The sequence below is a fragment of the Musca vetustissima genome, unplaced genomic scaffold (assembly GCF_032173495.1).
Source record: "Musca vetustissima isolate MV318-11 ecotype Yass unplaced genomic scaffold, APGP_CSIRO_Mvet_v1 utg4101, whole genome shotgun sequence".
Lineage (NCBI taxonomy): Eukaryota > Metazoa > Arthropoda > Insecta > Diptera > Muscidae > Musca > Musca vetustissima.
In genome coordinates, this window is record NW_026886930.1 from 418,906 (window position 1) to 547,271 (window position 128,366).

Genomic DNA, 128,366 nt, shown 5'->3' on the forward strand with positions numbered 1-128,366 from the left:
TTTTTCTTTTTGTTCCCCCTCACAGAAGTAAATGCACCTTTTTGTGTGTTACTTTGCCTTTGTGTCGGTGGTTGCTTGGTTAGCTGGCTGGGTGGCTCTTAAATCGATATAAAACTTAAATGCGGTTAGAGAACAATGCTCGTTGTCCACAATGCCAAAGCCAAATGGAACTTCAAGACTGAAAACTATGCATATTTTGCAAATGGCTTGTTATGGTGCTGCAGCCCATAAACCACTTGCCAACCCGACAGAGGGACAATAGTTCCGAAGGAAGTTAAGTGATTTTGATAGCTTTGCAATTTTCTAAATGGAAAATGTTGTTGGTGTTGATGTTGTTGTTGTTGTTGGACTTGTTTATATTACTGCTGACTGAGCTCAATATCCATTATCAATTTCCCATTATTGTTGTTGTTGTTGCTGCTGATAGTTTGAAAGGTTAATTGTTAAACAAATTAAAAAGAGCAATGTTGAACTTATTCTCACACTCAGTCACAGGGAATATGTCGGTGAGATCCCATTAAAGTTGGTAACTTTATCTTTGATTGATGTCGAAGCAAATTGCAAATCACCAAGGATTAAATGACAGGGTCGAGAAGAAATATGCAGTAAAAAATGCCACTGAGAGCACAAAATGATATTGGAAAATAAAAATATTATATTAAATTTGAATGTATAAGATGACCTTAAGAAAAATATCTTCTGGCCTTCTATAAGAATATATTGTAGTGATACATCTTTACTGAAGAAGACCATCATCTTGTCTTCAATAAGAAGACCATAAATTTTCCTAGATGAAGATCTTGTGTACTTGAAGTAACTCTTTACCTCTTGGTATACACTAAGACCTGGATTTTTTAAGCCTCGTGGAAGGTATTAGGGTGTGGATTTTTTAAACAATTTTTATAGCCTCTTTATGGACCCTAAGGAGTGGATTAAAAATATATAGCCTCTTGGTTTCCTTGCTAGTACAATGTTAAATTATTCTGGGACTCGAATAGCAGGATTATAAAATGACCTCCAAAAATATCCTTACAATTGTCTTGTAAATATTAATTTTTTATAAATTAAAAATTAAGAATATGGCAACAAGAATAAGTATTTCGCATGAAATGTCTCCCAATCGGATCATAGAAACCCATGAAGTGAGATGTCGGAATGTGTACAAAATTTCACAGATTTTCTCGAGTTTACATATTAGAAAATTTTCATGAACATCATCTAAGTAGGGTACATTTATTTTTGCTAGAAAGAGGACTTTTTTTAAGTCACCCAGTCCTTTTACATTTCACGTCTCTTAAATCTCATCTTCAATGATATGTAGACGAAACGAACACGTGTTTTCACTTTTTGCACGGGGATCGAACAGACAGCATTGTTAACATTTACATGCCCTAGGGCAATATTAAATGTTTAATATTTATGTTCGTACTCAGCTTTTCCTTCCAAAATGTAATAACATTAATGGCTTGGCAAAACTTTTAAATTTTGTGATGATAAGGTATCGTTAAAAATTCAATTGAAATCAAAACGTTTCAAACGTTTATACAACAACAGTAGCAGCCGTAGCAATAACAACAGCAAATTGAAGTAAAACATTTCCAGATGTCATGTTTTTTCCATCAGTAATGTCATAACTTCTTGGATTTTGCTTTAAAACAACTACCGTTTTCCATTGCCAACGTCAAGTGCCCTGACATGCCCTCACGCCTCCCAGCCATACAACACATTTCGTTACTTACGACAAACGGACGGATGTTGAGAAGAAGAACAGAAGAAAAAAAACTTTCCACCAAACCACTTTAGATTCGCAATCACAAGTTAAAGAGCCTTTAGTAAAATACAACAGCAACAACAACAAAATCATAGGAATATATAACAATACAAAAAAATGAAAGAATCAAGAAATACTTCTTCTGGTGGAACAAAAAAAAATCTATATAGCTTAAAGATATACACAACAAAAACAACACCAAAAGGAAGAAAAAATATATAAATACCAAACAGGAAAACCAAAACTTTTTCTTTAACTGTTTTCAGTTTTTTTCCTCTTCGTTTCCTTACTTCGACTGTTCAACAAGAATAACAAATAGTAAAGAAAATATAATAAATGACTGGTGGTGCTGTTGTTGCTGCTGCAGCTACTGCTAAAAAGTTTCGTATTGAACAGAGGGGGATAAATTTCACCACAAATTCCCCTTTATCAATTTATCAGAATAACACAATTTTATTGAAGATTTGATTTCTATAATAAATTGTTTTGAATTGATCCAAGAAAGAAGAGTGAAACTATTTCGAGGGGGTTTCTAAAGGTTACATTTTCTGAGAAAATATTTTGACTGGTTTTTGGAAATAGTATATAGCCAGGGGCTTAATTCTTGTTGTGTAATAAAAATATTATAAAGGGGAACAAATCGAAGAGGATTATAAAATTACATAGTTCGAAGTTTCCAACAAAGGACAAAGGCTAAGTTTTACTGTGAAATAAGTAATAAATACATTCAACGATAATCAGGTAATTTCTATAATATTATCTAAAAATATTTTACTTCATGATTTTCTAAAGGACCTCAACATATACAAGGCTTTGTCCGAAGGATATAATCACATACTAAAGTATTTTATGGATATGAGAACATCTACTGGACAGATCGATCATGTCAGGTATACATCGAGGACATTCTGAGCAAATTAAACTTTCTACCGGCTAATATAAAGAAGTTAATATCGACGTTTTCTATTAAAAGAAGATTTTCGTAAATTTATAGAATATTTCCAACACATTTTCTATACTAAGGTTGAAAATTTATTTACAAAGAAGAAGTCGCACTAATATTCTAGATGAAAGACCTTCACACAAGCTCTATTCTTACAATAACTTCTTCTGTACAAAGAACAACTTATACAGGGTACATACGTGTTTAATTAACATTTACTGAAAAAGAGGACCATTCCTGGAAAAGTGGACCGAAAAGACCCCTTCAGAGAGTCGGCGGGGGTTTAACGTTTTAGCCAAAAATATTCCTTCCCACGTAAATTTTCAAAATACCGATACACATGTCTTCTATTTTTAGCCCTAATTGTTTTGGAATTTCCCAATAATTATAAAAAAGGCATTTCTTGCACAGTGTTATAAGACTTTATTCAAGTCTTGTATATGCTGAAGACCTTCTACCTTCACGTCTATCAGTAGATGAACTTCTACAGGAGTTCTACACATAGAATAATATCAACAAATCTTCAAGGTTTCATACAAGTCTTCTGAATACAGAATACTTTATACCTATAAGCCTAACAAACACAGAACCCCTTCTAAATGCCAAGAGGTTATCATACAGGACTTCTTTCCAAATCAGACCTACTAAAACTCTTCTATTCCTCTTCCAAGTGATCACTCTGTAAAACTCTTAGTTAAGCAATTTTTCAAATTACATAAAAATTCTTACGGATGAATAAGAGTTATTTAATACTTATAAATTTGTGTATATTATAGTTAATAGATATGAACCATAGGGCTTCCGTACCAATCATATGTCTTCTTGCTCTTTAATCACCCATATCTATGGCATATTTTAAAACATTCGTGTTATCTACATCGTTTTTGCCAAAATGTATTAATTTTTATTTTATTTATTTTTTCTATACACACTCTCCACAATTATTTTTTACATTTCTATTTACACATAGATTGTTTTCATTGAAACTCTTAAATCATTTTTGATTCATCCCAATGCAATGTAAACATTGGTCAATTTTTGTAATTATAATAAAAATCTCAATTAAATTCATTCAATATTTGTTTCAAACAATTGTGGTTATCGTGATTGTCAACAAAAATAAAAATCAATAACAATTATTTCAATAGCAATAACAACACTACTATACCCACAATCGATTATTATCAAAATGTTGGCAATTGTTTCGAAATGAAAAAAAAATACTGTGGTCATGAGTTTTCAATTTGAATTCTGTGAATCCATTTAACAGCAACTTCTAATACAATACATTAGCCGTTTGTTTATTTTATGCTAAAATCTTAATTAAATATTCTGAAATGATCCCGTGCTTCTTGTTGTTGTTGGTTTTACTTTCCCGTTGGGGATGTTTTGTTTTTGGGAGGTGGAAACTTGCTAACATTAATTATGATATGAATTTCATCCTGAAATAATATTTATTTCGCAAAAATTCAAATGAAACAACAATATTGTTTTAAGAAAGAAAAAAGTTGTTAACCACACGTTTCGTCGGAAAAAACAGGAATTCAGGGCATCCGAAATTTCGTGGGAATGTTGAAGAGAAATTTTGAAATTGGTAACATAAAGGTAATGACACATGAGAAGCAAATTAATGAAATTAAGAATATTCAAGAATTTTTGTTGCCACCAAAGCACAGTGTATTAGTTTACGCCAGAGTTATTAATATCATTTATAATTATAAGATATATATTCTATTAAAGACATATGTATCATTTTGCTTTTGTTATTTTTTTATAATCAAATATTTCCTATTGATCATATGTCACCCTATTGTCTCTCACTAACATTGGGTATCTCTAAAATTTCATAGTAAATAAAATTCAAATAAAAAATTGTTGTTGTTTTTATTGTAAACAAAGATCATTTATTTAGGGCACATTACATTTCGACATCATCACCATCACCGTCATCATCATCAACCGCCAGTCAGTCATCTCATTTACATTTTATTGCGGTCGATGACGTTTCAATAGACAAATTTCCCCATCACAAAAATATTTTGATTTTCAATTTAACTGCGTCATTGTATTTTTAATTTGTTTTTGTTTCTATTTTCTACTTTTTTTATTTCACTTCGTGTTTACTTCAGCAAATTGCGTTTTTAGTTTTGTCATAGTTTATCTCCTCCGCCCTTGGCGTCATATATGTATGTATGTATTTTACATATGTCGAATATGAGGGTGAAGAATGTAAAAAATTCAATTACAATTCGTGTAGGCCACATCATCGTCATCATCTGCATTGTAAAAGATCAACGTATCCACAATGAAGAATAAGAAAGAAAAAAATGCGTATATAGGCAAAATATATTATATAAATTCCAAGATTGCCACTTTTATACAGAGAGTGCCAAAAATTAGTTTACTATTCCAATAATAACAGATTAATATAAATATATGGGCCACGATTCATCCATCAAAGGGAACAAATATGAATCTTTATATCGAGAAAAAATCATAGAAAAATAAAATCATTCATATCACATTAAGCGGAACATTTCTATAATGGCTGTTAAAAACATGGATCTATATATATATATATTACAAAACTTTCTGAAAAGACGTTTTTTACTAACGAAGAGCACGCAATGCTTCTTCTTTTAGAAAATTCGACTAAAGCCTTTATAATAACGAACAAGGACATGGATATCTATATTGATATTTTATTACAAAGATATTTTCACACCCCAAGAACCGTTTAGAAAGTGTGGCTAAAACCTCCTGTATGCCATCATAGCAAGTCCTATACATATAGAAGATCATTCATAGGCCTTCTAATCAAGAAATTACGCCTATAGGTGTATGACACCACGAAAATCTTGTACAAACATTCGATACGGATTCAGGTCATATATAGATAGAGGTCCTTGCCCACATTCTACAAGTCATCTATACCATGGAAAACCTCCCATGTGTCTCCTAGTCAAAGAAGACCTTCCATAGGTGTCAAATCCGATGAGAGAATCATTCTTTCCATACTCTTTCAGGACAGTAATAGAAAATTATACTTACTTCCGATTATTATAAAGGTGACCATATATGTGGCTTCTCTATAAACAATATTTTCGTATATTTTCCACATACCCAAGACTTCTTACAGGCATTTTATACATAATGTTTGGGGTTTTTTACACGAAATACCTCCTACACGTGTTCTACACACAGAAGACCTTCTACAGACGATTTATACACAGAATAAAAATTAAGACCTTCCATAGAAACTATTCTACAGGCCATCTATTCAAATAAGATACCATTAAGTTCTTTGTAGAAGGTCTCCTTTTAGAAACCCCTTCATAATACCGAAGGTGGGTTGGGATCTATATGTGTGGGCTATGTTAATTATATATATATATATATATTTAAAATAAAAAATTAAAAATAAATAAAAAATCTTAGCAATTGTAACAATGTGAATGTGCTAAATTTGAAAGCTTCACCTCAAATATAGCGATTTCATCGGACAGATATGATAGGAAAAACTATGACTGTCTAACAAGAATGTCTATGTCCATTCCACAAGAATGAAATTTTTTATGTAATAGCATGTAATGGCAGGACATTCTAGTCTGTGTTTATACAACTTCATTCAATTTCCATTACATCCCATGGTTCCCTTTTCTCCATAGTTCACCACAATTTATATTCAATTTGAAAACAAAACTCTTCCTTTTAATAAATTTCAAATTAACCAAGCATTATTCCCGTGAAACTATAACAAAGTAACCGCTACTAGGCATTATCGTATTGTTTTTCAATACAAATGAGATGGGCGATTTTGTTAAAATTTTGATATTCAATATCGCCGCAGTGGTTTTTGGCAAATGACCTTCATTACAGAGAAGTCGCATTTTCCCATAATTACAGGATAATGCATTCATGTCAGTCAGTATTTACATCACATGTACGTATGCATTTGCGACAAAAAGCAAAAAGCAACGGCCCATTTATCAATTGGCAAATTGGTGGTCAAAGGCCATCAATTGTATATCCTTGCCTCCAACGCTCACAACGATTTTTGCAGCCTCCTACTCCGCCTTCACTCGTTGATCCAATACATGCATTCATTCATTTTGTAGTGTTTAAATGACAATTACCATTAGAGAGTGAAAGAACACCACAAACAGTGGCCACAAGAACATTGTTAGTTTTGAGCTCGCCATCCCCATCCCTCCCTCCCTCTCTCTAGCAATCCACATAGTGTCATTAGCAGTATCATTAGAGTGGCTATCATCAATAGATTGCTTTTGCTGTTCGACAAAATGTGTGGCTGGGTGGTCAATCGCTCGGTCGTTCGTTCGTTGCAAGTGCTGCTGAAGCTGTAATGAGCATTATATTGGCTCTGGCCCATTTTCACAATGGCAATTTTTGTTTGGCCACAAAAACGCGTTTCTTTGCCAGAAACAATCCTGGCTATTATTGTATCCTTGTCGTCGTTGTTGCTGTTGTCATTTATATTCCCGCATAATTATAATTGATTTTAGTTGGGTGGGAGAGAGAGGTGGTAGCATGAGTGAGGGTTTTGAAACAGCCATTGGCTGTTGACAATGGTGTCGCTATCGATGCTTTGGCATTGTCTATCGTTCCAGACAGATCCTCCATTTGTTATTATTGTTATGGTTTTTGTTGTTGTTGTTGCCGTTAACCTGGTTTTACCGGCGTAAACAAGAGTGTATTGTATCTTTTAATGAGACTTATATTTATGGTTTCCCATGAAAACCTGTCAGGGCTTAATGTTCAGATTCCTGTTTAAAATTAAACACAAATAATTTCAATGGCGAATTGTTGAAAAAGGTTTTTATATTTAAAATGAATATTTAATGTAAATATGAATCTTAAACACACAGTTTATAAATTTGGATCCTTAAAGAAACAAATCCTAGTGAAGATATAAGTAAAGCTTTAAGGTTTAAAAGGAAAACTCCAAAAAGAAGTAATAAGTAAGTACGGCTTGTCGTCCCAGCCGTACTTTTCCATGATAATATCTTATACGTAAGGCGATATTAGTCATAATCTTCAATATAGCCCAACCATGTAGCGTGAAAACGGTGTAATTACAAACACTCAGTTTGAAAAACTGGGAAAGGAATGGCATCACATAGAAAAATAAGACCAATATTTTTATGGGGGCTATTAAAAAACTGGATCTATATTGAACAATTTATTCGAAGAAATTATTTATTTACCTGTAAAACCCGTTACGTGGGGTCTATATCAACATAGGCATCTGCAAAGATATTTTTCACCCTCCAAGAACCCGACTTGCCAAATTACAAACACTTTTTATGTTGTTCTTTAGGAAATGTTACGAGGTATACCAACGAATTGAACGATAAAAGTTTTACTCCCCCATAAGCGAAGTTTATATTTGGCTTTCCAAAAGAAAATCTGGATTAGATTATACAAATTTAATTCTCTCATGGCCAGGACATTTTCTAAGTTATGCTATCATAAACACTCATTTCCCTTTTTATATTTATTTTCTAAATATCAAACAGAATTTGTTCTTGAAATTTCAAATTTGATACAGCCACTCAAAAGTTGTTGCTTTAATTTACATTTAATTAGAGTTATGATAAATTACTGACGAATAACATTATTTTCTAATTACGTGACCTTTGAACAATGAGCTTTTTTTGAGCTTCAGGCATTAGAGGGCCTTTATTGTTGTTCCTGGAAAAGAATTCAATGACAGAACCCTTTTTTGTGGCATTGACAAGCGAAACACAACAGCTGTTTCATTTGTGTTAGTGTTGGTTTTAATTTCAAAAAAATGAAGTTCTGCCCACAGCCCACTAAAATGAAAGAAACCAAAACTGAAAGTGTCAACAACAGCAAAATTCCAAAAAAAAAGGCAAAACCTCTAATGGAATTTTGAAGAGACCTAAAAATATTTCTTATGAAAAATTGTAGTGTGGGCAGCAGCTGTGTCAGCGATTCGTAAGGAAGAAAAATATTTTGAGAATATTAAACTGTGATCAATAATATCAGTTGAAAAAAATTCAACATGTTTACCACAAACATATTTTCAAACTTTATTTTAAGTTTCACAGTTAGGTTTTGCACAACATACAATATGAATAAAATACATAATTTCTTTCAAAATCCTTTGCCTTTAAGCCTTAATATGTCCTGCCCTTTTTGCTAAAGAGCTTGTCAGACAATCGTTATTTCATTAGCACATCCAGCCAACAACAACATCTCCGGACATCGGTATCTTCCTGATGTTGTTGTCATTATAAATTATTAATTATTTGCTGTTCCTGTGTTTTTTCTCTACCCATCACACCCAACCACCTCTTGAATTTCCTTATCATCATTTGCAAAGCAACACGTGCCACACATTTTAATGAGAGTTGAGAAAATAAAAATCATCAACGATAAATATTCACCATTCTGGCAGTGGAAGAATCCGCTCCTCCATCCACCTAGCCGTATTTTATATCTGACACCGAGAGTCAGCAATGATAAAAGCAATTAAAAACAAAACCCTCCTCCCCTCAGGATATGAAACAGCATTTAATGGAATATGCAAAACAAACCGTCCGAAAAAACAACAGAAACAAGAAACTGGGACCAATGAGAACCCTAACATTTCAATGCTTTATTCGAGCCACATTTGTGTTGTTTTTGTTATATAATTGTTCTTTAACAAAGTCAATTAAAGTTTCAAATGTTTTTAAAATTTCAACGGGAATCGTTTAAAAAATAAATACATTTGGTTTGGGTTGGATGATATGATACCTTGCGGGAGTAGCACCTATGCTGCACAAAGCATAAAACACATAATTCTTCTAAGAAAACTTCTTTTAGATCCTTTCCTTCCACCTTCCCCAGATCTTTTTCACAAGAGAAAATGTTATTAAATAGAAATCGACTTGAAATCGTTATATTCTTTAGAAGCGGTATTTAAAGTTTAAATTCGCCATATTCTGTAATTATAATTTTTAACGTATGGAGTCCATAATTTCCTGGAGTCAACTAAGTCTGTAGACTACAACTAATACGGGGTCAACTTCTTAAAAGATAATACATCAATCGCAGTAACCATCCTTTGTTTGTAGTTCGTCATCTTCAATATTGGAGATCTCAGGTTGCTATAATCTATTGAAGACGATTTTAAGTCCACATCCCATGTAGTAGTTTGTCATTCTCTAAAAAAAAACAGATTCAAGTCGTATTTTTCTATAGAATACAGCATCGAGAGGTCATCTTCTATTAGATATGACTTTAACAATTGATCCTATATGGACGGCTGTTTCAGGTCGTCTTATTGTGTAGAATGCAGCTTAATGGCATAATTTTTATGTTCATGTTTAGAAGATGGTAATTATATAGTAGATATCATCAGGTCGACCATGACCATGACTCAGATATATAGAGAGAGTTTCAGGCTGTCATATTTTAAAGAATACCTCTTGTAGTCCTCATATTTTATTGAACAAGGTACATTTTTGTAGAAGGTACATTCAAGAAGGTAGATTATATTTTACCGAAGACGATTTCAGGCTCCATCAGATCCCCAAATTTTTACTGAAGATAAGTTCTTAATTCTACTAAGAAAGTAACATCAGGTTCTCGTCATATTTAGAATTCAATTTGTCAATTGGAATGCTAAATGTTCTTTTCTAATCTGACATATTCCAAAGTATGTAAGCAGATCGGTATCATATTCATTATTATAGTAGACACATTTTGACCTCCATCTGAAATTGAAGACCATATTTTCTATAGAAACAAATAAAATCAATTATTCATCTTATTATGAATTCAATTCAAGGGTGCTACTTTCCTCAGAAAACAATAACAAAAAATCTCCAAATTATAATTTTCCATTGCCTTGGTTAGGTAACTACAAATCAATAATTATTAATTTATTGTTTAGGAAACAAAGCAATAATTGTTCAATTACAAATCTTAGACAAATAAAATTGAAAAAAAATTGAAATCTATACTCGACACTGCTAAAGAAATTCTAACAATTCAATAACTATCAATGACACCGCCACCACCACAACTCAGCCATTCCGCATCTATCCATTTCTGACCATTTAAGTTAATTGATACACTTCAATTGGCTGTTGCGGAATGTCAGATACAGAAACACTTCAGTCCGGAGGAATGAAATGTCTTTATGAAAGCATTTCACTATGACAGTGTCAATGACACTTCAATTTAAAGTGTCGTTGGCATGAAATCATTTTCATGATGATGATGATGAGGAGAATGATGTGAGTTGGTTTTGGCTCTAGATTTGCCAGCTTGTTTGGGAAAAACATAAGTAATTAGCAAAGATTTTCTTCTTTCTTAATTCGCACACAGCTTTTTAATCGTCTGAGTAATCAAAAATTATAGCGAGCTTAACTGCGCAAAAAATGCAACGTTTGCCAGTTGTTCAGTGAACCATCAAGTGGTTTTGGAGATGTGTTTTGATTTTGAGTAGGGATTAAAGCTATTAATTGGAAACCCTGTACATCGCAAATGGCATGGGTTAATTCACAAGATGCAAATCGATGTCATGTTAACATTAAACAATATTTCATGTAAAATATTTAAATTATACACAGAAAATTAAAATACAGTTTTTTAAATAAAATAACAAAGCAAAAACCCATAGGCCAAAAAACGCAGATGCTTACATACGTCCGCTTCTCAAGAACATCCCTCAAAGCTGAGAGACAAAATATTGACAAACAAAACAAATATCAAATATATTTGTTGTACATTTGGATGTTTTTGCTTTGCTATTTCAATCTTGGAAATGCCTACACGCCAGTCTGTATGTCTGACTATACATCCCGCTGTCTATCATTTGGTCTATCAATTTGGTATCTGTGTGTCGTGATTTTTGTTCTGTTTTTTTTTTCTGTTCGTTTTGATGTCTCAGCAAATGTGTATTACTGTGTCAAATACCACATAAGTAAAAATACATATTTGTATGTATATTTAGATGTATAACTAAAAAAATATATATGAAAATAAATATCCAGCTTGCACTTGTCATCGTTGTCGTCGTTGTTGCTGCTGTAGTTTTGTATTTGCACAACAACAAATAAACTTATTAAATGTACACTTTGGGCTAGTGAAAATATATAATGACGTTTAATGTGCTTTGCCGCTTTAGTGTCAGTCTTGTATCTGCGGCGTACAGTGAACGAGTGAGTGAGTGACCGGTAAACGGCAACCCGGGGTCGCACCAACATTTCAACGAGTGTCGCCGTCGCGAATTTCGAGTGTATCATAAAAATTGCAACAAAGCGTTGCATTCACGAAAAATAAACAAAAAAGAACAGCAACAAGAACCACAAACCTAGCACACAAGTCATATGTCATACGTGTAAATTTATCAGTGTTGGTAGTCTGTAAAGTGTGCGGAATGTAAAAAAAGTTGTAAATGTCAGAAATGTAGATAACAAAAGTTCTCAATCACAGTCTATAGAAAGTTTTATATTTCATTGAGGGATATTTCAAAAAGCTAGCTGCCGAAGATGACATTTTCTAGTGAATATGACTTAAGGTCGTTTGCCGTCCCAAGAGAACCCCAAGTCATCATAGTCTATAAAAAAATATTTCAAGTTATCGTTTCCTACTGTGTACGACATCAAGTCCTCAGAAAGAAGAGGATTTCAGGTTGTCACTTTCTAAAAAGACCGCTTCAAGCCTTCCTCTTTTCTGTAGATGACTGATTAAAGTCTTCATAATCTGCGGAACACGATTTCAGACTCTCATCTTCCATAGAAGTATTGGGAGGCGAATTTTTTGTTAACCTAGTCCAAATAGAGTGTCTTCATTTGATTGACATTTTATATAGAAGATGGCTTCTATTTTCTAAGAAGCTCAAGTCGCCATAATCTATTGAAGACGATGTCAGAATCACTCAAGTCCTCATCTTTTATTGAATATAACTGCTAGTCACAGTTTCTATGGAAGGCAGATTGGTGTCGCCATAATCTACTGAAGACGATTTCAGACTCGCATCTTCCATCAAAGTCATATTATTCTATGGAAGGCGATTTGCGTTAATCTATTCCACATAGAACAGCTTCGGTTTTTTAGAATACAGCTTCAAGTCGTCATCTTCTATCTATGACAACTTCTGTTCAATCTTTGAAGAAGGCGAAATCAGCATGTTGTCGACATTAAATACAGCTTCAATATCGATAGTAAACATCAGGTCTACTTATTGTTTTCTATTGAAGACGTTCTCGACGACGTCTATACACTGCGTATCATAACTATAGACGCACCTTTAATTCAATTGGTATGTTAGTTGACAAATAAAATGGACCCATTAAGTTATTGTTCACAATAAAACGATCAAAAACACATATTATTCAACAAAAATAATTAATTTATTCTTTATGGTTTCGCCGAATTCTGCACTTTCAAAATTGCTGGTGTTGCATAACTATAGACGCACTTTTACAAAATTAGAAAAATTTATTTTTTAAAACTTAAATAAAATAAAATAACTTTTATAAATAATGGGTAGGGCCTCCCTTATTTCGAATAAGTTCAAAAATTTTATCCATCACACTGTTGATCAAAATTATTCGCAAGTCTTCATCGATTGACAGCCATTCATCGAAAATCACTTCTTGGAGGTAAAATACAGTTTGGTATTGGAGGTTTTCTGCATAGACACGATGAGTCAAGATTCCACACATGTTCTCGATCGGATTCTGGTCGGAAATTTTAATATTTTTCGATTTTAACCATACTTGAGTACGGCGACTTTTTTGAACTGGTGCGTTGTCCTGCTAAAAAACGAGTCCTTGATTGTAGCTGCTTTCCCAAAATGGCAATAATTTGTCTTCCGAGACTTGAACGTACTCCATCCGACAACATGGAAATGTCAAATAAAGCATTCCGTGGCTATAAAATGTTCCCAAGGCCATTAAGCAACCGCCACCGAAATATCGTATTAAGAAATAACGATATTTCGGTAACCACCACCTTGGGAGCATTTTATAGCCTCGGAATGCTTTATTTGACATTTCCATGTTGTCGGATGAATTCAATGGAGTACGTTCAAGTCTTGGAAGACAAATTATTGCCATTTTGGGAAAGCAGCAACAATCAAGGACTCGTTTTTTAGCAGGACAACGCACCAGTTCATAAAAGTCGCCATACTCAAGTATGGTTAAAATCGAAAAATATTAAAATTTCCGACCAGAATCCGATCCAGAACATGTGTGGAATCTTGACTCATCGTGTCTATGCAGAAAACCTCCAATACCAAACTGTATTTTACCTCCAAGAAGTGATTTTCGATGAATAGCGGTCAATCGATGAAGACTTGGGAATCATTTTGATCAACAGTGTGATGGATAAAATTTTTGAACTTATTCGAAATAAGAGAGGCCCTATCCATTATTTATAAAAGTTATTTTATTTTATTTAAGTTTTAAAAAATAAATTTTGCTAATTTTGTTAAAGTGCGTCTATAGTTATGCAACACCAGCAATTTTGAAAGTGCAGAATTCGGCGAAACCATAAAGAATAAATTAATTATTTTTGTTGAATAATATGTGTTTTTAATCGTTTTATTGTGAACAATAACTTAATGGGTCCATTTTATTTGTCAACTAACATACCAATTGAATTAAAGGTGCGTCTATAGTTATGACACGCAGTGTAGAAGACGACGTTGTCCTTTTAACGAATACAACTTCAGTTAATGTTCTTCTTTGGTCTTCAAGATTTTAATCCTGTAATGTAGATAGCAAAACTTAATCTTCTATTGAAGTCTTCTTTAAACTACCTCCATGTATTACTACATATCATCCCCAATATGTATCTCCAGTTTCGTATCGTATCTGCTACCGTTGTTGTTGTTGCCATTCACCTGCAAGTAGCCTGAATAGCTTGCACATTTTCGGTGAACACAAGTGTTGGCGTATTTACAAGAGATTGGCTTTATAAAGTTAGCAAAAAATATAAAAAAATAAAATATGAGGCCGCGTGGCATATAGTATTGGATTTTTTAGTTGAAGTGTAGTGGTGGGGTTTGGTGCAACGATTTTCTGTATAGTATTTCAGATTTTTTTAATAACAATATACACAAATGCCATTTAAAGTCGTTGTAAGTGTCAGATCTGTGTCGTTATGAGCAGTTCCGAGCGAGAGAATGGAAGTAAAAAAATCGCATTTGCAAAACCCCTCCGCCACCCAACCTCCGTTGACAGACAACAATTTAATGGCAGTTAAAAGTGTTTAAAATGACAAGATTATTTAATTAACGGGACATTAATATGACACCAATTACTAATTATGGCAATTGAATAACGATTTCAATTTCGATGTATGTGTTCACAGAGAGAGAAGTGGTTAACCCCAAACAGGCACGCACTCACGCACGATAGCAGACAGACACAAAGACACACACTCGGCGTGTCATACAATAAACATGTCAGCCATGTCTTTGTGGTTTAATTTTGATGGCATTTCGTGGTGGAATTCTTAGTTATGTTGTCGTCATCATTGTCATCGGAGTGACAGCAGTAGCAGTGACAGCATCCGCAACAGCAACCACAACAATGTGCTCATAAACAAAGTGCTTAAGCATTTAGCAATTGCTGCATTAATCATTTTAACTAAACTGGCATATGAAATTAAAACGTGCTTACATACCTTCTCCCCCCGCCCTCGCAGAAATACCCTGTTAATAATGTCAGCATGCGTTCCTTCTTCAGATGGCAAACCCGAAATTCTCATTACAAATTCAAAAAACAATCGATGAAATATTTTTGTGACGACAAAAGCAAAAACAAAAATTGGACCCTCCCAAAAAACAACAACATGAAACCGGTGTTGCTTGACGCACAAAACCCCAAAAACAATGGCAGAGTAACAGGCAGCTAGCTGGCCAGCATACATTCATATTTTGCTGTTTTGTTTTTGCGTTTGTTAAGGCCAAATTCGAAAAAAAGACCACACGAGATATAGAATTGCCATTGCGTTCAATAGTAAACGAACCAGTCAGCTCGATTGGTCAGATGGCCGGAATCACTGGTCAATGAATAACAGGAATATTAAAATCAAAACAACTTATGTTATGCCAACGTCGCAACGACAGACAATAAACCAAGAGATAACAATAATATTTTTTGGCAAGTGAAATAAAAATATTTACATTCAGCAAAAACCGTGAAGAGTTGCCCAATCGATTGGATTTTTTTCTATAACCTAAAGGATTGAACGAAAAAATTGTGAAAAATGAAATACTTGAAAATTATTAATTGACTCGTATTAAATACGGAAGGGGTGATTCTGGTGATATATATATTACCGAAATCCGGGTAAATTTTGCCAAGAGTCACCATAGTACTTAAAATGTGGCACAGTTTTATAAAAGGTGGACTTCATGTGATTCCTCGTCAGTCGGATTCAAAATACCTATAATCGATCGGGACCCTTTTATTGGGTTTTTTTTGGGTTGGCTTTTATTATTGGGTTATTATCTTCTAGGAAGGCGAATTTTCGAATGATTCGCCGTTACACCTAATATGTAAAACATTTCAGACGAATGAGGCTGTAATCAGGAGTGGTTTTTATGAGTGGTAGACTCAAAATGAAGACTATTTTTTATACCCCCAAACATAGGTCAACGACCCCATTCTTTTGGCCATGTCAAAATATGGAACAGGGTTTTTATCCTCTGAAAAAACAGAAAACGTGACGGAATTTTATATGGGGATAGTATCAAAATATGGACTTATATTATCAATATTTGTGTTTAGCAACCATGAACCCGGAATACTTAAAGGCCAAATTTAAGCCATTTCGATTGGAAAATGTCCTAGGTGCGTGAACATGACGTGAATCAATATTTAAAATTAAAATACTGGAACAAAGAGGTGGTGCAGTAATCTGGGTGTCGCTCCAAAAATTTAGCAACTACTATATCCCATTTCTAATATTAAAAACATTTTAAGGCATCGTTTCCTACTGAGTACGACATCAAGTCCCTATAAAGAAGATGATTTCAGGTTGTAATTTTCTAAGGAAGACCGCTTCAAACCTTCCTCTTTTATTTATAACAACTTTCAGTCCATTTTTCTGTTGAAGGCAGATTCAAGATGCCAAAATCTACTGCTGACGATGTCATATTCTCTTAAATCTTCATATTTTATTGAGGTTTCATCTAGTCATTTTCTGTAGTAGACAGTTAAAGTCGTCATAATCTACGGAAAACGATTTAAGACTCTCATCATCCATTGAAGTATTGGGAGGCGATTTTTAGCCTAGTTCACATAGAATGGCTTCATCTGATTGATTTTTTCTATAGAAGATGGCTTTAATTTTCAATGGAACTTAAGTCGTCATAATATTTTCAAATCTATTTCAGACTCACTGAAGTCCTCATCTTTTATTGAATATAACTTCTAGTCAGTTTCTGTGGAAGACAGATTCATATCACTATAATCTACTGAAGACGATTTCCTACTCTCATCTTCCATCAAAGGCATCTTATTCCATGGTATGTGATTTTTGTTAACCTATTCCACGTAGGACAGCTTCGTTTAAATTGGATCTCGTCATCAGGTTAAATATTTCTGCAGAAGAAGGCTTCAATTTTCTATACAATACAGCTTCAAGTCGTCATTTTCAAAATTTAGTAGATGAAAGAGTTCGAATTCATTAGGAATAAATTCGAAATCCATTGAAAAATATATACAAAATGTTTATACTTCGCAGCAAAATTGTTTATATATTTCCTACAATACAAGACTTCATAAATTGCGATCGCAATCCCCTTTCTTTTGATTTTAAATAAATTCCCCTAAAAAACATCTGGCCACACCAGACAGACAATGTGAAGGCTTGTTTTTTTTCAAAAGAATTTTAAAATTCAAATACTTACTTGGCTCTCAATCATTCATTATGCGCTCTTCGATTATAAATATCGACGATTGAAGACAATGAGTCTACGAACCCTCGAAAGAATACCACTTTGCCGGAATTAATTCAGTTCAATATTATGCCGCTAAATGAAAACAAGCGCCGGTATTTGAATTGCTCTTTGAACCCCCTTCTACAAACTAAATTGTATCTATCATTTTAAGTATCGTCAGTCAGTCCGTTGTTACAACAACACACAAGATAGCAGCGAAAAGCAAAAACAACAAAAAGTGATGATTATTAATTGATCGATGACGATCGTGTAGACGCGGTGTTATTATTTAATGTAAACGAAAATTCAGACAGTAGTTAGTCGGCGGGGTGTATAAATTAAAATCGAACACTGTGGATATTTGAAAATGTAAACAAATCGGTAGACATACAAACGAACACGACAGTCATAACCACAAATCTTAAAAATAATACTTTTTTTGGGTAAAAATAAATTATTGAAAAGTGTTGAAAATAATACCAAAACAAATATAAATTTATTATTTATGACAAACAAACAAATTTCAAATAAAACCTGTAAAATACTGAGTGTAAAGAAACGGAAAATAAATCAAAACATAAAAAATTGAAGAAACAGAAAAAAATTGATGTGCCTTGTGGCGGTGTCAAGTGTCTATCAACACCAATTGCAGAGAGTGTGTGGTGGCTGTTGGCTATAAATTGATGTTTAGAGTGTGATTTATTTGTGCACCATTAATTGATATTAATTAATGTGTAAATGTTGTATGGAATCAACGAGGCCCATATGTACGTCAAACCAGTACCCAACCCCAAAGCAACAATCCACTTCAATTCAAATTCAATGGAAAAAAACACCGAACGGCAACAAATCATCTGCGTACGAAGTACTCAGCAGTGTTTGCTTATTGAATAGTTTTCAATGTGTTATTGTGCAACGACGAAGACGACGACAGTAGCAACAACAACAACGACACCAAATCATAAGACATCAAACCGCAAAACGTGTCATTTGCTTAAATGAAACGAAAGTAAAAAAATAAATAAATAGAAAAAATTAACCGCACATATTCTAGTCTCGAAATGTAGTGCATTCTTCGGAATGCACAAACAGCCGCCGCCAGACAACAACTATTTAACAATGATTACAGGAAAAAACACAACGGAGAATCGAAAATAATTAACAAATAACAACGAGAACAACAACAACGCTTACCCAATTCAGTCACACAATATCGATTTGTGTTTGTTGTGTGACAGAATTCACGTGCAAAAGTATCTAAAAGAATGAAACAGGCAAATAAAAATGAAAACGTAAAATATCCTCTAAATGTTGTTTAACTTTAACGAGTGAAATGTTACACAAAATAAAAAACAAAATATATTTGTAATAAACTGTGAAATATTGCACATTCAAATTGGATGTTAACGAGAAAAGATATACACTCAGAAAAAATCAAGTACTGGAAAAAATATACACAACTTAATCTGAAATATTATTTGATGTTGATTGGAGGCTATCCGAGGGATTGGCCGGCCGAAGATTTTATTTCGCCCACCAGAGGTAGCCATTTAAAATACGAGGATAAGAAATCGGTCGGTACATTTATTTAGGGTTATGTCATTTTGATTTTTTGGTAGAAAGCACCAATAATACCTAAACTGGAGCCAATTCTTTTAAAACCGCTCCCAAAATAACGAATAATGGAGGTACCTTTATATAGAGACTATTGTTAAAAATGTACCAATATTTATAATTTGGTCTTCGGAATTACACGTATATTTTATTATTCGGTTTATATAACGTATATATTTTTTCAAAGAGGTTTCGGATTTAATGTGATCAAATCGGTTATTCAATAAGCTTCAAATTAAATTTTCTATTTTACCAAATATTGACCCTACAGCCTTCTGACGTCATCTAGGCTTGATAAAGAATTATTTTTACCAAAATAGTAATACAAAATTTTGTTTAAGGGAACCCCACCCAATGGGCTGGTAAATCAATACCAATGCTTGTTAACGTTTGTAACTTTGCACATATATATTTGAAGATTTAAAATAGAAGAAAAATAATTTACAAAAAATTTTTGTTATTGTTTTGTTCTTGTTTTTTTAATTAAAGAAAAGTCATTATTTTTGATGGCGGGCATGATAACTCCTCACTGGAACATCGGAATCCGAAAATTCTAACGGTGTTAGAAAGAGTACATGTCTGGCTCTCGTATGAACTAGGATTATTGACTTCGCTCTAAAATTAACAAAATGGTGGACCTTTGAAAAAATATTTTTGGAAAATCGCCGATTTTTTACCAAAAACCAAGTTAAAAAATGAAGAAGATCTTCACCGATTGGCTTTATCCTAGTTCATACGAGAGCTATACACTCCCAGAGAAACGTTGCAAAATTTGGAACCGAATGTTTAGAGAAAAACGCTTTTTAAGTTTGAGAAGCCCTTCAGCCGTCACTTGATGCTGACACAATAAATCAGATATATCTTCAAGAGTTCTTGAAATTTCCTCTTGAAATTTTGTAGAGACATTCCTTAATCAGTGTAGATTCGAATTATATCAACAAAAATTTTGACCCCGAGAATGGGGGGGGCCCTTAAATCGAACATTCCATACTTGTGATATTGAATTTATGAATATTCACCATTTGGGGGGGAGGTGCAAGAAGGAGTGGGCCAATAGATCACATCTTGTGACTTGATCTAGACTTGGTAATGCAAATTTTGGTTCAAATCGGACATTCCATTCGTCTATTATTGGGTTTGTTAATGTTCAAAATGTTGACTATTTGAGGGGGAGGAATCAGATGCAGTGGACCAATGAGTCCCATATTCGGACTTGATATAGGCTTGTAAAACATAATAGATTGTACAAAGTTTTCTTCAAATCGTATAACCCGTTCGCATTATACTATAAAATTAAAAAGTTTTACCATTTGAAGATCCTGATGTTCTTTTTTTTTTTTTTTTTTTTTGAACCTGAGTGTCTATAATTTGCTATTTCATTTTCCTTGAGAATAAAAAACTTCCTGGCAGACAACAAACAATAACCGCACCGACAGATGTTTCGATTCTGGACTTCGTGTTGGGGTAATAATAAGTTCGGTCCGCTTCAATTTTCTGCTTGAATGATCCGTTCATTTGCACAAATTTGAATTATGCTATCCGTAGCACCACGGAAGTAATCGATTTTTGGTATATCCATTATATGTTACTACGAAATTCTAACGTAAGTTGACATTTCAAATTTTCGGAGGGTTAAATATGGCCGCACAATAAATTAAATATTATTTGATATTTTTGCATCAATAATGGTCTACTTTTCAATCCAAACAAGCCCGAAACATATCACACTTTCAAAATTTCGTTTAATTCTCTATCGGATGCCCATCCTACTATTTTGTTTTCTCACCATCCTGACATCAATCTGAGACCCATATCTCACCCATATTTCAACTAAAGATCTGCTAGAAAATGGTGATTTTTTCAAGAGGAAATTCGAGTATAGATTGAATAGATTCCGACAGATCAAAATCCAATTTACACTTCAACTCCATTATGCTAGAGCGTAGATCTAGACAAACAAATTTGCCCTAGTCTGATAATTGGAGGATCTTCCAAGACAGAAATATAAATTTGAATTCCAGGTACAGTTCTCTTAAATTTCGTTAAATTTCTCTTAAATTTCGTTAAGTGTATTGAAATATACGCCGGAATATTTATCTATTATACAATGTGGTTTGTGAAGACACCACACGAATGCAGTAAAAAATTAACACCTTTACAAAATTAGCTTTTAAAACATAGAAAGGGAATATAAAAATGTAAGAACGTTACACGACCAACCTTTAGATGATAAATATTCAACAACAAAAATATTTACTCTAACATTGCAATAAGATTTTTATAACATTTTAAAATGCTATACAAATATAGAATTTTTTTCCATTTCCAGTAAAATATAAAATCATTCAATTTACAAAAAAAAAAAATCTAAATTTTAAAGTTATGCAAAATATTTCCTCCAATTCCAATTATAAATATTTTAAATCCATGTGTCCATATTGCCCGTAATAAAAAAACGAGTACAAAGTGTGTGAAAGCTATGAAAATAAATTAAATAGCTTGCAAACATGCTATTAAAAAAAATAAGAAATAGAAAATCTATATCAAACAAATCCATTTAGCAACAGAGGCAGAACGAAGGGGTCAAAACGAAATAAAAAAAATTGAATGGAATGAAAATATTTTTTAAATACTTCTTGGAATTCAGTTAAATTAACTAGACCAAATGCCATGGAGAAAAACGGGCATATTTTAAGCATAAATGCCAAAAGCAAAAAAGAAGGATATTTAAGCAATTAGTGGCTTTTATATAAAAACAAAAGAATAAGATTTAGGTGATATGTCAGGCATGACCGACTAATAGATGTGAAATTGACATTTAGGAAAAATATTGTAATATTTATCACAGGATATATTACAAGAAAATTGTTTAAAATGATATATATTATTTAATTTCTGTTGAGTATAATTACAAAGTGTACTTCAGACCCCACTTTTCTCCTTTTCTAATGCCAATAGAATTGTCAACACATTTTTTCAATTGGCTACTTTAGAAATAAATACACATGTAATACAATAAATAAATACTTTCAAACTCACTTATTTGGTTGTTGTTGTTGTTTTTTATAGATATTTTGTTTAACTAAGCTCTCAAAAGCAAAAAAAAAAAAAAAAAAACAAATAGAATTTACACAACCACAACTGTTTTACAAACTCAACATTGATAAATCCACAGATACTAATATAGGCGGTTAGATACGCATAATTTCCAAACAAAACATAATCGGACTGAACTGAAACCCATTAACCTTCAACCGAAACCAACCACAAGTTAATATATATTACTAAGCTAGGCTATAACAGTCAACGATAACTATACTACATTGCACTATTTCATTTATGACTGTAACAAAAATAAATACATTGAGACAAAACAAAAATAATAACAAATAGTTACAAAAAATCGTACAAATTTAAACAAAAAGTGACATTTAATACGACATAATTGGGAATTTTTTTGAAAAACTGGTTTAACACAATAACTAAAGGTTCCCCTTCCATCATTTACTATTGCTGTCATCATTAATTTCCCACATACACCGATTTTAATTACAAACAATGTTTCCACAAAAAAATTAAATAAAATTGAAAAAAAAATGTAGATTCCATATCTATCTGCCCCATGTGGAATAGATGCTCTGTTTAGGCTCCTGCTCTGCTCTGTGTGTGTGTGTCTTTCGTGTTCACGTCAGCTATTAAATGTTAATTTTTATTAGCGCCATTTTATTTGTATTCTAGCATGGCAATGCAAAATTTACTTTGATAGTTTTATTGCAAAAACAATAAACTAAAACATTAGACGTGGCAGACACAAAAAATAAATAGACAATAATGAGCGTAGACAGAGCGAAAAATAGTATTTATATATGTATATCAATAAATTTGGGTTAGTAGGTAAATTAAATTTTGTTTGGATAAATAAATAGCCTGTATGGGAGAATTTATTGAATTCGATTAAAAAACAAAACATGCAAAGCCAAAATCGCATAACGAAGGATTTAGAGAAAATATTGGCTATAAGAAATTAGCAGAAAAAAATTGAAAAATAAAATACCCTACACCAAAACGCACAGACACTTAACGGTGGAAACATTTACGTGTGGGGGTATGTCATTGTAAATTGTTTGTCAGAAAATTTGGCCCTTTAAATGTTTTTCTTTTATAAGCCGCTTGTATTGGTCCTTCTGATTCAAATAATTATAAAGGTATATATTTGAACGTTGCACCAGTTCAAATTCCTACAAATATGAACCCAGAAATTATTTTCCTATGAGTTTAGATATCTAAATTCCTAACGTCTATTCCTTGTATTGATCACATTTATGCGAGCCTCTTTCAGCTTAAAATCCCACTTTATTTAAAATACCACTTACAGGATAGCTCGTATAAGGATAATGCAACTGTTTTCATTGTGTACACATGTTCACATCTTTCAACTAAATTCCCCCACTACTTTGAGAGCCTTATTAAAATAAATATTTACTCTTCATCTTACAAAGTACAACATTTCTCTCTCTCTCCCACTCCCAACACGAAACATTTCTCATTACTACACGCAAAAAACAAACAGCGACAAACAATCACAATTTCTTTTTTTCGGCATAAATGATTAACGTGTTGCTTATATTTACAAAGAACAGCAAGCAGTAGCGCCAACAACAACGACGAAAAATAAACAAAATAAGGAAACAGCAAGAAAAACAACAACAACAATATTACATGATAACAAGAAGCACAACAATACTAAGAACACATCAACAGAAGGTGCAAGAAAGCAGCAATAACAACAATGGCAAAAGAGTCCACCAAGCTTAATGTGTTGTGTTCACAGAGAGTCCCTCTGTTTTGCCAATAACAACAACAGAAAGTGTAAAATAAAAACAACAACAACGACAGCCACATTATGTTAAATTAAAGAAACCCACAATTAACCAAGAGGCAACCAACGAAGCAACCCCTTTTTGCCAATTTCTCACATATTTACATTTTGGGGGAGATATTGAGTGAGAGAGCGAGTGAAATTCTCACACCGTTATTCTCCCTCCAAATCACACAGTATATCTGAAATGCATACACAAAGTGAGCAAGAGAGAACAAATCCAAACAAAACCTGTGGCATTGTATTGACAAAAGTAATGTAAAGGAATGAAAGCTTTTTACTACCCTTAAAGCTCAGCACGCTCACGAAAAACTAGGAGAAAAATCACAAAAAGATTTTCACCACTCACACGACAAAGACCACAATGATGATGATGTTGATGGGCCATACACTATAGGAGACAGCAACATTAAACGCCACTTTGACTGCCACACACTGAGAACGAACGTTGTCGTAGTGCTACTGCTGCTGCTGCTGCTTAGACTGCCGCTCTACGCGTAGTACATTGAAGGTATCCAACGAAAAAACTTTTCACAACGTTGCGAATTGTGGAGCCAAACGGACGTGTATGTAAACGTTAACGCTGTCGTTAAAAATTGTGTTGTGTTTTCTTTTTTAAGAAAATCTCAAAAACAAAAAAATGAAATGAAAAGAAAAGAAAATTGTGAATGATTGAAAAAATAATACACAAAGAGCCCCATTCACTTAAACAAAACAAGACTCTGGCAAGCAAAAGAGAACGTTGGTTGGCTGGTTGGAGGAGGATGGTGTCTTCCCATTGAGGAATTAAAAAATATGCATTCTTAGCAAAAACAAAAATGCCCACGAAATCCCCAAACGTTACGTTGAGTGATACGCGGCGAGTGTTTTGTGAAAACAGAAAAAAATAATAAATAAATATCCATAACAAACAAAAAAGACGAACGATAGTATCAACAGTATCAGCAACAACAAAATAGAAAGAATAACAAATCAACAATGCCAGACAGTATAATTAAATAATTGATGTTTAGAAAATAGGGCCCAAAATGAAAACGAAAAGAATGAAATCAAATGGCAGAGCAATGACTACGAAACTGATGAACGACAATGGACATTTGTTAAAAAACCGAAATACAACAATAAGAAAACAAAAAAATAATTAATTAAATAACTTAGCATTTTGTCAAGCGTCTAATCGATAAGTCTTTAACAACAAATTAACCCCCCAAAGGAGAAATGTCGTCTGAACGTGTGAAACGACAAATGGTCACATAATTTAAATTGGATTGTGTGGTGGCTGGCTGGCTGGTGGTTCTTCTTTTCGATTTTTGTTTTGTTGTTATGTGAGAGGGCGACCGGTTTAGTGTGGATGCCATGGAAAATTGTCAATTATATGAGCGATTTAGACCCTTGCGTGCAATTGTAAAACTGTTGCATTTTATGCTTAACTTTGAAATTCTAAAAAAGGACAAAGTGAATGCGCTCATTGTGATATAATAACAGATACAATAACAGCAACAACGACAAGAGACGACGACGTCATTGTGCAGATTTTCCTATTGTTTATTGTCTTGTCTTGTCATAGTATTGGATTTCTTTGGTTTGTGTTTGTAAAGAAGACAAACCAAAGAGTGCCAATAACCTACCATTCCCACAACAATTCATTCATCCAGCCATCCATCCATTCACCCATCCATCATGTATTAACTTTTGTTGTTTTTGTTGTTATTTCTGTGCGGGCGGGTGTGTGAGTCTTTGTAGTCATCGTCCTTATTGACATGGCCAACACAACATTTTGCCATTGTCTATGTTTAGCTATTTGCTGTTATCAATGTCTTTGTGTGGCGCCGTTGTATTAATTACAATACAAAAAAATATAAATTCTGCGTTGATTTCGTTTCTTATTTGTTTTGGTTTTTTGAACTATCACCTTTGACACTAGAACTTTTTGGATATAGTAAAGATTTTTTCATTAGAAGGATAGTCTTTTATATAACAAACTAATTTATTTTAGTGAAAATATTTTTTTCTTTCAGCATGTTCGAATGCATGTTCGATTCGAAAATCGGTCGGAACTTCAAGGAGTAAACGAAATATCAAACTACAAACACTTAGGTTGGGATCGGACCTGGAACATACCGAAAATAGCGAATAGTGAAGTCCGATATTGACAACTTTTATACCCTCAGCCTTATGGCTAATCAGGGTATATACACTTTGATACGGTGAAAATGTTCCGCATCGAAATATTGGTTTTAGACCCCATGTTTCTTTGGACCAAATCCGTTTCAGAAAATTTGGAGTCGATTTACACATGTCCTTCCGTCCGTCCGTTGTCCGTCAATCTGTATGGCTGGCTGGGGCGTACGATAACTCTCGAAGGGAACAATCGATTTCATCCAAAATGGTAAAAATTGTGACAAAAATTAATTTTATAATAACATGCAAACGAACTATCCGATTTTGACGAAACTTTTTACAACCTATTATCTTTACCATCCCTTCTTCATGTTGGAAGATGGGACCTATAGGTCCACTCCTTCTGGTACCTCCCACACAAATGGTCGAAATTTTCAATAGTTATAAATTCAATATCAGGCATTTGGAATGTCCGATTTGAACCAAACTTTGATCAACCTATTGTCTTTACTAAGCCTAGATCAAGTTGGAAGATGGGACCCATGGTCCACTCCGTCTGGTACCTCCCCCACAGAGGGTCAAATATTTATAAAACCAATATCAGGCTAACGAAATGTCCGATATGAAAAAAAAACTTATTAGAACCTATTATCTTTACGAAGCCTAGATCAAGTCCGAAGATGGGATCCGTTTGATCAACTCCTTCTGGTACCTCCCTCACAAATGGTCAACATTTTCAATATTCATAAATCCATAGGGTGAGGGTATATATATATATATATATATATGTCGGCTACACCTACTGACAATTTTTTTACTTGTTGGTAGTCAGATTTGATACCAAATGAGAATCCAAAATATAAAATGTCACACTAACTAAAATACCGAAATCTGGGAGATACCGTTATACAGGGACTACTTCAAAGTTTCCCGATATTTATAGATTTTAGTGAGCTTGTAAACTACCCAATTAGAACCAAAAAATACAAAAATGCAGCCAATAGGTGGCTAGATTTATCACAATCGTTTATAATTATCCCAATTTGTTTATATTATGATTGTGTATATAGAGTACCACGTTGGGCGCCATATCTCGAATATCATAAACAGAACATATATTTTTAAAAGCCGGACTCTTGTAAGAAAATTATGTAAATGATGTTATAATGAAAATGTTCTGTAAAGTGAACTTTTATTCTCTGAAGCAACATTGCTTGGAAAATGAGGCTAGAACCAGAAAAACACCTAAAATGAGAAGGGACCTTTTTATGGGACTAGGCCATGATAAAAACACTTCTGCGTAGAAGTGTTTTTTACCTTCCCCTTCGAATGGAAGATTTGATAAAAACTTGAAAATATGATTAATTAATTATATTCTTAAGTAGGGTCAATTTATTTGGAGAAGTGTCAAGGCATATCTTCAATATTACGATCTCCATACTGATTCCAACAGACATTCATGCCTAAATCGACATAAAATTTTCCTCTGACCTTTATGAGGTCTCCGACGAATATTTCAATGCGAAATGGTAAAATATTAAAAATATTAATACCCAGGGCTTTGGAAATCCATAACAATGATTGTTGTTCTCCCAAATAGTCGTGTTTAACTATATAATATCTTTCGTTAATAAAATGAGAATTCTATTCCTTTTAATCTTTAAAAATGTTAGCACTTTTTAAGCGTCAATTTTCACGCCACAAAAAATTGCTAACAAAAGACATCAAATCAAACCAAGGCCACAAATCTAAGCTATAAAAAAGTGATACCAAAGTGTTGTCATTTTTCAATTTTACACTTTTGGAACTCAATTACATATTTTAGATACAATTTCAATTCTATAGTCACACACACACATGCACTCTACCAACAAACACGCATAAAAATGGTTGTTGTTATGTGATAGCAGTGCAGGTCTTTTGTAAATCAATAAAAAAAGAACGCTAATAGAAAAAAGCATTTCAGTGGAAAATATAACAAAAACAACAAAAAGGTGGCAGAATATACAAAGGCCTCATTAATAGCGATGATGATGATGAGCGAACACTAAATGAACAATGAACCTCCATTGGAGGTGCCACGAAGAGGAAGAGTAAAAATAATAATAAACGCAAAAAAACAAAACTAAAACGCATAATTACAAAACTAAAAGAATGGAAACAAGAAAATTAAAAGTGTCTGAAAAGGATAATTACAAATAGAGAACAAAACAAACAACACCATAAATGGGCAAATTAAAAAAATATATATCAAGAAAACCATATTAAATGTTTTTAATTGCAATAATAATAATTGTTTTAAATTTTGTTAAATAACATTAACTAAAATTGTTTTTATTTGTTTATATTTCATTTTTAGTTAGGAGGATAGCATACAAAAAATTATTAAGAAAATAAAAAAAACAAAACCCCCATGAGAATGAAATAACACAATACCATAATGGAGATATAGACAATTAAAAAACCAATATAATTAAAAAACAAACATACACACAAAAAAATCAGCAACAACAACATAGTGCAAAACAACTACAAATTAAAAAAAAATCCAGCACCGATCATTCAACATCTGAAAAAATAAGCAGCAACAATAAAAAATCAACAAAAATTGCATTTACTAAAAGCAAAAAAAAAATAATTCATAAAAAACAACAACTCGAATCCACAATATCTCAAATAAACAAAAACAAACAACAACATGTCCGAACACAACAGCGAAAACAATGGCGAGCAACAGGCAGCCCAGGGCCAGCCGGACGAAGCCGTTGGCGAGAATAAAATGAAATCCCGTCTGCGCAAGGGAGCCCTCAAAAAGAAAAACGTTTTCAATGTCAAGGATCACTGTTTCATACCGCGCTTCTTCAAGCAGCCCACATTCTGTTCACATTGCAAAGATTTCATATGGTAAGTAAACAAAAGAATTATACTCTTCTTCTTCTTCTCTTCCTCCTCCAATTAAGTATTGCCTTGTGAATTAGCTTGGCCCGTGCAAATCAATTATCTAATCAATTTAACACTTTTAAGAGGCGACAACCCCAATTAATTACCCGAGAGCCAAAAGCTTTACAATTTTTTAATTGTTTCAGTTGTCGCAGTTTTTTATTTCTAGCTTAGCATTTTTTCATTTCTTCTTACTATGCATTTATTCATAAGCATTAGTTAGTTAGCTGTTTGCTTGGTCGGTTGGTTGGTCGGTTGGTTGGTCGGTTGGTGTGCGTTTAAAGCTGGGGAAATGTTCTAGCCAACACCGTGACTAACGAAAAAACAAAACGTAACTTATTATGCAAATGGTGAATGAATATGACAAAGAATAAGACACAGGAGGAGAGGGTGTTGTGGTTTTCGCATGACAAAAATGTAATATTATTAGGGACGAAGGTACAATTTTGTAGTTTTATATCAAAATGAGAAGAAATTTATATACCCATAATCTTATGGCTAATGAGGGTATAGACACTTTGATACGGCAAAAATGTGCCTCATCGAAATATTGGTTTCAGACCCCATGTTTCTTTGAACCAAATCCGTTTCAGACAATGGGCGTAACCGATTTCATCCAAACTTTGCACAACGTAATATTTATACCAAACTTAGTCAAAGTTCCATTCCTTTTGGTATCTTCCCCACAAAATGGTCGAACTTGTGCTAAAAATTAATTATGCGAATGGACCAAACCAAACTATTATCTTTACCAAGCCAAGATGATCAGGTCCGGACAAAGCCTTGATGTTCCACTCCTTCTGGTACCGCCCCTAAAAATGGTCAAAATTTTCAATATTTATAAATCCAATATCAGGAGGATGGAATGTACGATTTGAATTAAACTTTGCTCAAAATATTGTCTTTACGAAGCCTAGATCATGCATGAAGGTGGGACCCGTTTGCATCTGAATCTTTTTAAAATAATTTCTTCTTTAAAAAATCAAAGGCCTGACAGAAGCTTGAATTTGTAAAAAAGGATCTATGAAAATCTTAAATTAGTAAAACAAATATCAAGGCCCTAACAGAAGCTTGATTTGTTTTTAATATATTTAGGAATCAAATTAGAGCTTGCTAGGAGTTGAAATGAAAAAGCAAATATTTTTTAGGTTCATGAAATGAAAAAAATATTTTTTAAAGGGCCCAACCGAAGTTTGAATTTTAAAACAAATGTTTTCCAAGTAATTCTGTTTTTGAAATAATTGAAATATTCTGTAAACGAAGCTTGAGTTACAAAAATATCAATGTCCTAACTGAAGCAACCTTTTGAACATCGAGATTATTGCAGGAAATATTATTCGAGGACTACTATATATATTTCTGCCCTAATAATGAAAATGCAAATATTAATCATCAAACCTGTTATTCTCCAGCAATCCAATTGTCGAAGAAGTTTTCCGCGGGTTTCGCGGTTCCGTGTCTTAACCGTGGTTTTTGAAGGTTCCAACATCATCTTCCGATGACGAAAAGAGCTGAACACACATTTCTTTCATTATTTGTGGGAATAAAAAGAAGTCATGGAGTTGGCCAAGTCTAGTCTATACGACGCAAGACTATATTTTTTTCCTGACCGTACTCTCAAACCAATTGTCGAAGTACTTTTTCACTCTCAATAACAGTTTTTGAACATTCCAATTGAATCTTCTCTTGGGTCCATGAAATAAAAAAATTAAAACTCTAGGCTGAAGCTTGAATTTTTAGAAAATATTTTTCAATTACTTCTTTTTTTTATTTCTCTTACGTATACGTCTACATACTATTAAAATCAATTATACGCCACCTAATTTCCGAGAATTTAATTTGACCATTTGTATTTGTTTAATAGAACTTTTCTTCTAATTCTAATTAAAATTACCCCCTAAAATTAAACACCCTTTAGTAATACAACTGTCTTAGGCTCCTCAAAAAAAGAAACAATTGCAAAATGTGCACTTTTATGTATTTTTCTATCCTCTAGCCTTTTTCTCTGGTCCCTGTAGACCGACTTCTTCTTTTATCTGCATACCCTTCCAGCAATAGATTTTTTTGTTAGTTATTTCTTCTTCTTTTCTATTTTTTGCAATCCTGCATAATGTGATAATAAAGGAAATCTCTGGTATTTATGTAATTACATTTCTTTGGATTTACAACAACAACACCAACAAAACAGCATTGTATTTAAAAGGAGAATCATCATGAAGAGAGTGGGGGTGGGAGGCATGTTCATATTTACAAGAAGCCATTAAAACTTTAATGCCATTAGAACAACTTCAGGAAGTTTACAGTAATGGACTACAACTGCATTAAATACTTTTTTTCATACATTTCTATGGAACGGGTGGGGTTTATTTAGATTCCCACGAGTTTTAGCGGAGCATTTGGTGTTTGTTTGATTACTTCAGTTTTTTTTTGCTTTGCTTTGCTTTATAAGGAGACCCTATAAATGAAATTCATTGTTAATTTTTGTTTCCATTGATCATTAAATACTTCTAATGAGGGTGAAGGTTGGAGAGTGGATGGAGGCAGAAATGTTGTTATATTTTAACTTATAAGCTTTGTATAAATAATAAAGAACTTCTAATGAGTTTGGAGGAGGGAAACAAGTAATTGGCAAAAATTAAATTAGTTTTTTTTTCTGGGAAAAAAAACTTTAATACAAATCTAAGAATGAGAGTGAGGTTATGAATAAGTTAATAAAATATAAAAAATGATAGGAAAATGGAATTAAATTGGGGTGGAAATGTATTAAACTTGACATCCTTGCATAGGAATTAGAGATAAATTTGTTTCCCTTCATACGATAAAAAACTGGGCCAAAATATTATTGATGCCTGGTCTATATATGGATGTAGCAATATAGTATAGAATACATTCGCTCAAAATACGATTTTAAAAAATGTGAAAGAAATCAATAGATTTAAAAGTTTAAAGTATTAATAAAATATAGGGTATGTATAAGACCATATATAAATATACTTCCTTTTTTGAAGAATTCCGGAAATCTAGCCCAAAATAAAAATTTGTTTCGACTCTATTTATGGAATTCATGAAGATATAGTTCACAACCATTTGTCAATAAATATAACAAGACATTTCTTCATTTATTTCTCTTTCGAGATGACATACATGATTGAAGTTGCAACGAAACAACAGATGGTTTCTTATATAAGTTTCAGTTTATTTGTGTATAAAATATTAAAAAAAAACTAAATTCTTAAATTTTAGTTCCTCTGTTCAATACAACTCTTTAAAAAGACATCCTTGCCATTTTTTCGAATTACCTCCCATGTTAGTCTTTTTTCCATGAGTTTGTGTGGCCTACTTGAATTCATGCATAATTTATAAATTCCTCCCATTAATTTAACATATGTTTCTCTTTTCTTTTGCAAAAAAGTACAACAACAACAACAAAAATAGAACTTAATTTAGTATTCCCTAACCATGTCCCATTAGGGTAATTTTTCAACATTTGGGGTCCTTTTTTATTTATTTACCTTTTTTGTTGCTGTTGTTGTTTAATGTTTAGTATACGAGTTAGCCCCCCCAAGGGCTGGAGGACTGGTGCGGGCTAGCTGACAAAAGTCAAATGAAATGAATGGCCCTGAACCGTAAACTGAATGTTCATTCAATGAAAAAAAATCAACAAACTAACACACAACTAGTAAACATTTGTAAATTTACACTTGTAAGGTGTGAAGAAAAAATAATAATAATTTACATTTCATTGTTGTTGGGTTTTTTTCGCAACAGATGAACGAATTTAGGCTTGGAAAAAAAATTGCAACTAAAATGTATTTTTTTTTAATTTCATCAAAAAAACTACCCAACCTGAAAGTGTCATTGGGTCTATTCGACCACAAATCATTAGTATTTGGCACGCAAAATCGCCCCCAACAAAAATAAAGAAATAAAGCCTGCCAACATTTTGGCCATTACACCAAATGTGACAATTTTTTTGGTTTTTTTCTGGGTTCAACTATATTTCCAAAAAAAAAAAAAAAAAACACATGGAAGGCTATTTGTTGTCATAAAACACAGTCCTTTTGTTTTTTCGGTTATTTTTTGTCTGGGTGGAAGTTGAGTTGATTTACGAACAAACACACAAAATATCCATCTGAGGGTGTTATTTAATGGCAGCATTGTTTGCCAAGAAGTATTCACTTCAAGTTTTGATATATGTTGACGACACTTGAGCAGATATTACAGAGAGATACTATGAAACAGATGTTTGCAAAAATATAACTGGTTTTATTTTCCACACTCTCTCTTCTCCTTGACCCCCCTGAAATAGCAAGCAAGGATTTAATGAAAGAAAAGAGTTTGTGTTCAGAATTGAACAAAACCAAAAAAATATGATTGTTCGCAATTATGAAAATAATTTAAAAGATTAAATAATAGAAAAAAGATGGTATTTTTTCCAGGAATAATTCTTTTCGAGGGTTTTTTGATAGTACTTGTAGAAAGGTCTTCCGCTTATTATAGAAAGGTCCAAAACTGACCAGATTCACATTCTTATGGAATTCCTGAATGAAATATCCAATACAGACTAGAAAAAAAAACCATTAAAAAAGTTTTCGATCCATTTCATCCCCCAAATATCATCTCAACATCACCGAAAATAATATGCGTCGTCTTTGACCATAACTGCGGAGCGAACAGAAAACCCAACAAAAATTTTATATTTGGTCCATTCAATAGGGGTCTTCATTGGCCAGAACCCATCCTACATGCAAAATTTTGTGAAGATTGGTCCATAACTGTGGCCTGTATCGTGTTTACAAATTATAATGGACAGACGGACGGACGGACACACATGTCTAGATCGACTCAGCTAGTCGGGATATGATGATTGCTACACTTAAAGGTGGGTATAGGAAATATTTCGCGGCATTACAAACTCTTGAGGCTACACAAAGCTATAATACCCTGCCAACATAGAAGATACCTCAGTCACGACTTTTCCAGATTTAATTCCACGGAAGTACTGGGCTATGAGTGAGAAGATTTTCTTGATTTGAGACGACTACACCATCCTGAGTATTTTTGGAAGTCAACAGTCTCTTCGTTGTACTGAATCGACGTAAACACAGTTTTTTATCGGATGTTATGGAAAACCGTACTTCGCCTACTAAGAGCAATATAGTTCTTATTTAAAATGATAGTTATAATATGTTCATCCTCTTGAACAAAATATCCTCATTTTGTCCTAGTTATATTTTTTACATCCTCCCCCTCTTATTTTTCATTGGAGATAAAATTCTATCTGACCCTGAGAACAATCAAGCAAGTTCCCACCCCAGTATCAAATTTTATGCCAAATCAGCAACAGCGGCAGCAGCAGGCAACAATAATTTCCTCTCATTAGCAATTCTCTTTTGATTTCATTATCTTAATGTCAAAGAAAACGAAATTGTAGATAAAAATCTACTTGACAATCAAAATTATAACAATTTTTTTTCTTTTTCAAATATTAAATGGCACCCTCAGATTGTATTTCCCTGTAGGGATCAGTCACATGTTATTCTTCTGCTAATGTGTGTGTGTGCATCTATTTTTTGTGGACATTTATAAATACTAATATTCATAACTTGGCTGTAAGGATAGATGGTAGCATGTGTGGCAGCCTGCAGCCAACATCATGTTACAGGATACATTGTTAATATTTTCATTAAATATGTAGCAGGCAAGAACGATATACATATGTACATACAAATGGAAGGAGACATACATTTCAGGGACAAAAATGTATATATACATAATATACCTATGAAAATCCTTTTCCATTCCGCTCTCAATGACTTTCATAAATTTATAAAAACTTTAACTTACACTAACAAAAAAATATATATATATACATATATATATATATATACACATTTAATCTAAAGCATTACATATTCACAGATAGAAGAAGGGATTTACACACAGGGCACCTTACGAATTCTGGCAGCATAGCACACTGATGTGACTAAAGGAACGTTGGATGTGTGAAAAAAAAGCATAGTTAAAAAAAACATTTTGAATATAAAAAATATTATAAATGAAGGGAAAAGACCTGTCACTCCAAAGACATATTGACAATGATTGTCTTTATTTCCTTCCGCTTCATCATTTTTATTACAATTTTTTTTCTTTTTTCCGCCTTTTTGTTACATTTCTTCTATTTATATGCTGTCTACCTACCCTAGACCCTATTTAGGAAGTCTTCAATGGCACATGGCACACAGCGATTATTATGGCAGTGTGTAAATGTGTGTCCGTGTGTGTGTGAGTGAAAACCCTTAGAATTGCTTTTGAAATGTCTCTTATTTATATTTTATGTCTTTTTCCATTTTTTGTTCTCCTTAACCTCTGTCTACTGTTTTTATTCAACAATGAATCATAAAATATTTAACGCTTATTTCTTGCAAAAATAAAATCGAAAATTAGAGATGGCAAGGGACTTATAAAACATATATGTAGGTCAAAAATAGAATTATTCCATAATAGATATATAAACCAAAAGCATGTACTGGGAATAAAAAAAAATTTCAGATATGGTTGACCATATCTCCAAAAAATCACAATTGTAAAATATATTTTCTCTTACCATAATTTGTGACCGACCTATCCAGAGTTCATAAACTTGAACAAATACCCCCTTCCTCGTTAAGAAAATCTCCTCCTTTTTTAAATGTCCGCAAGAACAAAAGGGAATCGATTGACAGAACTGAAAGAAAAAAATCAATAGGGCGTTAATAGAACAAATACAAAAAAATGTCGTAATAAAATTTGTTATTATCTGATGCCTGCTTTTCCCGACATTCCGTTTCCCTTTCGCCTCTTTTTTTTATTTTGAATTGTTGCCGAGAATTGGTAAACCAATCAATAATTTCCCCACACACAAAAAAGCGAAAAACACCAACCGATACAAGTTTCATTGCTCCCAGCATGGCAATGGCATTAACGATTCGATTCGATGAATGAAAGAATGAACATTTGGTGGGGAATTACAGATTATAGCTTTGGTTTTTCCCCCTTTGTTATGAGAACAAAAAATACAAAAGGGTGCTCGTGCATGCTTAAGGCATGTATTTAAGGGATATTTTATGGAGAAATTCCTGTACGAAAAATATTTTATTATATTATGGAAAATTAAAATTAAAACAGAAAAATATTCGTACATATTTTGAAGAATATTAACAAATATTTATAAAAAAGGTCAAAATGTTGCCTTCTATAAAAAAGTATTGGACAGGGAACATATCGCTTTTTGACCTTAGCGATGGGAAATTCTAATCGATCTTCCTCAACCTCCAAGTCAAATCCTCCGTCGATGCCGTTTTAGTTGCTTCATTTTGTCGTAGAGACGGTCTTTTATTAAACCCTTATTTTTTAAGAAGATGTCAGGTCTGTCGCGAACCTGTTTTGTATTGATTTGGCAAAGTTCTATCATAATTAAGCACCAACTTCTGTTCTTCAATAAATCAGTGTCTTCTTTACTGGAAGTCTCAAATCGAAAAAGACTTGAGAAACTTTTCCACATTCAATCAGACTACCATTTGGGTGTCTTATTCGATACATATTTGATTTTTATGGAAATTGAACAATTTTAATTGAAATGCTCCACCCTTACCATATGATACCCTACAAAACTCCCACGAAAATCTAACTTTCTGCGGATCTATATTCTGTGCCTGGGCAATATTTGACGATATTTGAACCCTCTTGGCCGATTATACGTTAAGAGCTCCACTTTCTAACCCCGACATATTTTCCAAATCTTCATCATAATCATCAGATCCCCTTCACAGTGTAAAATATTCGATGTTTTGCATAAATACTGACCGTTCTTCATCAAAAAAAAGTCATGCTTATTCTTTGTCCAGATTATCTTCCTGGTGTAAAATTTCGTGGTGTTCGGGTCATAATTGTGGCCTCTAGAGGGACTAGAGATGAGAAATGTATCACATACGATAATCCTGTGTGAAAACGATCGTGGTCAAAGGCACCATCGTGGCCTCAAACTGTGGCCAAACCAGGACTAACGGCCAGGAAGGTTTTGCTATGCCAACAACTGCAACGTTTGAAGATAGCAATTGTTCCACCAGAACAACGCTAGGCCAGACACATCTACAGTGACTCAACAGAAACTTCGTGAGCTTGGTTGGGAATTTTAATGATAAAAAATTGGTATGTAGAAGGATTATGCAAATCGACTGCTAGAGTTTTTTTTGCAAATAGAGAGCTCGACTTCTATGAGAGAGGGATTATGAAATTACCTTTAAAATGACAACAAACGGTACATATTTGGTACAAATCCGACCATCCGAAGCATGTTAAATAAAGTCCGATAGTTCACATGAAAAATGGATTTATTTTTCTATCAAATAATTCAAGTAGAATATCGGAGATTATAGATCTTCTTTAAAAATATCTTAAACACTAAATTCGATGTACTTTTCTAAGAAAGCAAGTCCTTTGTAATATAAGATCCTTTATTTACATTTAAATTTTAAATAAAACAGTCATTTTGTGGACTTTCCTTTGGAAATTTGCATATATTTGCTTTTTTTGCGACAAACAAAGCCTTTAAAAAGTCCAAAGGAAAAACTCATTGCATGTTCAAATATACATACATACATATATTTCATACAATGAAAGGCCAATTGTTTTAATATTTCTTTTTTCCAGAAATGGTTTTCTTATTTTATTATCGTTGTTGTTGTTGTTTCTGTTGTGTCATAAATGAAATATGGTTAAGGTTGAAATATTTAAATTCCAGCCATACGATATCATTTAATAGCCTACAAACGGAAACGAACCAAACGAACCACCTAACAGATGGAAAATGATGAAAAACAACAACAACGAAAATGTTCACTTGAGCTCACATCACTCAGAAAGACATCAATTATATACAGCATTCTTTTTTTGGAAGTATGCTTCAGAAACAAATGTTGCTGTTGTTGGTTTTTTTGTGTTGTTCGCTCAGCCAATGGTACAGCTGATTGAATTGGTTGAGCATTGCCATTCCTCCTGCTGCTACTGCTGCAAAACAATAAAAAATTGAAGAAATAACGATGGACAATCATTCGGTAGAATTTTGTATACAAAGGCATTTGTTTGTTTTTTCTTCTTCCATTTGTTGTTGTTCTTATTGTTTCTTTTGTTAAAAGTGGAATTGTCTTTTAAATGCTAACAAGAAAAGGTGGAATGAAATGAAACAAACAAGCTAATTTGCCATAGGAGAGCAAGGACATGGATGAAATACAATTAAATTTTTTATTTTTAAGATTTTAAATGGGCTGGTAAAGAATAGAAAATTAACTTGGCACATATATATTTGAAGATTTAAAGAAGGAAAAATAATTTACCAAAATATTGTGAGGAAAAATATAGGTTTTTCGAAAATTCCAACTGTGTTAGAAAGAGGAAAGCAATGGCCGACACATCATAATTTCCCTTTCGTTAGAAATTTTTCAATTTCCTTTTGCATAAAATTCCTGATGTGTGATTTAAAAATGCCCAAACATAAATCTAAAATCCAAAAATTATGGCTTCACGCTTCAATTATTTGCCTCAATTTGTTTTCAAATAAGTCAATTATTCTGTGATTTCTTGTTGTTGTTGCTCGTGATGTTGATGATGGAAAAAGCCTCTTATTCTGTCTGATATTTATTGCCAATCAGTGGCACTTTATTTAACAATTCTAGGGATTTATTTTACTCATTATTGAACAGATTTATGTTTTTCCTGCTATGCTGCTTCCTCTTCCTCTACATTTAATCATTAACTAAAGTGGCTAATGAAGCTTCCCATTACTTAGCCCGAAAAGTCAAACAGCTTTTGGTTTACATGAAAATTGTTTGATATTTTCTTCGTTTCCTTTGGCTTTCTTTGCCCTACCACCCACCAGGCAATAACGAAACCTCCAGGTGATTTATGGCCCCGAAAAAACATTTATCAAAGCACCTGTAAATAATTGATCATTATGCCTATTGTTAGTGGTTTTTTTGGTTATTGTATTTTGAGTTTTTTTTTTGCCAGTAGGGGAAACAACAACTACACAACGTAAACATAAGTGGTAACAATATCAATTTGTATAATAAATTAGATGTTAGCAGCGAAGTGCCACTCAAAACAAAAAAGACCGAGAGAAACATTATTAATGGACATTCTGCTAAAAAAACGTGATAAACGTCGTGGAAATGTAACCACATTTTTATCATTACCGCCAGAATTTGAACGACTGTAGAGGAGAGTGAAACAAAGTCCCGATAACATTGTTAATGAATGGTTACAGCTATTATTTATAGCTACTTTTTGGGCAGAATAATTTGTAAAACACAATAAGGATCCTAAAGAAACAGAAAAAAATAATTATGTGAAACAAAATTAAAGGAAAATCCCTAGACAACAATAACAAACATTATATCAAGACAGTACTATGAAGAGTTATTGCCTATAGTGAAACTCCTTTGGGATCTGTTATAAAATAGACAGCATATGGTCATTCATACGAAAATTTATCTGTTGTAGAATGACTTCCTTCCTCTATCTATTGTAGGATGACTTCCTTCCTCAATCTCCTGTAGGATGACTTCCTTCCTCGCCTTCAATAATTTGCATCATATCTCTTGGTCCTCCATAATTTATACAGATCAGATATAAGGAGTAATTATCGATCTCCTACAAGAATATAAATCAGTATTATTTTTCTGAAATTCTGGTTGAACATCCTAGGTCTTATATAGGTACACCAGTATCAAAGCCTATCAAAGCCTGGCTATTCTCCAAAAAATTACAGAATGTCTTTCTCTTCTTGCTTCAAAAGTCTTGAAATTCTATTCAAACAATTGGGAAAACATATATAGAAAGAACTTCTAGTCCATGTACTGATATTTTCAGATCTCAATAATATGCATTGTTCAACTTTAAAATATCCGGTATATTGAATACTTTTTGGTTTGCTTCCTTCCTGTGTTGAATATGAGATCCACAGATGAACTACTGGGCTTTTATACGGAGTCATCATACAGACCACTCTATAAGACCTTTTATTTCCCAAAAAAAAATCTCCACAGAAAAATACGTTTGATTTTCTATAACTTCCAATGGGAAGAAGACCTAAATTTTTCTATAACAAAACCATATTATTTTTTAAAGAAATTTGTGTGCTCTTTTTTTCCGTAATACCTTCTAGTCATGATTTAAAAACCCGCTTCTAGTCTATAAGAAGACTTTCAGGTCTTATGTATTGTATTACTATCATCTTTTTCTTAAAACATATTCTTAGAAAGGCATATAGCTATCGGTCCTCTGCATAGTATTCTGTCTGTCTGGAGATAGCAATATATTCTACGTTAAGATCTATTGATCTTGTATAAAAGAACTTATAATGCCTTAAAGAAAACATTAATTTTATTTTATTAAAAGGCAAGAAATCCTCCTTTTTCTCACTTATATAAATGTCCTGTCAATGTATATACACAATTTAGGTATTTTATACTAAGGTCCTTTTTGTTTACATAGGAAGATCCATAATTTTTATATAGTCGGCTATTTTATTTATCGTTAGAAAATTCTAGTTCTAGTTTCCTACATGAACTATACCCTTGGGTATTATATTCAAAGGCATTTTGATCTCATATTCAAAAGCCTACATCAGTTTTTGGTAGAAAATCATAGTTTTGGATTTCGTTAGGAAAGCAGCTATTTGTCTTTTGTAGGAGAATTGCTGATTTTTATATTCTACGTAAAGTGCTTCCTTTATTCTGTTATATGGAGAGTGTATACATTTTTTAGGAATTCCATTTAGATGAAGTTTCTTTATATTATCATTTATATAAGAAAATTCGGTGGTGCTAAATTTAAGTCTGTAAGGTCTGCTTCTTGCTTTCTACAAAAAGTTATTCTGGCTTTCTACAGATATTCTTCTTCTGAAGGCATACCTATCCTTCTTTTTATTGGATTACATGGACTCATATATAAAACAATTTTTGGATTCTATAAAAATACTTCTTTGTAGTCTCCAGTAGTTTTTATCACCATACACGTTCTGTCTTCTAGTTTCTTTAAAGCATATATGAAAAAAGATTATTATTCATTCAATGTCTAATAAATCGCAAAACAACATAGTTCACAAGAAACCCTAATTTGTATTCCTCTTTAACTTAAAGTCCTTAATAACAAATGATTCTTAATAAAGCTGAAAATTTTTTGTTTAAAATTCTTAAATTAGGCTAAAGAAAACACCTTTTGGCAAAAGTATGTTTAGAATTTTTTACTTCGTTTTAATCACAAACAATGCAAAACGAAGGCCCAAGAAAAAAGTGAATATCCCAAATGGTCACGCTAAGCCATAACAATTATTTAGTTTAATGAGAGTCTAAAAATTCTTTCTTGTTGGCCCTTAACATGGCACTTATTTCTACTGGCCTAGTAGAGGAAAAAGCGGAGTTCTTTCACCTTTAACGTTCGTCTTTATATACATATATAGAAGTGTCTGTGTGTTAATGTGTCTGTATGTTTGTGTATTTTCTCGTATATTATCACATTTAATTTAGGTTGATGACACGAAAAATAATAAAAAAAACCCAAACAATTGGCACGATGTTTGACATGGCCAGACAATGAAAGCCTGAAGTTATTTTCACCCCGCCATATGAAAATACAATCTACGTATGTGTACGTGTGGCATGTTCGTGCTACCATTTGTTGCATGTTCTCTTTCTATTATTCAGAGGCATTAAATTCTATCATTTACACTCTCTTATTGTCCAAACATACAAATAAACCCGAACAGCACACACACACACTGATATACATATACAGCGAGGGATCTGTGCATACACCCAGTCAGCCATTAAATATTTAATAGATAATAGTTTCATTCCACCTACACCGGACGGACACACAAATAAACACACATACACACACTCACACTATACATTATATGCATACACGTTGTTTGTTGTAAACCTTGATAGCTGAATGGGCTGCTTGGCTGTTATTGTTAGTGTGTGTGTGTGTGAGTGTGGGGGGGGGGTGAGAGTTATTGATTAAAGTAAACAAATTGTTGCATACTTTTAAGAGCTGGCCTTTCGTTTCGTTGGGTTTTTTAATGGATGGAGTGGTTTCCGTTTGTTTTTATTTTTAACTTGTTTACATATCAGTTAACCGTTTTCAACGAAAACATTGTCGATTATCGGTTTACAAGGTAGTTAGTAAAGCCTCTTATCTAGGAGTGGAAATGTGTGTGTGTGTGTTTTCGGCATTTTCGGGGATGGCAATGAACTGTCGTTTGGGACAGTAAATCTGCCTTAATCAATCATGAAACAAAGAAAATTTTAGAATATTTCAATCACAAAGTAAGGAGTAACTACAAACTGTGTGTACATATGTGTGTGTATCAAATAGCTTAAAATGTTACTGACAAATCATCATCTCAATAGTAATTCAAAACAATTGATGACATCAACAGCTATTTGTCCAACAACCTATAAAAATAGGAAAACAGCAAAAGCAATAGCTTCTCGTAAAATAATAAAACAAAAAAATGTTGTACAAATATTTACCAGTTACGAGGAGATATAGAGGGGACTGCAATGAACGTTACTACTACGGCAGCTGGAAAAAGCTCCATCGTCATAACAATGAGGCAAATGAGCAGCTAAATTGAAAATACAATCACATGCTAGCAGTAAATAGACAGACAGACATACAACTAACTGACTGATGGATGGATGGACTGTCTGGATGCCTGTCTCTATTTTTTAGTACATTGCGTTTCCAACTGACATCTTCAGATGTCACAGTCGCCCAGATGAGATGAGACCGACCGACCAAAAACCGAATGCCATTGAAATTATCCGCAGAGTGAGTGACAATCCAAAACAATTTGTTATTACAAATTGCGGAATAGGCGAGGGGAATGGGTATTGGTTTTTTGTTTTTGTATTTTCAAAATAAGATCAGTAACAGTAGAAACATGTCATCACAATCTGAAAACTCACACACACACACACAAACGTTCATATATCTATGTGGTGTTTGTGTGTCTGCTACGTAAAAGAATGCAAATAAATTAAGCCAGCCGGGAATTATTTCTCATTAAAGGGAGATATTTAATGTATATATACATTTATATTTATATATAAATATTAAACGTTTAGTAATTTTTAGCTAAAAAAAATAAGGCGAATTTTTTGTTGGTTTAAAAATATTTATATTAAAAAAGGTTTTTTAAAAATGATGAGAATGGCCTGGAATCTTGTACATGACGAAAAATTCCGATGGGTAAAGCCTCATTGGAATTTTCTACCCCTATTCATTAAAGACAAATAAACTTTAGGAATCCTAGGGCCATCTTACAGCTTTGATATTTTATGCCATAACCTGGTGTATTATTCAAGATGTCATTGTGGTATTCTATGATCCCTTAAAAGATTACTCTGTTGGTTTTTATATAGAGGCACCTTTCAACACTTTTTTATTTTATAATTTTTGGGTTTTTATATATGGGGCCAGCCAAAAAAAGATAAAAAAATGGTTGCGGGTCAGAAAATTTTTAAACCGAGATTTTATGAGCGCTGTGAGAAGTTGCCCAAGGTTCAAAGGTGCCACCTCTCCCACACCATGACACCCTCAGGTCGTCTATAAGTAGATTTGTTAATATTCTGCAATAGGATCATCTGGTCTTCTTCAGGATGCATATACCTTAGTACCGAAACATCTTCAGCTATTAGTATATAAAGACTTCCTGGTCCTCTACATTTTTTTTAAAGGACCAGCACATTTTAATTTTTAAATTTTTTAGGGAAAAACATGCATAGAAATTTCAGAATTTTTCCTATCCCTACTAATAGACCCTCATTTAACGTTATAGTAATTTTATACCCTATGACAAATCCAAGTCCATTTCTAAGAGTTCCTTTCCTTCATAAACTGTCACAACAGCACTTTTCATGTTCAAATTACCATCCTCACAATTAAGGATAATTTTCTGGTCCAGTGTCATTAGCACAAACAGCACCTCCGCTAGAGACTCATGATAGCATCCGTTGTCACACAAAAAAAATTTGTTAGAAATTGTCCAAAAACAAAAAAACGACAACATTTTCACTGACACATAGAACGTTTCCGCTTCCTAAACTCGGAAAAATTTCACATTCATTATTGTTATATTTAAAAAAACACCTAAACAAAAAAACAACCAAAACCTGAACGGAAAAAAATAGAATGACAAAAAGGTAGGAAAATACCAGAGAAGGGGGGAACGACATGGTAACAAATGTGTTCGAGTAAGGCTAACATGTTGTGCATGTTATAAATTTAGTCATCTCGTCATGCCTGAAGGACTAAAAAATGAGCAGAGCAACACATGAACAACAACAACAATAACGACAGTAGGAACAACAGACCCGGAATGCCTTCTGGCATTAATTTCGAATGTAAAACCAGCCATAGTTGTAAAAGTGAATAATGACAATTGGGCGGAGAAGGCGAAGTGTTGTAGTTGGGCTGGTCCCCGAGCCTTAGTATTTTAAAATAAAATATATTGTTGTGTTCATTAGTTTGAAATGTTGTTGTTTTTCTTTTTAGTTTCAGCAATCAAGGTAATTAAGTAAAAACATAGCACCACTGCCAAGGAAGTGAATGAGGAATATTAAGAATATTTGTTTTTTCCAAAGAAACCTTTAACAATTTCTATGAAATTGCGTGTCGAAATGTCAACAATGATTTCTACCTCCACACACACAATAGGTTTTTTGTTTTAACATACTATGCGACTTATTAGAATTTCAAATTTTATATATTTTGAGACAAAATGCCACTGCCGCACCGACACACCACTACGTCGAATCTTTAGTCTTAAGAGTAATTAAAATGTAATTTTACACCTCGACTGACAAAACAATTTTTTAATTAACTTTAAATTACCTTCAAGACCTTTCTGAGTTTTGTTTTTCGTAAACATGCTGCCACATCACTACTAAGCCTTAGGCTGAAATGTACTCACATTTCAATTATCCTCATGCTCAATTCTGTTGACATCTCCTTGTTTTGGGTAACTTGCTTCCTAAAAATTGTAAATGTCATCTCTAGAGAGAAAATTGAATTTTTCTCCTTGGCACTCACCTTGTTCTTGGAAATGTCAAAACTAGGCTAATGTTTATTTAACATTTTTTATTCGAAAATTGATTTACAAACAGAAAAATATATCAGTGACAAATTTCAATGTCCTTAAGGAAAGAAAAAGCTTAAAACATAAATAAATGCGAAATAACAAGAAAAAGAAAGAAATGTCAAAAGGGGAGTTTGTTATTCCATTCATTTTTTTTGTGGAATCATAAATTTATGTTCGGGAAAGAAAAAGAAATTTTTTGGAAATTCTTGGAATGACTTAAAATACGTATTGGAAAGGTGGGGTTTGGAAAATAATATAAAAACACATTAAATATAGCGTGGAAATTTATAAAAGGAAAGGAAAAAGGTTATGCCAATATTGTTGCACAATAAAATCGATAGGTGCGGAATGTAACTTTAGAGATTCCATTAAAATAGTCGAAAAAAATAATAATAAAAAGTTATTGAATAAATAAAATAAATTTAAAAAAAATGTTTTTTTATAAAAAACAATTACTCAACATAGGCGTTGATTTTTTAAATTATTTTTTAAAAACAGAAATTTTCTGAAGATTTTTCGTAGCAATTTTTAAGGACTTAACACAGACGTGGATTTTTTTTACAGGACGACTAAAATGTGTAGATGTTTAAAAAAATTTTCAAGGACTAAAATTTTCTGAAGATTCTTAATAAAACCTTTTTAAAGACTTAACACAGGACTTGAACTATGTTTTCAAGGACTATCAACGTGCCTGTATTTCTAAAATCTTTTTTCAATTCAAAACATCCACAGGTTTGGATATTTTAAAACAAGGACTATTTTATTTTAAAACTGTGTTTTTCAAGGACTATCAACGTGCCTATATTTATGTCCTTGAAGATAAATTGTATATTGTCTTAGCGAAAACACAAACCTCATGAATGAGGGGACCTGATGGTCCCCAAAAGGTTAATTGAGCAAATTAATTTTGAAATAAAATTAATATTAAACAAAACTGAAAAATTATAATATATTTGAACAAATAGAAACTACTTAACGTAAATGAAGTACGAATAGGTAATCCGAAAACGGTGTCTTTTGTATACACGGTCGATACATGCACATGTCTGACTCTCGTATGAACTAGGGACTTCACTGTGTAAAAAACATCTCACAGAGAAACGTGAGAAGTACTTTCAGAACATATACACTTTATGCCGAACAAGAGACTTTCGTTGAACGGATTTTCCCGATTTCCCTTGCAAGTCTCAGTGACAGTGGGGACTCTGTGTAGAAAACGCCATATTGTGCAAAAACTAAAATGGATGCAGTATGGTGACCAACATCAGTTGAAAATTCTCGAGAAGTACTTTATGCCGAAAAGTAGACAATATGTAAGAAATCTTTTTTGGGAGGATATTTTTAAGTTGAGGTTATTTTTAGTATATTTTCAATATCCTAATAAAATAAATATATATGTGTCTTTATTTATCTTGTTATTTGTACTTACTAATGATTATTTTCTTTATTTCTTTCTTTCATTCCAGGTAAGATTATCCTTGTCGAATTACATAAAAAAATAACAACTCCTTGTATGTCCAAGCACAAGTAAATATGTATGTACGTAGGTGTCCATGTACAAATTACATACAATTTGCTAAAGGTAGCTTTGGAAAAAACTGAAAATAAATAAAAAATATAACGGTAATTTGTCATAAGCTAATTCTGGTATGCTATTACATGAAAACAAATATTGATAAAGTGAGAACAATTTGATTACCATAAATTAGAGTATATATTTAGGCGATTGATTTGAGGTAAAAATGATGGTATATATTTAAGGAGTAAACATTTTATGGCATGTTTTTGGAAGTAATTCTTTTGTATAACAGTTGACAGTATGAAATAATATTATTTAATTGGACATTTTATAGTTATTAGGCTTATTTTCCATTAAATAACAATGTTATGACTTTTTTACATAACTAATATTGATTTAATATTTCAATTTCCATTCCATCAAACAAACAAAACAAAAACTACAAAACCTACAAATTAATCCCTCATCACCCTCCGTCCCTTAATCAAATTTACTCTAACAAGCTGTCAATAATTAAAATATTACAAAACTTATTACTTTTGTAAGCTAAACTTAATTACCCTAATAATCAAATTATGCACATTAATATTAATGAATACGAGTACTTCCGCTAACCCCTCCCAATCAATTATCTAGCTATCGAACAGTTTGACAGTAATCCAACAGAAGCAAGAATAAATCAGCAACAAAAATTATTATGCCGTTTAGACGTTTCATATTTCAATCTGATTTGTTTTCAATCCATATTCGTTGTAATTATCCAGCCTTTAGCCCTTAACTGTTGTTCAAATTATCGGAAAAATATGATTTATTTACACTGATCGATTTTGTCGTTTGTTGTTGTATTTTTTTCTTACTTTCCTTCTTGTTTCCTACTGTCCTTCGATTAGATTTGGTCTTTGCGAATTCAATACTTTTTTCATGATACAGGGGGAAGAAATGTGATTTCTTGGGAAATTAGATTTCAAAAGAAATTCGAAGAAATAAAAAAAGACAACATTTGTGGGTGATTGTGGGTCAAATGATACTCTACATGAATATATTTTTCAAAATTTAATATGGATTTAATAAAAAGAAAATATCATTGTATAAAATAAATTATTCGCTGGTATTATATATTAAGGAAAAGTCGGTAAATATCTAGAAGTCGTAATCGCTTATTACGACTGTCAAGACACCGGCGAATTTTGTCGCAATAAGTCCTATCAAATAAAGGGCAGAACTTTTTTTCGAGACCTCAAGATACTGTCGTTTTAACTGATAGGTCGTTAAAAATAGAATCGTTATAAACGGTCTTGACTGCGTTCCTGATCCCAAATAATAATTTTTTATGTGTGTAGAGTGTACAAATAAAAATGTATGCCCTACAGAAAATATAACACTAAGGCTGAGTTTTCCCAATGACTACAAATTGTGTGTGAGTCCACAGTTTTTCCGCCCTGTTGACCAGAGTCTTCTCACACCATTCACAAACAAAAAGTTTTCTTTTTCTTAGCAAAACAAGTTAAACAAAAGTTTTATTTTCTGTTCCAGATCAAATATCAACTTGCTTAATACAACATAAAAAAGCCTCAATGGTCTATCCCAAAAGTATTAAGATTTTCCCATGTGTACCGACCTCGGGGAGTGAGTTTCATTTCGTATTTACGAGAATGTGCATATTAATCCGAATCTATTTCCATTTCTCTCATTCTCCTAAATATCCTCCGCCCCTTCATGACAGAATCTTTAAATCAATGTTGATTACAGCAAACATAAATAAGTATTTCTTTGATAATATTTTTGCCCCTTCTCCTCTATACTTTGGATGTTAGATTAAGAGAGGGTGTGAGAGAGTGAGAAAGAGTGTGTATATGATTGAAAGCAAGGAGAAAAAAAACTTTTTTTTTTGTTGAAAAAGATTAGTTAAACGACAAGGACATCTAAATTACTATTTACATCACACTTCTGACATAAATCCCTCCAGGGGATTAGTTGGACAACAGTTGCCATGGAACATTGTGAGATAAGAGTAGAGTTTTCTTTCCGTATTTTTTTCTTTATGCTGCAGCAACAACAAAAAAAAAGTAATTAAGCAGCACCAAATGAAAATCACTTAATACATGTGGGAAATTAATTGTGTTTTTTCATACTCACTCTTTACTCAATTTTTTCTGTGTACTTGTTTTAGTTCTAGTTATTGTCCCGCCACCAACATAAATAATTAAAATTAAAACAAAAGAGAAAGTTATTGTTTTGCCAATGATTCTTTAGAAGAGGTAAAAGACTTAATAACTAGAATATTAAAAGACATCGTATTTTTCCTATTTTTATACACTCTTTATGACATTTACCACATGTATGTATTCTACTTGGAATATGACATACCATAACTGCTTGGGAAATATGAAAATATTGTTGTTGCTGCGGCTGTTCTATTAAGTATTTTTGTTTGCCATGTAATAGAATATTTAATTAAATAATATTAATTGTGTTATTACTTCTTGTTACATACACATACATCTGTAATTATACAAATCTCCAAGGCTTGTGAGTAGAAAATAAACTAATAATGTTCAATGGCTAATAAATAGTAATAAATATTAATATTTATTGAAATAAAGTGCTATATTTGGAAATTGGGAGAGAGATTGAGATTTTTTATTCAAAACCTTGTAAATATTTATTTTGCTAAAGTAAAAAGAAAAATTGATTTATATATGTAAAGTAACACTAAAGGCGTACTGCTGTCATGGTTCACAAAAAAAAACAATGAGAATAAAAAGACCTAATCATTACTTTAGAAAATAAAGATGTAAATTATAATGCCTTTAAACACTGAAGTGTAATGTTTAGGAAATAGGCTGGGCACTCCGCCACGTGGTGTGCATTTAATATTCCTTAAATCGGTCGGGACCTTCATACGGGGACTGCATTATGTAGCAGTAGTTTGTCCATGTACTGAAAAAATTATATTCCAATTTACACTCAGTTTAGAAAACTGGGATAGGAACTGTATGGGGGCTATTTTAAAACATGCAGTTATTTTGAATAACTTTTGGAAAGAAGTTCTTTATTCGCCTGGAATACGATATGCTAAATTATAGCGGCTTCGATGAGAAAAGAAAATGCGGTTATAAACTTAAAAATACCGAAAATGGGGCAGGACCTTTATGTAGGGCTACCTCAAAACTTAGACCTATATAAGCACATTTCCGCAAAAATGTGTCGGAATGACAAATTGCAGCCACTAGCAGTGATCGTAGCAGTATAATCTGGGGGACCATATGATAACCTACACAACTACCACTGAACTTTAACTTTTTGCGGATTTATATTCCGAGTCTGGGCAATATTTCAACCTGTTAACAGATTAGAGGTGAACAGCTACTCTGTTTTACCTGGGCATTTTTCCGTATTAATTTAGCTTGGATTGAATCTTTACTCCATAAGATTCCAATGTTGTTATTTTCACACAAAAGTCTGGATTTATTTCACCCGCTAAATATATACCGATAATTATCAAAACAGCAATTCTAAATAGTTGGCCATGATTTTCGGTTTATAATTGTGGTCTCTAGAGCAACAAGTCGAGATATGATTATCGGTATACTAAAATATGGGTCTAGGACCAATATTTCGCGGCGTTATAAACTTTTGGGGCCACACAAAGCTGTAACACCCTGGCAACATAGTTGTGTAGGGTATAAATACGCCTTAAACCTTTTTCAAATTATATAGACTATGTGATAATCGATTTATCCCTAAATAAATACGAAGATTGGCATATGAAGGAATCGAGGTATAATCTTTATGTTCTGAATATATTGACAAGTGAACACCAAGATCACTTCCAACAAAAAATTACTTCAAGAACCAACTATAGACAACTTCTTAGAAAAATTTGTGACAATACATTTTGTAATTGACTTTTTATCTACTGTATTGTCTTAAAAATGTATTTCATCCCAAATTTGAATAAATCACGTTAAGCAAAAATAACACTCACACATGCGATATATGTAAAGAGGGCATATTCAACAGCAAAACACAAAGTGAATATATGCTGCAGGATTTTACGAATGTCAATGGATTTTTATGATAATTCAATTGCATAAAAGGATGTATTCGCACAGGGATGTCGATTCAAGAAACAGATGTACTTGAGGTTTGTGGGCAAAGGATTGCCTTTTTGAGTAAATTTGACTTCTATGAAATATCCAATTGCCATAATGTGGAGAGGGTATTAAATTTGTCATTCCGTTTCAAATATTCACCGGAGATATATTATTGATCAAAATAATATTCTATGTCGATACCCTCAATTTCCGGTAACTTAGCCAAATTTTTCCCAGCTGAGGGTATGTTTCATTTTTTCCTGGTAGCAGTATATCATAACATAGCCCATACTATACATGTCTACTCTTATATGTTATATCTACTCTTATGGCAATTTTTAAATATTCTCTTCAAGGCCCCCATTTTTTCAAAATAATCAAAGTTCTTACATTTAAAATTTCGTGAACATTCCTCTATTTCAAAATTGTCATACCCAATACCTCATCCTCCCCCTCTATCTGTTATCTATCGATTGAGTTTTTCACTTGTTTTTAGAAAACATAAAATCCATGTCATGCATTCATTTTTATTTCTCGATTCATTCAACTATACAAATGGACTGCAATGCTGAACAAAGACAAACAGTTTGATAACAAAAAACATACACACGCACATACATACACACAGAGGAATAAACGCATTCAATTGGAAATGACTAACAAGCAAACAAACAGTGTCTGTCGACAACAGATTCACCCAAAGACAGACAGAGAAGATTTTTAAGTTCAAACTAAAAGACAAATCCTTGTTGTTGTCGTCAACATCCATCCTCCAAAGCGTGCAACGAAAAACGACAATGCCCGTATAAAATTTTATTTTTAAGATTTAATTTGATATCCTTTTGATGATATTAGAAATCCATTACACAGATATGTATGTAGTTGCTGTTATTAGTGCATTGTCTTCAACTAAACATTCTACTTCTTCTGCTTATCCTTTTTCTTGTTCAGTGATTTGATTTTGGCTCCAATTCAAATATCATCATTAAGATACTTAACAACACAGCTAGTGCTGGATAAATATCTAATGACTGGCATTATTAGCATTGATGCATCAAATGCGCCAGCAACACCACCACCCGTTGTGTTTGATTAGATATTAAACGAGTCATTCATTCATTCCTTCGTTTATTTATTCTCCAAAGGAGGTGGCACACTGTCACCAACATATACAAATACACCAATACAATTACAAATAAGTATTAGATTGGGAGTACATTGCAAGTCCTTGAGGTTTAGCCATGTGTGTGTGCATATAGAAATCATAATACAAATCGTTATCGTCACTCATGCACACACTGAAACACACACACACACCATTCTCACAAAATTTGCATTTTGGTAAAAGGGGATATGAGTGTGTGTGTGGTTAAAGTTATAAGTATCGTTTATTCATGACTTTCCTACTTATTCAACTTCGGTGGTCAGAAATATTTTGGTTTCATCCCTCCGCCTTATAGTTGGCTCATAACGTGTCATTTATTTATCCTCTCGTTCATTGTTAAGCCACCCATTAACCCATGAGTTGTGACTTTTCATTATGGAAATTGTTGCAATTTTCCATTCCGAATAGCATTCAGTCATTTGCATAACCAATCGTTATATGCAAATCCAAAAACATAATCGAAATTAAGTTCAATAATATCTTTGCAGATAATTTGTATAAAATTTTTGTCATTTGCCAATGACATTGCACGAATGTCAAGGACACAAGCAATAGAAATGAGAAATTTTAATTAATAGAAATTTTGATACAAATTTTGGATACGACATTTTTATGAGATATCGTGGAATTGTTATTCATTAAAAAAAAATCCAATATATTGTGGTGGAACAACTGCCAGTATCCACTGTCTTCTAGGGAATACTACCAGAAACCAAAACCGCAATCTATGAGACAAAAATGTAATGGTATAAAAGTATTGTTTTTGGTAAAGATCGGTTAATATTTAAGGGATGAAATAGACGAAAAAATTTATTTTTTTCTGATTTTCTAGTCGCTCCAAAGGACGCAATTATGGCCCAAACATCGCGAATTTTTACAGGTAGAAGGGATAGGGCCAACGAATAAGCATACCTTTTGATAAAGATCGGTAAGAGGGTACAAATATCGAGAAATATTAACCAAGCTCAGAATATAGAACCACACAAAGTTAGATTTTCGTGGAAGTTGTGTGGTCGGCCTCATCCGATTATACTGCTCCGCTCACTGGTCTTTCAATATAGATAAGGGTCCCAATTCATTTATGGATTTTTTTTGGTATGTTGTGAAATTTTCAACCGAATTTTTTCGGGTTTTTAGTGCGTACAAATTCAATTCAAAAATTCCCCCCTAAGGGTCTATAATTTGGTATACCTCCTCCTCAAAATTTAAACAGCCAGGCTAATTAAAGGGTATCTTAAAGAAAATTCCATCTTTAATCATTTTAAGGCACGCGAAAGAAATTCAATAAATAATATTAATTTTCTTATATATAAAAACCATCCCATTCAATAACAATCTTCCCAGAATACACCACGTGCGCTTATTCCACAGGATAATCACAATATTGTTAAATGGAAATCTTATTTGAACAAATGCTTCGAACCATCGAAACCAGTTGTATATCATCGTTTGTCTGAATAAATCCACAAATTCCCAGGAAGCGTAATAGCAGAGCACGGCTGGAGGCACAATCGCACATACAGAGACACACAATAACAACACTGGGCAACCACAATAACTGCATCTGCAGCATTTCAATGGAATTTTCACAGCTATACCGCAAAAATGCTTTTAAGTATCAACCACAAATCTTGGCCAAAAGAAATGGTGTGGAAGGCAAAAATGTTGGCAATATTTGCCACTACAGAAGGGGAGAACTCTTCTGTGGCCCGGCTGTATAATTTAACATAATTGTCTGTAGTGAAGTGTTTTTTTTTCTTCTTGTACTTTTTAATTTCTTATCTTGTTTTTCTCCTAGAATTTTTTATTGTTATACGCTTTACTGTGATTTGAGATTATTTATAGCTGCCGAAAACAATGTAAAAAACGAAACAAAATTGGCCCTGGCCCTGCTATATATATATAACCCACTGCGTTTGGTCTAGAAAGTAAACCACTGTTTTTCTGGTCTTTTTTATTGGTTTTGGGCTTAGTCATGCGTCATTGTGGTAGGCTTTGGTGTCAAAACCAATTCATAGTTGCGGTTCTGCCAGCTATGGCATGTAAATTGGATTATAAGAAAGCTAGCAAAAAATAAAAAAAAACGAACGAACAAACAAGTAAATCAAAACCAATAAAAACCACTATTATTGACTATTTTTCCAGCTATAGCCCTAAAGTATGCTTTAATACCATTAAACAATAGTTTATGATCCCGTTTTTGTTGGAGATATTTACAAAAATCCATAATATAAATTATAAGCCTCAAAGTATGCTATTGAAATTACATTTGTAAAATTTATTGCCTATATTTATGGGGGGCTTTACATTTATTTATTTATGCTAATAAATAGTTTATGATCCACCTTTTTTAAATATATAAAAAGTCCCCCTATATAATTTATAATCCTTAAAGTATGCTAAATTTATTGCCTATATTTAGGGGGGACTATACTTTTATTTATTAATAATCCATACAATAAACCCAAACTGCGGTTGTGGTTAAGCATCTCATTATTCTGATCATTAATAATATATTTCACCACCACACTTTTATTTTCTACTTACAAAACAAATAAAATTCAAACACCATTTACCAAACCACCACCACTTTATCAGCATTTTAGGCGAAATTATTTCTCTGAGATATTCCTTAATTAATATTTATCAAAGATAATGAAATAAGCCATAACTGTCATCATAACAATTATTGCTGTTATTTGCTGTAAATGTATTGTCTGGATGATGACCCGTAGTAAAAGTAAAGATTGTGCACCTACCCTTAGTAGTTTTTTTGCGGACGCCACACAGATGCCCCCAGCCAAAGATGCTACTGAATAATTCATCATTTGTCCCTGAAGTCCTAAAACTCCTCCCGTGCCCAAAAAACCCCGAAAGCCTTGTGGCTTTTCTGTGTAGTCTTTCATCTTTTGTTATATGTTTTTGTATTTTCTATGATGTTGTTTTTTTTTCTCTTTCTATGTCTTTCTCTTTTTTTTGTCTGTTTACATACACAGTGGATACCAATATGGATACCAGTGGATGTAGGTATTCGCAGGGGTTGTTCTCTTCTTTTATTCTTATTAATTATTCACATGGCTAAAAATATTAGTGATTGTAATGAACATTTCAATGGAGATCATCATCATCTGTTGTAAGAATCATTAAATGCATATTCAAACAAGAAACGTATTTTTTTATGTTATCTTATATTCAATTCTAAATATTATTGCATATTTTAGGGGGCCAACGTAAATATTAAATTGGAAACTAAAGCATACTTATGGCTCATTTACAAAATTATAAGAGCAAATTCAATTTTATAATAAAATAAAAATATTGTTAAAGCAAATTGTATTACTTCATAAAAGCACAACTATTAAATGTTGCATACTTTGAGGATATATGGTAATATTTCTTAAAATGCATTCTACTATACATATGGAAGAAAAGTATACCCCATTTTACAATTCATAATTACAAAATGTAGCATACTTTAAGGCAATTTAGTAATATTTCTTAAAAACATTCTTTCAGGAACTAGCCAATCTATTTATAATTTAAATATTTTCCTTCATAAAAAATGCTTACTATTGATGGAATATATTTCACTATATTTATAGCATATTTTAGGGAGGAAATAGATATTAAATTCGATTGCATACTTTTGGCTCAAACGCAAAATTCAAGGAAATATTTCAATATTTCAGAATAATGTTGAATACTACAAAATATTACTAACTGAAGAAAAATGTTGGCATACTTTTGTGATCTATCATATTACATTTTCGGAGAAAAACTGTAGCATAATTTTGGGAATCTATGATATTTTCTCCTTAAAAACATTATTTTCGTAACTATATCAAAACATTATGACATCACAATCATTCCAATTACATTTTCAAAATGTAAAATATTGAAGGAAATAATACTTCACCACAATAGTATTGCATAGCATAGGATGAAGCAAATATTGAATTAGAAAATAAAACATACTTTTGGGTAATTAACAAAATCGAAGGGGAGAATTTAACTTCTCAAAAAATAATGGAAATTTTCAAAAAATATTATTAATGAAATTTGTAATCCTTCTGCAAATCATAATCACAAAATGTAGCATACTTTTTTAACTATATGAGGAAAAAATCCTTCCTATTAATAAAGATCAATGTCTTCAATATATTTACCAAATATTCTAAGCTTTTTTTCCTTTGAAAATGTCTCTAACACGACGATGGCTTAGTACACAAATTTGCAATGGCATACCAATCGGCGTACTTTGTCAATCAATCACTGTAAAAAATGTCCTTCAGCAGAAGATAACATCATCCTTTGAACAGTAGCAGCACGACTTTTCCGCGAGAGATGAAAACGAAGATGTTTGGCGATAATAAGATTTGATGACTGAATGAAGATAGGAAAACGGTGAAGAATAAAAACCACCACGGCCACAAAAGTTATTAAGTCACAAAAAAAGAGATTTCTTTTCAACATTTTCAGAGTTAAATATACCAATTCAAAAGGAGAATCAAAAAATGATAACAATTACAAAGCATAGTATGCTAAACAAAATAACAAAAAAAAAGGGAATACGTTCAGGTTTCCCAGAAAAGTAGAGCATAGAGTAGATCTGAACGAAAACACATCATTAGTATAGAAAAATTCTATAGAAAAAGAAACGACCGTTGATGAAATTTTCTATAGAAATATATTTTATGAAATGTTTTCTAGAAAAAAAAAATATTGCTGAAATCTTCAAAAAGTATTTTTATTGGAAAAGGAATAAAAGTTTCATAATTTTGTTTCGATAGAAAATGTTATACCCTTTTAATCTCTTCAGGCCCAAACATGTATTTGTAAAAACTTTGAAACAGGAGCCACATATTAAGTTCAATCTTATTTTATTTATATAATATATGTCCTAAAGAGACAGCAATACAATACCAAACCAATAAAAATTAATTAACAGATACATACACCTGTGTATACCAGCTTCTATAAAATTTTTAGATCTCACACTTGAATATGGTGGGTCTGAAAGGATTAAACCCATTTTTCTTTTCCATCCTTGCACCTATCTTAGATTTCACGAATACATCTCTAGAAAAAAGAACTCGAAAAATACAGGAACTAAAACTGATTTTATATTTTCCGTTTCGCACAAAAATCGTTGAGTTGTCATGCAATGCAAATTTACACAAAACATTAAGCCGACGTTGATTGGAAAAACTCGTCTTCTGGTTTGCAAGGCAAATCGTGGAATACCAGGAAAAAATCGCTGTTTACGAAACATGAAGAGGTGGAAACGACAAGAAACCAACCAACCAACCAAACAAGCACTACACACGCACACTACACAATAATTGCTTGCAGATAGGAAACAGCCCTTACAGCCATTTTTTCCCTCATTCCACTTGGGCGCCACTCAACGTTTATCACACTTTCGTTGGAAGTAAAATCCAGAAAATTGATCTCAACACAAGAGTGTCAACATGTTAACGAGTTTCAAATGTATTTCGTTTCGCACAAAAAAACCATGGCAAAACTCTTCAACGAAGATAAACTCAATTTCACACACACACACATATATCACCAAGGCTGTCAATGAGTGTTAAGGATTAAGGAATACTTTTGCTAAAAGTTAAAATTGTATTCTGTTTACTTACTTTTATTTATATCGCGGAGAAATGAAAAAACTGAAGTCTACTTTAAGGGAAAAAAATTAAATAATTCGTCTCTAACGTTCGTTTATTATACAACGCGAGAACAACAACAACAAAAAGTGAAGTATATTTCAAGGCTAAATTAAATATTGGTTCTTGCGGGCTTGCAAAACTGAAGTATACTTTAAGACACAAATTGTATACGTTATCATAAACTTTCGTTTTTATCCCATACGAAAATCAAAAACTAAAAATGAAGTATATTTTAGGGCAAAATTAAATACATTTTCCTGCAAGCTCTCCAAGAGTTCGTATCATATCTATGAGAAGAAAAGAAACAACAAAAAACTTAAGCATGTTTTATGGCGAAAAAATATTTTTCCTCTGGTTTTCCATGATTTAAATTCACTTAACAAAAACGCTTTCATTTTTCAATCCCCCGCGGCTATTTCATGCTAACCAGCAAAAAATATTTTTCCTCATAAAAAGTTTCTTTTTTAGATTCAATCTTAAAAGGTCAAGTTGTTTTTATTTCTTCCGGTCTTATTTTTCATGCCGTATCCATGAAATAATAAACCACACAAATTCTAAGAAAATAACTGTAAGGAGAGATTATTAGAATATGTATTTAAAAAAACACACAGATTTAATCTATACGTAGTTCCGATTAAAGCTTTATCTTAATTACCATAGCTCTTGGGGCATGGGTAAACAAAACAATCTAAAGGAAAACAATCTGGCTTCAACAGCTTAGTCTACACAAAACAAAAATGAACCACAAATTCGGTAAACGTAAAATAATAAATATTTATTCTGTTCATTGTTAAATGACAAAATTATTGCATATTTCTGGGCGACATTGTATTGCATTTGTAAACCTCAGCATACTTTCAGGAGTTATTTAAATATTTTCATTAGCATTAATTGAATTGAATTTTTATTTGCATGCAAACAGCAAACAGAATAAAACGATTTGCATATTTTTAGGGTTTGCTAAATGTAACCTGGGAAAAATAAGGGAGATGGGTAAAAACAAAAACGAAAATGGATATTATGGGAAATTTTAGCCCTATAGAACGGTGCAAATATTTTTTGTCGACTGGAAATTTAGTCAGTGATTACATTTCCCTAGAAAATTCCATTAGTTACGATTTTTTTTGGAAAAATAAATCTGCAAAGATTTTTTCTATTGAAGAATTTCATAGAGAAACATTCTTCTCTTACACAAAATGAATTCAATAAAAAAATATTAGTACATTCAAACTAGCATCCTCCCCCTTTATATTTGACCCTTTGTAAAGTACGACACTCCCACTCAATTGTTTTTAATTCAATTTTGTTGCATACATTTAGGAGGTGTTACAAATTCCTTTAGGGGCTACAATGTGCAACACTGAATTGCATGGAAAACTATTTCCACTCGGATAAACAGCAAAGCAAACAAATTGTAGACAATAGCCCAAAGGCCTAACAAAAAATACAGCAAAACAGAAACATTAAAAGCAAAGCTTAATTTTCAAAATTGCAGAACAATTCACAGTTTTTTCATTCATTCATTTGTAATTAAAAATCTAAACACCTCATTTGGAAAATAGTCTTTCACACACACATACTCATTCGTTTACATTAGAATGTTCGAGCAAACAACAAAATGAGCAGCTTGTAGGCTGAATTGCGGAATAAAAGCATCATCGCTTCCGCAGCTGTGTTACCCTTCAACGACCACAAGGCATATGCGCTATATGCATATGCATGCAATGTCATTAAGGTGAGGGTGAAGGATATCCTTTCAACGTCGTCTTGATATTGAGGTCACTTTTTGTATGAATGTAAAATTACCTTCAACTTGCATGAACATGAATTGAGGAAAATGAGGTGGGTGGTAGATTCAGAGGCGTGGAGTAATAAAAACATTATATTTTAATGTTAGATGCCAAAGTTACGGGTTAGATACGATTATAGTTCCACTTAATTCCCATTTGAGGGAATTCTTTATAATCTTAAAGTGGGAAAAGGTCATGAAGTTCCCCTTCAAGGGAATTCTTCAAAACATTAAAGGGGGAAAAGAACATGGAGATCTTTGAGCCCAAGCTCAACCTATCCTCCATGACTATTCCTAATTTATCATAATTGCGTCCTTTTATTCCGTATTGATCAATGTTGCAAAAAGACAAAGACAAACATTTCAAAATTGTTAAAAATATTTTTTAATAAAATAGCGAAAAAATCTGAGCCACCTTAATATCACTGAGGCTGAGCCAAAAAAAATGTGGAAACCCTATCTGCTAACAAAAAGAAAACAACCTTAAAAACACTTGTCTGTACTTCCTCCACTCAGTCACACACTTGCCGCTTCTAAATGAATGAATGAGCCCTGTCAAGAAATGAACAAGGCAGGCTCTAGATGAGGCTGACAGTGAAGGCTATAGGAAGTACGGGGCACATTTGATGAAGAACGTGGGTATGGGTGTGTGTCTGTGTGTGGCGTGCATTCAAGTGAGAGTGTAGTAACCTTGTTAAAGATTACAAAAACTACAGAAAATCATTCAGCTTTCATTGTGTGTTTATACGAGCGTAAATTGTGAATGGGACTGTAGGTTTCGTAGAATCTATGTGTGTGTGTGTGTGTGTGTGTGTTCTTTTGTCATATTAAATATGTATAAAGGAAACAATTAAGAGTTAGAACTAGCATAAATCAATAGAAAATCTCAGCTAGCCGTAGCCAGTTAGTCAAGTTATTAAATATTAATCAAGCATAAAAAAGGAAGTAGTTTGTCGGCAGGAGATTTAAAATAGAGGAGGATCAGCGGAAGAATTGAATACAAGAAATAAATTTTTTATATAAAAAAAAATCAATTTTCTATAAGATTTCGTCTGCTTTCGTATTTCAAACACAGAAGGCTATGTGGAAGAAGTGAATACAAGAATCCTATTTTTTTCTATAGAAAAATCAATTTTCTATAGAAGAACTCACCTGCTTTCGTATTTTTTCCTCAAGTAATGCCTTTTTACTAAAAAGTTTAAATTTTTTTAGCGGAAGCTATGAAGTTATGGAACTATGAAAAACCAATCTGTGACAATTTCAATAATTTTTTTCTACAGAAAACCCCCACTTAGTGAAAGAAATGAAAATAGTTGAATTTGTTGTCTAAAATTGACGTCTACATATTCTGTATATCTATATACATATATAAAATAGAAAAAAGTGATTGTTTGTGTGTATGTTACCGATAAACGCCAAAACCGCTGAACAGATATTATTGAGATTTACACAGTATGTCGTGGCATGCCCTGAATGTAACATAGTTATAGCATCAATTAACAATTTTTTTCCATATAAATTACTTATAGTGAACGTTTTGTATACGGAAACGTTAATCTAAGCTTTATTTTTCTTGAAAAAGTTCCAAGTCAGTGATATTTTTTTCTACAGAAAAAGTATCAGATATGTATTTTTTCAATAGAAAACTATATCAGTGATAAGTTATTCTATAGCCACCATTTTCTCTCGTATATTTAAAAGATAAAAATAAATGGCTTTTAACATAACTAAGAAAGCATTATAAATATTTAATATGACAATAATTCAACATAAATGAGTCAGAGACACACATACACACACCCTCCCACGTGGACCCATGTCTACTTCGTTTATGTAACAACAATATCTCCCTCAAACTATAAGCCATAAGCTATTTAAGCTAATAACAAAACGAACAAAGAGAGAGAGGGAGAGAGAGACACAAAGCATATTACCAAACTACTATAACAATGCTGGTCAAAGCCAATGCCAAGAACCTTTATGAGTTCCCGACTACCACTATTACTGTTGTTGCTTTAGCTGCTGCTGTTAAACACCCACAACTATGACAAACAATTAAATCCATAAAATATCTTAACATATGTACATGTATATGTCTTCCCGTTTACATCTGCCTCTGTGACTCTGGTGGAAACCTCATAACAACGCAAAGCACACAAACGCCCCTCATCTGCCCCCACAACCACATTGGCAAAAAGTGAACAAACCAAAGATGAGGTATTTGCCTAAGACAACACACATGCACTCAAACACACACACACACTACAAAAACTAACACTATTATCGAATGGCAACATTAACGAGTATGGGTGCCATTACTACTACCATTGCTACTGCTGCTCATATGTCACTATTATGATGTCACAGCTCATGTAATGACATTGTCACTGGCAGTAATGCTTAAGCCAGTTAAAGCCTCTAAAATGCCATCTCTTTATGGTGAGTAATAGCGCCAAAGATGGCATTACTCTGCTCATTCACACTCTTCGGCAGACAGATATAAAGAGACACACTTGCTCACACCTACACCAACACACACAAATGAAGAGGCCACTGTAAAAGCACTACTTCTCATCCATATCCTACTCGTATTTATAACGATTGTATTAGACTGACACGACAAGTGGTCTCACTAATAACACTTAGTGCTCATAACAGACAGGCAAGCAGGCATGATAACCAGACCAAGACTATATTTGACTGGGAGAGAGTTTGTGGTGGTGTTAATGGCGGTTAGTACTGGATGGGGGTTGTCATTGTTTGTGGTATTTCTGCATAAAGTTTTTGGACATTTGGAGACAATTGGACATTTTGTTGGTAGACAGGTGTGTTGGTAGAGAGGTGTTTGACTTAATTAGTAGACTGACCACAAAATTTGGAGGGGGATATTTCAAACATTTGTCACAAGTAGAAATTAATGGTGATATTCGAATAATTTTTCAGTTATGGATTTTTCTATAGAAAAATTTAAACAATTTGTACTTAAAAAAATATCTGTAGAAAAATGTTTTTCATAAAAAAATTATGGATGATGTCTTCTACGATTAAAAAAATCAGGAGTGACGGCTCTTTTATATAAACCAATTATTACTAAATGTCTTTGCCTGCGAAAGTTATTATTTGTTGTATAGAAAATTTTATAATTGGTGAATTTTTCTATAGCAAGTAAGTAATTCGTTATGTTTGAATTAATTCAACTTTTTATACCATCTGCCATGAGAGGAGGTCGGGACCGCCATAATGGGGCTATATCAAAACACAAATCATTGTAAATTGTCTGCTTGGAGGATATGTATTTGTGATCACAGTGTAATAAAAATACCTTATATGCAGCGGTACCTTCATGGACCTACATTGCTTATTTTCAGTAAAAATTTCATTCATCCTTTAAGAACGAGGAATGTCAAATAAAATGGCAAAATCGGCATAGAAATTTATACTCATATATACACCATATTTTATTGAACCTTCAACAAATATTTCGACGTGTTTCAAACAGAATGACAAATCATTGCCATTAAGGATTTCGGTAGAAAAAAATTCAAATTATTAAAAAATCAAAAAATGTTTTAATCCGCACCATCTTTTGTTTCCACGAAAATCTTTAAATGTGTATGTTTGTGTGTATGTGTCTGTTGTCTACTACGTGAGGGATAAATGACATTGACTCTTGATATAGAACACAATCCAAGTTTGTTTTGTGGCCAAAGACAATGGTTTGGTAGTTTGAGATACAAACAAAGACAATCACACAATATCTTTAAGGGAATAAAAAACATTTTACAGCAATCGTGGTGGATATTAGGGTAGTTTCCATGAATTGTTAAAGTGTCCAAAAGAAAAATATAAAAAATTTCAATTGATGTCGGATAGGTTTTAAACAAAAAATTGAAAAAAAAAATATGAACTTATTTTAAATGTTGTGAAGTGTATATGACGGTGAAATTCCGTGCTAGAAAAACACCAATATGTGGATCATTAAAAGTGACAAAGTTATGGGTATATCTAAAAGAAACGTCCCCTATTTGATAAGTAATTTAAATTTTTTTGTTAAGTTGTCTGCAGTTCTCTTTATAATAGACCTAAAGAAATTCAGCTGTATGTTCGATAGAATCCAAGAGATTCGGATCCAATTTATATTTTGTATTTTTCGGTTTTTTCTTATTACATTTCGTTACACCTCAACATAACGATTTAAATAACTTCCCACCCCATCCATTAGAGTCTATGAAATATCTATGTAATAAATATAGCTTCGCTGATATCTAATCTAGTTACTGATTTTGGATGACTTCAACAATTTTATATTCTAAATCACTGTCTCAATTGACAATAAACTTCCTCCCCTTCAATTCGAGAGATGACTTTAATTCCTCCCCCAAACAAATGGTTTTGTTTTCATGTTGTTGTTACTGCTGTCAGACAAACTGTCTCATAAAAATAATGCCAGTAATGTTCGAAAATTGCCAGCCGAGTTTAAAGGTTATTGGGAAATATTCGTTAGGCTTTTCTATTTCCTAAATAATTGAGTGAAATCTATCAGCATTCTGCAGAGGTTTGAAATTTCAAACCAAAAAAGCAAAACGAAACAATAACGTGACAAAAATAAAAGTAGGTAGGTATCGGAACTGCCTTTCGAATAGGAAATTTGTGTGTCATTCAGGTTCATATGAAGGGTGAAAGGGAAAATAAAATAGCTACTTCAGCTTCTAGAAAAAACACCCAAGGACGCGAATCTTCTTACTTAAAATTGTATTAAAAAGGATTAACAAAATGCAACCTTCGTTAGATGTTAAACAAATTTATAAGTCGCTTTAAACCATCGTAACACTTTTAAATTATTTTTTGGAACATCTATGCGTATGATTATTTATAATTCAGAAATAAAGGTTATCTGTGCGTATACATACCATAAAAAAATATTACGTATACGCCGTGTAAGGTTCAGCATAAATGAAAATTGCCTATACTATTAAAAATTTTAAAATACTCTTATGTACCTCGAAAGGCCTTCTGTATTTCGCAACCTTCGGAGTTCCAAAAACTATCATTACAGGTACTGGTTAGAATAAATGTGTAAGTAATACAATTGAAATGGAAAGAATACAATTGAAATGGAATGAAGGTTTAGGGCCTTATATTTCAGGAAAATCAATATTTTTAAAGACAACCTGTGCTAAAAAAAACTATTTTTTAAGAAATTTTCAGTGTTTTTCTTTATGAATTTTTCTTTGTGATTTTTTTAAATAATATTTTTAATATCAAATACCACTAAACCTACAAAGTTTATTTGTAATATTTTGTTTAAATCCGTTATTGATAAATGAGAAGATTTTTAAAAAAACTATTTTAAGGTTTCAGTAACTTTTTTCAAATTCGAAGAGAATATTTTAAAGTAAAATTCCTCTATAAATGTATTTTTATTTGTTCCATTAACTAAAATTCTTTCCACTTTTAAAAGGATTAAATTCGAATTTCATTTACCTGTCCTCTCGCCCCCATTGCCCTAAACAACTTATTTCCAAATTGTGTTAGTTTTATTTCGGAGACAAACCACAAAATGAAAACAATAAAATTTTTCTACAAAACCAAAATCACTGGACATCCTTGAAGTGTTTTGCAACCACAGACACAAATACACAAACACTCTCTCACTCACACAGAGAAAATCTAAAATGAACCTCTAAGACTGGGAATATTAAGAAAATTAAGGAAAATTTTTAAGTGTCTTAAGCTCTTGACAAAAACCTGGCCAACAACAGCAGCAACAACAACAACACACAATATAAGCTATTGTTGTAATAAAAACCTTAAAACTCTTCAGAAAACACTTTTTAAAGGTAAATAATATGGCAGACATTCGTGTTGTTGTTGCTGGTGCTGTTCTGTCCTTATCGTCCTCCGCCGCCTTAGTTTCCTAACCTTCACAAAAAAACTTTTCCTTTTATAAAATTTGTAATTTTATTTTTCTTCTCTCTTTTTCTTTTTCTGTATCTTTACAGGGGTTTTGGCAAGCAAGGTTTTCAATGCCAAGGTAAAGTAGTGTTGCAATACAAAAGAAATTTAAGGCAAGGCAACCACTTGGAGGCAGACACTCACACACACAGGTAGACGGAGGAAGAGAGAAACAAATGGGAAGCAACAGCAGCAAATGAGAAGGCAGTAAAACCAGAAACAGAAAAGTGCATTACAATCCAGATGTCACATAAAGATTTTCTTTTTTCTGTCGTTTTTGGAAAAGTTTTGGCCTCAAAACTTTTTCATCTTTACGACATGTGACACGTGTGGTGTTGCTTGTCTTCTGCTGGCTGCTGCCACCACCTCCACCACTAAAAACTACCTACAACTACTGGTACTTGTTAAGTGCAGCTTGTTGTCTGTTTCTCCATTTCTATCTCTGCGTGTGACGGTGTGTGTGTGTTCCCAATCTATGTTATTGCCATTGTTTCTTGTATATAATTTTCATGTTATGTTTCTTCTTCTTTTTTCCAGTTTGTTCGTATGTCGTTCACAAGCGTTGTCATGAATATGTTACATTTATATGCCCGGGCAAGGATAAAGGAATTGATTCCGTAAGTTGTCAATTATTTATTTTCAACTTTTTTTAATTGTTGTAAAAAGTTTTAGAATTTAGTTTTTTTATTTTTTATCCTCTTGATTTAGTTTAGTTTCCTAAGTCTAGCTTTTAACTTCAAATTTTATTTCTAGCCACTAATAATGGGTTACAGGCAAAAAACAAATTATATGGTTTAGACAAGCATAATTTTAGGCTTAGCTGTGTAAGTGTTTTTTGAAAGAAGCATTAAAAAATATTACGCTATTCAATTAAATAATAAATATATAAAATATATAAAAAGTGTTACAAAAAAAAATTATAAAAAAGAGTTACACAATGTGGAAAAAGTCCATAATGAGGCCTCATTGCAAAAATGACTGTTTGAAATTTTGAAAAATTTTAAAGAAGTAAGGTTAGAATGCGGCAAAAGAGGCATATACAGATCTCGAATAGAAAAAGGGCTCAAGGTATCCACTACAATAGTCAATGAAAAGTGTATATGGATTTGAAATTTTAAACTAAAATCATTAGGCTATGAAGTCATTAAAGGATACGAAACAGCTGTAAAAACTAATTATTTGGGAACATATGTGCGTATGAGTGCTATTAATATAGAAATAGGACGTATCAGAGCATATGAGCTATACGATGTTATGGTATTAAGCATACGTTGTAAAAAATAATCAGGAAAACTTTAAAAACTAATGAAGCATGGATCCCATTTAGGATTTCTTCTAAACTTGTTCATCTGTGCGTATGTATTACCATATAAGTATATTACTTATAAGGTGCTGTATATGCGAAAATTGCTTCAGCTTTAGACACCATTAAGAAAATCTTATTTAGATTTTAGGGTCTAAAATTAAGACACCTACCTTTATGGATCTCTAAAAAGACTTCTCTATTGCACAACCCTAGAATTTTCAAAAGCTATTATTTAAGGTAAGGGATAGAATAAAGACCGGTCTACATATGTACAGAAATATTAATGCCTAAATTTGAAAAAATAGAATTTTTGGGACAATATATTTCTAAAAAAAGAAAATTAGGAAAATGAAAAACGTTTTGAAATTTTGTCTAGCTTAACTAGGCATAACACAAGTTGTGAATTTAATGTAATGGGAAATGGCGAAAACTTAAACATGGGCAATTGTCATGCACGGGGAATTCTTTTTACTTTAATGTTTGCTGAGGGAATTAAAGTCATTTGGGCTAAAAAGTCATTGAGAGATTCGAAACAGGTGAGACAGACTAATATATAAACTGAATATTTGATTATAGGGGTGCGTATGATTGTTATTAATAGAAAAATCAGTGCGTATGAGTTACACCATGTTGGGGCATTAAGTATACGTTGTCGAAAAAAAATGAAAAAAAACGAACTTCTTAACAACGATATTTATGCCCTACTATAAAGGCTGCATTATGGACTATTCCCGTATATTTTTACTGTAACACATAATTTAAGAAAAATACCCAAAAGTATAAAGCTTTTGCATTGTGATTTATTTATTTTCTCGTTACTCTCTTAAAAATAAAAATTCAAATATTTTTTGGTCCAACTTTTGCTGGTCATGGCTTTGTTTTGTTAAATCTAGTTAGCATACTTTTGAAGGCAATGTCTTGACTTTCGGCAATTCGGCAAAGTTCAAGTCATTGTGTTTAATCGAAAACAATAGAACTTTGGCAATTGACCTTTTTTGGCTGATGCGGTTGGTGGGCAATGGCCTTGCTTGTAATGAACACTGCCCTAGCGCCTCTTAAATGTGGCCATAAAAATTGTCAAGTGTTAAGCAAGTCCTCCCATAAACGCAAAAAAAAACCTCTGCTGCTGCAGATGATGATGATGAAAACCATATAAATTCTTTTTTGCTTTAACCCTCCCCCAGCGAACAAACAAAAGTAGGCAGCATCAGCTCATAAGTTTTTATTTTCTTTATATTTTTTTGGTGCTTTGCTTTGTTTGTAGACAAAGTTTAGCCTTCTTCGCTTCGTTTTTTTTTTTAATTTTGAGTTCAACTAGACAATTGTTTACCAGCATGAAAGAGTCTATAACAATTTCAAGAGATTTATTTTATGTTTCCACTTTCGCCACCCCCACCCACCTGGCTATTAGTTTTAAGTTTCACTTTGTAATGTTTTCTTAAGTTTTTGCTTTATTTTCTATTTTTATTTCTTTTTCTTATTATCAATAATTCATAATTTCTTCTTTTTGTTTTGTGGGTGTTAAAAATGTTTGATTTAAACACTTGTTTATACAAAAACTTTTAATACTAATAATAACAATATGCAAACAACAAATAATAATCTTAAAATCAATCAATTCAAATCAACCATACCAATCAAAAAAAATGATCAAATAAAAATAAATCAAATCTAATTTAAACACCATTTCAAATTGGCCCGGAATATAAAATACGATACGATACGTTACGTATGTTCTGTCATGTCTGAATCTCGAAAACCAAACAAAAAACCAAAACTCCCAATATAAACAAAACCAAAATCAAAGGATTCACCCAAAACTGTACACCATTTTGAACCATTTACATACGCAGGACCCACATTCTGCGATCATTGCGGTTCCTTATTATACGGCATCTATCATCAAGGTCTAAAATGTTCAGGTAACGTTAAAAAACAGAATTTCAATTCACAACTTCTTAACAAATCTCTATCCTCCTCAAATAAAAGTAAATAACCCCAAATCCAAACTAAAAATAATGCTATCTCTTTCACTGTGTCTTTCTCTAACTATTGCTTATTGCCCGCCCAAGTCCAATAACAAAAATACTTTCACTTTCTCTTCTACGTTTAATTCTCTAATTTTTTCTTGGTCTGCCTTTTGTTACAATCTTATTCTTACCGCAAAAAAGAGAGTGTGTGTGAAAATGTGTAAATGATAATGAGAATATGTGGTTGTGTGGAGTGTGTGTGTGTGAATGTGTGTTTTTAACTTTAAATGTCTTACAAATAAAATAAAACATTTTCCCCCTTAAATGTATGCAGAACATTTGTTTACTTTTATGGCTAATTAACATAATGTATTTTTTCTTCTTCTTCTACTTATTCTTAACAATATATGTATGTATTTGTGTTTCAAATTATACATATTGTAACATGTGTAAATATTCAGTTTTTTTAACTCTGCCGTTCTCTCCACAAAGAAAGCATAACATATGTTTTTTGTGTGTAATAACCGTATTTTTTTCTTTTGATCATATCTAAAAGTATGCAATACAAACCCACTTGGTTTGGGTTTTTTCCTTTTACATTTAAATAACCTTATTTGTTGGATTTTAAATAAAACACACATTTAGCTGCCAACTGAATACTAATTATTTGGAAGTACTTTTTTCTCATAAAAAAAAATGTAATTTAAATACCAAAGATTATCACAATTAAGCAGGGTTAACTAGGCATAAAATTCGCTGAAGAAGATACCCAAATTACGGGGTTAATGTAAAGTGAAAACTTAAACATGGATAATTGTCATGCAAAGTCGAATCCTTATTGTCGTAATGTCTGACAAGGGAATTAAAGTCATTAGGCTAAGAAGTAATTAAAAGATTCGAAACAGGTGCGACAAAAACAATAAAAACTAATTAATTGGGAACAGGTGTGCGTATGATTGTTATTAATAGAAAAATAGAGGATACCCGAGCGTATAAGTGATACGATGTTAGGGTATTAAGTATACGTTGTATAAATTAAGTATTAAGTATACGTTGTATAAAATTATCAGGAAAATTTGAGAAACCAATAAAGGTTGAATGGCATTATCTGTCAATCTTCTCCAGGGATAATCTTCAATCTTCTCCAGCTCAGGTTTTTAAGATAGTATGATTTAAATATTTATGAATATAAGTAGTTTTTCAGCATTATCGAAATGTCTACACTATGTTTCTAATGCTTCCAGTAAATCTTAGAATTTGTATTATTGAATGTTTCTTAAATATCTCTCTTATTTTAATAGAATATATGTTTCCTCCTTCCACCATATGTTATATTGTGGAAGGCGATTCTAGATTTTGGAACTTCAATTTCTTTTCCAAGTGGTGTTGTAATGTCTTATGAATTAAAGTCATTAGGCTAAGATTCAAAACAGGTGTGGCAGTGCGTATGAGTGTTATTAATAGAAAAGTGTAGTGTATCGGAGCGTATGATATTAGGGCGTTAAGTATACGTCGTCTCAAATAATCAGAAAAACATGAGAAACCAATAACGTTTTTAAAATATCTACATAACTTATACCTTCTACATATATTCCAAATATTCCATGTAAATCTCAAAATATTTATTCTTGTAAAGTTTCTTTAATGTCGAAAAAATCGGCCCAGTTCTACAAATATCTCTTTTATTTTAATATTATATATGACGTTTTAGGTATTGACGACGTAATGAAATATGGTATCTGCTTTTAAAACTTTAATTTCCTTCATGTCAATCCATCGGATGCTTCCATAGGAGTTTTTAAAAAAAGTCAGATGTAAAGCCCCCTATCTAAATTCTTTATCTCTTCAGCACAACTCTAGTATATTGAATCGTTATTTAAGCTTAAATCTTCATCTATTGTACGATAGATCGTATAATTGATTTTAATTACATTTGATTTGTATGTGTTACAAAGGTGCACATGATTTATATTTATTATACAATTTATCGGCAACAAAAACTCCGACGTTTGAGGACTGCAGAAATGTTTAAATTAAAATTAATTTCAGGTAAAAGCTGTGTGTTAATTTTTACATCTAATTCTATGTGGTGTACAATAGGTCGTATGATTATTTTTAATAACGTATGATTTATATTTTAATTAACAGATCTATAAAATGAAGTATACGTCTTTTGGGGCAAATAAAACATAATAGAATTTGTTTCCACACATTTTTTCTATTCTCCTCTTAATTACCAACAATCACACCATTTAGATTTGTTCCCCCTCAATTTTCTCTTCTTCATAAAGTTGGTCATAGAAAAGTTCTGTGGCCCCACCCAGCTCCCATGAGCGTTTTTATACAGTTCAATTGTTTTTTATTTAATGTTAAACAAACTTTATGGTTAAAACAATAAATGAATATTTTTTGTTGTCCACTTTTTGTTGTTTTTCTTGCTTACAACAACTACACAAAAATAAATAAATCTGTAATAATATGGAAGTATTGCAATATATTAGGGTTGGATGTATAAAGTTTTTCACACACACACACACATCAATATATTAGGGTTGGATGTATGAGTTTTATCGCCTGTATTCCCTAAGCTCTGATTAATCTCCATATCCATGAATTGTATCTAATAAAATTGGAAATATACAATTTAAAAGATAAATTTTTATAAATCGGTTTTCGCCTGATAGTATATTTTTTTATTCTAAGATTTCTTGGCATTCGACCCACCCTAGTATATACATTTATTCAAATGTGTTTCATTCCCATATAGAATTTTGGTTGGCATGTAAATGGACCATATGCTGTTCTACGACTACAACACATAACCATATGTATATGAATATCAATACCAATGTTGGTGTTATTCTTCTGCTTCTTCTACATTACCATAACTGTAAAATGTGTTATCCATGCATCTGTCTGTTTGTCATTTTGTAGTTGGTAATAATGCTACACAGGACCTGTTGACTGTATGACAGTTGACAATTGATAGAGAGATTAAATGGTAGGCAGTAATTGCAGTGATATATAGATTTGTTAAAATTTTAAATAGCTATTATATAGAATGCCAAGGAATTTCAAGAAAAACTACTAATTATTATTTCTTTGTACAGTGGTGCGCATAATTATTTTCAAAAGAAAATATAGAAGTGTTTAAATATGATTTAAAATTAGTCCACATATTGAGAAAATGTATTTGAGTGCAGTGTTGCGTTTGATTGTTATTAATAGAAACAAAAGGTGCGTATACTTATTTTTAATACAAATTATGTGCGTATGATTGTATTAATACAAAACCTGTCTGCGTATGATTGTTTTGAATAACAAAATCCCAATGCCCTATTAGAGAGATAAAAAAATATTTCACATATTGGAAAAAAATTACTGAATAGGGCGTTTTAGGCAAACTACCTTCAAACATTACATAATATAAATTAAAAAATACAAACTATATTTAATGACCTTTTTTAAGCAAATAAAAAAATAATCTAAATCACTCCACTTATATCTAAAAAAAAACATTATTTTATAGGTTTGTAAATCTTTGTATTCTCTCCTTGTTTACACACAAATTTCCTTTAAGTTATTATTTATCATTCATCTCAGATCCTTACAGTGAATAATGTACATGTGTGACCTTCCTTAAGACATGTTTGCTTCGTGTTATTGTTTTGTTATTTGGCAAATCAACAAAAACAAAAAACTGGAGACAAAATGTTATTAAAATTTTACTAATAAATAAATATTTACACAAGTTTATGCAGTCGCATGTAGAATGCCCTTGTCGTTGCTGTCGTTACAATATATCTACGCTCCGAGAGAAAAATGAGATTGCTGGAGGCGATAGGCGTAAATGTTGTTATCATAAATATTAATAAGTTCGACAAAGGCAAACAAAGTAAAGATGTTGTTTACTGTCATTTAAAGTCATCATCATTTTGTTGTTGCTTTCCTTTGCGATTCGGAGGTTCTCTTTCTTTTCTTTTTTGCCAAAATTAAATTCAGCCATTTACCTTTGTTGGCAGAGATAATGGCCTAGGGTTATATTTTGTTGTTCTTCATGATGATGATCGATGGTATATAAAATTTAGATTTTTATTTGACATTTGCTGTTTTTGTAAATTCTAGTAAAAACGTGTAAGGGTAATTCTTTGGAAAATATTTTTTCACATTAAAGTCGTATGGGGCAAATATATCGCCATTTGTTTGTATAATCCATCATTCGAATTCATTAAAACCAAAAAAAATCCCAAATATATGCGAAGAAAAAATAAAAGGACAATTTTCCCAAGATATTTTATTATGAGTGCAGTGGAACGTATGATTATTTTTAATTCTGACCTATGGCGAATACATATTATTAATTTATTGAATACATTTTACTGGGAATTATTTAATGGAAAAGGAATTAAGAAATTATCTGAGGAATTATTTGTTGATATTTAGAACTATACGCGATGTTGTGTATAAAAATATATTTCATAAAGAAAATAAATTTCTGTATCAAATGTCCCCATTTCGTCGATTTCCTAGAGTGGCGTATACATTACGACAGTACTTATACGCATTGATGTACCATCGGAAATCGTATTGTAAGTCATAAATTAATTATCATATAAATCTTTTACATCAATTATTCTGCCAACTACGTATTTTGAGATATAGCTGCCAACATGTTAATCTTAATTTGTTAATTAACTATGCAATTGGTGTAATTTATTTCAATATTGACAATTTACTTAAATTTAATTTCACGTGCCATTTAATTTGACAAGCTCATTAAAAAATTATTTATTCGTTGTTGAAATCACACACACACACACAAAACGATATGTTTAAACATGAGGTAATTTATGGGTAATTAAATTAACGCAAACCCTCTTCTGCTCGTTTAAAATTTGTGTGCAGACATTCTTTTGATTGATTTGACAACAACAACAATGAATAACTACTTATTCTTAGACGAATTGTTAGGTTTTCATTCGGGGTTTGGATGCAAGTCCTTCTAATTCGTCTGTTTTTTATACTACAGAAATAGACTGTAACTTATATTTAAATAAATACACCTCTGCGTATAATTGACATCAACAATCATACGCCTTATATCAAGTTATACAATCAATAACATTCATACGCCCCCAAAAAGGAATTGTGAAGGTTTCGTTAAACAATTGCCAAAGTCAACTTCAGTTCTTGAAGTTTTTTTCTGTCCATTGATAACAGATACTTGTAATTAACTACCCAATTAATTTCAACCCTTGAAACAAGGAAAGTTTTGCTATTTTAACATTAAATTACTTTAGGTTAACGGAGGTTGGATGGGGATGGGGTCTTTAACCAATAATTAAATTTCAAACAATTCAAAGAATTTCCATACCTTTGTTCCCTTAACTTAATTAATATGGAGACCACTTTTCTTACTCGTCTTCTTCCTCCTCCCCACGATGCCTAGAATTTTGTTTCAAAATTAATGATTTTTTCCAATTTGGCATGTAATATAAGTTTGATATTCACTTATATTTTCCCAAAGTTAGCTAAGCATAAAAAAATGTTATGGACAGGAGAAAAGTGAAAAAAAGCGTTTTATACAAATATTAAAAGTGTCAAAAGTTTTCAACGTCGTGTTGGTTTTATTTTTATTAAAAAAAACTGTTTCCGCATAAATATTCATGGTGGGGCGTGGAAAAAAGAGATAGAAAGTGTTCGGGAGAGCTGGAGAAAATAACAAATGCTAAGCAGTCTGATGGTCACTTTAAAAAGTATTTATTACTACTGGAAACTTGAATATAAGAAAAACAAAAAAATGATGTCTTGACAAGTGACAGTTTGTGAAGAGTTTAGAGGCAATTTAATTTTATGGAAACTTTGCAAATGGTGCGAATGGTATAAATAATATACAATTCGTATTGAAATAGTAATCAGTTACTGTCAAAAAAACGGAAACAGTAATTTTTAAAAATAGATACTAAGATATATAGAACAATGGTTTTCACTAGTTTTTTTCTTGATAAATATTTTAAAACTACAAACTCAATACTACTAATTCGTTCACAATAAGCCATTTTCTAATCATTGATTTGAGGCGTATACGCTATAACAACAATTATACGCACCATAGTACGATTAAATATTTCAAGTTATCTATAAAAATATATAGCCTAGGGAAAATAAATTTCTTTATCAAATGTTCCCATCTCATTGATTTCATGAAAAATTGCAATGAAACTACCATTTCCCCCAAAAGCTACTAAACATTTTGAAGATGTTTATCATGGCTATTTTATATCGCACACACCAATATACCCCAAACAATTTGTGTTACCCTGAAATGAAAACAGCCAACAGCTGTTATGACGAGACAACGAGTGCGCTTACAGGATAAAGAAGGACAAGTATCAAATATTACAACGGCCTACTTGAAAGACGGCAAAAAAATAACAGAAACTTATGTCAGTGAATATTATGGAGGCTATTTTTTTCTTATTCTTCTTCTCTTCCATTGTTGGTCATTTATGTCTGTCTAGTTGGCTGGAAGGCCAAGGTTAGATATAACAATTTGCTGAAATATTCTTGTTAAAGATATTTTATGTTATTTTTTCGTCATCGTCTTCTTCTGCTTTGTTGTTGTGTCAATGACAAAACAAGGAAACTAGAAACGGGTTCCTTTTTCTTTGATAATTCTGTTAAAAGAAGAACATTTTCTTTGTAATTATATATGTGGGCATACCTGGCTTGTGGAAACTAAAATATTTTTTTTCGATGCTGGTTCTTTTTAGTTTAGGATTTATATTTATTTTATCTTTAGATTAGGTTGCATATTCACATAAAAATTATGGATTTTAAAACAATTTAACCCCTTTGGTGTCTTGATTTGAATTAATTGCTTACAAATGTTTAAGAAAATAATAATAATTAAAAAATAAAATAATTTAATTTATAAATCAGAAAATTGTTATTCCAGGTCAAACCGCAAAAAAAATATTTTACTCAACACCAACCAGGAATAATAATAAAGCGAGTTACTGGTTACGTATGAGATATAACAACACGTATACGCAACCCAGTCCAAAAAATATTTATTAGAAATTTCGTAGGAATACTAGAGAATAATTGAATATCATAAACAAGAATTTTACTAGATCTAACAGACCTCCAAAAAACAGAAAGAATTTTACAGATCTAACAGACATTTATAGAGAGAAAAGTTGTAACAAGTCAGGGAAAAAAATAACAAGTCCGTAAAAACTACCCTCCTAACATCTAGAGTACACACAATATATATTTGAATCTCCATAAAAATTAATTAAATTAATATAAAAAATATTCCGAATTCTATAAAATTTATTGCCATAGAAAAAAAAATCATATAATTGATGTGTCCATGTAGACGTATAAGATACGACAATATGTATACGCACCAGGGATATTAAATTTAATTTGAAATTTGATTAGGCATAAAGAGTTTCACATTATGAAATTCGATAAATATAATTTATTCCTATATGTTACCTGAATAGGGACACATTTGTCTGAGTTATGGGAAATTAAAAGGTGAATTTATCAGTTTTCTAAAATGCAGAATGAATGCCGCACCCATAAAAACCCTCTTAATAATGCCAAGGCAATTAAAACATATAATAAAAAAAGATTGTTATTTGACGGCTTGACTTGGAATAACTTATAACAAATTATATTTCGACGTTGTAAATATTATATGGCCAAAATAGAGTAATCCTTAAGGAGACTAAGAAATATATATTTTCTAAAATAACATAATTTACATTCTAATAAAATGGATGCAAATTTTTTTTTATTATTTGCCCTTAAAAAATTATCAAAAAATTAAATTTCAATATGATCACATTTTAACCGAAACCACAAATTGTTATGGAACTCAATGATATGTTACTGTTCTGCGAAATGTTCTGTTGTTCAATGTTCCAAAAGTCAATCTCATTCAATTACTTTTGCAGAGCAATTTTGCAAAAACTAAAGGTCATACAGAGATTGTGTTCACATCAATGAACAGTGACATTTCCTCACCAAAAACCAAAACCTAAAAAGTCATTCAAAAAAACTTAGTTATGCAGAAGGATTTCGATGTTTTGTGTAGTTACCCCAAATAATAAAACCTAGTGTTGCTAACAATGCCTAGAAAAAGTCTGTTAATTTTCCATTAGTTTTCTCACCTATCCTCAGGCCCATCAGATGCCACACAAATGGGAAAACATTACGTTCCTGTCACCGATGTTTTGTGATCATTGCGGTTCGTTATTGCATGGTATAACCCATAAGGGTCTCAAATGTCGAGGTAAATTCAATTCTTTGCCCTATCTTATCTCTCTATATCCATTTTTTGTTGCATACTCATTGGAGTAACAGCAACAATTCCTCATCCACACATCATTCCATTTCAATATTCTCTGGTACATTCCAATTCAATCACTCACCACATCAACATCCCATTCACACATACACACATATATACATAGTCGAATATACATTGTAGTGGTGTTTTTTTGTGTGTGTGGTTAAATTTGTTTGTGCATTCGAAATCATCAATCATATTGAAGTGGAGTTAAATCTCCTGCTCAGAGAGAAGGGAAAGTAGGAGAGAGTGGGAGTGGGAGTATGTGTGCTGAAATTTGCATGCACAAGTCTTTGGCCAACTGCAGCAACAAAAAAGTGGTAATGTTATTAGCCTACACGTACTCCCACTTACTCTCTCTTGTTTCTGCCACCCCCATTCCCTCTCACACCACTTTTGTACACATTTGTTTCGATAGTTTTTCTTTCGTGTTTTTGTTTTGGTGTTGGTTGGTATTAGCATTGTTCTCGTTGTTGTTGTTGTCGATGCCATTCATAGAAAGGTGTTTATTGTGTTATGTGGTTGGTTGGCTGCAACATTCAAATGCATTGCTGAGTTTTAAATTCGCCCGAGCGGAAATGCCAGAGCAGTGCACACTCGCACTCACTCACTCCCTCACCCACACATATCAGTCATCGTTCATTATTATGTTTGTGTTAAAGTGGTTTTGCAGTGGATTGCATAAAAACTATGAATGTGACCAACTGTTTTATGGTCATTATTATTGGCAGCACCACTTGGCCGATTGGATGACAAACATTATAATTATCATTTAACATTCGTTCCATCACCTCACTATCATCATCCACCGCATCCTCGTCATTATAATTCATATTTAGTTGATAATTTGTGTTACACGTTTATCTTTAAATGAGGGCATGAGTATGAAAGAGAAGCTGGATGTGAATGGCATCAAACGTGTATTCAAGTGAGTATTGTTACTAAAATGTTATGGTTATGGAGGAATCTACCAAACCTATCAATGGGCTACGATTCGTAAAACAAACATATATCTACATATGTATGCGTGAGTATGATATACACCAAACAACAATTCCTAGTAGATATTTGGTCAGTCACGCAAACATTTTTTGGTGAAAAATGAAAATTACACAAATTAACATGTATTAGAGAGAGTTCGTGATAATGACGATGACGGCGACGAGACTCTGACATAACAATGTGGCTCTAATGTACACCAATGTGTCTGAGGCGGTGTGTTTGTATGTGTGTAGATAAGTGTTACATTGTAATGTGTTAATGTGCTGTAAATATAATATTTTCTACATACCTGTTTGGCCAAAAACATTTTGACATACTGGAGGCGGCACACATTTTTTTGAAAGTCCCTTTTGCCCAATTTCATTCATTTTAATGAAATTTCATGGCATCTGCAATAGAACGGTAATAATGGGTAATATTATAGCATTTTGGGGAATTTTTTCTAATGCAAATTAAAGATAAATAATTAAGGGAGTGTGATATAATAAAATTTATTTATAAACTCATCATATTAGAGATGTAAAAATATATATAAAAAGGTCATTCGAGTTTTGATCTCATTACTAAATCTAAATATTTCAGACAACTCCGAAAGTTCTTCATAATGTACAATTTATTGGAAATTTATTAGATATAAGGTTTTCTGAACAGGAATCAGGTAAACGTTAAAAATTCTTTGGAAGCCTCATCTGCCTTATGTGGGGACTATGTGAAAACATGGACCTACATGTGGAAGTCAAATATATTTTTAAATATAATTGTGTATAATTTACCACCCTTTATATATTTAGAAACCTCATTCTTCCGAGACACTAGGTTTCATGCAATACGTCACTTGGATCATATGCATGATGACATTAGTTATACGTCCCCTATTTATACTTCAATTTACCTTATGTCAACGATCATAATGTGTGAGCTCTCATTTTGTTATTCCCAGAATTGATTTAAATGCCGATAAAGTTTAACTTGAAGACCTAAAGATATTGTATCTTAAAATTACAATTTATCGGCATTTAAATCAATTCTTGGAATAACGAAATGAGAGCGTATACATTGTGTCAGTTGTCATACGCACTAATGCACTAATTGAAATAAGTCTATGAAATAATTAACCTCGAGGACATTTTCTCAATGACTTATCATGCAGATGTTGTAATATACTAATATATTACTTTATTTAAACAAGAAGGAAACCCGTTAAGTACAAATAAGCCTCAATCACTTGTTGAACTACTTTACATTGTATTTGGGATTGCAAACTTAATCCTTTTTTTAAGTTTTTTCTTTGAATAATTCAAGGAATTGGCAGGATTTAATGGATAAACCTTATTTTACACAAAATGGGTAAGAGTAAATGTAAACATTTTCTTAAATTAAATAGTAAAAAATAAGCCTCCAAACAGTCTTACCACCGAAAACCAAACAATAGTATTTTAATGTCAAGCATATTATATTATATTATGTTTAACAGTAATCACATTGAGCATCATCCTCTTAAAGTATTGTTTTTTTTTTTTTTTTGCCTGCACATGTATTTGTATAGCGATTATCCCTGTAAAAAGTGAGGAACATTTCTCGGGTTGCATGGTCTAACCAACAAATATGACAATGGCAGACAAGTAGCCCAGTAAAAACAAAAAAAACACAGGATTTATAACGAAAACAAAACAAATATCCCCTTGTAACATACATATATATGTATACGTATATGTTTGTTTATAAGGATGTCTGTAGTTTTTTTTTTTTTTTTTTTGTGCCAGGATATAGCAAATATGTGTGACAACCTTACACCAAAACAATAGAAAGTGCCCGGGGATATGTATATGTAAATATATTCCATACAAATGAGGCTAACAAAACCACAGCAGCAGTGGCAGTGGCACTGCCAACAAAAAATCCTGAAGGACAACTTAGACAATGTTACAGACAATAACTCTTGCAGACACAATGGCGCATAAGCGTTAAAGGCTTTTGATTTGTTTGTGTTACAACTGGCACTGAGGCTGATGTTGCTGTGCAACGGCTGTGTGCTGGATGATCGGCTCTGAGGTTTTTCCTTTTGAAAAAAGCATATTCATGTGAACAGAACAGCAAGTCCCTGCTGTAAGGACCAAACAAAAACAACTACAACAGCAACAAATAATGGCATGCATACATAAATCCCATCAAAATGTAAATTTACCCCACTCAGATGGTATACAACTAACTAATATGCACAAACTTGTATAAACGCACGCACACACACACACTTATATATTTGTGTCACTTGTATATCACAAAAGCAAAAACATGTTATCCTTTGGCAGCCAGCACGAGAGAGAGAGAAGCAGACAGGCCGAGGCAAAGAATATAAAATTATGGAGGTTATGACAATGGCATATTACCATTAATGCCCCAGGCCCATTTGTTACTATTCGAAATTAAGATATAAAATAAATACCACAGCCAATTTTCTGCCATTTACTTTATTTGCATAACATATGTAAATATAATTTTCATGTAATTTTTGTTGCTATTGTTGTCATTGATTTAATGTGACTGCAACGAAATAAAATATTTGATATGCGGATGGAGTGAAATCCATAGATATGTCATAAAGACACAAATCCATATGTGTAGTTTTTATTGATGATCCATGGAAAAATGTTTTATTATCCATGTAAAAAAATTCGTAGGCATATTGCGTGTGTGTTGAAAAACTTAGGACATTTTTATGTAATATTGTATGCAATAATATACATATATTGTTATTTGGGGGAAAATTCTGTAGATTATCGGTTGTAATATGGTAGAGTATACATTGTGTCAATGCGTATACGCACCAATTTGTCGGTTTGGCTGTCCATCATAATAGAAATGACAAATTTTTTAATATTTACAAAAAAATGTTCAACTTTTCAACTTTTTGATATAATCGGAAAATTCAGAATACTTATATTTTTCTATTGTAATTTATTTTATTTAGGTTAGTTGTAGCGTATACATTGTATCCATTGTGTTCATGTTATATAATATAAATATTATTTGCCACAATAGTTCTCCTGTCTATGTGGAACAAGGAAATAGAAGGCTTATATATGAAATTATTATAAATTATATATTCTGCCGAATATTAATACAAGAACAGTATACAACACACATTTCTATAAAAATCGCAAAAAAATTGTTTTACTTAATTTAAAACTGTATCAGCTGTTTTGTATTAGGTGGGTTGGAACGTATATTTAATGTCGCTAGTTATACGCCCCAGTGTCCCATTGGTGCTTATAAATGTACGACTATTTATTGCAGAATTTTTTAAGAGCAAAACTGAAGATTCTGAAGATATTTGGCCAATAATAATTTAAACTTGGGGTAAATAGGAAAAATATGAAGCACTTAGCCCTGCAGTTGTGTAAATGGTTCCCTCTAAATAATAATAAATTCCTTAAAAATTTAAAAAAAAATGGCCTAGAAAAAATGTGCCTGTCTTGAAGATTACTATACTCGTCTTTGAAGTATATGTCATATAAAAAATTACCATACTCCGAGGATACAATTGTTTACTACTCTAAATAGAGCACAGTGAGAGAGAAATGTAAAGACCATGGGAAGTACTTCCTTATTTTAATAACTAGTCCTCAGTAGTAGGAAATAGGTATAAAGTTATATTAAAGGAAATTGTCCCCCATCAAAAATACTGGGATATGGATAAAAGCTTTCATAGCATTTGCTTTTATAAATAATAATACATTTATTGTTAAGAAAAATCGATTCTAAGTAGTAATTTTTTATATTTAGAAAAAAAATGGAAGACAAAAATTCTCAGGCTATTTTGGAATATTTTTCGTGTGTGTGAAAAAGTCTGAGTATTAATTATTATTTTTTTAATAAAAACATAAGCTCTAGGCAAGGAAATCGGAGGGCCTTTCTTATTAATTTTAACTGCAACGTAGGCCAAGGTTCGGAGGTTTTATTTGACAAAAATCTCAGTCTGGTATGATCTAAGAACAACTTTTTTTAATTTTGAGAAGTTTTGAAAAATATACACACCTACTTTTTTTGTTGGTCTTCAACAAGTTGAAAAAAAGTGAAAAGCTATTTTTCATGCTTTGTAGATAAAGCAGCATGTGTCTCAAAAGACTAATAGATTTCTAGCGATTCGTTTCTTTTTTTTTCTTCTAAAGAAGTCACTTGAAAGTGCAATTCATTTGAAAAATCAACAGCTGCACGAAAAAGGAAGACAAACAACAACTTTAAAAAAAGTTAAAGGTAAAATTGAAGTTGAAAGCAGTGGCGAGGTTATACACACAAACCATACTTTTTTCCTTCCATTTTTTGCCTTCTAAGAAAATTAATGAATGGGAATGGAAAAAAGAAACTATTTGTTAAATTGATAAAAAATATTTGCAGCAAGTATTTCGAAATGTTGTCGTTGTTGACATAAAGTAAACCCCGTGAATTCCAACAACAAACAAACAAACAAACAACACAACACTACTGTTAAAGATTGATGAATTGCAACTAAAAGCGGAGTATAAAAAAAAACAATAACAACAGAACAAGTAATAACAACAACAACAATTGTTAAGCTACACGCTTAATGCACATGAATTGTAGTGCTGTATTTTTATCACTGCCATTTTTTCTATATAAAAATAAATTGTATAAATGAAAAACGAAAAAACGCACACACACAGTGACAGTTTTACATTCTATATAAATTTAATGAATGAAATGTTGCAAAAAAACAGAAAAATCAATTTGAATTGAAAATAAAAAGAAAATCGTGTAAATGGGCCAATAGTTGCAGGGAGAAAACCAACCGCCATTCGCAAAAATAAAATTGCAAATGTTCGGTGCATTTGCAATTGTAAAGCAAATAAATGAGTGTGGTGTGTGTAAGGCTACAATAACAACAACACCGATAACTTTCGATGTGTAACACATATGCACAGTCAACCAGCCAACCATATGTTCCAAACATATAGCAAGCAATGCCAATATCAACAGCAATTTGTTGCTGTTGTTCTGCCAGCCACTTGTGCACACTTTGAAGAGGAACAAGAAGTGTTGCTGTCGCTCGTTTTTTATATTCTTCTCTATCTTTTGCTCTTTGGTGTTTTTTTTCGTTGTTGGCATTCTCTCTTGGCCAAAAACACATTAATTTCAACAAATTGACATTTTATTTACCACTGCATTTGTTGTTTGCTGCACTTCTTGTTTGTTGTTGTTGTTGTAGCAATTGTGGCTACAGTTGTTGCCATTAGGATTCGTTACGACGTTCTTTCCAATTTCCATTTAAATGGCGGAAATTGAAGTACATTTGCACGGTAGCAAGGTGAAATAACGATTAGACTCAACACCACTCTGTTGCATTTTTGGTTGTTTTTCTTTGCCACCTTGACAGGACACAGAGAGCAGACAAAAATGTCATTAGTTATGGTTAAAAAAAATAAGAGAATTGTAGCTATGTGTTGGTATGTTATCATCACATAGTAAGTTAAAGTTCAAAACTGTTGCATACTTTTGACGTGCTTAATACAATTTTAAGACCAAAAATACTATACATGACATTATAAAAAGTTGATAGATTTGAAGGGCCGCACTTGCTTTCTTTAATATTTTTATGTATTTAACGTTAATGGTCTCAATTATATTACAAAAGTATCTTAACCACTTTATGTCACCTTGTAGGAAAATAAGACCCATTCACCCTCCCACTCACTTTTATTACAGCCAATAATTCTTATTTATTACTTTTCAATCACACAACTGCCTACTTCCTCCTCCTCCTGCTTCTTCTCAAGGATAAACTACTTCTCCTTGTTCCGATTATATGGGCTGAGCGCAATAATGTCATCGTAATAAATTAAAAATTTAATGGAATTTAATTTTAATCAATTTTAATTATGATGGCATGAGGGAAATATTCATCCGGATGCTTGAGTTCAAGTGAACTGCATCGCCAACCAACCAAGGCTGGAAGGCACAATTTACATGCACAGCAGAGGCTCAACGATTTTATGCCAGGATTTTGAACAACAGCGTCATGTTGTGGAAATTTTCAATCTCAACATGAAAAACCACCTGTCTTCGAAAGCTGGCTCTCACTTTATGTGTGTGTTTCCCCCTCCCTACCTCACTTGACTTTGGTCTCAACTCCATTATAGCCTACCATAATATTATTGCTTAATCATGTGTGAGTGTGTCAGTGCCACAGTTGTTGTTGTTGTTTTAATTTTATGGATAAAACGCAGTTATAATTAAAAATGCTTACTCACAAACACACTCACACACACGTACACCGCACACCCATGCAAATTGCCATAAATGCAATCCATGTACTTGATTATAGTTAGCGGTATACCAACAAACACGGTACAATTAATATTTTACATGCACAAATACATTCACACACACACACGTACATTAACAAGCATATTAGTAATCGTGGTTAAAATACCAATATATCCCCTCACTGCAGTGCGTTGTGTAAATTTGCCAATATCAGAGAAAGAGAGGGTCACAACAGAAAATTAAATTTTTATTTAATAGCAAAAAAAAAGCTAATTGTGGTAAAATTGAAAGAGAATAATAATTTTTCATACAACAACAAAATGGAGAATAAATAGGCTCATATGAAAAAGGGGAGCAACGAAGAATGTTTTTGGGTTTCTATAAAACATTCGATATCCGATATCTATTCAGAAATACAAAATAAAACTATCAAATAGTCCTGGAGAAAATTAAAACATAGTTTTTCGAGGGGAAATATAAACCCTTTTACTATTTTTTATACAAGATTTAAAAAAATAAACATTAAAAAAAATGGACGGTTGTAAAAAAAAGTAGAAGTTTTAATGGAGGTTTATAAGTAGATTTAATTTAAATTTGTCCAACGGAATGACAACATCTTCATCAAAATTAAACGGAAATCTAAAATGCAAGGGCCATATTAATGAAGGACTACCATACAGGGACATTGACAACTATTCATTTAAAGACACCTAAAGAAAAATGTCTATGTATTCAAAGCACATTCAACACAAATCCCGAATTATTAAAAAAGTCCGACCTGGACACTATTAGAAAATTAAAAAAAAAACTTAAAATTATTTTCAGTCCATCAAATATTTAACTCTTCAGACGTAAAACGTGTTAAAGCTTTTATGGGCTTTCCTACACAAATTCTATTAAACGATTAAAAAACTAAACTTTGACTTTTGCAAGTAATAAACTTTATTTTTATTCTATTGATATACAAACACACACATAAAAAAAATTATTTGTACATAAGTGTTAAAAATATATTCGTTCATTTGAAAGTAAGTGTGAAAACCCCAAAGTGGTGAAGCCATGTTATGGCCCCTTTAAAGAAAACACATTACAACTGTGAGTGTGGGTGTGAGTTAGGTGTTTGCCAGAGAATCCATAAAAATAACTACAAAATGACAACATAACAACAGACTCTCAAACAAACTCACACATACACAAAGCAAGAGAAAAACATAGAAAATTACAACTAGCTAAAGATATTTTTATTAAAAAAACTGGAACATGTTTACACTTTTACGGTCAATAATTTTTGTAGGTTTATTCGTGTAGAAAATTTATTTTGCCACATTCAATTCTAAATACAATGTAACTAAGAATCTCACACACACATATGCACACATACTCGTATGGGTGTACATTTAAAGTCCTAATAAACTTAAAATACACAAACATGCCCATGACATATCCTTCAGACAGTTGACCGTACTTAAAGTAACTTTTGTTTTGTTAAATATTGTCCAACAAAGATTGACTATTGAAAAAATACCAGCCATTGACCATTGACATTGAACCAAAAAAAAAACCAAAATAGAAAGGACTAAGTCAATATTTATTTAATACACTTCACATGTCCTTTAGGGTTATGGTCCCATACACATAAACATGATTTCAATCAATTTGAAATTTCCCCTTTCATTGAAAATCCTGAAATGAAACTACTTTTGTTTGAGGCTCAAAGGAAGGTCATTTTGTGACTGACTTCCTGACAATGGCAAGGTAAGTATGTATGTATTTTTATTTCCGTTTTCAATTGCTTCTAGTTTGTTGTGATTTCTGTTTTTCCCCAAGAAATGTGTGTCTGTCTTTATAACCAAGAATAACAAGAAAAATGTGTGTATGTGTTTGTGGTGCGAGTGTGTATGTGTGCGTCTGAATTTTGGTCTAATGTCATTTTGTTTTGAAAAAAAAGAACCTAGCTACTAACTAAATACTCTTTCACTATCTCTTTACTAATCATCCCCCACCAATTAACCCACCCACATTACTACCACTGCCAACCAGTTGCAACAAATTATCTTCCCACTAAAGAAAAAAAATTAATAACTACAACAACACAATACACTCTATTGTGTTGTTATTGTTGTGAATTTATAAAATAATTTGTTTTTGTTTTTATTTTCAAAATTTTTTTTGTATCTTCTATTGCGGTTTGTTTTGGTTAAACAAATGCATTGTTTACCTTGAACAGCATGTGACATGAACGTGCATGCACGTTGCAAGGAGAACGTGCCCAGCTTATGCGGATGTGATCACACTGAACGACGTGGACGCATTTTCCTGGAATTGGGTGTTAAAGATAACACCTTAACCGTACTGAGTAAGTAGACAAGCACACATCCTTCTGTGTGTATGCTTGTGTAATTATGGAAGACATGATGACGTTAATGGACCGTTTGGACATGTTGCTGGAGTCCAGGGGGAGATTATTTTGAGTCAAGGCAAAGAAAATGAATTCCAAAATTAAGGATACAAATTTAAAACTAAATTTAATTCTAGAAACAAAAATATTCCTCTAGGCTACCGTGACGTATAAGTAATATGCACAAATAGTTAATAATAAGTATACGCCCCACTACTTAAAATCTTACAAAAAGAAACTATGTATTAAGAACCAAGAAATTTTCAAAGATATATTTATCATTAACACAAAAAAAATTAAGTTCTTAACCAAGTTCCTCTTTTTAATACATTAACAACTTTCAACACTTTATACCACATCCCTCCCATCCCCTATCACCTCCTCTATCTCTCTCTCTCTTGGCTCTGCCACCATGCCATTGATTTACAAAACTTTTTGAAGTACAAAAATATAAATTTTTTACGCTTGAAATCAACTTTATAACAAATTTAACACGATAATATTCTTTGTAACTATGAACAGAAAAAATACAAAATAGATATGCCCCCTCCCCTTTCCCGCATACCCTCAGCCACACGAATATTCCCCAAGCCATTCATTTGTCATGATGGTAACATAAAGCCAACTTCATCGTTGATATGCCACGCGACAATGCTTGCGGCAATACTCAATGCTATTAATAAATAAGTGAACAGCATAGTGTGCGGAAAATGAAATGTTCCACTTCGAGGCCCCCTTTCTTTCCAGAGGAAACTAATTTTAAACATAAAATGAAATATTAAAAAAATATATGTTTAACAAATATTTAGGAGAATTGTTTCAAATGGCTTAATTTTTTATTATTTTTTATTTCCAGTTAAAGAAGGTCGAAATCTCATTCCCATGGATCCAAATGGTCTCAGTGATCCTTATGTTAAGGTCAAACTCATTCCCGATGAACATGAAAAATGCAAAAAGAAAACGCGTACGATTAAGGCATGCCTGAATCCAGTATGGAATGAAACAATTACATAGTAAGTAGATTACGGGGGAAAAGTATTAATATTTTGGAAAATACCAAATATTATTGAATATAAGTTCATAAAAAATCTATAGAAAATATTGAAATTGCCAAGATATTCTATAGATATTTTTTTCTAAAAAAATGTTGTAATGAATATTAAAAACATCATCGAATTTTATTTTATAAAATATTTTTATTTATTTTTCCCAGTGAACTAAAAGCCGAAGACAAAGATCGACGAGTTCTCATAGAAGTCTGGGATTGGGATCGTACTTCGCGCAATGATTTCATGGGAGCCTTATCATTTGGAATCTCAGAAATAATTAAGGTAAATATTCTCAAGACCTATTTAAAAAATGAATTTCAATATTCTCAATTTGTATACAGAATCCTGCCAATGGCTGGTTCAAATTGCTTACCCAAGAGGAGGGTGAATATTACAATGTGCCATGTGCTGATGCCACACAAGATTTGCTTAAACTTAAATCTCAGATGAGAGTAAGTCAAAAAGAAAAAACAAATTCAAGGAAATATTTCCAACCAAAGTTGTTCTTTCTTACAGAAATCATCACAGAAAAAACCTTTGGTTATGCGTTCCGAAACCAATAGCCAGAGTCAAACCAAAGATATGATAAGAGCCAGTGACTTTAATTTTATTAAGGTACTAGGCAAGGGGTCATTTGGCAAGGCAAGTATTACTCACTCAATATCCCTCCCTCTCTCTCTCCTTCTCTCTTTGCATTTATATCAAAATCTTTTTTATATTCCTCCACAGGTTCTATTAGCCGAACGCAAAGGCACCGAAGAATTGTATGCCATTAAAATACTCAAAAAGGATGTCATTATCCAGGACGATGATGTCGAATGTACCATGATTGAGAAACGTGTTTTGGCCCTGGCAGAGAAACCACCATTTTTGGTACAATTACATTCCTGCTTCCAGACAATGGATCGCCTGTTTTTCGTTATGGAATATGTCAATGGCGGCGATTTAATGTTTCAAATACAACAATTTGGCAAATTTAAGGAGCCTGTTGCTGTGTAAGTTTGCCAATACCCTCCTCCCTAAGCAAAGTATTAATATGTGTGTGTGGATGTGTTTTAGTTTTTATGCTGCCGAAATTGCCGCTGGCCTATTCTTCTTGCATAGCAAAGGCATTTTGTACAGAGATCTTAAATTGGATAATGTCTTATTGGATTCTGATGGTCATGTGAAAATTGCCGATTTCGGTATGTGCAAAGAAAATATTATTGGTGATAAGACAACAAAAACATTCTGCGGTACACCGGATTATATAGCGCCTGAGGTGAGTAGGAGGAATATTACAGTTGGTCTGTTCCAGAACCTGCAAGATTGTAAAATTTTTTACTCCGTTAATTTTTTTCCTTTTAGGAAAAAAATAGATTTGTACTGCAGGAACCTAAAAATTTTTAATATTTTTTCCGAAAAGGAACAAAATTTTAACATAGACATTCTTGCAGGTTCTGGAACAGACCAAATATTTTCCAAAGATTTCTTTTTTTTATTTTTCTATAGATATTTATAGCAATATTCAAAAATATTGTAGGTTTTTAAAATTCTCTACAATTATTTCCTTGCAATTGCAAATTTGAAGATCTTTTTTTCAATTATTTGTTGTTCAATATTTCAATTTTTTCCAGATAATATTATATCAGCCCTATGGAAAATCTGTTGATTGGTGGGCCTATGGTGTTCTCTTGTATGAGATGTTGGTTGGCCAACCGCCCTTCGATGGTGAAGATGAAGAGGAATTATTTGCAGCCATTACTGACCACAATGTATCATATCCTAAGAGTTTAAGCAAAGAGGCCAAGGAAGCCTGTAAAGGTGTAAGTATATGGATATTTCAAAACTATTTGAGACAGATTTGAAATATTTTTACTTTTCTTCAGTTTCTAACCAAACAACCCAGCAAACGTTTGGGCTGTGGACCAACCGGTGAGGAAGATGTACGTTTACATCCCTTCTTTAGGCGTATCGATTGGGAAAAAATTGAAAATCGTGAAGTTCAGCCGCCATTTAAACCGAAAATTGTAAGTACAAATGGTAAATTTCAGAACTTCTCTCTCACGTATGTGTTTTTTTTCGCTCACAGAAACACCGCAAAGATGTCTCCAATTTCGATAAACAATTCACATCGGAAAAGACCGATTTAACACCCACAGATAAAGTTTTCATGATGAATTTGGATCAAACGGAATTTGTGGGCTTCTCCTATATGAATCCCGATTACATTGTGCCCACATAAATAACGACGACGACAATGACCACCACATGTTTAGGCGAATAAGGTGAGCGCAAAAGCTAAAATAAACTCTTTTGACTGGATGGACGTCAACAACATCAAGAAAAAACGGTTAACTGGATTCTCATCAGTCAAAACAGAGATCCCCACTCTCTCTCTCTCCAAAAATGAACTGTTCACGTTCAGCATGACGTGATGAACGATTGATTGAATTGATGAATGAATGAATGATTACTCCTAATAAAAAAAATGATATTGTTTATTTATACTTATTAAAAATATTATATTTATATTTTTAACAGTTTTAGTTTTAAACCGTTGTCTATCTCTTTCACTCTCTCTCGATTCTTCCTTCCTACATTGTGTAGTAGTGTAAATTTGTGTAAAGTTATCATGGAAACAAAAAGACAGAGCAATAATTATTGAATTCTTAATTATAAGTTATTATTGAATAGAAAATATTTAAATAAATTTTTTTCTGAAAAACAAATATCTTACATTTTTCTTCTTCTCTATGTTTTTTATTTATTTTCTTCGTTGTTTTCACTTTCCTCCTTTCCGTTTGTGTTCGTTTATTTTTGTTGTAAGAAGTTTGTATTGAAAAATACAAAAAATAGATTTTAGTTACATATCAACTACCAACAACAAACAATCTTAAGCAATATTAGTTTATGATAAAAATAAATTAATTTAAAAAAACGCTAACGAATTTAAAAATACAATTTTTCGTTTGACAATATTTGGAATTGAAATTTTAATTTGCTTGGGTATGTTGCAAGAAAAATAATAATCTTGGCGTAAAGCGAGAAAGGTGAAACAATTACTTTAGATCAAATCAAATGGAAATATAATAAAAAGCGAAGCCAGGTATCTTCACCTGGCCATGTCATAACATATGAAAAACCACGACTATAATAACATAAAATACGAAAAATATCAAAATTGTTCTATAAAAATTTTCATTTTCTAAAATAGCTTAAAAAATGTCTATTACAATCATTCCAAAAAATGTAAATTTTTTCTTAAATTTAATTGAACTTTTTCTATAAATTCCTCTAAATTCAAACTTCTAAATTTCAAATTCAAAAAATGTTTACATTTAACTTTATTTAAAAAACTCTTCAGATTAAATATTTTGAAGAGTATTTTTTATTTTATTTTTTTGTAGGTTTTTTATAAAAAAATTGTATGGAAAAAATTCACTTCACTTATTTTCAAAATTTCTGTTGAATTTAAAATTAGTTTTATAAAGTATTTCCTTAAATTTGAAATTGCTATAAAGAATATATTTAGTCCTACTACTAATATAGAAATACAAAGAGTATAGATTTCTAAGGAACCATTGAAAATGCACCTTCTCCATTTCCATCAGCATAACTTTCCATAGAGCATTCTGTTTAATTTTAAACATCTGCATGGCATATTATATGATGTCACAAATATTGGATGTATATCATCTGTAACACAAACAGGACTCGTACTTTCGACATCCTTTTTATAGACCTTATGATACCTGTTTTTTTTTTCTAATTGGAAAAAATACTAGTCAATAGGCTACTATTTGAAAACAATATTTCCTAATAATGTCATAATATAATAAACATATTACTTAGATATAAGGATATACATAAAACGAAAATACATATTCTCGATTCACGCTTTCGTAATTCAACAAAAATATATAAATTTCACTGAAAGATCTATTTACGAAATAATATTGAAAATGCAAATATGCAAACTTACATAAATATGATTATTATGGAAGAGTTGCAAGAAAAAAAGCATTTATAAGCCTTAAAAATAAAAACAGTAGAATAAAATTGTATTTACTAAAATTAGAAGATTTTTGGAAGCTCATCTTCGTTTCACCATACAAAATACAATTTTTTGTTTAAAATAATTTTTATTATCACATATACTCGTATTTTCTTGTATACTTCTAATTCAAATCTTTTGCTCCTTTTATTTTTTTGGTTTAATATTCTAAAATTCATATTTTATAAAAACAAAGTACACATCTTAAAAAAAAAATAACACAACTATAAATAAGATTGTCAAAAATCAAAGCTCGTTAATAATGTTTGCCCCTGCATTATTCGAGCCAAAAGCAAAATACGGCGGAGTTCACTCCACAAAACATTACGAAAAAAATAATAGTATAAATGTAATGAATTAGTTTTTTTCTCTCTCTTATTTTTTAAATGTCATAATAATAGCAACATTGAAATGCTAGGAGTCTTCAAGTACCAAACAAAATCAGCAAAAATATATTTAAATAAGAAAAAAAAATAAATTAATATACAATAAAATAAATATATACAAAAACAGACCTTCTCTACAATTCTATGGTTTCCAAAAGATTTGCAAAGAAATTACTGGAATAGGCAATACACACACCGTTTTCTCATGGCGAATTGTACTTTGAATTTAAATTTTCATTAAAAATAATCAATAAGTATAAATATTGACATTATACTTCAAGACAATCTTAATGATATCCCTTAACAAAAGCCTGGTGTTACAAAAAAAAAAACTTTCAAAACTATATAATTTATTATGTCTACACAAAATCTATTGTGAATTGATATCGCAAAGCATTACAAAATTTAAGAAGACAACATTAACATTTCTTTTTGATGGAGGTATTTAATTAATAATTACCTTGCAATTCTCAAGCATTTTTAACTTGTTTCTATTGTAGACCAGGTAATATTCCTTCAACTCCAAACCCTAACAGGTCAGGTCTAATATGAACTTTTTTTCTAGGAAATAATTATTTCTAGACAAGGACATAAAAAATGTCTAATAATTGTAAGTAAAACTACTAAATACAAATCAGTTTAAAAATTAATTTACATATATGACCATATGATAAGAATCCTGTGAGATGTAAAGACAGTTTTGTTTAAATAAGAAAATACATGAATCGGAATGGAATTGAAAAATTAATATGCATATATAACAAAAAATTTACATGAAACTATTGAAATCAGAATGATCTTATGGCACTGCTTACAACCCACAGGATTGTCGTCACATGGTCATAAATAGACAGTAATATTTTTTCAATATTGAAACAAATGATATACCCCCTGTCGACATACCAATTTCTGAGAATAGAATATAATATCACATGTTTCAATATTGAAATCGGCTGTATTTACATAAGTTTCTAGCTACTAAACCAAAATTAATATTATCTATCATTAGTGCTACTTAAAAGACAAACCAAAAATATATTTTATGATTACTTTATAAAAATAAAAAATAAAACTACATATAAAATCGCTATACAAATAAATAAAAAAAATATTCCTTCATACTATGTAGCAAAGCTATACATACATGCATAATATAAACTATTAAAAAAAAATATGATTAAAACAAACATATTAAACTCGGAGCATTAGTACCTAAACTATATATAATTTAAGAGCATTTAAATATTTAGTCAACTAAATATTTCCCTAAACAAAAGGTATGTTTAAAAAATTAATAATTAAAAAGAAAAAAAATAATCTTTAAAACCTAACATATTGATAGACTTTATAAAACTCTTTAACATTATATAGAATTAAAATATATACACATCATATATTAATAATAAAAAAATAAATTATATTTAAATTTTAGAGAAAAGGGTACCAAAACATTTTTTTATTAACATTTTTTGCTCTAAATTTATTATTATAATTAAAATTATTAGCAGGAAAAAATAAGAAATAAAAAACCCAAGAACAAAATTGTTAACACTTTTTAAATAGATTAACTAACTGGTTAGTAATTTAAAATTATTATATTTAGTAAACAAAAATATTTTTCATTACAATTTTAATTAAATAAAATTAATATTTTATTAGCATTGAAAAAACATTTAAATAATTACTGGTTTAAAAGAAATAATATTCGTTACAAAAAAACACACAACAACAAGAGAAAATAATAAAAATAATTCAACATTTTAATCATTAAATATGTATAGAATTAAGTTGTGAAAAAAAAATAATAGACCTATACTCCAAAATTTCTAAAAATCTAATGTCATCCTTACTTAACTAACAAAAATCTAAATCAGCAAAAACAAAACATTAATGCTCATTTCAATCTTATAAAACAAATGCCTAAACTACTTTAAAACTAATAAATATATATACAAGAATATACTTGTATTAAAAAATAAATTAAAACAAAATAATCAAACTATGAAAACACAACTACTTTAAAACGTGAATAAACTAAAAAAATCTTTCAAATATAATAAATTGTGTTTTATTTTTCAGTAAAAAGAAATAGGGTACTGTACGAAACTGTTAGTAAATGACACTGAATACAAGATCTCCCAAGCTTTTTGGCTGGAGTTCTCAAGTCTTTTGATTAAAACATTATAAGAATCACACAGCAATCTGAGGTGGTAGAGCATTTACTTTGCAAAAGGAAATACCTTAAATGGCCCGTTTTCACGAATCGAGTGTCACTTAGCCAACGATTGTTACCTCAGCTCTCTGATACTCTCACACAGTTATCCAAGGTGTACGCAATGGATTTAGCGTCATATTATTTATTGAGAACAAAAGTTGACATTCTTCACAACTGGTGTTATTTGTTCGTGTTTCATATCGTAATCATTATAAAAAGCATTTATTTCTTTAAAAATATATATACACGAATGTAAAAAATTAAGTATAATAAGAGAACTTTAAGTATATATATGTTAGAGACCCGATTTTCTTTCAGTTGCAGGAATGTAGAACGTGATTTAAAACAAAAATAATTAATTCGAGTATAACAATTTAAATGAATATGTTTATTCTGTATATCTTTGGTTTAATTTTTTAGGACTAGTAATAGTAGTAAACAATAAAATCTATTCTAAAAATTCTTGTTATGTATAACATTTGGTTTTTGTCAGGGTCTTTCTATTCTTGGGCATATTTCGTTTCAATTCAAATTCATACAATGCCAAACCGAATTGATGGACAAACGATGATAGCTGCTTACTGGCATAAGTAAAGCTTAGCTCAGGTTCCACTTCAACTGAACATGTACCTTTCAAATTATCCTCTGACCAGTGGGGTGGATCAACTATACCCGGATGTCTTCCCAGAAATTGTGGTAAAGCCTCCGTGGAGACGTGTGGATAGAAAACATGCTTCAATTCATAATTCAAATATGTGGCATTGTTTTGCACCAATGCCAAATTGAGATCATCACTTAGAGACGATGGTATGGCCAAGAATAGGCGATACCTCAACTTTTTAGTTTCTTTCTTCAATTCACAGTGTGATATTATAAGCCGAATACGTGATATTAGTTGTGGCATATCCAAACCTCCATACTCGTACAAATAGAAATCTTTGCGCTTTTTGTATCTTTGTCCAGTTTTTGTATTCAAATGGACCATTTGGGTACTGGGAATATTTACAAGGGACAATGGAAACATATATGTGTGGGACGTTATCAAATGTATATGTTGATCGGGGGCTTTGAGTTTCATTTGTTGTTCGAAATGCTGAGCCATAGGGAAGACACCCGCCTGATGCATGAACCCAAAGAAAACCGTTAAAGCAATATTGGCAAAATACCATATTTTCATAACATAGACGGCCGAGGCTTTTGTACACAGAAATTTATCATAGCATAATCGTAACCAAGGATTTTCAACACGAAAAGGATAGTGGGCACAGAAACCCGTAACCAACTTGGGACCATGCAACAATATTATGGGAAATGTTAAGGGAATGAGGAACCGAGGTTCCTGATGATTGATCAGCGACAGAAAGAATAATGGTACAAAAATAGATGCCGACATTAAACCCACAATACTCTGTGCCCTTGGCAAACCTTGATATTCTGCTTTGAAAAATCTTATCATTAATTGGGCAAAGGACACCATTGCAATTATGCCCAAAATGCCATAAAGCAGCGGTACATTTACCAGCAAGTGTATGTATTTGGGATGTAAACCATGTTCAGATGTTTTCTTGGGATCCAAATTATACTTGACAAAATTCCAGGGGGTAAACACAAAATTATCTATGCTAATCGTTTTGGTCATAATTTCTCCCGAAGTCAAATATTTATAATACAACGAATCGCAAAGAACAAAGAAAAGCATTGATGGAATGGCACTTACACAAAACAGCAGCATACGCAGGTGAAAATCGGTGAATGTTACACTCTTCGTACCCATTCCTCTTAGCAGCCAATAGAAGACCATGGGTGCACCAAATAAAAGGAATGTCGGGCGATTGAATACTCCCATGACACACAAAGTTGACATAGCAAATATCTTATTGAAGTTGTGGGTGGGTAGGGCATTTTTCAGTTTCCATATTTTTACACGTTCTCCAATCGAGGCTGCCTTGTCGTATTTCTCATCGAGTATCTCCTTTTTATATACAATGGTATTGGTGGTGATCATGCACTCGGCCACAAAATATAAGAGTACAGAGCATAGGGCCATTTCAATGGTGTTGGAGAAGGTGTGTGTGCCAAACACCAACATTACCCAGCTACTACCCAATGCCAGCAGACGTATTTCAAATCGTAAGCTATATAGCATGCACACACGATATAGGGCCCAATCATTGACGAATGATATGGCGCAGTAGACTAGGCGTGGAAATACCAAATAGGTGTAGCTGCACAATATTTCTATGCTGAAGTACTCCCTCAAATAGAGGGCAGCAAATTCAAGAAAACTCCACGGAACTCGTAGCAGCAGAAAGGGTATGGTTATGCTACGCACCGGCATTGTATTATTAAACTCCCATGTTCGAACATGTTCCAAACGAAAGTGGTCACCTGCAAGGGATACCTTTTTTAATTCTAATAGTTAATTTGATGTATTGCTCAATTTACCGTTCATGACCTCAATCGATTGGAAAAATTCATCCGGGTGGACATAGCCTGTCTGAATGAAAACCAAAACAATTCGTAGGACAGCGAAGAACAGATAGGTGTACCAGTTTTCATCTATGTTCGTTCGTCTTTTGTTCCATAATTGATTGATATTTGTACTTAATTTCATTTTTTATGTAGGCAGGAAGAAATCAAAACATTTTACTAAGGATGACAAGGATGACGTGCCACCGTTGTTCTGTGTGAGTGTGTTGTCAGGATTCGTAATTAGGGTTTCGATTCGATTATCGATTATCTGTCAAATTTTTCCTTGTAATATTTTAAAAATTTGGCAGCATTGCATTTTACCACATTGACAGTTAATCAAGACATCAGCTGCTCTAAATGGACCTATTCATTGTGCCATGAATGAAATACAGCTGTTTAATGTAGTGTCCATTCACAATAGCGCAATTGTGAACTGCTATTGTTTATCAGCAGCCTTTTAATATAGTGTTCATTCACAATAGCGCAATTGTAAGTAGGTAATTTATTTTTTTATAAAAATGATAAGAATATATTACATATATAAATAATTTATATATTTTGAATGTTAAAAGGACTCGGATATGTTTCCCAGAATAATTTAAAATTGAAAAGCCAAAAGCGCTGTTTGGAAAATTTAGATCTATTGCTCCACCCAATTTGCAGAGAAACACTGGAAACAGTAAAAATATAAAGGTATTCATTGATTTAAGGCATATTTAATAAATTAATAAAGCATTTCCGAGTGCAAAACTCATTTTCTTTTCTACAGGTCAAAATGGAGCAGTTGTCGGGTGTTATGATAATTATTATCATTGGCGGAGGTGTCCTGACGTTTGTAATGTTGTTCATCTTTGCCAAAAGGCAAATAATGAGATTTACCCTGAGAAGTCGCCGTGGTCCTCATGTGCCAGTTGGCAATGATGCCAAAAAGGTACGCATTTGTGCATTATTTTCCAGAATGAATTGTTATCCATAGATCCATTTTTTCTACTAGGCCCTTAGGAAGGAAATAGAACGACGATTAGATTGTATACCAAAAATACAAATTGAACGGAAACTACTGTGGAATGATGATAAGTATATTCTGCAGAAGGATAAACCATTGCCACCATATTACTATCGCATGCAGGCGGTGGATGATATAAAGATATTGGGTATGTTTCTCAATTTACGGTTGTCCTTTTCCTCCAGTCGTAAAGATAAATTTATTGTTGTCCCACAAAGAACGTGAAATAGCCAAAAGTGATGGAGCCGTACGTCATGCCCATGAAAACTTACGGGCATTTTTATTAACCACTCTGTCTTCATGTCTTAATGGCACCGGACAACGTATGATTCATCAATTTTGTGATATGTACGAACACGCCCGTCATGATCCCAATGAATTTGGCAGTGAAGAATATGAAGCATATCATAGACTTTTGCTCAAACTCATAGAAGCGTAAGTGGAAACACATTCTCATCTTATTTATTTACAGAAAACCTCCTTAATTTTTTTAGGGCAAAACAATTGAAATCGTTTAACAATTCTCGAAAAAGCTCACCTGCCCGTACACCCAAAAAATCCTCAAAAATTCCTTCTCTACTTGACCCATCGCGTTTGAAGCCACCACCAGCTACGGTGACACGCACTGTAGGCGGAGGACAATTATCATCTGGACCCGGTGAAGTTCCAGCTGGTCATCATTCTAAAGTCAATTTAACACTTGGCCTCCAGGGACGAGATATGGATGGTTGTGAAATTGTCACCAATCCATTGCATTTGCAAACACCAGCCGAACGTGATATAATTATACGAAATCGCATCAAGACACCCAATTTAGATGACATTGTTAATGATGATGCTGAGGAAGATGATGATGAAATCAATGAGGTGGGAGATGATGAAATAATGAGCATTTCATCGGTCAAATTGAATGCCAATTCCAATAAAAATGTATAATAAATACGATACTCATTTATATTGTATAAGTACCAAAGTTTTAGACCATAAGAAACAATAAACCACATTAAAAACATAAATGGAATGTATCATAACCTCATGTAGCTCGTTTGGACCTTCACAATTGACAAACTCTACTTTTATTCAATATCAGAGAGAAGCATATATCTTCAATTTTTCGACAAAAATAAATTCCATAATAACTCCTCAAAAATATGATTTCATGGGACAAAACATAATTCTGTTGTGGTTTATTAAAATTAAAATCATTTTAACAAATAATTATTTACAGCTGTAAAAAGAAAACTTAAATACAATGAAATAAAACGAGTAACAGTAAACCTATTTGCCTTGTAGTTTCGCAAGGAAATCCACCAGAAACTGATGTCTGGCTGTTATTTCGAATAAAGTTCGTTTTGGTAATTTCTTAGATATGCGCTGGTATAGTTCTTCTCGATTCGCTGAACCCATCTTCATTTCAATCAGAATTACTTTATCCTCATCCCTGGTCCAAGCTGCATTCAATGGTAAGGGTACGGACCGAGGAGTTTCATTCGATTTTTCGACAGGTTCCGTAACCAAGTTTGCAACAATATCTATTTTACAGTCCTCATCACTGCCAATTCTCGATGGCACATTTTTTACGGAGGCTGTATCTTCTTCATTAGAGTCCGTGTCCATTTTCAGTGCTGGGAAAGGACTTCGTGTAATTGAGGCATGTTCTGGCAGGAATTCCAAATCATCAGAATGTTCTTGTTTGACACTAGGATTGTGGGTAATAGCTGAGCTCATCGATGTGGTAGTGGTTGATGTTACAGCACTGCTGTTTGCCACTGAAGTTGACGACGACTTCACACTAGTTTTCGTTCGGGCTACAATATGTATATGTTCCTTGGTCTCCAAAGCTGTATCTTCGGCGACATTTGTTGGTTCTTCCGATGGCGTTTCAATCAACGACTTTAAGCGCTTTGCACATTGTATGGCAGAATTATTTTCATGAATGACAACCATGGGTTGATTGTTGTACGGACGAACTGATCTACCAGTGTTGTGAATGAGTGGTGATTTGGTTTTCTTAATGGGAGATTTTCGTTTATCACGGGCATTTACATGAGACTGACACGACGACGTGGTTGCCGTGGAAGGTGAACATATGGAGTGGTGGCCTTGATTTTTACGAGGCGATGTTTTTCCTGCCGCTGAAGTACTGCTGGCTGTTTCTTCATTGAAATTCAGTGACACTTTTTTGGCGTTAGGATGATGACTTTGGAAATTACTGTTCAAATTGGGGGTACTGGTTGCACTGGCCGAATAGCAAGTGGAACCATAATAAGAGGGATTCAGTCGTAAAGCGTGTGCTTTCAGAGTATTTTCATCACAGGGTTCAAACGATGAACAGCTATCTTCTTCTTCGGCTGTCGTGTCGATTACAAGAACCTTCGACACATCTTCCTCTTCAGATTTGTCCTGCTCATCTGTAGACTCAGTGCTGGCAGCAACGTTTGCCAGCTCCGAAGTAGATCTTAAACGTTTTTCACCATGGTCCTTAATAGCATGGACGCAGCCAGTAATTTGTGTTGTAGGTGGGGTGGGTTCAATATTTGCTCGATTGTCTTTATAGGACGAAGCCATGAAAGACAATTTTGCTGGCAGCAATATTTTAGATCCATAGAAAATACGTCCATTGATGTACTGAGATTATTAAAGAAATTGAATTATTATTTGAAAAATAAAAGATTTAATTATGTTTCAACACTTACCCTCAATTGACAAGTAGTTGTTTGATTTGGAACATCATTTGCGGTAGAATCCATGTCTGTAATTGTTTCGATATGTTCACCAGAACGATTTGTTTGCTGCTCCTTGACATTTAATATATGTTCTGGGGTGGAAAACAGCCTAGAAAAACAATTGATTTGATTGAAATTGCTGTGTCGAAAATATAAAATATATAAATCTAACCTCTCAGGTGGTGTGCTTTTCGGGAACTGTTGCATAAACCAATCTATCAAAAATTGATTACCCTTTAATAGTGGTATAATTTTCGACTCAATCTTTTTCATGGTCACGTCTGGATCATCGGCCAATTCATTGAGACAATTGTAGATTTTGCGTATTTGCGCAGGCTGCTTGTTGAAGTAGATGTTCAATTTGTTGATGAATGTTGTCATATTTGTGATCATAAAGTGTTCAAAAAATTTGCCAATTTCAGCTGCCTCTGGTGGCAGCAAAAATGTTAAGAATACTTGAGCCAATTCTGGGTGGTCTGGTAAAAATAGTTTTTCTAATTTCTACAAAATAGGAGATGTTTAGAACTATCTCAATACCAACCAAAGATATACTTACATAATATAAGTCAGATACTTTGTCCTTTTTGGGATCGAATGTCTTTAGAATAGTGTTAAACTTTTTACAGTCATCTGGCCTGTTGGAAGCCCTTAATGCCTCCTCAACCTTTTCATAAAAATTAAATGCATAAACTGAAATAGCAGGATGACAATTACTTATAAAATAATAAGGGAAGAAATTAATGTTCACTTACTGGCATCTTTCCGATTTACCTCCTCGGGGGTATCAGGCAGCAACATGTGTCTGAAATTCTCCTCTTGCCGATTGATTTTCCTTGCCATCCGTTGAGACGAAGGACTACTCTCGTCTTCATTATTTGCATTGCGGGAACGTTTTAAGCCACTGGGGCTGGAGCTATTGGTGTTGGTGGCACTTTTACTACAAAGCATTTTTAAGCTCTTCAGTAGGTTTGTATACAGTTCTAAAGCTTTGAACCTTCTATAGAATTGTTGTACCAACGGTGTGTGTTTATAGCGAACTTGTAGCGTCTCCAAATGTAATCCATAGGCGGTTATTAAATCTTCACAACGTTGTTTAATTGAACGTTTTTCACGATAGGCTATGGATTTTCTAGTTATATTCTTGTTAAGTTTTGTTATGTGGGAAAGAATTACAGTTCTTCGTCTATGTTTACCACTTTGGTGTTTTACTTCATGGTTAATTTTCAAATTTTCCTTATTGCCTTCAACCGATTTTGAAGTATTTTGTTGGCAATTGGTTGAGGTACTTCTTAAAGTTTCTTGTTGAGATTTTTCAGGGGTTGCCTGCACAATTGCAGTTTTATTAGCGGTAATTGCAGTTGCAATGCTGAGAACAGATTGTGATGAAGCAGGCGAGGTACTCTCTTGTGTTGTATCCCTCGTAAGTAGTTGATGACTTTTGGGGGTAGTCTGCACCGCTGATACAGGCGTTGTATTTGAAACAGATTGCGTTACGACAATGGATGCTGTAGCTCCAGATATACTTTCTTTCAAGTTTGGACAACTTTGCCCAGAAGTGGGTTCATTTGTCGACGACGTTGAATTTATTTCCGATGGTTTTTGAACTACTGGTGTTTCCTGCGTATTAGTGGCAACGGTGGTCTCAGGCCTTACTAAAGTATTATGAGGTGCTGGATTCTCGGTTGCTTGATTAGAGGTGGTTGTGTCCACTGTGGCATCTATACCTTGTATGGAATCATCTGAGGATATTGTGACGGTATCAACTGCTGCGCTATGTAACACAGAATTAGCTGGCACAGATGACTGTTGGACATATGTTGTGGTTATTTGATTATATTGAGGTTGGAGAGTTTTTGTAGTCAAATCGAAGTTATATGTTACTACTGGTGCTTCCACGGATGAAGTATTCGCATTAGATGTGTTGTTTAAATAGTCCTGACATTGACTTGTACTTATATTACCATTTGTTGAATCCAATATACTACCCGTGCTGGTGTTGTTCACGGATGATATTAGTGATGTATTACTTAGGGCAGCAACTGTAGAATTGCTGGGCAGTATCGAAGGTAAATTCGTTGCCGGTGGACTCCCAAATACATAATTCACATTTATTGTTAAGGAACGTGGTAGTCTTCTTCTTTTTGCCTTAGGTGCGTCTTTATCAGTGGAAGTTCTTTTCCGTGCTAATGGCGTATTGCCGGACAAAACAGGCTGTGATTCGCATAGATTTGTTTGGCTTGGTACCTCTTCAACAATGTCTTCCTCAAGGGTAATATCTTCCCCGACGGCTTCGCGAACAAATTCAAAAAATGAGTCTCGGAATTTATCGGATACTTTTACATTTGGATTTTTGACTCTTTTTGGTTTTGGTGGCACTGGAGGAGCGTTTTTCTGGAGGCATTAACAAACAAATAAAAAAACAAAACAAATTGATATCAATTGGCTATTGTGAATGGTATAAAAAGAAATAATGACATTTATTGCCTATGCAACACAGCTACGGTAATCATCCTCAATAATTTGACAACTGTCATCTACACCATATGATTCATTCACAATAACGTCACAACGACAACATTGCACTGTAAGAGAAACACATCGATGACATCGGTGCTCGTTGTTTCTTATAAAAAAATAATTGCATTTATAGGACTAAAAATTGTCTTGGTAAGAAATAAATCTCGACTAAGCCCAGTTTTAAAGTGGTTGTCTATTGAAAACTGCATACCAAGTAAGTAGCTATTGAGTACAATTTGTTTACTGTGAAATTGTAAACTGACCACGTCACTAACATTTTTGTAGGTACTGTCATTGAATAGTTAATCGGCCAAGTAGACGCCAACAGTCAACATGTCTAAGGTTACTTTCAAAATCACTTTAACTTCGGATCCCAAATTGCCGTTCAAGGTGCTAAGTGTACCCGAGGCAACTCCCTTTACAGCTGTTCTCAAGTTTGCCGCAGAGGAATTCAAAGTCCCCGCAGCCACCAGTGCAATTATTACTGACGATGGTATCGGCATTAGCCCTCAACAAACCGCTGGAAATGTCTTCTTGAAACATGGCTCAGAGTTGCGTCTCATTCCAAGAGATCGTGTCGGCCATTATTAGGATTAAGTAATAGTATAAAGTAATAGATAACTTCATATTTCATTCAATTCACAGACAACTGCATGTGTGTTAATACTACCTTTTTTTGTAATAATTTAAAAAAACAACAACATTAAAGCTGCTTACCTTTTGCAAATATTGTTGAAATACTAATGGTAATTCGGGAAAACGATCCTTGGGCAATGGCACGGTATTGTTTTCAAAACCAATAATGGGCGTGTACTCGACTGGCGGTGCCCTTTTGTTGTCAAAATAATACTAAAAAGAAAATTTGTTTACTCTGGTATTTGTAATCAATGGCCAAGTTGTTATTACCTTTATAGGATTATAATATTCAGCATTTCTCATATGTTCAATATAGTCCCAAACTCGTCGATGATTCTTCCCTTGCAATATTTCTTTGGTGAAGCGTTTGCATGCCTTCCTTTCTGCTGAAGATTTCTTGTGAATGCGTTCCTTTCTCTTCTCTATCAGTTTTACGTGTTTCTCCAGACCCATGGCAATTAAATAGCACTCAACGGGCGAGAATGTTTCAATGGTTATGACTTTGGGTGAAAAGGGCATACGTGGCAGATATTCAGGGTACATGAACACATCAGATTCCAAGAAACAGTCCAAAAGGCGTGGATGGAAACGAGGTATTTGTCGAGTATTGTGATTTCTGAAATGGACAATTAAAACTTATGGACTAAAAACTATGAAAAAAGGTATCAATACTTACGTCAATTCAACTTCACGATGCAGAAACTTCATCAGAGCCCTATTTTCTTCATTATCTTGATCCAATTCATTAGCCCACTTATTTATGAGATTTATAGCCTTCTCTAAATTCCAAATTTTGAAATTGGCATTAACTTTTGACTTCTGCTGTAACTCCAAAAGCATCTCCTTGGGCTTTGAGGCCAATTTCCACAGTTCAGGGTGACAATAGGTTTGTATATAGGTTTGCGTTAACATTTGTACGTGTATTCGCATCTGTTGCTGCATTAAGTCATATTGATATTTTGTAAATTCGTTATCAGATCCCACAGGTTCAGTTGTGGTACTTGAAATTTGATTGACTTGTGCATGTTTTAGACTTTCAAATTTGTCTATATACTCGGCAATGGCATGTCGTTTTATGGATATATACTCTCCAGAATAATTGGTTTCGTATGGCACATCATAACGCGCTGCAGTTCCTTTATATTTGTCCTTTAGAAATTTCGAACCTGTAATAACCTTCGTTCCACTATCCACCAATTCCTCAGTCGAATTGACAACTCTTGCCAATTGAAAACAATTCGGTTGACCAGGAATTGGGACTGCAATAACATCAACTTGAGTATTTATATTGTTACTGGGAATAGTGACCGTGCTTGTGGGTGAGTTGTCGGCATTCTTTTTTGGTGTAGCCACTGGAATCATTGTTACCGTTTCATCATTCGCCTCGGTTTGTTCAATGTTACTCTGAACATTGTGCGTTGTGGAAGGAGTTGACATAACATCAGGGTGAAAGGATATATTCTGCTGTGTAACATTATTTGATGATATCATGGAACATGATGTTGATTCTGGTATGGATTCTTGTGGGTTTTGCGCCTGTTGTTGTTGACTTGTTGGCTGCTCTTCAAATTGTAATTGCCGACTTACAGCATCAACAGGTTCGTCCACTTTTTCTGGGGAGTTGTGTGGAGTATTTAATGGCTCATCTTGATAGGCTGATAGAAATTTGCGCGGTGTTTCTAGTTCAATACTTTCAAATGATATGCCCTCGTTGAGGTTACTTAAAAGTTCAGTCATTAACTCTGCAATTTCCTTTTTCGAAATATTTACATCTCTCAATTCTTCAGCGTCAACTGGAAATATGTAAAATAAAATCATCAGACTTTTCAGGAATTTTTATTTTAATAATTGCAAAACCTTTTTGCATTCTCAAATTCTTAAACAATTTTGAATGAAAATCATAAGTACATGGATATCAAATAAAAAACAATTGACATACCTAATTCTTTTTCAGCTGCAACATATTCAGGATCATTGATGGGATCATCATCATCTCCTACTAAGCTAGAATCTGAATAAGAGTAAATGAAATTTAAGTTTATTTACATTTAGATTACATTGAAAAACATACTTAGTGGTTTTAAAAAATCATTTAAGAATTGATTCCAATCTTCATCCACGGCTTGAGAGTCTGGTTCTGTTGGCTCCGTATAGTCAACATCGGGCGGTACAAATTCCGATTCAATATCCTCTATTGTGGTCTGTTGCAGACATAATTTCGAACGTGTTCTTGTTGCAATCCTAAGTTCTTCCTGTGGACCCTTTTTGTTCAATGGTACCTTAAAACAACCATCCTCAGTTAACTTTACAGGCGAATCATCTGCTTCGGCTTGAATGGCTGGGGTTTGAGGTGTTCGTGGATTGGAATCCAAATCAGATGCAGTTGTGTTGGGATCATCATCAGACTGTAAAAGACAACTCCTTATGGAATCAAATTAAGTTTGCATTAAATATCCCACTTACCACAAAATCTTCCTCTTTGAATGTGTACTCTTCATCTTCTTCGTCAGAGTTCAGTTCTTCATTGATCAATGATGCTATTTCTGTTTGCTCAGCACTTAGGATTTTGGGTAATGAAATAATAGGTTGCTTTTTCAATTCTTTTGCTTTGGAGCGTGTTAATTTTGGAATCGATGGTGTATCTGTTATTATAATAGCCCTTTGTTCCGCCTCAAGCTTTTCCCGAGCCAGCTCATCTTCAGCTTTCAATGTTATAAGGGCTAGAATGTGTTCATTCTTTACGAATTTCTGGAAGTGAAATGGACCATATTAGATAGAGACATTTATTTAGTTACAAATATTTGAACTTACATGCAAAAGTTTCATCATTTCATCATGAGACAATGCATTTTTTCGCGCCACTTTACGTAGCCTTGTTTCCAATGCAACAGCATCTTCCAAATCGCAGTCCTCAAATTCGGATTCAAAATCACTGATGGTCAGTATTTCACAACGTTTTCTGTAAAGTTTATATTAGAAGACGAGTGTTTATTTATTTTATTTTTGTTATTTAAAAAATAAAAATAAAAGCAAATGCTATGTATTTCAATCACAATAGTTGTTTAGGATTCCTTTGAAGGGGGCAAAGACATTCCACCGCACATAGGAGCAAAATCACAGAGTAGCTGTGAAATATTTAAAACAAAGTGTGTCCTTATTCTCTACAAACCTTTTCCTGCCTTTATTTGAACCGGTACTGGAACCACTTAAATTGTGTCGACTATTGTTGTCATCAGGTTCCGGTGACATCTGACTCCGGCCACTTATGTTCTTCTTCGTTGCTGACTGCCGCATTTCATGTGCAATTGTGTATCAACAGTCGCTGAAGTTAATTGTCAATATTTTTGCGTATTTTTCATATATAAATTTAATACACTTTCAAGTGAAAAATTCCATAAATAATTTTTTAAAATTCGCCATAGAATACGACGCTTTGATGTTTTATTGTTACTGACCAGCTGTATGAAAAACGATGGTAATATCGATAGTATCGATTCTTTTTTTTTATCCAATATCGATTGATAGCATGGCCATGATTGATAGCATGGCCCATGGCCTATACATAAGGTCACCCAGGGAGACCAGCTGATAATCGATACCTCTCAAGTTTGCTGTCAAAATGCATTATTGTTTTTTCTGAAGTCTAATGTCAAAAATTTCGACTTTGTTTACGTTTTCATAATGAAAGTCAATTCACAATAATGCCTTTTTGACAGCAAACTTGAGAGGTATCGATTATCAGCTGGTCTTTATAGGCCATATCAAGATCTATTAATAAGGTCACCAAGATAGCAATCGAAATCGGAAAACAGCCGTTTTTTCTCAAGTCTAATGTCAAAAATTTCGACTTTATTTACGTTTTCATAATGGAAGTCAATTCACAATAATACATTTTGACAGCAAACTTGAGAGGTATCGATAATCAGCTGGTCTCCGTTGGTGACCTTATTTATAGGCCATGGGCCATATCATTGTTATATTATATATAATAGTTGTGTTCCTGTCAGTCCAAAAATCCACTTTATACTAACAAATTTGTATAATATTTATATATATTTTCTTAGACGAAATTATTTTTATGTGAAATTTAATTTTTAAGTGAATTATTCATATTCTTTCGAGTCGAGCTTAATGATCTAAGCTTTGCAATGAAACTTAGATCTTTAAGCTCGACTCGAAAGAGTATAAATAACTCACTTAAAAATTTAATTAAAATGATCTCTGCCCTTATAAGACAAAATTCAAATAACAAAATTATTTTATTTATTTATTTAATCATCAAAAAATACTTTGACAATCAGACAAGATTCTTCTTGACGGTCTTATATATTTTTGGAAATTCATCTGATTTATATGCAATGGAATCAACTTATACATACAACAAAGCCTACGAACTGATAACAAAATTTGATGTGTGCCCTTGTGGCCAATCATTCAACAACATACAACGGCGTTACCGGCATGTTGCTGCCGGCTTCAAATTACTTTGCCGATTGATAGCGTTGTTGTTGGTTGTTTATTGTTCATTTGCGAGCAGAATATAAAATTAATTTATACGTGTATTTTCGAAAGTTGTAAGTATTGAATTGAATAAAATTAAAAAATTAACAGTTTTCCTTCTTTTTTCGCATCCACTGCGACCACGAGTTGTCTAATAAATCCTATATGAGTCACACTACTCCATTGCCCTCTATCAATTGCATGCATATGTTCGTTCCACTTATCATGACATATGATATTTACTAAGCCAGCCAGCAAGCAATTAACCATTAACTGATGGGTCAGCGTCCCATATTCTATTTGTTATATCGAAACTATGTCAACACCTACGATGTTGTTAATGCCTTGGCGCCGATTTTCTGCAGCAATTTTCTGACCGGTAACTCTATGGAATACACATTCCGGATTTGGTGTAGATATTGTTGGACCATTTATCTTCAGCATTCCATCAGCATGGGTAGAGTATGGAAACAAGGATCTCGTATAAATAATCGATAACCAAAGTAATTGCTATCTCATATGGTTTTGGTATTAGGAAAGTATGTTATTGTCCTTAATAGTCCATTTCCAATGGAGCCCTTAGATTATTTAGGGGCAGTGGTTAATTCGAAAGGAAGCTTTTACCGAAGTAAATTTAAGAAGTGCTCCTCTTTTCTAGAAAAGTATATATTGAAACTTGTGTTTTCCAATGATACACCTATGATATGCACATGGATCATCCTGTGGACTGTGGCTACCATATATGCGTGGACCGAGGTGAATGGGAGTGGCTCCTTGGTTGAAACGCAACATTAACATTTTATTGTAGCACTAGTTTTACGATACATCTAAATACTTCCTTTATAACATAAGTAACTGATGAATTTTTTCTATATTTTCAGATTATTTCGAAGAAATCAGCCACGATGGGGTTATCGGAAGCTGAACTAGTATTGTATGCAATTATATTCCTATGTATATTTGAGAATCTTTTCGAAATTTATATATCCTTGAGACAGGTGAGTGTTATTTCAAATATGGATGCCAACTTTAATAAAGATCTTTCACAATCATAAAACCTTACATTATTCATTTGTGTTTGTATCATCATTTTGTGTTTTCACTAATTTATTCCAAATTTAAAACTATTAAATTATTTATGTTTTATTAGAAATCGTACTAAAACGACGCCATCGAAAACATGTTCTTTTTATCATTCTCTAATATCACTGTATGTAAATTTTGTGTGTGGTATATGCATACTGCATCTATAAATAATAAATATGATATTAGTTGGATATCGAAATTCCTTAAATCATTTAATGCAACCTTCCAAAAAAAAATTTTGTGTGTCTTTTAGGTCAAGGTCTACAAAACAGCCAAGAATGTACCCGCCGAACTTAAAGATCACATGAACGACGAAACATTTAACAAAGCTCGTGTTTATGGCTTGGATAGAGAACAATTTGGCATTTTCAAAAGCTTTCTGCTCGATGTAATTGTCATCCCCTTGGAACTGTATTTCGGTATTATTTCCCTATTCTGGCAGACATCATTGGATCTGGTGGCCAAATTCAATTTTGATGTTAACAATGAAATACTTGTCAGCTGTGTATTTGTTGTTGTCATTGGCTTGTACGGTTATGTTAAGGAGCTGGCCTTCAAAGTGTATGGTACCTTTGTGCTGGAAGAAAAACATGGTTTCAACAAACAAACTCCCGGCTTCTTTGTATGGGATCAAATAAAAGGACTGCTAGTGAGCAACATCCTCACTGTTCTACTGTCATCGGCTGTTGTCTTCATTGTCCAATGGGGTGGAGAGTATTTCTTCATTTATTTGTGGGCATTTGCTGGTATCATATCGTTGGTATTGCTAACCATTTATCCCATCTTTATTGCACCATTGTTCGATAAATACACACCATTGGAAGAAGGAGAGTTGAGAACTGCCATTGAGAAATTGGCTGCATCATTGAAATTCCCCCTTACCAAATTGTATGTTGTTGAAGGATCCAAACGTTCATCGCACAGTAATGCCTACTTTTATGGTTTATGGAATTCCAAACGCATTGTACTCTTCGACACTCTTCTGCTGAACAAGGGAAAGAAGGATAACACTGAGGTTAAAGAAGAAGACAAAGGCAAGGGATGTACAGATGAAGAAGTTGTTGCTGTTTTGGGTCATGAGTTGGGTCACTGGAAATTGGGTCATGTCACCAAGAACATTGTCATTATGCAAGTTAACCTCTTGCTATTGTTCTTTGTCTTCAATTATTGCTTCAAATATGCTCCCTTCTACGAGGCATTGGGCTTTGCACCCGGAGTACGTCCCATTCTGGTTGGCCTCTTCATTGTCTTGACCTATGTTATGGCACCCTACAATGCTATTTTAGGATTTGCCCTTACAATGCTATCCAGACGTTTTGAATATCAAGCCGATGAGTTTGCCCAGAAGTTAGGCTACGCTAAACTATTGCAAAAAGCATTGATCAAATTGAATTTGGATAATTTGGGCTTCCCCGTACACGATTGGCTATATTCTTCCTGGAATCATTCCCATCCCACTTTGTTGCAACGTATGAATCGACTAAAAGAATTGGAAGCCAAAGACAAGAAAAGCCAGTAAAGGAGTTGAGTGGAAGAAGGGTGCTTTGTATTTGCACAAAAAAACTCTAAAACTGCTTTCCAAATATTTTAACTGAAAACCATTGATTACAATTTCCTTGGAAAATAAAAACTACATTTTTATATTGTCTATATATATTGTAATATTCCTTTGTATAGAGCTTATGAATGATCATAAGTATTTAGAATTATAACAAAGTTTTTTTTTAATTTAATTTTCAATAAAATTTCAGTACAAAAAGAAAATAAATTTTCATATATTTTTTGTTTTCAGAAAATTTAAAAATAGAGAGGACAAATTTCATGAATATAAATCTTAGGAATATTATTTCGATTGGAGGTTAGGTTATCATCTTACATTATTAGCTACAAAATTACATTTCCTATTGTAATAGTACTCCATGTAAATACACACAACTGTTTACATTGTTCTTATAACAATTTTCTTTGCATATTTTGCCTTACACATTCCAAACTCTGTTTAGTCTATCCCGGCCCAAGGTTATTGCATTGTTTTATAGCAACCTCTAGTTAAACAGTGTCAGTAAATGTATACAACAAATGAAGGCAAATAAATGCACATTGTCAAAGACAAAGTTACATTTGTACCGAAAGTAAACATGCCGATGATGATATACAAGAGAAGGAGAGAGAGAAAGAAAAAGAGGATTACCTCAAGGTCTAAACATGATTTAGTAAACGAATCAGTGAATTGTGTTGCAGATGAGGCTGAGACATGAAGTGGGGGAGTATCCATGGAATGAGAATAGTAGAAATCATAGACACAAAGTTGCGTCTTTCATAGAATTCTTGCAACGCTCTAACTTAAACACATTTTCAAATACCAACCTGTACAAATGTTGAGGTTATGCACTGGCCTGGAAATTCTTGTATTGTCAAATGTTTACCCAAAGAATAAACGAACAAAAGATTATGGGAATGTAGTTTTAAATTTAAATATAAATACTAAGAGAAGAGTAAAGGTACATCTCAATGTTTCGTTCTGGCCTCCACTTAGATGTGTGGTTTGAAATCTAAAAGCTTTCTGTAAAACCTGTGGTATTCTGTCTAACATATACTAAATACAATAATTGCTAAGAATCTTGGAGAATACTAATCGTTTAGATAAATCATGAAACATAAAATAATTGTCTTTATCAGTTTTAATTAACGCATTTGGCACTGTTGACATTTTAAGAACTTTTACTTGTTAAATGCTGGCTCTAACACATTTGTGTTGTATTTTAACACGGGTCAACGGCTGTTGGAAAAACTTTTGTTTATTATTCATAATAAAAACTCGTTGAATACTAAATGAACAAAGATTTCGAAAGAGGTGTATACCTACGGGGTCGTAGACTTAGATTGTTACTATGTCATATATTTTATTTGTCTGAGAAAAAACAGTGTCGTCTTTTTGGTCTAGACATAAATTAATTTCTAATGCATCAATCACAAATTTCTAAATAATTTATTAAATATATTTAAATTGTTATAATATGTATAACTAATAGCATAGATAAATGTCCCATGAGGAGTTTATTAGGATAATTATATATAAATTTAAATTATATTAATAAAATTTTTTATATTCCAGATTTGTTCTATTTCGGAAATAACACGGCCCAAATTACAGTTAGGAATGCTTTGTTCTGGAAACGGAAACAGTTAAAAACATCTCTTCAGAAACTTACAACTGTTCCGAAATTCAAAAAAATCGACACCACAAAAAACATTTTCCCCTGTAGAAACTGGAGATGTAGCAGATAACAGAAGATATAATCCGTAGCGGTATTTGTCATACCAGTCCTATTAAACCAAAAGTTTTTGAAATGAGACTTGATTTCAACAATATGGCAAGTGAATTTAAAAATACTAAAATAGAATAGAATGTAATAAAAATGTCTGCATTGTAGATAGCGGCTCTGAGAATTAGTGTCCAACGGTTATGTAGAAATAAGTTTAACAGTACAACCATGAATTCAGGACTACTGCCTTTGAAGAAGAGGGTCTTTAAGGACAGGGTACATCCTTATGTCCTCGATCATGAGCGAACGTGGTATTACTCTCTTACTGCAACACCGGCTGGAATATTATCGTCGAATCTATCCACGTAGATTTTAGAGAGACACTCTCCGCCGAGGTATGTAAGTACACATTTTTATGATATATGTAGAACAAAATGTTGATCACCCTATGACAGTACATGATTTATTTTGTCAAAGTATTTTATACTAAGAAACAATATACTCAGGGTCCATGTAGTATCCCTTGTAGCACAAAGAGAGTGTATGGCATCCGCTAGAATTCTTATTAAACCAACACCTATCTTGCGTTTGATAATTTTGCGAAATTATCAATTTTATGGAGTTGCATCTTTTTCGCCATGTTTACCCTGTTGTAGACTTATGAATGAGTGATTCCTGTTCTAGCTCCAATGTATTATTTTCATTCTCTAGTGAAGCTGTTCCACAGTGTAATTATTACCTAAATTTTCCATTAGTAGATACATGTTTTTTGTTTTGCAAAATTAAATTGCAATTATTTTGCAGTTCATTTAACCAACTTAAGCTCATTTATCATTCTCCAATTACCAAACAGATAGTTTATATTAAATAGTTGCAGCTTACCCACACACACATGCTGCAAGTTATTCAAGTAGAAGAGTGGAAGAAAGAAAAAAATACGCCAGTACTTAAAACAGAAGTTTTGATGTACCTAAGACGAAAAACTGAAAGTATAACCAACAATATTTAAAAAATTTCTTAAAAGAAGAAACAACAGAACAGCTGTTGCAAAACGGAAATGCTGGTTGTTGTTTCTTTTGAGTGAAGTTTCCGCCATAACACGAAATAAGAAGAAAACTTAACATGGTCACGGAGTATTAAAACAGCAACAGAAACACTATCTGTTGGATTTCATTTCAAGCCAACTGACTCGCTGGCTGGCTGGCTGACTGACAGACAGGTCAAAGTTAGCCAAGAATAATTTCAACAAATTCGAAAAAAACAACTACAACATTTCCACTGTTTAAAATTGAAATAAGAAAAAGCAATTTTGAATTTTTCAAATGAACTCTCCATTTCATGCTTTTTCACGTTTTATTGAATGTCAATGTCTTTGGGTAATGACAACCGTTTTGTTGTTTGGTCTTTTATTTGAAATTGGCCCAATTGTGTTACTCTTTTGTTTTCCCTTTTTGTTTTATATTTCCTAACAGCAACAAATTTTATAATATTCACCAACAATTACCAAAGACTAGCAAAAAGCACAGTGTATTTGTTTTAACGACCTAGTCAGTCAGTTAGTTCGTCCCTTTTCAATTCATTTTTTTGTTTTTGCTGTTGCTCAGTCCTCACCCAAGAAACTTTTTCCAATTAAAGTTTAATGATAACAGCTGAAAAAACAAATACTAAAATTATGGAGGAACTCTCAGAACTCAACTAAAAAACTTTTTTTTGTTGTTGCTTCACATTGCCGTTGCTACTGCTGTTGATGAAGCTGATGATGAGGGTGTGTGTTCATTTGTTTTTGACTTGAGTTTTTTCTTTCTTTTCATTTTGTGTATCAGCGACAAGTGTTTGGCATATAAATTCCGACATTTATGGCCCAACTACGTTTGACGTTGCCTATTTAAAATAACGATAATTACAATGTTCAACGAAGGAGAAAAGAACTTTTACAACAAACTTATTACATATCGACAACAATTATTTTTTGGGGGGAAAACTTCAGAGAGATGAGAATGTTACTCATACGACGTGGCCTGCAAATTGCAAAAAAGAATGCAATGTCATTTATAAAAACATGATTTTGTGGAGGAATTTAAAGAAAAGTGAAATTTTATATTTCCCATTTCGATTTCCACATGTTTGTTTGGTTTATTTCCAAACACGTTTTCTGTGTTATTGCCTTAGGAGAATTGCCTTATTTGCAATAAGAAAACCCAGTGGAATGAAGATATTGAAAAGAAAACATTTGACTTTTACTATTGCATGTCGTTTTAATGCAATTGTAAAACGAATTTTTCTTATAAACATCCAGATAATAGAAAAAAACATTGATTCTGCTTCGTTTAGTGTATATCTCATGAATGTGCTCACTGTAGCTTCTTTGCATTACGTAAATTTGTTAGCAATTCTAAACATGTTCATTACAATTTTTTATTTTCGTGTGGGGGAGTAGAAGAAAATCGAGTAGTAAAAAATATTGTTATATAAAATTGTATTTATTCTAAAGATTATTTGAAATCTGTGTAGTGTTATGGTATATTTGACAAACATTTATTGTTATGACTTGGAAATTTGGCACAAATTATTTTCCTTTTTTTTATGTTCCTCCCAATGAATTGAAGTTACCAAGTTTAGAAAAAAATCGAATTTCATGTCACTTTTCTGCTTTATTAAGTGTGCAGGAATATGGTCACAAATGCTATTTACAAAACAAATATACTCAGAATAATTTGATTTATTTGAGAAAATCACGAAATGCTTGCATTGCCAATTACGAGGGGTGGTCTGATAATTATTAAGACAATTATTTTAAATTGCTAACGAAAAGAAATTCATTTAATTTATATTTGAAATACAAGATTTAAAACCGCTATATTTGAACAAACTTTTTATCTGATAATTATTAAGACAATTATTTTAAATTGCTAACGATTTTGGATATCGAACAAACTTTTTATTTACAGATCGATTATTTGCGCTCCATAAAAAATCGGTACGGGAAATATCCTTTTTAGGGAAGTGATTGTCAAATAAATTCGACTAAGGAGATATTTGTTCAAAGTAATATTTCCAATGAATCTTTTTCTCTTCTCAAGAGACATTCAGCGACAATCACCGTGATTTGAGCAGATCAAAAGGTATCTGTTGTCAAGAATTCAGATGTGTTTGAGCATCATTGGTTCAGTGCTGTATAGAATATTTTTTGTATTAAATTGTCTAACTTTTGTATAATACCCTCGTTTATTTTTCTTTTATTCATCTTCATTCTAGTTCATAACTCACAAAGAGGATTATGTTGTGCAAACAAAATAAACTGCAACAAATATTTCCGAAATGAAAAACAAAATCTTTCAACAATGACATGGGTGTTGACAATGGCAAATAATAGTATGACAAAGTGCCAGACATGCATCAACACTTCATTGTGTGTATGTGTGTGGCATACACGAGCAAAATACATGGGGAAAATATGATATTCATTTTATTATTAAAGAAATTTAAAATATATTTATGACAAAATATATTTAAATATTTTAAATTAGAATAAATATTTGTAGGTTAAGGGTGAGACTACATCCGACTGGAATCCCCTAACATATACGAATTCATGATAATATACCTAAGAACTGACACGTTGAAAAGCATATAATATTGAATTTGGGAATTTGAATTTGAAATCTACTTTTTAAATATGTACATACAATTCAAATAATATAATTTTTTTTCTCAGTGCAAAATAACATTTATTGATTTCTATGTAAAACCACATTGAAACTACAAATAAATTTCCTATTGAAATTCCAAAAACTAAAGATGGATTATCTGTCTATTCCAGTGATTGAAATGCAAGTCTTAAAATGTTTCTGTATTTTGAAATTATTTTTTTAATTTTTTTAACAACAAAATATTGAAAGTAAATATGTAAAGTAACATGTCAGTAGACAAATTTGTAACTTCAGAAATGCATATCAATATAAAGATGGTCAGATTTATTTGTTTAATCTGTCGAATATGTATATAAAAATTTTTGAAAGTTCAAACAGATTAAAATGTTTTAGAACAAGGCATTTCTTGTTTCTAGAATTTTTTTTAATGAAATAAAAAAATCATTAAAACAGTTAAAAAACATTATTCAGATAAAATGTTGTAGGAAAATTATTCTGGTAATATAAGAGATCATATTATATGTTCATAAGAACAAATACGATTAATATTTAATTTAATTTTAATTGGATAATAATTTTTATAAAAACTAGGCACCCATTGCAATATAAACGCATTCAATTTTTAGGGTTTAAGGTTATCTTCGTGTCATCCCCATTAGATTCGCCTATAAAAAATTGTATCTCTTTTTATATCCATTGTCTCAAAACGATTTTCGTCTAAGAAATAGCCAACAACCAAAAAAATCCTTTTATTTTTATTACCACAATTTCTTACGTGAGGTAAATGGAATTCGTTTTGGTTTCAGATTTTGTCATAGAATAAATTACGAATGACATTTAAACACAAACACTCGCACTCACATACACATTGTATATCCGTGGATATAAAATAAAATATAACAAATTCAATAGCAAAGAAATAAAAGAAGACGAAGAAGAAAACAATAAAAACTCATAAATCCTTTTGTTAAATGCATTTAAAGATGCTAAAAAGCCATTTCATATTTTACGATATTCGGAAGATAAGGGCAATACAAAATGTATATTATTGAAGCGCATATTCATGGCGGAAGCCATAAACAAAATCATCCACCTTATAACCACTTGCCATAGCCATACACACATACAATTACACAAGTATGTATTACAAATACAATTATTATGGACCACAAATTTACATGGTCATATTTTTCGAATTGCTCGAAATGGTCAATTTAATCTAAATAGGCGTTCAAATTGCACAAATCAACCACAATCACACAATTTAATCCTTAAACATTTATATAATCGTTTACAGAGAATAATCATCATAATCAAAGGGTATTTAATTTTAATATGATATGGGCTATGAAAACTTGCAGTTAAATGGAATTACGTTAGACAAATAACTTTTTTTGTTTTGATTGAGGAATTTGGTAACTTGTCTTTTCAAGGTGAGACATTTTTCTCCATTTTCTCGTAGGCCATGGAAAAATATTTGTTTGCACCTTAGGAAAAAAATGTTAGAACATTTTTCAAAAGATATGACCATATTTTTGGTTTGTTGGCTAGAAAATGACATTAGACATGGCGGCTACATACAGACATACAGAAGGATATCACAACTCCAGCAGACGTTGTTGCGGGGGTGGTTGGACATTGAACTATTTTTTTATTCTTTTCTATTTCACAAAACTTTTAAAGTTAATTTTTTTATTTTTTACTCCATTTTTCTTCTGTTCAACATTATGTGCGAATTCTTTGCTATGAAAACTTTGTCCTTTCTTTAAGAACGCAACTTGAATGCTGGTAACTGTGTGTGAATGGCGGCTCTAATGATGGTTGCAATTTAAGTGCTGCAAATAAAAGTTTTCTTCTTGCTTTAATGCTTGGTCGAACATCAAGAAGATGTTGGGCTTACTTGTTTTTTTTTTCCTTTTCTGGTCTGACTACTGTAATTAAATTTGATGTTAACACAGTTATACTGTCATACATATTGAAGAGATCCAGGCAGCAGTGCTAAGAAGTTTAAACAAATGTAAATAATATAAAGAAACTAATACAGAATGTATGAATGAATGAAGACGAAATATTCAATACATAAGAATGAAATAAAAAGTAATATTAGGTTTTTTATATAGAAAATAGTACCAGGATAATTTTTAATGCTTGCCGGAACATGTTTTTTCTTGTAGAAAATATTATTTAGATAATTTTATATAAAAATACTATTCTCATAATTTTTTCATTTTTTTCTGAGGAAAATATGCGTATAATTTTTTCTATATATAGAAAATGTTTTCCGAATATTTTTTCCTTTAAAACATATTATCCGCATAATTTTTTTCCTAAAGAAAATATTATTAAAATAATATTTGCTGGTTTCCTAAAGAAAATATTCGAATATTTTTTTCCAATATAAAATATTTTTTCTAAAAATTTGAATTTTTTATATATATGGAAAATATCCGAATATTTTTAATAAATAAAATATTATCCGTATAATTTATTCCTATAGAAAGTAATTTCCGTATATATTTTCCTTTCGAAAATATCATCCGGACTTGGCTGTATTGGAGCTTTAAAAACAACAAAACGGGATATTTTTTTTTAATTTTTTTCTATAGAAAATATTATCGAGATTATATTTTTCTTAAAAAATATTATCGTATATTTTTATAAGTAATATTTTCTATAAAAAAAAAATTAAAAAATATTTCGTTTTGCTATTTTTTAAAGCTCCACATAATATCTATCCACTTCTACTACATGGCTATGCTTTTCATTTTTATAATCCGACAGCCAAAATCTATTTCCATTTTATCTATTATTCAAAATTATAAAAATATTTAAATTCCCACAAAAAAGAAAAATAAAAATAAATAAAAATGTTTGACAAGATGGTTTTGCCTAACAATGGAAATATTTGAATATCAATCATAAATCTGCATAAATTGGCAACAAAGAAAACGATGCTTTGAAGATTATGCTCAAAAATGTTTGGTTTGACAAAGATGTTTGAAAGCTTCTCGTTTCTCCCCTCCTGCCTCGCTCATGTAATGGATAACAAACACCCCGTATATTTACCAACGGAAAGCATAAAAAGTTGCTGACACTCAATTAAAGTTTTGCCTTGATTTCGTTATAAAATACTCTTCAAATGGAGGCTGCCGCCATAGCCTGGGTTCCAAATAAGCGGATTTTTCAATTCAATTCGTTGATTTGATTTTCTTTGCTTGCAATTTGTTGTTAGCATAAAATTGAACTGAGAATGGAGTTGAATTTATTTTTAGAAAAAAAAAACAAAAAACTTTTTCTCTTAACGATTTGAATAAATACGCTCTACACGCTGTTAAGCCGTTGAGTTTGTTGTTTTTAGTTTTTAAGAGCGCGAATTACTTTCCAACTAAATCAAAGAAGAACAATAAAAACGCAATTTGGCATAAATGAAAATCGTATTTTTTTGTGTTGAAACATCATTGCGGGCAATAAAACAAGTTTGTGATTGTTTGTTCTTGTGGGCGATTTATTTGGCCGGATGTCAGTCAGTCAGCTTGTTTTGTTTTCGGTTTTTTATTTTTTGAAAATTCAAAAAATTTTTAAGGGAATTTATTTATTACCAATGATTTTCAATTAAGAAAAAATAAATCGTTTATTGTTATTATTTTTTATAGTCTTTTCATGGTTAGGAGAATAATTTATTGTTGTGATTGGGATTGTGGTGGGTGTTGTGATGGTGTTGATAATTCGTCATTGCTTTGATTGAATTGAATGTTTTTTTTTTTCTCGCGATTTAATTGTTCAAATGTCATTTCCATTTTCAATTTAATTTGAATGAATGAGCATCCGCCGCGACTGCTTGAATGATTGACACTAAGAATGGTGTAGAAAATTGAATAGAATAATTTTCCAATATTTTAACACACAAATTTTTTGATGCTTTCAAATATTTGGTATGCTCTCAAGTTGTTGTTTTTTATTTCCTTTTTTTTTTTGAAGAGTTCAAGTGTCCTGAACTTGAAATAATTTGTTGCATGGCAAATTAAAGTGTAAATTAAATTTTAAGCTATTGACTGACTATTTTGACATGAAGGAAATAAATATTGAATGATGATATCAGTATAGGATGAAACAAGGTTGGGAAAGAAATTATAAAAAAAATAATATTGAAAATTTATAATAACAAATATTATCCGTAAAATGAACGGAATATATTATTCTAATATATTTTCCTTATTAAAAATATTATTTGGCGATTTTTTTCTTCAGCAAATATAAACATTTTCTCACAGAAAATATTTTTGTGGATAATTTGTTTATAGAAAACATTATTCGTATCTATTATTCGTACTTTTCACTGTAGATACATATAAACATAGAATACATACTTTCGTATGTTTTCCTATGGAAAATATACGAACACTTTTTTCATAAAGAAAATGCCCGGATATTTTTTTCTTAATGCAAATATTTATCGGATATTTTTTCCCAAAAATAAATTATCCCGATATTTTTTTCTTATATCTGTGATTTTCTCATAGAAAATATTTAACTAAATATTTTTTTAAACCGAAAAATAACCATGTTTTTAAATTGTAATTTATATGAAATAACGAACGAATTTCTATGCAACAAATTTGTATTCTTTACATTGTTCGGAATCATAGCGTATTTCCTTTATGTGACCCATTCAGTGAACAATGGGGCCATACAAATACCCACCGAAATAATTATCAAGAAAACAAAAAAAAAAAAAAAAAACCAACGGAAAAATAACTTCATTATCATTCTCAACATTGGCAAAAGATGTATTTCGGTTGTCTTTTTTGTTTTTCCGTTTTTGTTTTTTTTTTCGCTACCACCAAATTGTGTCTTGCGGGCGAACGTGATCAAATTAACTGCTGCAGCTGGTGATGGTAGCGATGCTGCTGTTATGTTGTCACTTTGCCACTAACGAAATGTGCCAGCAGTGCATTTGAAACCTACGCCCCAAAAGGGGCAAAACAACAATGAACTCAACAAAATATCTTCTGAATTGCATTTCAAGTACAAGTTCTTTACGACCTACTTTTCGGTGGAAGAATTTGTTTTTGTTTTCGTCTCAAAATTTAATTGTTTGTTTTACACACTCACACATAGCCCACATACAGGATCTGTCGAACAATTTGAAATCCTAGCAAACAATCATTGTCCTGTGACAAATTTTCGTTGCTTTACAAAGTTCAGAGGAATTAATGAGATTTCTTGTTCTTCTTCTTGGAGCGGGGAAAACAAAACTAAGCCACCCAAAAAACAGAGACTTTGATCTATGGCCAAATATATGTACGACGATATGTTTGTGTGCAAATAGTTCACATTTTGCTGCATACAATGTGACACTTATTTCGTTCGAAAAAAAAAGGATTGCAAATGAAGGATGCTATGCTATTGTTAGGCTATGCTACTGGAAATTGGCAATAAGCCAATCAAGTGTTTTCGTTGTTGTTGTTGCTGGCTTTTGATGGCAATCCATATAGCTGCCACATCATTATCAGCAGCGGTAAGTTGGTTAGGATTTTTTCCAATTTTTCTTATTTGCATGGGGCTTTAAGTTGTATAGGAGAGTGTGTGTTATGGAGTCTCCATTTCGAATGTCACCACAGGCAATTTTTTTCTTGTAGAAGGAAAGAAGGGTATATTGTCAATAGCATAGCTCACATAATTAAAATCGAAGAGGAAAAAACTTAAAATATTCAGACAAGTTCATTTTTCAAATGTTCAGCCAAATGTTGATATTCTAATGAAATCTGAAACATAGAAGTGGAAAATAATTTGATTTTTAGTGGCATACTTTAACTATAAAATCAGTAATGAAGGAGAAGCGAATATTCGTATAACCAATAGTTTCTAAGGAGAATGAAAGGTAGGATTTATTTAATTTGTTGGTTTAATTTTTTTCCCGGTTGGTGGCCGACATTCATGTAATTATTTGCCCTGATCTTCGCAAGGCTGTCACCCTCAAGAAAAACAGGTGACAAATTCTGGTTCCAAAAACCATAATTCCACTCCTAAAATGTTCAGAGTCTTTGTCTCATCATTTAAATTTTAACCAATGGGATTCCATGTCTTTATCTTGACAGATAATGTCCACGATGAACCCCGTTTCCTATCATCCACATTGTAAGAAGTGATGTTTTTTCTTGAGCTTAACCTTTTTACCTCACAGGTGAGGGTTATTTCTGTGGTAGATTCCTTTCACAAACCCTCATAGATTGCTTAATATCCTTTTGCCGAATGCGAACCAACTTTGTTCGACCTTGAGCTTAATCTTTTTACCACACAGTTGCAGGAGTATTGCTATGGTAGATTGCTTTCCTAGGTCTTCGGGGACGTGGCCTCCAATTCCGTATTTTAAAAGATTTATTTCGCATATTAGATAAACGTATTCTCCCTCAACATCGTTATACCTTGAGCTAAATCTCTATTTTTAAGTGTAACTCTCTTAATTTTTAACAACGTTTTTATCCTTGGAAGAACGTGAATAGGCATCTTTGTAGATTTCTTGATGTCTTTGCGGAGTCGAAGATCCCGAACCTATATTTTGTATTTTTGTAGTTTCAACCGAATACCAAATGACTTTGATCGATCTTGAACTACTTTCTTGATGCATTGAAATTGGTTGGCTTCAAGCGACCCCATCAAGTGTTTGTAAGGATAATTATCTTCATTTTCGTAGATCCCGAACCCATATAGTCATGTCTTTTTTGTATGGTATCAAGTCAACCGGTGGGATATATTACTCTCCCAATCTCTACAGCATATATTTGCAAGATATGACTGATTTATCATGATCCGCCCCTAAAAAATCAATTTGGGAAGGATATATTTAAAAATATCAATTACAAAAATATTAAAAAATCATGGACTTTAAAAAAAATCCCTTCTTGTATGATTGGAAAAAATATTTGCTCGAATAATTCAAAACTCTGGTTTTTTTTTTAAAATTGCTACTTCTAACACACCAGAATTTAATCTTTAGAACAAAGCAAACACAACCTTCCCCGAAACAAAATAAGGATTACATGTTTGTGGTTAATTTAAATTCCCACTAGAAATGTGGTTCCTTATCCTTTTGAAAATTCTCCACATAACATTTTTTCTAAAATCCCACAGAAACCAACATCTTTATAGAATATCTTTAAAAGGCCCCCGGCTACAGGGTCATTTGCCGTGTTTTTTTGTTAATGTTTGGTCGTTTGTTATTTAAACCGCAATTAATTGCCATTGTGGATGTTGTCGGTTTGGGTATTTTTTTTTTGGATAAACATTATTTTCGGGTGCCAGCAATGACTTTCTGCTTTGTTGGCCTCAACTCAGCTCCTCAATAGCTCAGGGAATAAAAACGAATGGCTCGACTTGTGCTTATCTTTAAGTTTACATTTTGGTAACAAAGCAACAGCAACAAACAAACTTCATCAAACTTTGTTGTTCTGATCCTTGTTGTTGCCTTTGGTCTGCTAGTTTGCCTGTCCGAAGATTTATTTAACTAATCTTTGTTCTTAATTGTTTGAAGGTTGCATAGAAAGTGACAAAATGTCTCTATTTATTTTAGATTAGACAATGGGTAACCAAAAAAAAATCCTTGGACAGGAGACATGTAGGTGTTTTTTCTTTCTTATAATATAATTAAAAAATTAAAACAAGTGCTAAACTAAGGGTTTTAATTAAGTATGCGGTCAGCAGTTAAGTGTTAATTAAGTTGTAGGAAGCCAGCATATAGAAAATAATTTGATGTTATTTAAAATCTTCTTAATAAAAATAAAAATTGTCAATGATAAATTTTGTAAGACATTTACAAATTTCTATATCCTTATAATGTCTGTTTCATGGTCCATTAATTCAAGGACTTTGGACTTTATTATCATTTCAAATGTTTCCCTCACTTCTCAGCCAACCAAATGATGATGATGTGTTGCTTTGTTATCATTTACATTGTATTGAGAATAAAACATTAAATGATGTTCTTTCTATCAATTATGCCCGAAGCAACACAGTCGAAATAATAAAAAAAAAATCATTTATTACATGTTGAGGAAAAAATCCTCTGCTGACGGAAAGTTGTCGTTAATGATTTTATCCGGCCCTTTTTAGACACGACTACTAAATCGTTTGCGATTACGATTACGACCCTCCCCCATTTATGATTAATTGCTTGCTTTTATTGTGTGCCCAACAACAGCAACAAGAATAATTGTACATGTCGCACATCCTTTATGGCTGCGTACACTCAAACCACCATGTTATCTATTCTTCTCATCTCCCATCACATATTGTTGTTTAGATCATAATTTGAAAATGAAATGGTCCATAAAAAGTTTAATACAAATATTTTTGTAGTAATTGTTGTTTTTGTTTTTTCTGTTCAAGGAAGTCTTTGATATGCAAGTAGTCAGTTGACGAATGTAATAAACATAGATTTTATTGTTGTTGAATGTCTTCTTCAAAACACACACACTCGCACACATACAACTGTAATTAATGTTTTAATTCGCACATAAGAAGAGTTTGTCTTACAGCTGTTTAGCTCTTAACCTCTCTCCCTCTATTTCACTCTCCTTGTTTATTTCTCTAATTTAATGAGATGAGCTGTTTATGTTGTGCGTGTGTGTGTTAAGTCAACAGCATAATCCATAAACAAAATTTCGTTTGCCCTAATGTGTCATAAACAGATGAACACGTACACCCACACTCACTAGTATACATGTGTGAATTAAAATGTAAAACAAATAAAGCAACATAAAACAAAGCAAAACATGTTACCAATACTAATGCTGCTAATAGTAAACAAACAACCAAAACACACACGACACAACTACTGCAGAGAGGAGAGTAAGTTGTGTTTATGTTTTGGGTAAGAGATAACAGCAAAGCCCCTCTGTTGGCCCTTATTTAATACGCAATTTATTTCCTCTTTTTGTGTCATCATTTATGTGCAAAAAAAAAGTTTTATTTTAAAACATGAATTATTATTGTTTGTTAAAAACCAGTAATGTCTAGAAGTTCGGCCTAGCCTTGGGGACTGTTCATTTGGTTTTATTTTTCTTCTACTCGTATAAGCAACAAGTGGCCTTATTTCTGTTGAAAGATTTTTTGCCCCCATTTAGTTTTCTTTTCGTTACTTTTTAACAATGTAGGCTGGCACTGAGCCGTAACACCCCAAAGGGCCACAGCTGTATGCTGAAAGTAACAATGTCCTCAACTTTGTTACAGGCAGATTTTAAACTCTAATGACGGGATGGGGTCAGATTTTCATTCAAGCAAGGAAATAAAGATGAGTAGATTGTAAGAAATTATTTAACATATGCCCTTTTTTGGATGGGAATTGTTGGTCAATGGTCTTTTTTAAATTGTTTAAGAGATTTCCAAATAAAGTTTTTTTTATCATTCAAAGGAAATCCAAAGATCTTAAATTGGAATGGTGATTTTGAAGAGATTTTTATACCCTGAGGTGATGTTACTTCTGGGATAAATGATAAATTATATCTGCTTAACAAACAAACTTTTTTCATTTTAATATTTTTTATCTGCTTAAGAAGTAAAATTTTTTATTTCAAGAATTTTTTATTTCCAGTTTTAGGTGATGAGGTACAAAATTTCAGATTATTATTATAATGGATTTTAAAATCGGCTATTAAAATCTCTTTTGTATACCCTCCACCATAAGGATTACATACATAGCTACTACTCCTTGGATATCCCCCATATTAAAGTACAACCTAATGTTTTGACTTAGCCTACATGTAAACGTCCGGCTCCATTTGGCAGTATTTATAGCCTCCACCATAGGGTACACATACAGTGCTACTCCTCTTAGGATGGTTAGTATTGAAAATATGATACATCGGTTTATGTTTTTGTAAAGCCCCTCATATAACGAAAATTCTCATCCCTTTCCTAAAAGGGTACGGAAAATTCTATAAGATAATTTTCAATTTAATTGTGTATTACCAAAATACTGACGGGCCCCTAACTTTCGCTGTTTCGTTTCCACAAGACCATTATGTGAAAAAAATTAAAGTCTCCCATTTTAAATTAAAGTTTTCCAGATAACTTTTTTGACCGATTCCAAAAAAATCGTTTAGACATTGGGTCTAATTCAATTAATCCGGCACTACGTTTATATGTAGCCTATACCCAATTTCCAAAAGCATTTGTTGCAATTTATACCTTATGATTGCAACATGTTGAGAATAACAACATGTTGCGTCCAATACAAACCTTTTCGGTATTTCAGATGGGAATAAAAAAACAACCAATAAGTTGAGACACCCACAAACTAAACCATCTTATATTGAGCAACATGTTTTTCAACAGTTTGTTTTGGGATTTTTTTTAGGATATTGTACATTTTTTCTCACGCTCTCTCTATGTTTTAAATTCTCCCTCAAAATAATGTTTCATTATGCCGCATAAAATACAATTTCATTGATACTTTTGAAATAAAGCCGAGAGAGAGAGAGCGACAAAGAAACAGAGAGTCCGTGGTGTTTTGATTATATTTTGCGCATTTGTTGTTACTTCGTTGTTGTTCGCTGTATATCGTGTGGGGATTTGCAAATACTCGCACACACAGACACACCATCACACCGTCACACACACAGACAACGATTTTTCCACTGTTATAGGGCATTTTTTCCTTCAATTCACTTCACGTAAAAGCCACGTTTTCAAGCAATTTCAAATCAGTCTGCACAGGATATTCGTGATAAACGTTCACAAAGAAAAAGTTACTCTGCTACTAAAAAACCAAAAAATATAATAATAAAATTATAAAAAAATTTGAAACAAAATATAAAATTTTGTAAAAAGAAATGCAATATATTTGATAAAACTTCAAAAATAAAATAAAAAAATAAGCAAGTGAAGTAATAATAAAAAAAATTAAAAAATTAAATTTAAATACAAAAAATAAATCAAAGTGTTTTGATAAAAAATCAACAAACAAGCCGTTTTGAGAAAGCCAAATGTAAATATATTGTTTATAATTTTTTTCAAATATATTTTTAACATAATAAAAAAATACACAAAATAGTAAGTTGTCATGAGAAATGTTTAGCCAACGGAAATTAAATTTTATATCTCCCACAACATTTGTTAACTACGCAATAAATGTTTGCTTCAAACCAACTGTGTTGTTAAAATACGTCAAATAAAACGAGAAATAACTAAATTTAGAATTGTATGAAAAACAAACAATATTTTCTATTCTCAATTTATTTAAGAAAAAAAATATTATTTTCCATTTTTTATATTAAAGAAATTTAATTTTATTTAAAACAAAATCATATTCCCACTCTACGCAAAAATTTATAATTTTATAACCATTATTTTTAAAATAGTAACTGACTGTCATTTAAAAATCACCCGTACTTTCATATGTGTCAGAGGCATTACCGCCGCTTTATTGTAATTAACTCAGCCCTCAGTTTTAATGACTTTTAAATTAATATAGCATGCGCATTTTAAATAATTAAAAATTGTGAAATACCTTTGAGATTTTCAAAATGTCATTGCAACACACTATCTGAGGCTATAAAGGGTTTATAGCTTTCACCTTAAACAAACTTAGATATTATCTGCTGGTTAGTTCCATTAATTTTACGCTATTGACAGAATGTCAAAATAATTTTTTGAAGTAATGTCCTATTTACTTTTTTTTATTAAAAAAATAAATTGAAGTAAATCATGGTCACTCTGTTCTAGGATTGATATTAATTTCAGTACACCATGACGTATGAATATTATAAATGACATTACATTGCTCACACGTTAGATGGTACACATCAGCCCTAATGTGATCAGTGTTATTTAATAGAACTGGTGCAAATAAATAAAAAAATATTACAATCGAAAAAGGTGTCTAAGCCTTCTATGAAATATGAATATCC

The 128,366-nt window shown here is 32.3% G+C and overlaps 6 protein-coding genes across 7 annotated transcripts; 4 read left to right on the forward strand and 2 right to left on the reverse strand.

Annotated features, from left to right (window-relative positions):
- Positions 1–28,961: 28,961 nt before the first annotated feature.
- On the forward strand, positions 28,962–90,236 carry LOC133334408 (protein kinase C, brain isozyme). 2 transcript variants are annotated; one of them, XM_061542702.1, is made up of 14 exons: positions 28,962–29,167; positions 65,640–65,671; positions 66,130–66,209; positions 68,706–68,820; positions 86,745–86,873; positions 87,772–87,928; positions 88,129–88,246; positions 88,306–88,416; positions 88,481–88,606; positions 88,694–88,959; positions 89,024–89,225; positions 89,581–89,769; positions 89,833–89,973; positions 90,036–90,236. In XM_061542702.1, exons 1-14 carry the CDS (start codon positions 28,962–28,964, stop codon positions 90,186–90,188), a joined length of 2,025 nt encoding a protein of 674 aa, XP_061398686.1. In that variant the 3' UTR covers positions 90,189–90,236. The 2 variants fall into 2 exon arrangements, with proteins under 2 accessions (XP_061398686.1, XP_061398687.1); XM_061542703.1 differs by lacking the exon at positions 68,706–68,820 and adding an exon at positions 77,065–77,176.
- Positions 90,237–95,067: 4,831 nt separating this feature from the next.
- On the reverse strand, positions 95,068–97,215 carry LOC133334414 (GPI mannosyltransferase 4). The gene is made up of 2 exons (XM_061542710.1): positions 97,047–97,215; positions 95,068–96,989 (listed from the first exon to the last, which is right to left on the reverse strand). The coding sequence occupies exons 1-2, from the start codon at positions 97,213–97,215 to the stop codon at positions 95,068–95,070; spliced, it is 2,091 nt and encodes a 696-aa protein (XP_061398694.1).
- A 633-nt stretch (positions 97,216–97,848) lies between these two features.
- Positions 97,849–99,016, forward strand: LOC133334410 (protein C1orf43 homolog). The gene is made up of 4 exons (XM_061542706.1): positions 97,849–98,004; positions 98,068–98,227; positions 98,298–98,514; positions 98,574–99,016. Exons 1-4 carry the CDS (start codon positions 97,849–97,851, stop codon positions 99,013–99,015), a joined length of 975 nt encoding a protein of 324 aa, XP_061398690.1. The 3' UTR covers position 99,016.
- A 324-nt stretch (positions 99,017–99,340) lies between these two features.
- Positions 99,341–107,252, reverse strand: LOC133334396 (uncharacterized). The gene is made up of 12 exons (XM_061542691.1): positions 107,128–107,252; positions 106,770–106,917; positions 106,422–106,706; positions 106,030–106,363; positions 105,898–105,969; positions 104,635–105,751; positions 104,229–104,574; positions 104,040–104,171; positions 101,558–103,196; positions 101,362–101,495; positions 100,776–101,306; positions 99,341–100,707 (listed from the first exon to the last, which is right to left on the reverse strand). The coding sequence occupies exons 1-12, from the start codon at positions 107,250–107,252 to the stop codon at positions 99,358–99,360; spliced, it is 6,213 nt and encodes a 2,070-aa protein (XP_061398675.1). The 3' UTR covers positions 99,341–99,357.
- LOC133334412 (ubiquitin-fold modifier 1) lies at positions 103,577–103,973 on the forward strand. The gene has a single exon (XM_061542708.1). It carries the CDS (start codon positions 103,656–103,658, stop codon positions 103,911–103,913), a length of 258 nt encoding a protein of 85 aa, XP_061398692.1. The 5' UTR covers positions 103,577–103,655; the 3' UTR covers positions 103,914–103,973.
- A 2,111-nt stretch (positions 107,253–109,363) lies between the features above and the next one.
- LOC133334411 (CAAX prenyl protease 1 homolog) lies at positions 109,364–111,072 on the forward strand. The gene is made up of 2 exons (XM_061542707.1): positions 109,364–109,456; positions 109,798–111,072. Exons 1-2 carry the CDS (start codon positions 109,364–109,366, stop codon positions 111,061–111,063), a joined length of 1,359 nt encoding a protein of 452 aa, XP_061398691.1. The 3' UTR covers positions 111,064–111,072.
- The last annotated feature ends 17,294 nt before the right edge of the window (positions 111,073–128,366 follow it).

Excerpts from the sequence above, each read along its gene's own strand:
- LOC133334408 (XM_061542702.1), top strand. The coding sequence starts at position 28,962 with ATGTCCGAACACAACAGCGAAAACAATGGCGAGCAACAGGCAGCCCAG. Across the intron at positions 88,247-88,305 it reads GAATCTCAGAAATAATTAAG|AATCCTGCCAATGGCTGGTT; the intron begins GTAAATATTCTC and ends ATTTGTATACAG. Across the intron at positions 89,974-90,035 it reads CGCCATTTAAACCGAAAATT|AAACACCGCAAAGATGTCTC; the intron begins GTAAGTACAAAT and ends TTTCGCTCACAG.
- LOC133334414 (XM_061542710.1), bottom strand. The coding sequence starts at position 97,215 with ATGAAATTAAGTACAAATATCAATCAATTATGGAACAAAAGACGAACG. Across the intron at positions 96,990-97,046 it reads ATCGATTGAGGTCATGAACG|GTGACCACTTTCGTTTGGAA; the intron begins GTAAATTGAGCA and ends TATCCCTTGCAG.
- LOC133334410 (XM_061542706.1), top strand. The coding sequence starts at position 97,849 with ATGGAGCAGTTGTCGGGTGTTATGATAATTATTATCATTGGCGGAGGT. Across the intron at positions 98,005-98,067 it reads TTGGCAATGATGCCAAAAAG|GCCCTTAGGAAGGAAATAGA; the intron begins GTACGCATTTGT and ends TTTTTCTACTAG. Across the intron at positions 98,228-98,297 it reads GGATGATATAAAGATATTGG|AACGTGAAATAGCCAAAAGT; the intron begins GTATGTTTCTCA and ends TGTCCCACAAAG.
- LOC133334412 (XM_061542708.1), top strand. The coding sequence starts at position 103,656 with ATGTCTAAGGTTACTTTCAAAATCACTTTAACTTCGGATCCCAAATTG.
- LOC133334396 (XM_061542691.1), bottom strand. The coding sequence starts at position 107,252 with ATGCGGCAGTCAGCAACGAAGAAGAACATAAGTGGCCGGAGTCAGATG. Across the intron at positions 106,364-106,421 it reads TCAAAGAGGAAGATTTTGTG|TCTGATGATGATCCCAACAC; the intron begins GTAAGTGGGATA and ends TGTCTTTTACAG. Across the intron at positions 105,970-106,029 it reads TGATTTTTTAAAACCACTAA|ATTCTAGCTTAGTAGGAGAT; the intron begins GTATGTTTTTCA and ends ACTCTTATTCAG.
- LOC133334411 (XM_061542707.1), top strand. The coding sequence starts at position 109,364 with ATGGGGTTATCGGAAGCTGAACTAGTATTGTATGCAATTATATTCCTA. Across the intron at positions 109,457-109,797 it reads TTTATATATCCTTGAGACAG|GTCAAGGTCTACAAAACAGC; the intron begins GTGAGTGTTATT and ends TGTGTCTTTTAG.